This window comes from Heptranchias perlo, chromosome 21 (assembly GCF_035084215.1).
Source record: "Heptranchias perlo isolate sHepPer1 chromosome 21, sHepPer1.hap1, whole genome shotgun sequence".
NCBI lineage: Eukaryota > Metazoa > Chordata > Chondrichthyes > Hexanchiformes > Hexanchidae > Heptranchias > Heptranchias perlo.
In genome coordinates, this window is record NC_090345.1 from 14,627,167 (window position 1) to 14,771,345 (window position 144,179).

The 144,179-nt window shown below is 41.2% G+C and overlaps 1 protein-coding gene across 1 annotated transcript; it reads left to right on the forward strand.

Moving 5' to 3' along the window:
• Positions 1-6,193: 6,193 nt before the first annotated feature.
• Positions 6,194-79,069, forward strand: cacul1 (CDK2 associated cullin domain 1). Its single transcript, XM_068002129.1, has 9 exons — positions 6,194-6,761; positions 20,509-20,635; positions 26,727-26,829; positions 49,278-49,373; positions 56,904-57,006; positions 59,669-59,758; positions 68,563-68,701; positions 76,591-76,634; positions 77,574-79,069. Exons 1-9 carry the CDS (start codon positions 6,383-6,385, stop codon positions 77,633-77,635), a joined length of 1,143 nt encoding a protein of 380 aa, XP_067858230.1. The 5' UTR covers positions 6,194-6,382; the 3' UTR covers positions 77,636-79,069.
• Positions 79,070-144,179: the final 65,110 nt, after the last annotated feature.

Below are 144,179 nucleotides of genomic sequence, written 5' to 3' on the forward strand. Positions count from 1 at the left end.
AAAAAAATAAGCATCATGCTTTTTGGGTTGTGCGCTAGCAGTTTCTTTTTAAATACTGTTGGTATTTTTGCAGTTAGGGCTATAACACTGTTGAAGTTGAATTGCTGTGAAGCTATTTATGTGTACTTAAGAGGGTTTGGAAACACTTTGGAAGTCGGATCCTGAGGTCATTAGTTGATCGTTGCTGGCGGGTTGTGAAAAACTTATTGTGTTTGCAGGAAGATCCTTGCCAATTTTAAAAAATGTTTCTGTGAGGGAGTTCCAATTGCCATACTTATGCTAGACTGCGAGATTTTTAAGCATATTAAGGACATATTTTGCCGGATGCAATTATTGTATGTGTTTGTGTGTTTGCAATTTCAGGCCTGCCACTCATTTTTGCTTCTGTGACAAACCACTTGCCGTTTATCGTTGGTTCAGACAGCCCTCTGGAACATGTTCAAATGTACTATGCAGACAGCTTGCTGGTGAAGTGCTTTGGTGTTTCCTGTGTGTTCACCATCGAATTATAGAATGTAATCTCTTTTTCTCTCTCACCTGTATTAAGTCTCTGGTCACAGCCAGATTATCTGAGGCAACAAACTAAAAAGAGAGTTGGAAAATTGGGATGAATAGGCAATATACCCTGTCTTTAAGAACCTACTTGTATAATCTTATGACAGAACCTAAAAGAATGCGAGATGTATATTTTATACTAGTTCACATATTAAAAGTAGCAACACTGGTTAACAAGGCCATAAAAAATGCAAACAAAGCACTTGGGTTCATTTCTTAGGGGAATAGAATTGAAAAGCAGAGAAGTTATGTTAAACTTATATAGAACCTTGGTTAGACCACACTTAGATTACCGTGCACAGTTCTGGTCTCCATATTACAAAAAGGTTATAGAGGCACTGGAGAAGGTGCAAAAAAGATTTACAAGTATGATACAGAACTGAGAGGTTATAACTATCAGAAAAGGCTGAACAGGCTGGGGCCCTTTTCTCCAGAAAAGAGAAGGCCCAGTGGTGACCTAATAGAGGTCTTTAAAATTATGAAGAGATTTGATACGGTAGATGTAGAGAAGATGTTTCCACTTGTGGTGGAGTCTAAAACTAGGGGTCATAAATATAAGATAGTCACTAAGAAATCCAGTAAGGAATTCAGGAGAAACTTCTTTATTCAGAGAGTGGTTAGAAAGTGGAACTCACTACCACATGGAGTAGTTTAGGCAAATAGCATAGATGCATTTAAGGGGAAGCTAGATAAGTACACGAGGGAGCAATGGATAGAAGGATATGCTGATAGGGTTAGATGAAGTAGGATGGGAGGAGGCTCGTGTGGAGCATAAACATCAGCATAGTCCTGTTGGGCCGAATGTCCTTTTTCTGTGCTATAAATTTTATGCAAGTCCAATAGTAACTTACAAAGGGTCAAACTTGTCAGTGGGTTTGCTGATATATGTTGAATGTTTCTGGAGTAAAACTGCATGCATTTCCACATAGTGCAAACACATTAAATCCATTTCTGTGACCATTTCCTTGACTGTGCGTGACAGAAATGCATTAATCATCTCATAAAAATAAATTTTCATTCTTTCCCTTTTATTATCTTATATAAATATTTTTAAGCAAAATAATGATGATTGCCTTGATTGCAGCACTCTGGTTTTGGCATAGTATTTTGTAAAATGCTATGGGGTCTTATTTGCTTTTCCTATCTCATTGAAATTAGGTTGAAGTGTCATACCTACATATCAAAAAGTTTGCCATCTTCTTAGAACCCAGGCATTAATGACTGTTGTACAATCTTTCACGTAAAAAATTCAAATAAACACGTGGATTTTATCAAACATTATTCCTATTGGAATCACAGAAATTACAAGGCAGAAGACGACCCTTCAGCCCATCATTCCTGTACCAGTGCTATCTTTTAAACTGGAGCTATCTACTCTAATCCCATTTCCCTGTCCTTTCTCTGTATCCTTTCATATTCTTCCTTTAATACTTATCCAATTCCTCTTTGAATGATACTGTAGTCCCTGCCTCAATAGCCATTTTTGATGAAGCATTTAAAAGTTCAAAACGTGGAAAAAAAATTCTAACTTCTCCCTTTGTTCTTCTACTGATAATCCTGAGTCTACGCCCCTTTGTTACTGATTTACCAACCAGTGCAAACAATCTTTTACTATTTATATTGTTCATAATTATTGAAATAATTAGGAACATTCAACTAGTAGGGCCTATAGTGCCTGGCACTTCAGCAATTTTTTTTCTGCAAATTACAACTCGGTTACCTAATTAAAAAAAAATTAAAAAGTTAATTTTAGTTTGCAAGAAAAACTGCCCACCACTGGACCAAGAATAATTTAATCATTTAGCCAGTGCCGTATGCTTCTCGTGGAAATCAGTGATAAAACCGACAGTATGAAAACCCACCACAGGGTAAGTGATCGCTCCATCGGAGGCTTCACCTACTCTGCTTTGTCACACATTAGGTGCAGAGACACACATCTTCCAATGCACCCTCATTTTAAGAGTGACACTTCAATTTCTCAACAATCACCCCCATGTTCTATATTTTTAAATTACTATTACTCTTCGCTTGCTTCGCCAATGGCGGTGTGTGCGTGACATTTCCAGCCTTCTTTGTCTTGTGCATAGTGCCATGCAGTGTGCAAGCTTAAATTGAGCTTGATTAGGTCCTGCAAGACTGTGTGGATCCAAGCCCATGAGTCTTCTCCAAATGTCAAGGCTGGGATAAGAAGACAGTTGTATAATCTGAGCTTGTGTGCTAGTTGGATTCTTGACTTCCACATGTTCTTATCAAGAGATTGCATAACACATCTGGTGATTTATATTCACCGACATATCTCTCCTTCAGAGGCACCCAAGTTATGTATCAAACTCCCAAGGTAGTTAAAATTGTCAACTATCTCTATGTCTTCATTGTTCACAGTGGTGGAAATTGGAGGATTTTTGACTTCGAAATGCTGCACTTTGGTTTCCTCCAGTTGAGCTCAAGGCCTAATGGTTCAACCTCATCTTTGAGGATACTCTGCACCAGGTTTACTATCTCTAGCATTACCGCGAGAAGGATAGTAGCTTTAGTAATTTATATATTGAAAATTTGCAGAGCTATGGGGAAAGAGCAGGGGAGTGGGACTAATTGGACAGCTCTTTCAAAGAGCTGGCACAGGCACTGATGTAGGGCTTTAGTGCACGCCTCCTTTCAGCAGATATCTGACATAAATCGGGAGACCATCCATTCTTGAGTTTCTTAATGGAAACTTCTGCTTCCAAGTTGGTCAGTGGATCATAGTTGATTGTGGGATCTGGCATGGCTTCATTTGCTGCTTCTCAGAGTTTCTGAGATCCTTGTTGGGGGAGGTTCGGGAGGGTTTCAAACCAGCTCTTCCATTTTGGCATTTTCTCTCGTGTTGGATTGTAACTGACCATTACTGTCTCCGACTGTACTGATTTATGATGCCCACGAAATTTACCTACACGTATCTCGTTACCCTCATTAAAATTAGCTTCTGGTTGCAATGGGCTAGATACATGACATCAGTCATTGTCTTTAGGAGCGGAAGGTTAAGGGGAGAAAATCAGAAGAATTGCACACACAAATTGTTTCGGTTATCATTGGCCTTGATACTAACATGGGAAACCACCTTATTGTGAATGGTTAGGTTAGTTACAAGGCTGTCTCTTGCAGATAAAATATCAAAGATTAGGCCACTTGGGGAGCATTCCTTTAACCAAGCTGTCTTGTGGATTACACATACGTGATCAGCAGCAAAATACAACACATGTGCCCTCTGGTGGTTAAAGACGACTCATAACCTGCAATGAGATTGCCACTTCTTTTTTCAGCAATAATATGGGTACATGCAAATAAAATTAATCAATGGGGAAAGTCTCACAATGCTCCCAGCTGGACTGTTGTACAGTCTTTTTCCTTCCATTGCTGCAGAAAATAGTTTCTGTACCTGGATTAGTGATACAGGATTGGGTCATTCATTGAACCATAGTTACATATATGTTTCATTCTACTGGAGTGCCCAGAACTAGCCAGAATGAAGGTGACATCTAGGTTGTTCTGGCACATATTAAGGCTATGGCGGTCCTCTGAACAACAGCCATATAGCATAGTAGAAATAAGACCTTAAGTAAACCAGAATCCCAAGGGTTTAAATTGGCAATTTTGTGCTTCTTTATGAACTTTTCCCCATTCCAACTATTTTGAAGCAGGACAGACTACTCCTTTTCAAAATGGCAGCATACATACAGAGGTACAAAATATTACTCTATATAAATGTTATCCTTTTTATATCCCAACTCAACTTTACCTGCTATATTACTGGGGTAGTGAACAACTATACACAAAGCAACAGCAACAAAAGTTGAAATTTTTTTCTTTAATTTTGCTATATAATGAAGTAATTAGCTGTTGCCCCTCTTATGCAGAATATCTGACTGAGCCCTGCTTAACTGACAGGATAGAGGGTATGAGGCCTCATGGTACCAATCTTTCAATGGTTCCATTTTGTCCCTAATAATCTACTTTGAATAGTAGTAGGTGACCTTATGGTTGTATTGCATCCATATAACATGGTATTCCAATGAGAAGGGAGGTTTTTGCAATTGTGGTGCATCCAGATTATCCCTAACAGAATAGTAGGAGGGTGGTTGCTTGCCTTATTGTTGTGGTATAAACATGTTTACTAATGAGTTAGGAGGAATCATGGATTGGGGCCTTGTAGTGGTGATGTGCCTGGTTCATGAAATGCAACTTTAACATGGCAGAGGCACATCAGGGTCATATTGAATAGCAAAATTTAGACAGAAATCTGATGCAGATTAAATTCTAAATTGTATTGTATACATATAAAGTACACCAAGGTAACTTCTACAGCTAAAGATATTAGCCAATATAGCAATCACCTAGACAAGTTTTATGATGTTGCATCTCATAAGCATGACTCAACAATAGAATTGGCTAGGGTGGAGTGGAATGCAGAGGGATAACGTAATAGCATAGGTACTCACAAATTTATGCAGGCTGATATGACTTTATTAAAAGTGTTTGGCTAACAGAAAAAAGTTTGCCTAACACTTTAATGCAATGATGCAAATCGCATCACAATGCTGCACTGTCACAAAAATAACAAAAGGCTGTTTGCATGCGAGGCCATTGTCACAAAAATATCGCGTGATTGTTCTAGGTTCTCCCTCCCCAGATGTAAAGGCATCATTGGGGCAATTGGTTTGAAATTCCTACTGAATCTGATAATGTAAGTAATAAAAAAGCTAATCAATATTAACAAATTTAATCAATTAAAAAGAAAACCAAGATAAAAACATTTCACATCGTTCACCTGACGAAGGGGGAAGCCTCCGAAAGCTTGTGAATTTAAAATAAAATTGCTGGACTATAACTTGGTGTTGTAAAATTGTTTACAAAAGATAAAAAGAGTTCATATTTTAAAAAGATTGACAATTGTGATAAGAGTGGAATTTTTACGAGACGAATACTAATACCTGGACCATGACCTCATTACTCAAAAAGGTTGCATGTATCGTCCGCCCTCATATTGGTGTTGTCAATAGTCACTCCGTTTAAAAAAAAACGTTCAGATAAGTGTAATAAAACAGCAGAAAAATTACTTTATTTCCTTATGCACCGGAAAACCTGGTGGTAATTTGAAGAGATCCTCGGAACAAGTGCAATTGGGTATCAGGCTCTGTAACTTGGGGGGTGTGACCAGCTTTATGGGCGGAGGGATCGATAGACGGCTGTGAAAGATCGAGGAGAGTTGGGCGTATCGTAGCTCCCAAATTCCGCAATCTTTTAATCCGTGTAATTAGTTTGCGCCCCGGTTACGCATGCCTCTAATACGAATAAATTCGAGGCCAAATGGAGTTCTTTCTCTTTTTTTTTTCTAAAACGCCCCCCTCCAGATTTTGTAGGTCAGAAATACCGTTTGTTTAAGTACTTTCTAAACCGCAGACATAAAATAACATCCAAAAGCGTCAAACACCTACCGGGACCGCTGCAGCAGGCCAGCCTCGGGCACAATGGCCTGCTTCCCTTGGTTACCGTTACTAAGGGCCCGTCGCTTTGCTCCCGGCACGCACCGGGACATAGACCAAACGTCGCCAAGTGTGGCAAAGCTAAGATTCGATCGGCGGCAAAAAGCCGTAAAGGGAGTACAAGTCGTGGGGGGAGGAGTTGGGTCGGGTGAGGAGAAATGAAACTGATGAATCTGTAGAGAGAGAGAGAGACACCGATCGACCGGAGCATTCATGTAGCAGGAGTAAGAAACACTGGCAGTTCATTTGTAGATCTGGTCTAAAGAGTCCTCCTTCCTATTCCCCCCCCCCCCCCCCAGCGGCACACAATGGACGAGAACATGGAAGAGGACGCCAGTTACCATCACCACCACCACCAGCACCAGCCACAGCAGCAGCAGCTGATGATGGACGATCACAATCACAACAACTGGGAGGCCAACGCGGACGCTTACCACCACCATCATCACCACCACCATCATCACCACCACAACCATCACCACCATCTTCATAACCATCACCCCAATGAGCCAGCTCTGCCCGAGCCCGGGGGGACCCCGCAAGCACAACAAGATCCCAAAGAACTCCTTCAGCATCACATGTCTGTCAACGGGGAAGAGCGAGGGCCGGGAGCGCACAGGGAGCCCGAGCCCGAACCCATGGCCAGCAAAGTAACCCTGAACATTAACAGCTCAGCCTCCAAGTTCTGTAAGTCACGCTGGGAAAATCTGGGATATATGCGCCGACGATTGATAAGCGAATAAGGATTTTATAATTTTTAAGATGGGTGTGTATATTTTAAATCTCTGATTAATTTTTTGAAGACTTGGATTTTGCGTACTTTTACGATGACCCATACCATCTGCACTCTTCAATCTTCTCTGCAAGGGCATTTAACCCCGTTTGACTACTAACTGTGTATATTGTAATTGCTGGTAAGGAATGTTGTAAAGCTGGAGTAGACATACAATGAAACTAAATGGCCTAGTCTCTCAAATGGTAATCCCAATAATGAAGGAATGAATCAGATCATGAATCAAAATCAGAATAAATAACCTATCTGTAAACTTAAAAGCTTGAAGACTAAAAGTTTGCTTTTATAGATAGATAGATAGATTGATTTTGCATTGTGTTTTTTTAAAGTAATTAGGAACAAGCCACTGTCTGTCTTGGGATGGAAATAAGGAAACACAGATTAATTTCATGAGGGGCTGTTGCTTTCTTAAGTAAGGTTCAGAACGTCTCCTGCAGTGACCTGATTGTGTTCTGTGGCATTAATTTAGATACTGTGGACATTATGGCCTTGTCTCATTGACAACCAACAGTAAACCTAGGATAATTGATAACTGGTAGTAATTCAGTAAATTGATTGTTAATGTAAGTGAGAAATGGTTCATAATTCTCAACAAATATACATTCCATTGAGAAATAAAAAAACAGGGGAAAAGTGATCTAACTAACTGGCTAGTGGCTAACTAAAGAAGTTAAGGATAGTATTAGATTAAAAGAAGAGGCTTATAATGTTGTCAAGAAGAGTAGTAAGCCTGAGGATGGGGAGAGTTTTAGAAACCAGCAAAAGATGACCAAAACATTGTTGATGAGGGAGAAAATAGAATGAGAGTAAACGAGCAAGAAATATAAAAACAGATTGTAAGAGCTCCTTTAAGTATGTAAAAAGGAAGAGAGTAGCGAAAGTAAACGTGGGTCCTTGAGAGGCCGAGACAGGAGAAATTATAATGGGGAATAAGGAAATGGCAGAGACGTTAAACAAATATTTTGTATCTGTCTTCACAGTAGAAGACACAAAAAGCATACCTGAAATAGTGGGGAACCAAGGGCCTAATGAGAGTGAGGAACGTAAAGTAATTAATATTAGTAAAGAAAAAGTACTGGAAAAATTAATGGGACTAAAAGCTGACAATCCCCTGGACCTGATGGCCTATATCCTAGGGTTCTAAAAGAGGTGGCTGCAGAGATAATGGATGCATTGGTTGCGATCTTCCAAAATTCCTTAGATTCTAGAATGGCCCCAGTGCATTGGAAGGTAGCAAATGTAACACCGCTATTTGAGAAAGGAGGGAGAGAGAAAACAGGGAACTACAGACCAGTTAGCCTGACATTAGTTGTCGGGAAAATGCTGGAATCCATTATTAAGGATGTGGTAACAGGGCACTTGGAAAATCATTATATTAGGCAGAGTCAACACAGTTTTATGAAAGGGAAAATCGTGTTTGACAAATCTATTAGAGTTTTTTTGAGGATGTAACTAGCAGGGTAGATAAAGGGGAACCAGTGGATGTACAATATTTGGATTTTCAAAAGGCATTTGATAAAGTGCCACACAAAAGGTTGTTACACAAGATAAGGGCTCATGGATAGAGGATTGGTTAATTGACAGAAAACAAGAGAGTAAGAATAAACGGGTCATTTTCAGGTTGGCAGGCTGTGGGGTGCCGCAAGGATTGGTACTGGGGCCTAAGGTATTTACAATCTATATTAATGACTTAGATGAAGGGACCGAGTGTAATATATCCAAGTGTGCTGACAATTCAAAGCTAGGAGGGAAAGTGAGCTGTGAGGAGGACACAAAGAGTCTGCAAAGGGATATAGACAGGTTAAGTGAGTGGGCAAGAAAGTGGCAGATGGAGTATAATGTGGGGAAATGTGAGGTTATTCACTTTGGTAGGAAGAATAGAAAAACAGAATAGTTTCTCACCATTTAAAAAATATTAAATATTGACGTTCAGAGAGATTTGGGTGTCCTTGTACACGAAACACAGAAAAGTTACCATACAGGTACAGCAAGCAATTAGAAAGACATATGGTATGTTGGCCTTTATTGCAAGTAGTAAGGAAGTCTTGCTACAATTGTACAGGGCCTTGGTGAGACCACACCTGGAATACTGTGTACAGTTTTGGTCTCCTTACCTAAGGAAGGATATACTTGCTTTAGAGGCGGTGCAGCGAAGGTTCACTAGATTGATTTCTGGGATGAGAGGGTTATCCAATGAGGAGAGAATGAGTAAAATGGGCCTATATTCTCTGGAGTTTAGAAGAATAAGGGGTGATCTCATTGAAATGTATAAAATTCTTAGAGGGCTTGACAGGATAGATGTTGAGAGGATGTTTCCTCTGGCTGGAGAGTCTAGAAGTCAGGGCAGAGTCTCAGGGTAAGGGGTTGGCCATTTAGGACTGAGATGAGTAAGAATCTCTTCACTCAGAGGGTGGTGAATCTTTGGAATTCTCTACCCCCGAGGGCTGTGGATGCTCAGTCGTTGAGTATATTCAAGGCTGAGATCGATAGATTTTTGGACTCTAGGGGAATCAAGGGATATGGGGATGGGGTGGGAAAGTGGAGTTGAGGTTGAAGATCAGTCATGATCTTATTGAATAGCGGAGCAGGCTCGAGGGGCCATATGGCCTACTCCTGGTCCTATTTCTTATGTTCCTATGAAGTACCATTGTTTCAGGAACATCAGAACAGGAAAATTGAATGCTGCCTTAAGGTTACTGTCAGACATTTGTTATAATTTGTAGTATGATTTTTTTTTCTTACAATTTTGAATGAGGTGTGTTGTGAATAATAGAATTAGCATGAAATAGGACCTGGAATTAGTGGAATTGTTTAACCATATTAAATGTTATTCTGGTGTTTGTGTACGACTGATTAACTGTAAATATACTATCCATTACTATATACTCTTGGCTCAAACTATTTTAAAATTAATTATTGCAGTCTCGTAAAAATTAATATAAAATAAATATCTGTGCATTCCATACTCTGAATAAATGAAAATTGAAGTTCTGAAATAGCACTGTGTCACTACAGGTCCCCTAATATTTCAGTCTGCATCTGCAAAATCCATTGTCGTGCTGAACTGTACAGAGCTGGAGGATTTCAGGCTTGATTCCTGCTCTGTGCTGAGCTAGCTCTGATCTCCCAGAGCATTGGTGCTATAATTGGCCTAGGATTCATGTTACTGGAGGGTAAATCTAGCAAGGGTTACTGAGAAGAGAAAAGCTGGCTGGAGTCCCTGCTCGTGTTTGCTACCCAGTGATCTGCAGCTGGAAATTGCACGTGGGTGGACCATCATCAGAACCGAGCTTTGCAGTGATGGGACTCTCACTGTCTAGGCTTCTATGTGAAGAAGGACCACTTGGATGGTGTGCTGGAGCCATACTGCAGCATTAATCAGAGGCTTCATAAGAAGAGCGAGGCAATTGGAAAAAGAGAACTCTGTGTGATTGAAGGTTATTTTGTGATTTGGAATAAGTAACTGTAATATCCTTTTGGAACTATTCAGTGTCATTAAATTCTTAGTGTGCAGGCGTTTGGATGATTTCTGTATAACTAGTTGAAATAACCCATGCGCCTTCAAGTCTTTTGAACAAATCTGTGATTCAGTTGAGACAATAAACGGTTTCTGCCAACATTGAACTTATTTAAGTTATAGTTTACTTTCTGGAACAACTGAATCACAAAACAGGCAGCCAGTATTAAATACATTTCATTCCAGTTAACAGCAATATAGGTTTAAGAAAGAAAGAACTTGTATTTATATAGCGCCATTCATGATCTTGGGACACCCAAAGCGCTTTACAGCCATTGAGGTACTTTGAAGTATAGTCACTCTTGTAATGTGGGGAAACATGGCAGCCAATTTGCACACAGCAAGGTCCCACAAATAGCAATGAGATAATCACCAGGTAATCTGGTTTTTAGTGTTGTTAGTTGAAGGATAAATATTGGCCAGGACACAGGGGAGAACTCCCCGGCTCTTGTTCAAAATAGTGCATGAGATCTTTTACATCCACCTGAGAGGACAGACGGGGTCACGGTTTAACTCGGTCTCATCTGAAAGATGGCCCTTCTGACAGTGCAGCACCCCCTCTGTACTGCACTGAAGTGTCAGCCTAGATTATGTGCTTAAGTCTGTGGAGCAGGGCTTGAACCCAGCACTTTCTGATTCAGGCGAGAGTGGTAGTTCAAGGTTTGATGGGAATATTTGTCCAGGGATCATTTCAGTCCTTGAAATGTTCTGAAGTTTTTGCTTAAACAGTGACTGGACAGAAGGAACACATTTTGTCCAGATGAAGCATGTTCTCTGCTGGGTATACTCAGATTGAATATTTAAAATGTTGCCCTACGCCACCATGAATTAAAAATGTTATGTCCCTTTTCTACAACACTTGGTTTCTTCTTTAGGGTGTTCAGTACCAAAAGCTGTTTTGCAGTTGCTATAAGAAAGAAAAAATATCCTTTTTTGTCCTTAAAGGATTAAAATGTTTTATTTGTTTTGCTATGCTATGGGCTTGAAGTGCATCAAAGGGTTGCTGAACCTGCTACTCAAAATATTTTTATGGATATTGCAGAGCAGACGATGATCCCTATCCACAATAGGACGGCACTTTTAGACACTTCTAGGGGTCAGCTGTAGAGCATTTGTAGTGGGGACCAGACAGCATACTACCTTCTTGCCTCTCTTCAAAGAGGAATGATATGTGGTCTGCAGAGATGTAAGGGGAGAGAAAGAGGAATTAAATATAGGAGACAAATTTGGCTAAAATTGTGCCTGGTGCCTTGTGATTATTGTACTTGTGCTACTGACCTCTGCTCATTTCTGTCTACATTTGTCCTTGTGTTTCTTTCTCTCTCTCTCTCATAGTTGGGAGCTGCCTGTTAGCTGTTTTTCTCCATTAGTTTAATGTTTCTTTTGCTTTTGTTTGTTCTGGTGGCAGAGCTTGGGGAGGAAGACATCTGGTGAGGAAAAAAATGACCCAGGAGAGAAGACGGGTATGGTGGCAAGGATATTTTTTTTAAATGGCAGGAGAGTAAATTGAGAACTTATAGGGAAGCTGCGGGGGGTGGGGGGAACAAAAATGAAGTGAAGAAAATTGGGTGGTGAAAAATTTACCTTTTCTCTTTTTGTGCAATTGAATATCTGGATCTGATTAGTGTGTGGTGACTCCATGACTGGATAATATAACCTGGTTAGGATGGATAGATTGGGGTTGTATTCTCTAGAGTTTAGAAGGTTAAGGGGTGATCTGACCGAAGTTTATACGATATTAAGGGGAGCAGATAGGGTGGATAGAGAGAAACTATTTCCGCTGGTTGGGGATTCTAGGAGTAGGGGGCACAGTCTAAAAATTAGAGCCAGACCTTTCAGGAGCGAGATTAGAAAACATTTCTACACACAAAGGGTTGTAGAAGTTTGGAACTCTCTTCCGCAAATGGGAATTGATACTAGCTCAATTGCTAAATTTAAATTTGAGATAGATAGCTTTTTGACAACCAAAAGTATTAAGGGATATGGGCCAAAGGCAGGTATATGGAGTTAGATCACAGATAAACCATGATCTTATCAAATGGTGGAGCAGGCACGAGGGGCTGAATGGCCTACTCCTGTTCCATGTTCCAATGGATCAGGTTAGCAGGGACCAACAAGCAATATTTTGAGGTTTCTTCAATTGTGCTTTCATATATCTTTACATTCTTACTGACACAAAACTTTTAATTGTGTGTGTATATATAGATCTATTTTTACCGCGAACAAAGATTCTCTCCATCCACGTGAGATGGTGTGTAATGACATCCTGTAATAAGTGATATTAGAATGTGTGCAGTTTGCATACTTTTATTAGTTGTGCATGTCTTAATTGATTTGATTGTTTGTAAGTGTGGTTGCTAAGCAAATATTTGTTAATCAATTGATTTATTGTTGTGCAACAATGGATGAAAGAGAAACAGCTATTTTTAGTTTAAAAGTTCAACATGCTTTTGGCTAGAAAAATGTATATATAGAGTTCAAAAGATAAAGGTATGAATTTGTAGTTGGTAATGGCTATCCGAAGTAAAGCAACAACAACAACTTGCATTTATGTAGTGCCTTTAACGTAGAAAAATGTCCTAAGGTGATTCACAGAAGCATAATCAGAAAAATATTGACACTGAGCCAATGAAGGAGGATGGGTGACTAAAGATTTGGCCAAGGAGGTCGGTTTTAAGCAGCGTCTTAAAAGAAGAGAGAGAGGTTTAGAGAGGAAATTTTAGGGCTTGGGACCCAGACAGATGAAGCAGGGTTTCTGGTAGCTACTCTTGCTCTTTCCTACATATTCTGTGTATTGGACAGACACTTACTATGCACAGTATAAAATATTTTATTTGAAATACCGAGAATGAAGATGGCGTGGATTTTTGGCCAGTTTGACTTTTGTCCCGTAGGTTGTGTTCATGGATAGTATTGGGGTTGGTGCAAGATTTTAGTGGTGTCCATGAGGCCTCCAGGTAGTTTAGTCAACTTTCTTTAAGAAAGATTAGAAAAAAATACAACTAAAAAGGTCCATATGCTTCCATATTTGCTGATAGTGTGAAGCAAGGCACCCTTTTTGTTAATGTGGACTTTTTTGCTTGAACTAGCAAACAGAAAACCATGCCTCAAAAAAACAGATGTTTGTGGTCGCTTTGATCTGTGTACAGGTTTTATCAGTGTGTATGGAGCTGTCTGAGGGGGTTTAAAAGTGTATCTTGCTGCTTGGTGCCAGGTTGAAATTTGAATGTGATAGTTATAACATATGAAGACTACTCTTTACAGAAAATGTGCCTGTGAAAACTTGCATCTAAATATTAGAGCTACAAATGTACAGTCAGTCAATAAGCTTCTGAAAGACAAAGATAGGCTAACGTTTTGGGTGGGGTCCTTCATCAGATCTGAAACATTAACCTATCTTTCTCTTTCAGATGTGAATTAAGCTACATTTCCAGCACTTTTGCTTTTTTATTTCAGATTACCAACATTGTTTTTGAAGTTTCCTAATATTTGCATGTTGATTTAAGCATTGCATTCCATTTTGGTTCCCATTCCCACCCGCTGCGTTTTGGTGGAGTTCGAATACAGGTACGCCATCTCCTGGAGTGCACTTGAATAGTTCTGTGGAAGTGTGTTAATGGAGGCTCATTAATATTTTAACCAAGACTTGTGCGTAGTTTTTTGTGTGACCATTTTCTGTACAGGAGAACTTTCTGGAACAGTGTGTTTTCAGCCCAACCAGGAAGGAAATGGTACTGGATCTAGTTCTAGGGAATGAAGTGGGGTAGGTGGAGCATGTTTCAGTGGGGGAGCATTTGGGGAACAGTGGTCATAATATCATTAGGTTTCGAATAGTTATGGAAAAGGACAAGGAACAATCAAATGTGAAAATGCTTAACTGGAGGAGGACTAATTTCAGTGAATTAAAAAGGCATCTTGTCCAGGTGGAATGGAATCAAAAATTGTTAGGCAAAACAGTAATTAAACAACGGGAGCCCTCCAAGGAAGAGATGGTTTGGGTACAGAGTGAACACATTCCCATGATGGGGAAAGGAAGGGCAACCAAAGCTAGAGCTCCCTGGATGACTAAAGATATAGAGATTAAAATGAAACAGAAAAAGAAGGCTTATGACAAATGTAAGGTACATAATACAGTAGAGAACCAGGCTGAATACAGGAAGTACAGAGGAGATTTGAAAAAGAGGGGCAAAGAGAGAGTATAAGAATAGATTAGCAGCTAACGTGAAAGGGAACCCAAAAGTCTTTTATAAACATATTAGTAGTAAAAGAGTGGGACCGATTAGGGACAAAAAAGAAGGTCTTCTTGTGGAGGCAGAGGGCATGGCTGAGGTACTAAATGAATACTTTGCATCAGTCTTCATTACAGAAGAGGATGCTGCCATTGTAGCAGTAAAGGAGGAGGTAGTAGTGATATTGGATAGGATAAAAATAGATAAAGAGGAGGTACTTAAAAGATTGGCAGTACTCAGTAGAAAAGTTAGCCAGTCCAAATGGGATGTATCCTAGGTTACTGAGGGAAGTAAGGGGGAAATTGCAGAGTCCCTGGGCACAATCTTTCAATCCTCCTTAGATATGGGGATGGTGCCAGAGGACTGGTGGATTGTAAATGTTACATCCCTGTTGAAAAAGGTGGAGAGTGATAAACCCGGCAATTACAGGCCAGTCAGGCTAATGTCAGTAATGGGGAAACTTTGAGAGACAGTAATTGAGACAAAATTAATTGTCACTTGGAAAAGTATGGACTAATAAATGAAAGTAAGCACGATTTGTTAATGGAAAATCGTGTTTGACTAACTTGATTGAGCTTTTTGATGAAGTAACGGAGAGGATTGATGAGGGTAGTGTGGTTGATAATGTGTATATGGACTTTCAAAAGGCATTTGATAAAGCATCACGTGATAGACTTGTTAGCAAAATTAAAGCCCGTGGGATTAAAGGGATAGTGGCAGCATGGATACGAAATTGGCTAAGGTACAGAAAGCAGAGAGTAGTTGTGAATGGTTGTTTTTCAGATTGGAGGAAAATATACAGTGGTGTTCCCCAAAGGTTCCGTATTAAGACCACTGCACTTTTTGATATATATTAATCACCTAGATTTGGCTATACAGGGTATAATTTCAAAGTGTGAAGATGACACGAAACATGGAAATGCAGTAAACAATATGGAGGATAGTAACAGACTTCAGGAAGAGATAGACAGACTGGTGAAATGGGCAGACACATGGCAGATGAAATTTAACGCAGAGAAGTGTGAAGTGATGCATTTTGGTAGGAAGAATGAGGAGAGGCAATATAAACTAAATGGTACAATTTTAAAGGGATGCAGTAATAAAGTGACCTGGGGTGTATGTACGCAAATCTTTGAAGGTGGCAGGACAAGTTGAGAAGGCTGTTTTAAAAAAAAGCTTAAGGGATCCTGGGCTTTATTTATAGAGGCATAGAGTACAAAAGCAAGGAAGTTATGCTAAACCTTTATAAAACACTGGTTTGGAGTATTGTGTTCAATTCTGGTTACCACACTTTATGAAGGATGTCAAGACCTTAGTGAGGGTGCAGAAGAGATTTACTAGAAATGTAGCAGGGATGAGGGACTTCAGTTATGTGGAGAGACTGGAGAAGCTGGGGTTGTTCTCCTTAGAGCAGAGAAGGTTAAGGGGACATTTGATAGAGGTGTTCAAAGTAAGGAGAAACTGTTTCCAGTGGCAGAAAGGTCGGTAACCAGAGGACACAAATTTAAGGTGATCGGCAAAATTGCAAGAGCCGACATGAGGAAACATTTTTTATGCAGCGAATTGTAATGATCTGGAATGCACTGCCTGAAAGAGTGGTGGAAGCAGATTCAATAGTAACAGTCAAAAGGGAATTGGATAAATACTTGAAGGGAAAAAATTTACAGGGCTATGAGGAAAGAGCAGGGGAATGGGACTAATTGGATAGCTCTCGCAAAGAACCGGCACTTGCACGATGGGCTGAATGGCCTCCTCCTGTGCTGTACCACACTGCACTATGATACTAGCCCTTTTTGTAGAATTCCTGGGGGACACTACAGTCTATCTGAAACTCATTCAGATAGGTCAGATTGGATTAAACTACAATAGAGGTGGCCTGGTTTTTGTTTGCTAATAGCTTGATTTTTGTGTTGGACCTTTTATCTCTGGACAATGTCGGGTTATTTAGAAGATTTTTTTAGGAACAGGAAGATGCTATTGGGCTTTAATGAGCCCAGTTCCTTTTCACAGAACAGCCCTACCCATCCATCTTCCCAAGATATCCCTCAATCCCTTCTCTCTCTCCAGAAACACTTCAAATTCCACAGCTCTACTACCCCTGGGTGAAAAGTTTCACCTTCGTATTGTTGACTCCCCAAAGCCTTTCCACCATCTATAAGGCACAAGTCAGGAGTGTGATGGAATACTCTCCACTTTCCTGGATGAGTGCAGCTCCAACAACACTGGAGAAGCTCGACACCATCCAGGACAAAGCGGCGCGCTTGATTGGCACCTCATCCACCACCCCAAACATTCACTCTCTTCACCACCGGTGCACAGTGGCTGCAGTGTGTACCACCTACAGGATGCACTGCAGTAACTCACCAAGGCTTCTTCGACAGCACCTCCCAAACCTGTGACCTCTACCACTTAGAAGGACAAGGGCAGCAGGCACATGGGTACAACACCACCTGCACATTCCCCTCCAAGTCACACACCATCCTGACTTGGAAATTTATCGCCGTTCCTTCATTGTCATTGGGTCAAAATCCTGGAACTCCCTATCTAACAGCACTTTGGGAGAACCTTCACCACACGGACTGCAGCGGTTCAAGAAGGTGGCTCACCACCACCTTCTCAAGGGCAATTAGGGATGGGTAATAAATGCTGGCCTTGCCAGCGATGCCCACATCCCATGAATGAATTTTTTTTTAAAACTTCCTAATTTTTAATTTGGGTTCCCTGGCTTCTGAACCGTTCACTACAATAGAGGCAGTTCAGAGAAGAACTACAAGTCAAAATTATGAAGAAAGATTGAAAAAACTGCCTGAAAGGGTGGTGCAAGCAGATTGAGTAATAACTTTCAAAAGGGAATTGGATATATACTTGAAAAGGAAAAATTTGCAGGCTACGGGGAAAGAGCAGGAAATTGGGACTAATTGGATAGCTCTTTCAAAGAGCCGGCACAGGCACGATGGGTCGAATGGCCTCCTTCTGTGCTATATGATTCTATGAGGTTGGGGTCATGTGGCAACTGCTGAAAATTGCAATCTATGTGCTAACTTGCAGAACTGTGCTGGCCATTGAATTTCTCCAGTATTTGGAAACCTGGTGCTGACCAGCAGAATTAAGGTAATTTCCTTCCTGCCTATCTTTGTGCGAATTAGTGTGTAAGATATCACATCTAGGTTGAAGTGTCTGAATTAGCTAAATTTGTTACTCTGAATTACAGTATGTAGCTATGTGAATATGATGACTTTCTTGTTGACATACGGACAGTTGACGAGACTCCTCCAGTGGCTGACTGCTTAAACCCAGCATGTGGTGTGACATTAAGCCAAACCGACTGGGAAGGTCTCAATTTTGTCCTTGTTTAATTGATCTCAGCTGAGGTAACGATACAATTGCTATAGTTGGCTTCAGTACCTTTGAGCCAGGGTTACTGCTTATTACTAACCAGTGACCCTTATGGAACTGGGCATATCTGGGCATCTAATGAGAAAAGGATTAAACTTGACGCCTGTGCGCTCACTTTTTAGACTTGTGCATACCATATAGTCAATTGGGAGTGTTACTAATGGGCTGCTGACACATGTTGAGCCAGGGATTTGTGAACAAATGAGTTCATAAATTGCAGTCTAACCTCCATTGTTCACACATTTGCCTCCCTGATTATCTGACCAGAAATTTTGTGGGATAAAGCCTTATGCAAGACATCACCATACTGTACAGTTTGCTAACCCCAATGTGCTCCTGTCTGACATAAATTTAATGTCAAAGCCCAATTTTCAATTCCGTTTACGTTTGTATTGTATTTGTCTTCATTCGTTTGCTAAGAACATTGCAGTATTAAATGTGTGAAACTAAAATTTAGAGACGCTCTGATCCATCAGTTGTCATTATCTATTGGAATAGGGGATGGATTACTGCAATATGGTGGATAGTAGAGATTCCAATGATCAACCATTTAGGGTTCCAACTCATTTTCTGACATAAACAAAAAATGCTGGGAATAATTGAATTTGAGATCTATGCTTTAATCAAAATGTTAGTCTTCAACACTTGTATTTCTTTAAACCGGCAGTAAATGATGTTTCTCTGATTGCATATTTTATTAAAAGCCTTCATGAAACTGTATTATTGATAATCATAATTGATATAACTGGGCCATTCTGTTCAAGGTAGAAACTGATCTGAGGCTTAAGAATCATGTTTACTTAATAACATTTTTCCCCATTTGGCGCCATTTAGCCGTGTCTGTATTTGAGAGTAATGTTTATTTCTAAATGGAGCAATAGATGGATCGTACAAGATTGTCCTTTCTATACAAATATGACCTCTAGACAGTTAGCACAACAAACTGTAACCAGTGGTTTCAGGTTTACTTTCGTGTAGCTCTTATTTTTTAAAAGAAAATCACCCATTGCCAGGTACCTTCTTTGCCAGAGGTCAGTTCTTGACCATCAATACAGTTAGGTGGTCTACTGTTTAAATGGTAATTTTGGGAAATGAATGAGGGTAGCACAGCATGATTAAGCATTTATCTTTCTGTTTTGTTTTCTGACTGACTGTCATTGATCTGGAATTAGCTATATAGGGACCTGTGGTGGCAATCTGCATCCACTCTAGCTCCCCAAGTTGCTGGACTACAAACTCTGCAGCTGTTATTTTCTTACTGTATTATCTTCCAATAAAACCTACGTAATCTCATCAGAAAAATGTTTTAAAACTGTGATGCAGCAAAAATCATGTTTGTGGGAGGGAGTGCTGCTTTGTTTAGGGATATAGGCAGGTTAAGTGAGTGAGCAAGAAGGTGGCAGGTGGAGTATAATGTGAGGTTATTCACTTTGGTAAGATGAATAGAAAAACAGAATATTTTTTAAATGGTGAGAAACTATCAATTGTTGGTGTTCAGAGACACTTGGGTGTCCCCGTATAAGAAACACAGAAAGTTAGCATGCAGGTACAGCAAGCAATTAGGAAAGCAAATGGAATGTTGGCCTTTATTGCAAGGGGGTTGGAGTACAAAAGTAAGGAAGTCTTACTACAATTGTACAGGGCTTTGGTGAGACCTCACCTGGAGTACTGTGTACAGTTCCGGACTCCTTATCTAAGGAAGGATATACGTTCCTTAGAGGCAATGCAGTGAAGGTTCTCTAGATTAATTCCTGGGATGAGAGGGTTGTCCTGTGAAGTGAGGTTGAGTAGAATGGGCCTGTACTCTCTGGAGTTTAGAAGGAGAGGTGATCTAATTGAAACATATAAGATTATGAGGGGACTTGACAGGGTAAATGCTGAGAGGTTGTTTCCCCTGGCTGGAGAGTCTAGAACTAGGGGGCACAGGTGCAGGATAAGGGGTTAGTCATTTAAGACTGAGATGAGGAGGAATTTCTTCACTCAGAGGGTTGTGAATCTTTGGAATTCTCTACCCAAGAGGGCTCTAGATGCTGAGTCGTTGAATATATTCAAGGCTGAGAGAGACAGATTTCTGGACTCTAGGGGAATCAAGAGATGTGGGGATCAGGCAGGAAAGTGGAGTTGAGGGCGAAGATCATCCATGATCTGATTGAATGGCGGAGCAGGCTCGAGGGGGCATGTGGCCTACTTCTGCTCCTATTTCTTATGTTCTTATGTTTGGTTTCTCTTTATGTCAGAACCATAAAAAATGCCTGTTGAATTAGAGATTGTTGGAGTGGTAATGAGTGCATTGCTTTATTATCCTTGCTGTTACTGGAGCCATACCATTCGTGTGTGAGTTTCATGTCTACTGCTGATCCAGATTGCAGTCCTTTTAATTCCTGACTATTCCAAGAACTAGAAAAGATTACAGGAGCATTTCTTGAGACTCTCTTAAATTTCTTTAAGTCTATGTTTAATTTGGTAAATTTGTGTTTTTATTTTTAAATTTCTATTTAGTGATGAACGTTATAACAACTGAGGACTACCAGCGTACTTATTGGCCGAAGCTGGACAGTGCCATTGATCAGCTTTTGACACAGTCTCCTGGAGACTGCATCCCTATTTCTTATGAGCAAATCTACAGGTGAGAGCAAAGACAATTGTAGTAATCAATAATACCACTGTTAAAAGAAATGATCTGAATTTAAGGATTTTACTTTGTGAAAGCCATACTTATATGATGCCTTATTTTACAATGAAGCCCAGACTTTCGAATGTTCACAAATTTGAGTCATTTGTAAGGTTGGGAGACCCATTAATATCTGGCCATCCCAGGAACTTGAAGAGATTACAAAAAAGCTTGCTAAACTAGTTTGCAAATGACCTCAGGGAGGTCATTTCTTGCCTTTTATTTGCTCTTGAGATTTTTTAAAAATTATTTGCCCTCCTGTGTCACCCTCTGGTATATTCCTTCACCTCATTTTATTGCAATATTTAAACCAGATTGACATACTTTGGTTGTTGTGTTGTTTTTCCTGATTCTGGATTGGTTCAAACAGTTCCAGACTTGTTTTTATATAAGCCACTGCTCCCTCTTCTAGTCTGTTCTCAAAAACATTATGGGGTTATTAAGGTAAAAGTACAGTTTTTGTGTTGAAAGCAATGTACGTTTTGATAGGAATAAACCACGTACATACAGTACACCGAGTTTGTGCAATTTATGTTTACAATAGCAGCTATGCTTTTATTTCCTGTTTCAGGACAGACACCTCCTTCTCCATGCCCTTTGGCAGGAATACCATTTTGTTCAATTTACTTCCAATAGCCAGGCCTAAGTTTAGATGGGTGGAGCCCCTGCCTGTTCCTCCCTACTCCTTCCCCCCCTTTTTTTTTAGTACACTTGATCAGCTATTGAACATGTTGCTACTAGCTCCATCCCTTGCTGAGGAGAAAACCGATGTATGGGGAAGATTCAGACAAGATGGATTCTGGGTGGGGTGGGGGGGGGTGGGGTTATGTTTGTTTCTTCTTTAAACTGAGGTGTTACTATTCAGAATAGGATTCGCAATGTAAAAACAAAAACTATCCTCACTTATTACAAAATTATTAAACTTATCTATAGCATAGCTATTTATTAACATTTTGCGATTACAATTTGACTTAACAGTATTTTGCATTGGAAGCCTGTACTTCTCCAAGAAGCCTAGAGCTTGAGTTCAGTGAACTTCTTGTCACTGTCCTCTGAATAGAGTCAACAACGTAGCATGCTACAATCCCCAGCATGCCTACATGTGCCAACAGCACCAAGACTTTTTTTATACTCAATAGCAAGGCAGGCCATTTGCAGACCGTGTCAGGACTTGCTAAGTCCTGTGCCCTCCTCCAATTCTATGTATTGATGAATAACTACTGCTGACAAGCTGCTTTTTGTGCGCCAGGAAAACTATTTTTAGGATCAATAGTTTTGATGTTTTATACAAAAAAAATTCCAGTTTAGCAGAAACCCGTCAAAGTTTTCCCAGGTAACTTTCCTTTTGGAAGAAAACAAACAAAAATAATGTTAGTTACTATATTCAAGGGATTGCTTATTTGGTAAATATAGCATGCTATGTGTTGAGAAATGAAGCTTTGCACATTGAAATTCCTTAAACCTGATAATTTATAATGTTCTAAATGGTTAGACGAGCTACATATCTTTTATTTGGAATTCAGAAGCAGATAGCAAAAAAATAATTATATGAACAGTGGAAATTCTGGAAAGACTGTGACATTATTTAAGATTGGAGGGAAATTCTGAGAAAGTCTTGAATTAAAACCTGTTTGTTTAAGCAGAACCTTTTAATAACTCTCAGTATTGCTGCAGAGATATTTGGTAAATATTGAAAAATAGAAGAATTCTGATTTGACATTCGAGGTAAAGTATTGCTTCCCTCTGGTGAAATGGGCAGAGGTTTATCTATTTGTGTGATAATGGCATGCCAGAAATTATTTATTTATTTACCTGCTTGCAGTGGGTAAGAATACTTTCCAAGAACCAGAGATTATGCCCTGAGTCATGCATTTGTTTGCCACGTTTCAGATGTCAGACTTCAAAGTGTAAACGGCATTAAAAAAAAGAGAGAGAGGCCATTATTTTGCACTGGTTTCTTCTGACCTGGATCTGGGAATTTCTGTGTGTGTGTCAATCTGCAAACTTCCCACACCAATAGCAATTAACTTCAAAATGTCCCAATTTACAGCAGTTAGACTTCCTGGCCTTGAAGAGACAGTTGTAAACAATTTTACAACACCAAGTTACAGTCGAACAATTTTATTTGAAAATCACAAGCTTTCGGAGGCTTCCTCCTTCCTCAGGTGAATGTGGAAATGAAATCCTCGAACCTTTCGCATTTATAAATCACAGAACAATACCTGGTGATTACAGACAGTCTTTCCAACTGCCCGTTGCCAAGGCAATCAAAGTGTTCAGACAGAGAGGTGTTACCTACAGGGCCACCGAATATACAAACAACCAAAAAAAAAACAGAGAGAGAGGCAGAAACATAGAAACATCCGGAAGGAAGAGAAAGACAGCAAATGACCCGTTATATTAAAAACAGATAACTTTTGTTCGCTGGTGGGGTTACGTGTAGCGTGACATGAACCCAAGATCCCGGTTGAGGCCGTCCTCATGGGTGCGGAACTTGGCTATCAATTTCTGCTCGACGATTTTGCGTTGTCGTGTGTCTTGAAGGCCGCCTTGGAGTACGCTTACCCGAAGGTCGGTGGCTGAATGTCCTTAACTGCTGAAGTGTTCCCCGACTGGGAGGGAACCCTCCTGTCTGGCGATTGTTGCGCGGTGTCCGTTCATCCGTTGTCACAGCGTCTGCATGGTCTCGCCAATGTACCATGCTCTGGGGCATCCTTTCCTGCAACGTATGATTGCCTTGGCAACGGGCAGTTGGAAAGACTATCTGTAATCACCAGGTATTGTTCTGTGATTTATAAATGCGAAAGGTTCGAGGATTTCATTTCCACATTCACCTGAGGAAGGAGGAAGCCTCCGAAAGCTTGTGATTTTCAAATAAAATTGTTGGACTATAACTTGGTGTTGTAAAATTGTTTACAGTTGTCAACCCCAGTCCATCACCGGCATCTCCACATCATGGCTACCATTGAAGAGACAGGGCAGGTTAAGGATAGCTGCATCTTAGCATCAAATAATATATTGTGTGTTACATGGTATAACTCTCTTGATATAATACAGAGCCTCATCCTAGTTACTGAGAGCAGTGACATGGGAGATCTGCTATTAAATAATACTAGTATTTATATACTACCTTATCATGTCAAAATACTTGTGTTTCACATAATGTATTACTTTGAGAATTACTCCAACAAGTGTGAGGAGCTCCTGGCCTTTTTTGACACTAGGATTGAAACCATCCATTCAGTTGCCTTCCTGGCCTTGCAGTGTTACCTCTGGAGTTCCCCAAGGATCTGTTCTTGGTCCCCTAATATTTCTCATTTACAAACTGCCCTGCGGCATGACGTCAGGTTCCACATGCACGCAGATAACACCCAGCTGTACCAACCATCCCTCTCGACCCTCTGCTGCTTTTATGTTGTCAGACACCCAGCCTAGATGGGCAGCAATTTCCTCCAATTAAACGTTGGGAAGACAGAAGCCATTGTCTTCAGCCCCTGCGTTCAAACTGCGTTCCCTTGTCACTGATTCCATCCCCCTCCCTGGCCACTGTGTCTTGCTGAACTAGACTGCTTGCAGCCTCGGCATCCTATTTGATCCTAACCTGAGCTTCCGACCCCAGATCCTCTCCATCACAAAGACCACCACCTCCAAAACATTGCCTGTTTCCGCCCCTGCATCAGCTTATCTGCTGCTGAAACCTTCATCTACGCTTTTGTTACCTGCAGACTCGACTATTCCAATGCTTTCTTGGCTGACCTCCCATCTGCCACCTCCATAATCTTCAGCTCATCCAAAACTCTGCAGCCCGAATCCTAACCCGCATCAGCCCTGTGTACACGCTGACCTACATTGGCTCCTGTCCACCAACGCCTTGATTTTAAAATTCTCATCCTCATGTTCAAATCCCTCTATAGCCTCACATCTCCCGATCTCTATAACCTTCTCCAGCCCTGCAACCCCCCAAAAAGTCTGCGTTCCCCCAACTCTGACCTTTTGTGAATCCCCCCACTCCCTTCGCCCTGCCATTGGTGGCCATGCCTCGGCATCCTATTTGATCCTAACCTGAGCTTCCGACCCCATCTAGGCCTTAAGCTCTGGAATTCCTTCCGTAAACCTCTCTGGCTCCACCTCTGTTTGTCCTCCTTTAAGACCCTCCTTCAAACCTACTTATTTAACCAAGCTTTTAGTCGCCCGTCCTAATATCTCTCTCTTTGACTTGATGTCAGTTTTTGTCTGATTATGCTCCTGTGAAGTGCCTTGGGACATTTTCCTACATTAAAGCTGCTTTATAAATGCAGGTTGTTATAGAGTGCTGCGACCATTGTTATGTAGACAGATTATTAAATATAGTATTTATTTTAAGATGTGTTGAAAGGTTTATATGTGCTGACTGTTAATTACCAATATTCAACTTTTGACTTTCATACTGTATAATATCACAGTCATGCACTTGTTCAGTTTGGATGCTATTGTCTAATACTGACATGGAGTATACAGATGATATCTATCATTTTTTGTGAGAGGGAACCATTCTTATGCAATGCAAGTGGGAATGCATTTATAACCTTAATCACTTTTGGGGGTTGAGAAGACTAGTATAAAGCACTCATACTTCTTGCAGTTTGACAACTTCTGAAGCCCTAGAAGCGATTTCTGCCTTGTAATCTGTTCTCTAACCAGTTTTCCAGCTTTCCCATATGGCTTTAATGCGCCAGTGTGAAATTCCAGTATGTTTAAGGTTTGGTTTTGTTACTATTTAACTATATATTATGTTTATTTGTACTTTTGCCTATTCAGAATATAGAAAGAGTTATGGGTGCTAGGGTGATGCAGTGGGTTAGACACTGCTGGCATTTCACCTCTGGGAGCTGTGATGTAAAGGTTCTGAAATGAGTTTGACAGTTTCAGTCCAGTTCTTTGTACTGTGGGTCCACACCCACTAAACTGCTTCTAATTTGTGACTTATTGGGACTAAATTGTCAATCTCACTTTAAACGGGCCACAGGGAGACAGATGTGGAATAGGAACGTCAGACTGTTGCAGTAAGAGATACTGTTCTGAGATTGGTATTCAATCCCCATGTGCAATGCCATGGGAGACCAGTTAGTATCCATAAATTAGCCAATTATACTGAATCATGGTATAAATCTGAAACCACAACCTGGAACCTAGGTTAACTATGAGCAATGCCACAGGAGATGTACTAATATCGAATGAATGTAGACAATTGCAATGCACCAAAATTTTACAGATAAGTGGAAATGAATTGAATCAACGATCCAAAGGGCTAACCCTCTGAGCTCACCAAATAGATCCTTTAGATTGGATTGACAGTCATCTCGGAGCCTGTTATATTCCTACAGCTTTCTCCTGGCCTTACAGTAAGTACCAAGTTCTGTTGAATGTGCAGAACTGCTGCTCTTTGTAAGGATATCATTGACATGAGATCATGAGACCATTCTTGATTTATGCAAGTTACTTGCTCTTCCAGACTTGATGGCAATTACAGAACGTATTACAATGTATTGTGCTGAATAGGGTGAGTAACGTCTTTTTGCAGAATGGGACATTTTTCCACTTGTCTCACCCATTGTCAGTATCACGCAATCTCCAGTAAAGAGTAGAACAGATAGATACAGAGCAAAGCTTACTACACTGCCTCAACAATGTTCTTTAACCCTAGCTTTAGTAGACCACTCCTAGCAATGACTCCCACATCCATTCTACCATTGGTTTCTCAGAGTGAGATTGCCAGATTATTTTCAGATGGGGCCAATTTTGTGCTGTGGACTCATGCTGACTAGTAAGTGGATTGAGTCCAATGCAACTCACTCTGTAGAAGCTCATTCTAGTTTGGAGTCAAGCCCAGTTATCCAAGGGGAAAGGACTTTGCTCTAAGCAGTTGTATCCCTTGGTCAATACAACAGGTTTACAGTACTTTGTTTGCCCTCTGCTGAACTGATGTGCGTATAGAGGAATGCTGCAATGTTTAATGAGCCATGCTAAGGCTAAAAGATAGATTATGATTCTTTTTCTTTATTTTTAGCTGTGTTTACAAGTGTGTGTGCCAGCAACATTCAGAGCAGATGTACTGTGACCTCATCACAAAGATAACCAGTCACTTAAGACGAGTCTCAGAGGAGCTGCAGGTACATATTATTCTGGATATGTTTATTGTTTTCCTTGAGCACCTGATATCTACATTTTGTACGAGATTAGTCTTGCACAGTGAAAATGGTGGTTGTTATAATAATAAATCAGTACAGTCACTATCCTGTTTAGAATGTGAGACCAGGGACATTTCATATGATGATGCACCCAGTTAGATATGCTGAGCGTTGTACCAGTGTGATGTTTCCATTTCCAGTACTCACCATTCTCATCTCACCGTGATATTGCTAGTTGGAGGTTGTATTGGATCCAATATCCGACAGTATCTAATCTTTGCTCGTCAGCAATCATTATTGCAAATGCTAAATGCTGTGTTCTAAATTTGTTCAGGCGTTATGCTGAGACCAACTTGGAGACTGTGAAATATAAACTTTGCCAATCCACTGCTGTATCGTGCCTTCTGCTCTTGTCTGCAACTACAGTTCCTGCATTTGTACCTTTAACACCAAAATAAGTAGGAATTGCTGATGCGCTCGGACACACAGTTACCTATGCACACATGTATAGAATGTGCATGTGCCGAAAAAAAATAGTGCATACAGCTGACTTCATGTAAGCCACAATTTAAATGAATTATCTTGCTCAGTGTGTTTGTGTAGATTTGATTACTAGGACCTTATTTTGGTATTGTGTATGGTGTAGATGTGAAGCTTTCTTTTGAGTCTTATTCAATGTCCACTGGCTTAAGATTCACTTAAAAAGTCAGTACGTGCATGAGCCTTGTTGTGCAGTGGAGACCTCAATCACTTCTACATTTCTGCAGTATACCTGCAGAGTGATGCTGAAGTGGGGACCTGAAATCTCTGTGCATTGCCTTCCTGTTTTACTTCTGAATCATGCTGCTGATGATTGTGGATCTCTTGGCTGGGTTATTAGGACAGAAGGTGCTTGTTTACCATGTCTTTTACCTCTAATCATGCGACCCGAGAAAGTCGCTTCACCAATGCTGTTGGAATGCCAGAGAGCTGGTAGTTTTAATTTGTAGTTATGTCATCAACACTATGAGCTTCCCATCAATGTAACATCATCAGTGTAAAACTATCTTTTCATCCCATCAGGCAATATAGAGTTTGATCCTGTTGCTCAAAGGTTATGATCCACTTTGCTACTTGCTCCCTGTTTGACATGTCACTTTAAAGGCCCTCCACTTTACCACAGGAAGATGAGAGAGTGCCGTGTAGTGGCATCGGTTTAGTGCAACAATAACAATCTGCCATGGGGAGTGTTTAAATTTGATATAGGAAGTTTTTAATGTAAATATTTTTCTTTTCTAAATTATTTCTTTTACTGCTTTGTTTCCCCTTTGGAGTTTTCCCAAGCAGAGTACCTGATCCGGCTAAATTTGTTATGGCCCGAGGAGTGTCCTAAATTGGTCCTCGGGCCTCATTATAATAGTTGGGATGCATTGCTGGTGCCTGTCGCACCTCCAGAGGCCGCTCACCCCCCTGACCCGATCCAATTTGGGCCGCTTGCCTGGCTGGGAGTAGCCCATGGGCAAGTCCTGGGGTGAGTGGAGAAGAGCAGGAGAGGAGCGAAGCATGTGCTGACGACAGCCCGCAGTAGTGCTCCTCCCGGCTCCACAGCAAGGTAATTATGAAAAAAACTACATATGTTTTCGGTAGTGGTCTCCAGCAGTCCCTTTAAGGACTGCTGGTTAAGCCCCTTGTAGACCAGGCAGTACTGAGTGGAGCAAGCCCAGCAGGAAACTCAACAAGGGACTAATTTTGTGGATGGGTCCTGAAACGGGCATAGGACCCTTATTTCCATATTGAAATGCGGCCTGCGCTTGTTTCAGGTGACGTCAGGGCTGCCTAAAAAAAAAAGGCCGTGACAAATTTAGCAGTGGCCCAGGCACACACACATCGGACACGGGCCTTCCCATCGCTAAATCTGTCATTGCTGCATCTGTAAAATGGTTGCAACAATGTTGAACTTAGACCCCAAATTCTTTTACATTTCATATTACATCTGCAAATTGGTTTCTCTGTGTCTAAAATTAAACAGCAGAATTGGACACAGGTATGCAACTTCATTGCATATTTGGAATAAGGAAATGCTGGTTACAGAACAGGAAAGTCCCAGATTTTATTTCTGACCTGTGTTTAATTGACTGTTCTCAATTGGAGCAGCAGTGAGGGCACATAATTGGCATCAGCATCTTCAGGCTAAGGAGAAGATTGGCTAGCATTTCTATTGCATGACTCCTACTGGGAAAGCATGTTGGGCAAGCACTGGATTGGGTTTGGCAATCCAAGGAGCCAGATAGCCAAACCCAGAGGACAGGATTGATGTCAGCTTGGCGTGGGTAGTAGCACTCTTGCCTTTTGAGTCAGAACATTGTGGGTTTAGGTTCCACTCCAGGATTTGAGCATATAATCTGGGTTGACTCTTCAGTGCGGCACTAAGAGAGTGCTAGGTTGTTGGAGATGCCAGCATTTGGATGAGTTGCTAAACCGAGGCCTGTTCAGGTGGACATTCAGGATTCCATGGCACTTTTCAAAGGGATCTCTGCCGATGTCTTGGTCAGTGTTCCTCCTTCAAATATTACCACTAAACCAAATTAACCATTTTCAACCTTTCTCGTAACCAAATTGATTTAATTGCTTGTGTGCAAAATGGCTGCTGCTTTCACCAAATAGCAACAGTAACTGCATTTCAGAGTAATTCATTGTATGAGATGCATTTTGGAATATGCTGAAAGACATGATAAGGCACCATAAAAATGCAAAACTCTTTATTTTCCTCTGAAAAGTGACTGGTGTCTGGGGAAGGATAGGATAAAGGTTGCTTTCTGCACTTAACAAGTTACCGCTTAATACTTCTGTTAGTACCTCTTAAAATAGGGTCCAAGGATTTTTAGTGAAACACATTAAGCATTCATGCTATAATGTCGCAGGGCGCAATTTCATCCCACATGTTACGAGAATGTCTTTAAGCTGCTTGGGAGAGTATTTATATGGTTAAGATGTAGTCATTGAATTCTTTAAGGATAACTTCAGTGCTGGTTGCATTGCTTTAATGATTACCTATATAGCTGCTTTAGTTACATACAATAAATATAGTTTCTCTTTTTATTTATGGTAAATGTATGCAGGACCTCGTAGTACATTTCAGTTCTCCCAATGGAACATTTAGCAGGATCATTCATGACATAAGGATGGGGATTTGCTGCTGAGGAACCTGTTCATAAAATTTACCTTCTGTTGCGATTCATTTCAGTTTTTGTTGTAAGAATGTTTATCTTTGCTTCAAAATTGATCCTGTTCCAGCAGTATTCATACATTTTAGGGTAATATATTTGACAGCACTAAAGGGCAGAGGAGGTAGTCCATTATAGTATATTAGATAACCATCAAGCAAAATTTCAAAGCTGCATTTTAAAACTCCTGGGAAGTGATTTTAGAAGGATTATTGTGTTGTTCATACAACTCAGATTGTGCAGCTTCTGTTGGTGCAACTGTCTTGTAAAGTGCTTAAAGTCCATATAAATCCTCTTGCGTCTGAGGTTTAGGGGTGGGGGAAAGTACTTGAAGATTGCTATACAGATAAAGGATCCAAGGTCAATAATGAAGATGAAGGCATGTGCATATGGAGATTTTTGCCATACCAATGAAGTTGAATACTAAAACAATTAGTCTGTCCTGTAATTCACCATAAGAGGAGTATTACCGAGAGATGGTCAGGGAGGACCAAACACAAGTATTTTCTTATAAAGTAAGCTAATGGAATTCTAGAATTGTAACAGCATTTGTTTGGAACAATCCTTTTTTCCTTTAAATTGTCTAGGCTTGCATTGCCTATACCTATTGTGATTGTGCCTACTTTTATTCTGCACTGTACTTGCAAATGTTTTCTTTATAATTAAGAACATTTTAGTAACATTTATATAGTGCACATTGGTTAATGGCTTCTAATAACTAGCAGATAAATTCTGATTCAAGTTGTCTGATGTGTACTGCAGTTGGCACTGAGGAAGGATCTTTGGAGAAATGCATTTTTTAATGCACTGGCTTTGTCACTAAGTCTTCCAGTAAGAATTTTTAGCCAGTAGGTGTCAGTATAGTCTGAAGTAAAATGAGTTTGTGTTGGGACACCAGCAGTTCCCACTGAGTGCTTACACAGGGTTTTTTTAAATTCCCTGCTTATGTTCACTCCCCCTCTTGCCTCCTGAAAGTGATAATTTATGATTGACTGAGTTCCACAAGTGGCTCTTTATTCCATATCCAAGTGGGCATTCTTCATGTATGAACCTGGACACTGGGTGTGGGTAGGTCATTTGACTTTGGAGGCCATCAGATTTGATCCTGTGCTCGCCCTTCCACATGCACACTTCCAGCAGTGGCTAACGATCAGCGGTGAGGATCCTGTTTCAACCCCAACACAGGGATATTAAGGCCAGTTATGTACTGCTATCCCAGATGTGTGGCTTAGTGCCACAACACATAGTGAATTTGACCTAATCTGCCACCTGGGTGCCTTACCTGCTATAGTTCATTTACGAACTCTCCATAGTATTAAATAAGAGCAATAGTAACACTGCACTGATGCAGTGTCAAGTACAGAAATTTAGCGGGGAAAACTCTAAGATCAAAATAGGTTTCATTAACTTTGGAACTAACACATTGAGTATGATCCCTCCAACTGAAAGACATTAACTTTGAGTAGGTTTTTTATATATTTCTATATTTATATTTTTATATATCAAAACATTGGGAATACACAAAAGCATCACTAAAAGCCAATAACACAGGCTTGGTATATCACTAATCTTGAATTGTACTGCACACACAGTTTGTAGTAAAAACATGATGAATCTTTTGGTAACCTGTCTTCTGCCTCAATTCCTCACGTGTTTGTTGAGTTCTGGTTTAAAGCTGGTTGCAAACTGGACACTTTAAATAAAAGTTGTTTTAAAATATAACGGCAGCTGTTTCATTAAAACATAAGAAATGGAAGCATGAGTAGGCCAAACGGCCCCTCAAGCCTACTCCGCCATTCAGTAAGATCATGGCTGATCTTCTACTTCAACTCCACTTTCCTGCCCTATCTCCATATCCCTTGATTCCCTTGGTGTCCAAAAATCTATCGATCTCAGTCTTGAATATACTCAACAACTGAGCATTCACTGCCCTCTGGGGTAGAGAATTCCAAAGATACATAACCTTCTGAAATTTTTCCTCATCTTGGTCCTAAATAGCCGACCCCTTATCTTGAGACTATGATCTCTAGCTCTAGACTCTCCCCGGTGGGGAAACAGCCTCTCAGCTTCTACCCTGTCAGCCCTCTATGAATTTTATACGTTTCAATGAAAGCACCTCTCATTCTTTTAAACTCCAGAGAATATAGGCCCGTTGTACTCAAACTGTCCTCATAGGACAACCCTCTCATCACAGGAATCAATCTAGTGAACCTGTGTTGCACCCCCTCTAAGGCAAGTATATCCTTCCTTAGATAAGGAGACCAAAACTGTACACAGTACTTCAGATGTGGTCTCACCAGAGCCCTATATTTGCAGCAAGACCTCCTGACTCCTACTCCAACCCCCTTGCAATAAAGGCTAACATTCCATTTGCCCTCCTAATTGCTTGATGTACGTGCATGTTAACTTTCTGAGATTCGTGTACAAGGACACCCAAATCCCTCTGAATACCAACATTTCTTAGTCTCTCACTTTAAAAAAAAAAATATTATGTTTTCCTATTCTTCCTACCAAAGTGGATAATTTCATATTTCCCCACATTATACTCCATCTGCCACCTTCTCGCCCACGCACTTAACCTGTCTGTATCCTTTTGCAGCCTCTTTGCGTCCTCTTCACAGCTTACTTTCCCACCTAGCTTTGTATTGTCAGCACACTTGGATGCATTACACTCGGTCCCCTCATCTAAGTCATTGATATATATTGTAAACAGTTGAGGCGCAAGCACTGATCCTTGTGGCACTCCACTAGTTACAACCTGCCAACCCGAAAATGACCCGTTTACTCCTACTTTGTTTTCTGTCCATTAACCAATCCTCAATCCATGCTAATATATTACACCCAATCCCATGAGCCCTAATCTTGTGTAACATCCTCTTGTGTGGCACCTTATCGAATGCCTTTTGAAAATCCAAATATACTACATCCGCTGGTTCCCCCTTTTCTACCCTGCTAATTACACCCTCAAAAAACTCTAATAGATTTGTCAAACATAATTTCCCTTTCATAAAAACGTGTTGACTCTGCCTAACCATCTAATGATTTTCTAAGTACCCTGTTACTACGTCCTTAATAATAGATTCTAGGATTTTCCCTACTATTGATGTCAGGCTAACTGGCCTATAGTTCCCTGTTTTCTCTCTTTCCCCCCCCCCCCCCTTTCTTGAATAGTGGGGTTAAATTTGCTACCTTCCAATCCATGGGGACCGTTCTAGAATCTAGGGAATTCTGGAAGATCAAAACCGATGCATCCACTATCTCTGCAGCGACCTCTTTTAAAACTCTATGATGTAGGCCATCAGGTCCAGGGGATTTGTTGGCTTTTAGTCCCATTAATTTCTCCAGTACTTTTTCTTTACTAATCTTAATTACTTTAAGTTCCTCATTAGACCCTTGGTTCTCCACTATTTCCGGTATGTTTTTTGTCTTCTACTCTGAAGCCGGATACAAAATATTTGTTTAACATCTGTGCCATTTCCTTATCCCCATTATAATTTGTCCTGTCTCTGCTTCTAAGGGACTCACATTTACTTTCGCTAATCTCTTCCTTTTTACATACTTGTAGCTCTTACAATCTGTTTTTATATTTCTTGCTAGTTTACTCTCGTATTCAATTTTCTCCCTCTTTATTAATTTCTTGGTCATCCTTTGCTGATTTCTAAAACCCTCCCAATCCTCAGGCTTACTACTCTTTTTGGCAACATTGTAAGCCTCTTTTACTTTAATACTATCCTTCATTTCTTTATAGTTAGTCACGGTTAGATCACTTTTCCCTTGGAGTTCTTATTCCTCAAGGGAATTATGAATTATTTCTTTAAATGTTCGCCATTGCTTATCTACCATCATATCTTTTTTCCTAATCTACCTTAGCCAACTCACCCCTCATACCTACGTAATTGGCTTTGTTTAAATTTAAGACCCTAGTTTCGAACTTAACTACATCGCTCTCAAACTCAATATGAAATTCTATCATATTATGATCACTCTCCTCCCCAGAAGATCATTAACGATAAGATTACTAATTAACCCTGTCTCATTACACAATACTAGATCTAAAATAGCCTGTTCCCTAGTTGGTTCCTTGACATATTGTCCTAGAAAACTGCCTCGAATGCATTACATGAACTCTTCCTCCAAACTACTTTTGCCAATTTGGTTTGCCCAGTCTATGTGAAAATTAAAATCTCCCATGATTATTGCATTACCCGTGTCACATGCTCCTCTAATTTCCTGATTTATACTCAGTCTAACACTATAACTACTGTTAGGGGGCCTACAAACTACTCCCACCAGTGTTTTCTGCCCCTTGTTATTACTTAGCTCCTCCAAGACTGATTGTACAAACTGATATTTAGTTTCCAACCTTGGTCACCCTGCAGCCATGTTTCAGTAATGGCGAATAGATCAAACCCATTTATCTCTCTTTGTGCCATTAGTTCATCTATCTTGTTACGAATGCTTCGTGCATTCAGATATAGCGCCTTTAATTTTAACATTTTACTGTTTTTCCCTGATGTGACCTTAGTCACTAATGCCCGATTACCTTTGTTAACTCTGTTCCTTCCTGACACATTCTGCATGTTTTTCCCCAAATTGCTATTCTGCTCTACAGCCTTGACTTGAATCATAGAAAGGTTACAGCATGGAAGGAGGCCATTCGGCCCATCGAGTCCACACCGGCCGAATGCAAGAGCAATCCAGCTGGGTCCCACTCCCCCGCCCTATCCCCATAGCTCTGCAAATGTTTTCCTTTCAAGCACTTATCCAGTTTCCTTTTGAAGGCCATGATTGAATCTACCTCCACCACCCACTCGGGCAGTGCATTCCAGATCCTAAACACTCGCTGTGTAAAAAAGCTTTTCCTCATGTCACCTTTTGGCTCTTTTGCCAATCACCTTAAATCTATGCCCTCTGGTTCTTGACCCTTCTACCAACGTCTCTCAAATCTGTCTAGACCCTTCATGATTTTGAATACCTCTATCAAATCTCCTCGCAGCCTTCCCTGTCCCAAGACTTTTCTCTTTAGATTTAAAAAATTTACCCTTACCTGAACCCTCCCCCCTCAGAATCATACCTTTCAGCCAATGTCCCAGACTCTTCCATCACCATCCCTGGGTATGTCCTGTCCCACCGGCAGGACAGACCCACCAGAGGTGGCGGTACAGTGATATACAGTCAGGAGGGAGTAGCCCTGGGAGTCCTCAACATTGACTCTGGACCCCATGAAATCTCATGGCATCAGGTCAAACATGGGCAAGGAAACCTCCTGCTGATTACCACCTACCGTCCTCCCTCAGCTGATGAATCAGTCCTCCTCCATGTTGAACACCACTTGGAGGAAGCACTGAGGGTAGCAAGGGCACAGAATATACTCTGGGTGGGGGACTTCAATGTCCATCACCAAGAGTGGCTCGGTAGCACCACTACTGACCGAGCTGGCCGAGTCCTGAAGGACACAACTGCTAGACTGGGCCTGCAGCAGGTGGTGAGCGAACCAACACGAGGGAAAAACTTACTTGACCTCGTCCTCACCAATCTACCTGTCGCAAATGCATCTGTCCATGACAGTATTGGTAGGAGTGAGCACCGCACAGTCCTCGTGGAGATGAAGTCCCGTCTTAGCACTGAGGACACCATCCAACGTGTTGTGTGGCATTACCACCGTGCCAAATGGGATAGATTCAGAACAGATCTAGCAGCTCAAAACTGGGCATCCATGAGCAGCAGCAGAATTGTATTCCACCACAATCTGTAACCTCATGGCCCGGCATATTCCTCACTCTACCATTACCAACAAGCCAGGGGATCAACCCTGGTTCAATGAGGAGTGTAGAAGAGCATGCCAGGAGCAGCACCAGGCGTACCTAAAAATGAGGTGCCAACCTGGTGAAGCTACAACTCAGGACTACATGCATGCTAAACAGCGGAAGCAACATGCTATAGACAGAGCTAAGCGATTCCACAACCAACGGATCAGATCAAAGCTCTGCAGTCCTGCCACATCCAGTTGTGAATGGTGGTGGACAATTAAACAACTAACGGGAGGAGGAGGCTCTGCAAACATCCCCATCCTCAATGATGGCAGAGTCCAGCATGTGAGTGCAAAAGACAAGGCTGAAGCGTTTGCAACCATCTTCAGCCAGAAGTGCTGAGTGGATGATCCATCTCGGCCTCCTCCCGATATCCCTTCCATTACAGAAGCCAGTCTTCAGCCAATTCGATTCACTCCACGTGATATCAAGAAACGGCTGAGTGCACTGGATACAGCAAAGGCTATGGGCCCTGACAACATCCCGGCTGTAGTGCTGAATACTTGTGCTCCAGAACTGGCCGCGCCTCTAGATAAACTGTTCCAGTACTGCTACAACACTGGCATCTACCCGACAATGTGGAAAATTGCCCAGGTATGTCCTGTCCACAAAAAGCAGGACAAATCCAATCCGGCCAATTACCGCCCCATCAGTCTACTCTCAATCATCAGCAAAGTGATGGAAGGTGTCGTCGACAGTGCTATCAAGCGGCACTTACTCAGCAATAACCTGCTGACCAATGCTCAGTTTGGGTTCTGTCAGGACCACTCGGCTCCAGACATCATTACAGCCTTGGTCCAAATGTGGACAAAAGAGCTGAATTCCAGAGGTGAGGTGAGAGTGACTGCCCTTGACATCAAGGCAGCATTTGACCGAGTGTGGCACCAAGGAGCCCTAGTAAAATTGAAGTCAATGGGAATCAGGGGGAAAACTCTCCCGTGGCTGGAGTCATACCTAGCACAAAGGAAGATGGTAGTGGTTGTTGGAGGCCAATCATCTCAGCCCCAGGGCATTGCTGCAGGAGTTCCACAGGGCAGTGTCCTAGGCCCAACCATCTTCAGCTACTTCATCAATGACCTTCCCTCCATCATAAGGTCAGAAATGAGGATGCTCGCTGATGATTGCACAGTGTTCAGTTCCATTCGCAACCCCTCAGATGATGAAACAATCTGTGCCCGCACGCAGCAAGACCTGGACGACATCCAGGCTTTGGCTGATAAGTGGCAAGTAACATTTGCACCAGACAAGTGCCAGGCAATGACCATCTCCAACAAGAGAGAGTCTAACCACCTCCCCATGACATTCAATGGCATTACCATCGCCGAATCCCCCACCATCAACTTCCTAGGGGTCACCATTGACCAGAAACTTAACTGGACCAGCCATATAAATACTGTGGCTACAAGAGCAGGTCGGAGGCTAGTTATTCTGTGGCGAGTGACTCACCTCCTTACTCCCCAAAGCCTTCCCACCCTCTGCAAGGCACAAGTCAGGAGTGTGATGGAATCCTCTCCACTTGTCTGGATGCGTGCAGCTCCAACAATGCTCAAGAAGCTCGACACCATCCAGGACAAAGCAGCCCGCTTGATTGGCACCCCATCCACCGCCCTAAACATTCACTTCCTTCACCACCGGCGCACTGGCTGCAGTGTGTACCATCCACAGGATGCACTGCAGCAACTCGCCAAGGCTTCTTTGACAGCACCTCCCAAACCCGCAACCTCTACCACCTAGAAGGACAAGGGCAGCAGGCACATGGGAACAACACCACCTGCACGTTCCCCTCCAAGTCACACACCATCCCGACTTGGAAATATATCGCCGTTCCTTCATCGTCGCTGGGTCAAAATCCTGGAACTCCCTACCTTAGAACACTGTGGGAGGACCTTCACCACACAGACTGCAGCGGTTCAAGGCGGCGGCTTACCTTCTCAAGGGCAATTAGGGATGGGCAATAAATGCTGGCCTCGCCAGGGATGCCCATACCCCATGAACGAATTTAAAAAAAAACAAATGATCCAGGAAACCTTCAGCCTCCCTTAAGCTCCATAATGACTCTAGCTGCCCCTCAAGCTCAGAAATCCTCAACTTGGGCTCAAGCAACTAGAGACATTTCCTGCAAGTGCCCTTCCAGGACACATGAAGCATCCTGAAGTTCCCACATGGCGCAGGAATTTCAGGCAATGGGTCTCAGTGGCCCGTCCATTATATTTAGACACCTTTTTTTTAAAACTCTCTCTTTAGATAATCTATTATTGATTTACTTACTGTTTACTTACCCTGATTAACCTACCCTTTTATTCCGGGTCTCTCAGAGCTCCTCCTCTTTGTTCACTGTGACGTCACTGTGATATCACTCTCTCTGTTCTTAGACAATGGGGAAAGTGGGCTCCTCTCCTCGTGCTCAGCATCACTTCTCTCGACTCCACTCCGACCTTTGTACTGATACCTGGAGCTCCTCCCCTGGTGCTCAGCGACTAAATTATCTATTTATATATGGCTAATTATTTCTTAGTCTGTTTTGATTATTTTCACTTTTTAAAAAGAAATTAGCACCTCCTTCCTCCTCTTCACCTAATTCCCACTCTCACCAAATTCTCAAGTTCCCAGTCAGTTCACGATCCACTCTGTTCACAATGTCCACACTGTGCTTCAGCCCTGAAGTTGAATGAATTTTTTAAAAAGCAATACTCTGAATAACGATTAGGCGGTGCAGTGCTGAGTTTACTGGAAAACCGGTATATAGTGTCAGAATGCCGGGATGCATTGTCGATCTTGTAATCTCAGCCGCAAAATTTTTCCCTGCACTGAAGAAAGAAATCAAATGGGCATACCATGGGGCTGTGCTCTTGTGCCACCTGGTGACTGGCTGAGCCTGGTATTAGGAGAGCAAGGTGAAGGCTGCCTGAGCACAGGAGGTGATAGTTTCGGCATTCAATAAGTGAGAAAAGAATGATTGTTAGATTGGAGAAATGGTGTGTGAGCTTTCAGTAAGGCATTGTACCTTTCAAAAGGAAAGTTGAGGCTCCTACTATAATAATAAAGGCCTGGAATATGCTTCCAACTGCCATGACAAGATGATGTAACTCACTGCATTATTCTGTCCGTGATAAGTGCTTAACTTGCGCATTTATTTTCCATGTACTTTTTTGAAGATTTAAACTTCATTTTGCAGCAGACTGCAGGGAGTCTAAAGTCAGAGCAATGTGAGACTACCTACTACCGGGAGATGGTTTCACACCTGTTGCCTAAGTACATATGGTTTGCATCAATGCGAAGTCAAAACTGCTTCACATTGACGCAAATTGTGTATAAGTAATCTATAAAAGGTATCCAGCTGCTAGATGCAGAAGTGCTGATGTTCTGTCGGTCATATCAAACTAACAACAATATAGCAGAACCGGTGCGTGGGGGATTGGAAGTCGGGAACGAAGCGAGGCTAGGCAATTTTACTGCATTTACTGCTTCTTCGGGGTGAGTAACCAAAAGCCCATTAAAATCAAATGACTGGGCACTTTCCAAATTGCTGATTTCCAATCACCCCGACTCCAACAAGCTCCGTTACACACATATGCAACTGATCTGAGTGTCTGCAGCCTGCTCATTGCTTAACCAATCCCGCTAGGTTTCCCTTAACGGGTGGGACTTCAGTTTTATTCAGTTAAAATAACACTGGGGTTCTAATTACATCACAGGTCCTCGATTTGCATCACATTCATATGAGGAAGCCGCGGCCGCCAGGAAAGTCAGCCAGGCAGCAACGGAGCAACACCGGGCCGCAAATCCACACGCCTAATGAAAACATCTCCCACATACCATTCCCGCACGTCAAGGGGGTGGGGTTGGGGGGGGTGGGGGTTAATATCGACCCCACCATTACGGAATGTGATTGGTGAACTGAGCAATTGTATAACACAGACATCATTTAGGTTATTTAAAACATGGCAACAGACTGGGGCAATTACCTGTCAGGAGTTAAGTACCTATCCATTCATTGTTGAGTGACAATAAAATTGTGCTGCTATCATGAAAATATTGATCTTAAGTGGTGCTGAATACCTAAGAAGGACTTGGGCATAATGGTTCTGACTAATGAATCACCAAGTAATACAGTTTGCACTGTTTGCATTGTACACCAGGTTAGTTCTTTGATTACTGAGTGATCTTTGCAGCCTTCAAAATGGGAACAGTAAATACAGTTATGTAGAATATCTCAGAATAAAACCTGTTATAATCTTTAATGTGAGGAAAAGTACATTAGAAACTTTTTGATAAATATAGTTCTTTCTTTTAGGGCTAAACCCAATAAAATGGAACTGGGTTGATTTCTGTCAAGAAAGGGATTTGCAGGTTACAGAGATATTAACGGGCCTCTTTGATTTACATTAAGATTAGGAAGAAAGAATGGGTGGTTATGGCTGATTATGATTGTGATAGCACTGCATGAACTATGGAACAAGTGGGCTTAATTGGTCGTGACCTTTCCTTGCTAAAAACTTTATCATGTTATTCCCAGAAGATGCTATCCAAAATTAGGATCAAACCCAATAAAAGCCAGAAACACTAATATAGATATAATACACTTTGCATGCAGCTGATTTCCCTACTTGGCAAAGAAAACACCACTTCTCTCCATACCGACGGCAGCATTGACCTAGTGTACCTTTTCAGTTATTCACATCGTATACAGATGGCTGAATGAAGTTCCACAGGAAAAGATGCTGGTGATGCAGCTAATGATGCACATCTAACCCTTTTCAGCATGAAGATAGCCATAAGTATATATTTACTTGAAGTATTTTAATTGTTCCTTCCAAAGTCACCTTTCTGATTAAACCTAGTTTGGTGATGAAAATTGTTTCATTTTTCACCAGAAAAAACAATAATTACTTGCAAATGATTTCACTTGATTTTGTTTTCGCTTACCTGAATTCAAGGGGGAAAAAATGAAAATTAGGGAGAGGGAGAGAACATGAAGAATTGGCGTATCGTTAGAGAATTTGACAGCTGTAGGAGAAAAAGAAAAACAATCCAAATGTTATCCCAGCATTAATAAATTTCTTTTGCACATTGACTTATTTTTAATAATTAGATTTTTTTACAGGATAAATTTATATATTTCTGTGTCGTACTGAGGCAGTGCTGCACTGTTGGTGGTGCCGTCTTTCGGATGAGACGTTAAATCCGTCTTTCTGATGAGACGTCTGCCCTCTCTGGTGGAACTAAAAGATCCCATGACACTATTTGAAGAAGAGCAGGGGAGCTTTCTCGTTTAGCTGGCCAATATTTATCCCTAAATCAACATCACTAAAACAGATTATCTCATTGCTGTTTGTGGGACCTTGCTGTGTGTAAATTGACTGCTGCATTTCCCTACATTACAACAATACTCAAAAGTATTTCATGGGCTGTAAAGCCCTTTCGGACATCCTGGGGTCGTGAAAGACACTATACAAATACAATTTTTTTCTTTATTTGTGTAGTGTGTTCTATGGAAGGGGCAAGAAAAAAAAGTTGTCTTGATTACTCCATTGCTCTCCTTGCTGACCTTCCATTGTCCTCTCTCTATAAACTCCCACCTTTGTCCAAAATGCAGCTGCTCACATCCTGTCCTGCACCAAGTTTTGCTTGCCCATCACCCCCATTCTCCCAGGCTCCCTGTCACCCAGTGCAACAAATATAAAATTGTGTCCTCATCTTCAAATCTGTCCATGACCTCAGTCCTTCCTACCTCTGCAACCTCCTCCAGCCTTGCATCCCTCCCACAAAGCACTTGTGCTTTCTTTTGTTTATACTTAGAATTTCAGAACAATTAATGTTGACAAAGATTTAATTATGTAGCTATGCTAGCTATTTCACAAATTCAAACGCTAAGATCTCTCTTTCCCCACTATCAAAACCCAACATTCCCTAAAATAAAATATCATATCCTTTGGCTCAGCATGAGTCTAGTTTCGGGCATTTGGACTAGGTGACCAGCCCACCTTAACTGTGCCTTTACTATCATTGCTTCTATGCCTGACATATTTGTAATAACAGCCTATTCAAGATATCATAGCAGGAAGCAAAAATCACATGCGTGGAATAAATGAGATACTGTGGTATCTTGGCTAGATAATATTGTTAGCTATGAAATCCAAGCATTACTTTTCTTGCTTTCCTAACCTTCTTTGTCTATTTAAGAGGCTGTTTTAACATTTCTTTGACTCATGGAAGCTATATTGATTGTGAAGGAAAGGCCCAGTAGCTGTACCAGATTGCAGTATTGTAGAAGTGTTTTTCCTTCATTTCCACCAGCTGTCCCTCTCCCTGGGTCACAAGATAAAAATTATTACTATTGATGAAACCCTCTGATGAATTCTGTATTGGCCATTGTGGGGAATTAAACTTGTGGCTTTAGCTAGTTATATGACTATCTTAAAGGCCTTCTGTCAGAAAATTATGGTATAAAACTGAAGCAACTCCCAGACCTGACTGGAAATAACCCAGTTGGAATCTATTTGCACATCTGTTAACATCAGTGAGCACATAAAGCATTGAATGAGAATAAGCCACAGCTACAAATGACTCCATCATAGATGTATTTAATCGTTGGAGGAAAGCTCTGGAAAAACTCTCTGACTCCCATAGATAATTGCATGAAACTCCAGAATATTATCTACAAACCATTGTCTCATACTTAAAAAGGTACTATATATACTCGCACAAAGGTAATTCAGGTATAGAAAGATCTCCTCTCCCACACACCTGCTATAAAAATATCTGTGGCCCTTCTAGGCGATAAGGATCAGCATTACAACAATATATATTTTTTTTATATATAGTTTTCAGTGACACAACAGCTGTAGATTCAAATTTCCTGTGCTGTGGGGACCCGCCCAATCACTGGCCGTGGTCCCTGAAGATTGGGAAATTTGACTTTAATATGCATGCTGACTGTTCCACTGCTACTCAATTGCAAAAGATGAGTGGGAGACTGGTACTTGGAGAGTCCAGAGCAAACTGGAGTGGGCCCAGCCGGGATGAACTCCCCAGTGTGAGCTAAGGTAACTTCCCTTACTTAGGATTGCTATACACGGTGGTTGATAATAACTAACTTACATTGATTGAGAGCTTGTCAATAGATGCAGGTTGGGAATTCTGCTGTAATACACTTATTCAATTTCAAAAAAAAGTAAGCAATAGAAGAGAATAAATGGTTTGCAAATGGTAATAATTGACATGTAGAAGTAAAAAGAGGAATCAGAAATAAAAATAAAATGTTGGACTCTTCATCGGAACAGTATTTCCAGCATTCTGTGTTTTTAAAAAGTGACCACAATCAAATTTACAGGTAACCTTCATGGTAATCACATGAAAGCCATTTGCTGGCAATAGTCAGTGAGTGCCATAGACCAGCAGCACACATTGCATCAGTCAACTTGCTCTAATTATCCATTTTGGGAAAGGAAGCTAGCTATTTGCTGGGCTGTCGTAATGATGCAGAAGCTCTCAGCATAGGTCAGAATTGTCATGTATTTTTTGAACATTTCTGATTGTTACTGATAATTTTGCTAAAACGTCTCAAGTTGCTTTTTCTTTCTGTGGTTCTGATTCACAGAATGTCATCCCAAATGTGAAATGCTTTTATTTGAATCCAAAAATAGACAAACCACAATGGATAAATAATGCCTCAAATACACCACTGTCACCCTAAGGATGGATTTACAAGATTGAAAACAGTGATTGTTTTTTTTTATTAGAATGAACAGACAAGCCACAAGTGAGTTTGTCCAGATAGTAATCGCTGGAAGATTTTAAAAAGATTTTGAAATGAAAGCTACACGCAGGAATTTGCACCTCTTTTTTTGGTGGAGGGAGAGGGTCAGGATGCTAATTAGTGTTATACCATAGCTCTGTCTCAACCTTTTCCAGACTGAAATAACAGGGGAAATTTTAACCTAAATCGCTGGGCGGGAAACTCAAGTGTGACTTCAGTGGAGAGTAAAATCAGCTGGGATGTAAAACCAGCGCTGCACCCGATCCTTCAGTTTCCCGATGGGCGAAATGCCCCCAACAAGTCTATTCCAAATACAAACTTACTGGCTTGGAGTGTTAACACAGCTGCGGTGCATTGAAGTAGAGAGATGTCATATCTACAAGAGGAAAGTTTGAGCATATAGCTTCATTTGAAGGCCCAGCTTGTGGTACACTCACAAGTTCCAATTTTTCTGTAGCACAGAAAATCTGTGGCACGGAAAATCTGGCCCCCGACCTGGTATTCTTGATTTGCCACACATTTGATTTTCTGACCTGATCTTGGTGGCAGTCCAGACGTCTCACTGCAGGCATGTGGAACCCACATTATTCTTTGTAAATATGTAAATTAGCTCTGCACTCTTCCATATGAAAGTGGCATGTGGTAGGGAAACAGGTTTTGCCTGCTTTGGGGTATTTCTCAACGCTAGTGCACTGCTGCTGTTTGACTTTTTTTTGTAATGAGCATATCTCTGTCTTTTTTCCTACTTATTTTGCCTCCACCAATTTGACTTTTTATTCAAGCTTTTGTTTTGCTCAGACACATGTTCTCGGGCTTTCTGGCAGTTACTGCTGCAAATGGCTCCTCCTTTAGCTGTCAGTCATAATGGCATGGATCCTTTTAGATCACTAGAACTGAGTAGAGAGTTCCTGAGGGCAGGAGAACATAGTGGCTGAATGAGTGGCCGCTACAGACGAATAGGATGGTGCAAACGCAGAGAAGTCTAGTGTTAAGAGGAGTGGAGGATGCTTGCAGAAACATAAGGTAAAGGAAGATCACTAAGATAGGTTAAGGTGAGGCCATGGCTAGATTTGAAAATGAGGATGAGAATTTTTAAATCAACACACTGAAGCCCAGGGCGCCAGTGGAGTTTGGAGAGGGCGGGGGAAGAGAGGGGATGGGAATGTGGGACTTATTGTAGTTGAGGTTGCCGGCTGTAGAGTTTTAGATGAGGTGAAGCTAGGAGAGGGTTGATATGGGAAGGTCAGCTAAAAGGGCATTGGAGTAGTCTAGGCTTGAAGTGACAAAGGTATGATTTAGCGGTGGAGGGGAAGAGACTGGGCAGAGGCAGGCAGTGCTGCAGAGGTAGTAGAGAACAGTCAGTAATGGTGCTAATTGAGTTATAAACCAAGTACGTAACATCTTTTACAAATTGTGGCACAATTATTCATTGTCTATTTTATTGGGATTGCTTCCAAGATGACTACAACATTCTAAGTCTCATTTTCAGACTTTGATTTTACATGCGTTTTAACATTGCAAAGATTTTCTTCCCAAATTGAAAATGCTCTCAATTGTTTTTCATTCCTGGGATGTGGGCATCGCTGGCAAGGTCAGCATTTATTGCCCATCCATAGTTGTCCTGAGTAGGTGGTGGTGGGCTATCTTCTATTTAATACAACTGAGCGGCTTGCCCACTTCACTGGGCAGTTAAGAGTTAGTGTGGGACTAGAGTCATGTAAAGGCCAGATCGGGTAAGGACGGCATGTTTCCTTCCCTAAAGGACATTAGTGAACCAGTTGGATTTTTACGACAATCCGACAGCTTCGTGATCACTTTTATTGATACCAGCTTTTTTTAAACTGAATTCAAATTCTCGGACTGCAATGGTAGGATTTGAACTCACATTCTCTGGATTATTAGTCCAGGCCTCTGGATTATTTGTCCAGTAACATTACCACCACACTACAAATACATCAAATAATGCTGTTTTAAAAAAATATTTCCCATTGATAAATGAGTGCAACCCGTAGGCTGGGCTGGCAGGAATAATAAAATACATGTCGAAATGCAGCAAAAATAGCAGTTTTTTTCCCAATTTCATAAACAGTTCATGGCGGTATTCAATTTCAAATTGAAAAATTAGTTTGCTACTCTTGCAATATATAATTTTTCTGTTGTAATCTAATTTCTGAGATCAACTTTTCTCTGTCAGCTCCAGGACTATTAATTGTTTAATAGTAAACACATGACATTCACCCCTTCAATGTAACTTGAAACTATTAAGCAACTTTAATAAGCCCCATTGGATCTGTTGAATTTCCTATAATTAACAAGTGGAGTTTATCAGCCTGCAGCCTGGTGTGGGAAATAGAAATGCCAACACTCGTGCAATAGGCAGTGATCTTCTGAAGTCTGGGAAAAGTAGGAATAATTTTACTCTGCTTCTCATTTGTTACCTGGCCTGTGAATGATGCCAATATTAGGTACCAGAAGAACAACAACTGGCATTTATCTAGCGCCTTTAATATAGAAAAATGTCCCAAGGCGCTTCACAGAAACATTATCAGACAAACATTGACACTGAGCCAAAGAAGGAGATATTAGGAGGGGTGATATAAAACCTCGGTCTAAGAGATAGGTTTCAAGAAGGGTCTTAAAGGAGAGGAGAGAGGCGGAGAGACAAAGAGGTTTAGGGAGAGATTTTTAGTGCTTGGAGCCTAGTTGGCTGAATGCACGGCCGCCAATGGTGGGGAGAAGGGAGTGAGAGATGCACAAGATGCCAGAGTTGGGGGAACACTGGGTTCTCGGAGGGTTGTACTTACAGAGATAGGGAGGGGCGAGGCCATAAAGAGATTTGAACAGGTGGATGAGAATTTTAATTGGAGGCATTGACGGACCGGGAGCCAATGTAGGTCAGCGAGTACAGGGGTGATGGGTGAACAGGATTTGCTACAGGTTAGGATATGGGCAGCAGTGTTTTAGATAAACTAAAGTTGATTGGGTAGAATTTCCACTTTGGACGCAATCAGGAAATTACGCCCAAATTCCGTCCGAAATTGCAGTGGTTAGGTTACAGATCAGTGACAGATGCAGTGACAACTCCGCAGCAATTCGCCAAGGCTTCTTCGACAGCACCTCCCAAACCCACGACCTTTACCACCTAGAAGGACAAGAGCAGCAAGCACATGGGAACAACACCACCTGCACGTTCCCCTCCAAGTCACACACCATCCCGACTTGGAAATATATCGCCGTTCCTTCATTGTCGCTGGGTCAAAATCCTGGAACTCCCTTCCTAACAGCACTGTGGGAGAACCTTCACCACACGGACTGCAGCGGTTCAAGAAGGCGGCTCACCACCATCTTCTCAAGGGCAATTAGGGCTGGGCAATAAATGCTGGCCTCGCCAGCGACGCCCACATCCCATGAACGAATAAAAAAAAGTTTCTGATTAAAAATTATTTGCATAATGACAAACATAAAATCTTCCATGAACCAGCGCAATTGGGCAGCGTAATAGAACGTAATTGTTTGTTTTTCTTTCCATTAAAAAGTATTCATTGATGTATTTAGGAGTGGTGACCTGGTCAACTTTTATGAATGCAGCTGAAAATGGGTTTATCACAAAAAATAAGCATTTTTAATAATAGTGTGCGGTCCTCAACCTGTGAGTAACCTGATTTAAAATAATTGAAACTGACTTTAAAAAGCGATACTGAACCATTCACTATTTTCATTGGTGTACACTAGTCTGTTTTTTAGTAAATTAAATATTTTTTGATACATAAAAACTTTGAAAATGTACCTGTGCGCCTAAGAAAATGAGCGCAATTTGAAGCGCGATCGGCGGAAACGTGCAATGTCGGCCTGGGGACGGGGCCAGTTTTGTGGGCGGGGCCTGATCCGGGCTAATTGAATCTTAAGCCAGCATAAAAGATTGCGGATAACACGAACATAAGTGGCTTTGGGCGTATCTCGATTACGTATCAAGTTCCCCGGGTTTTGCGCTGGTTCGGCCGATTCCGCTCAGATTGCGCTGATATTACTGGCGGAAACTCCACCCCAATATGTTTTATTAGGAAGAGTTGATACAAAGTTGAAATGCAGAGTTACAGAAGCCTTGGAAAATCTGAGGCCTGTTTTCCTACTGAGTTACGCTGGTGGGGAGGAAAATTGGGCAGGCAGCTGTTCCACTGGCTCCTCGCCATCTGCTGCCATTTCAAGGACTTTTCGCCAGAAGTGACATCAGGTGCATAATATGTCTGCTCAAATATGGGCAGGTGTATTATAATGAGGCATAAATGATGGGATGATTTCATTCAATGCTGGGTGCCAGAAAAAATGGTTCTTTGTGTCCAGTGTTGTTGTGAGCTGCTGGGGAGGATTAACATTTAAATTGCTGCTTAAATTACTGCGATTAATTGATTGCATTAGGCAGAGTGGCAACTTCAAATTTCAAGATCGAAAAAACATTTTTAAGCAACTTTAGCTGGCACCGCTGGTTATGCTGCAGCAAGATTCCATAGCAGTCTCCCTTCCCCTGTACCCAGCACCCACCTGAGGCAGGCAATGAAATGACCCCACAATGTATTTAAATTACTCTGCGGTCAGGCAGGGAACTGGTGGAAGTTCCACCCCACAGAAGATCCAACAACATTGTAGCAAAGAGGGAAATTTAGGCTGGTATGTTTGGGGTTACATAGCATGAGCTATCACTCTGGAATTGAGTGAGACATTTTTCCTCTTTTTCCTTTTCAGCTTCCCTTTTCTGTATCTTTATTTGACATCTCTTCATCATGCTTTTCTATCTTTTGAATATCTTTCTCTTTGCTCATATTTCAAGTAGTTTCCCCCTCCCTACCTCATCTGTGTCAATTTTGTCATTTCTGCTAATCTGTTGACATTTCCTGATTCTGCTCCTGCCATATTTTTATTCGTATGGAACTTCATGGTAAGTGAGTTGGCTTGTAACTCCACTGGCAGACAGAACTGTTATTAATGGTACTAAGTGATAAGGTGAGGATAATGGGGAAAGTTGACTAAGCACAAAATACATCTTCTTGATCTTGAACATTTGCACTTAGAATAGTTCACTGTACATGGAGTCCACAAAATATTTTGAATAATTCTTGATTATAGCTTTAAAAAGAATTACAGTAAATTCAGTACTCCTGCACTCAGTGGGGAGCAATCGAAGGGAGAGTGGATACACTTTAGCAGCAGTTCTCTGACCTGCACTTCTTTTGAGTTTGCCTCTCCAGTGAGAGTGCGGGATCGCTGAATTTGCCCCAGTAAGTATATCTTGGAATCATTGTATTTTTGTCACTTTTTTGAGTAGCATATATCAAAAGTAATGAAAAAATGAAAATCTGAAATAAAAACACACATTGCTGGAAGTGCACAACTGTTTTGTTGGTATCTGAAAAGAGAACAGACAGGGTTAGTGTTTTGGTTAGAGATTCTTTTTGTTAGAACCATTTTTTCTCTTTCATCCAAAGTTTTAGATCTCTGTTTTCATGGATAGAACATGTATTGGAACAGCCTTTCGTGGACCATGGGATGTTCATGGTGCTGTCTAATGTAAGGTTTGTTTATTGCTGTATAATGGTATATTCCTGCTGGTTATTTTGATATGCAGATTACTTACTCCACTGCTATCCTGCATTCTGTCTGCAGGTCAGCTGTCCAGATGTATACATTGAGAGGTTTAATGCAGCACTCAGCCAGTACATGGGAGCTCTGCAGAGCATTGTGCCTCTATTCATTTACATGGTGAGTAGCTGCTTGTGCAGCAAGACTTTTGTGTTATAAATGCAATGACAGCGGGCTGGTTTTACTCTCTTGTGACTCTCAGGTCCCAGGGTTTTCCTTTGCTTTCCTTAGCTCATATTCAGATACTGGATTAAATGAAAGGCCATCGCTCCTCTGTAAGTTAATCATCAATTGCAGTCTCCAGAACTCTCAAACTTAAGCTCTTTTTAATTTAATTCTACCACAAATGGCTTTGGGTTTGTCTGTTTTGCAGCTCAGTGGGAGATGCTGCTGAAAGCCAGCTTGATTTTTAAAGCATTATTAAAGAGATATTCATCTTTGTGTTTTATTTCTTCCCACGTACTCTCAGGGGACGTTTTTTAATGCCACACTACATTTCTGCAGCTGGGAGTTGCACAAGAACAGCCTTGGCTACTGAATTTTTCCTCTCTTTCTCAATTGTGAAGAAGCAGCTTAACCACGTTCAATATCAATCCGCAACTTCCAGATCAGAAACTCTCCACATGAAAACCATTGTCAAGAGCCTGTGTCCTCCCACTCAGTGGCGCGTTGATTTGGAGCATACACGCGCTACATCCTGCCCTTGAATTGCACTTTAATTACAGTAAATGGCGTTACTTGTGCTGTCAGCAGGCCTGTGTGTTGAAAGACAGTTACTCCTTTACACAAGGTGTCTTGGGTAGATCCTTTGGCATTTTTTAATGAAACTTACTGAAGGAAGTTTAACTGCAGCCAGAAATATTCTTAATACATTTTCTAAACTCTCTGTCATAGAATCATAGAACGTTATGGCACAGAAGGAGGCCATTTGCCCCATCGTGTCCGTGCCGGCTGAGAAAGAGCTATCGAGCTTAATCCCACTTTCCAGAACTTAGTCCGTAGCCCTTTAGGTTACGGCATTTCAAGTGCACATCCAAGTACTTTTTAAATGAGTTGAGAGTTTCTGCCTCTACCACCCTTTCAGGCAGCGAGTTCCAGACCCGCACCACCCTCTGGGTGAAAATATTTCTCCTCAGCTCCCGTCTAATCCTTCTACCAATTACTTTAAATCTATGCCCCTGGTCACTGACCCCTCCGCTAAGGGAAATAGGTCCTCCATATCCACTCTAGTCCAGCCATAATTTTATATACCTCAATTAAGTCTGCCATCAGCCTCTTTTGTTCCAAAGAAAACAACCCCAGCCTATCCAAAGTTTTCTCATAGCTAAAATTCTCCAGCCCTGGCAACATCCTTGTAAATCTCCTCCAGTCTACAGCTTTCCTCCTCACTATCAACCACACGGCCAATTTTTGTATCATCTGCAAACTTCTTAATCAAGCCCCCCACATTCAAGTCCAAATGATTAATATATACCACAAAAAGCAAAGGACCTCGTACTGAGCCTTGCAGGACCCCACTGGAAACAGACTTCCAGTCGCAAAAACAGCAGTCGACCATTACCCTTTGCTTCCTGCCACTGAGCCAGTTTTGGATCCAACTAGCCACTTTCCCTTGGATCCCATAGGCTTTTACTTTTTTGACCAGTCTGCCACTTGGGACCTTGTCAAATGCCTTGCTAAAATCCATGTAGACTACATCAAACGCGTTACCCGCATCGGCCGTCCTTGTTACTTGCTCAAAAAATTCAATCATGTTAGTCAGACACGACCTTCCCTTAACAAATCCATGTCCTTGATTAACCCGTGCCTTTCTAAATGATGATTTATGCTGTCCCTCACAATCGCTTCCAATAATTTTCCCACCACCACTGACTGGCCTATCGTTACTTGGTCTATCTCTTTCTCCCTTTTTAAACAACGGTACAACATTGGCAGTCCTCCAATCCTCCGGCACCACACCTGTAGCCGGGGAGGATTAGAAAATGATGGTCAGAGCCTCTGCTATTTCCTCCCTTGCTTCTCTTAACAGCCTGGGATACATTTCATCCAGGCCTGCCGATTTATCTACTTTCAAAGATGCTAAACCCCTTAATACTTCCTCTCTCACTATGTTTATCCCACCCAATATTTCACATTCCTCCTCTTTAACTACAATCTCTGCATCATCCCCCTCTTTTGTGAAGACAGATGCAAAATATTCATTAAGAACCATATCCATATCTTCCGCCTCCACACATAGGTTACCCTTTTGGTCTCTAAATAGGCCCTACTCTTTCCTTAGTTATCCTCTTGCTCTTTATGTATTTATAAAACATTTTTGGGTTTTCCTTAATTTTACTTGCCAGTATTTTTTCAAGCCCTCTCTTTGCTTTCCTAATTTCCTTTTTAATTTCGCCCCTGCACTTTCTATACTCTCCTGTCATTGGAACTACATCAGATACTTTTGATAAATGTTTTGATCCAATAGAGGCAGATAGTCCGTGAACACTATTGAAACCCATGACGTACTGAAGTAAAATACTAGGAAAACATAATGACCCTCTCCCCTCCTGACTGGAGCACACTTTGCTAATGGAACCATGTGCCTCTTGTCTAGCTCCCAAATGCATCCTCCTAGATGCTCAATTTTCTCTGGTAATGTACTAGTTAACACGTTCCCCAGAAATTTCTATTTTAATGCAGCCATTAGCCAGTTTATTTTAAACGGGTTAACAATGGTGTTAAAGTAGCGCACAAAGGAGCTTTATATTTTAACCAGCGCACTACCAGTGCAAATCAAAACCCCAAGAGAGAGATAGTCACATCAGGTGTTAAAACCTGTTGCCTTAATTACAATAAACGGTACTACCTGTGACTGGTCCACACTGCTTGCCGGGCGGTGGTTAAGTAACCTGGCCACCTCTATAACGTGCCAACGGATTCGGGCAGATGTGCGCCTGGGGGAGGGTAACGGTACCCTTGTTGGAGGAAATGCCATCAAAAGGCGGATGAGCTAATCCTTGAATTAGCTAACGGCATCCACAACCTGCAATCCCTTACACTGCAGTACATAACAAGTTAGTGAAAAAGCAACCATGGACAGTCTAAAACACAACACCAGACTTCAAGTGCCTGCCTTAGTATGGAGGACAGTCACAGGCGTTCTGATGATGATGATTACTGTCTCACCAATCAGTGAAAACAATCTATCACTATTTACCTTATTGTAACCCTTCACAACCTTGAAGTCTTCTATCAGGTTGTCCTTTAACCTTCTAATCTCTAGTGAAAAAGCCCTGACTTCTCCAGTCTGTCTTCATAACTGTAACCCCTCATCCCTAGCAACATATTAGTGAATCTAAAATGCTACTTGTGTCTTTTTTTAGGAAACGTACTCTCTTCTCTGTGCCAAGTATCTGGGTGACTTGCTTCCAGTCTTCTACCAGTACCGCTTTGAATGACATGGGAGAGATTATGCATCTGATTCAGTCATGACTGCCTCATGTGAAGATGCTTAGCATTTACTCATTGTCATTCCCAAGAAGGTACAGCTGAGATTGGGAGCTCAGTTGCTTGACAAATTCGACCTGAGTTATGATGCTGCAACCTAACATTCTGTCCTATCACACTGCTACCCTAATAACTTTTGTGTTGCTCTTGTTTCTCACGACTTCTATTCGATATATCTGAAATAATCATTTATTTTTTACCTTTGTTTTCTTATTCTTTTCACACTTCCATTTATCAAAGTGCGGCAAACATTGGCCATACTGTGCTTTGTTTAAAAACCGTCCCACACTGTCAAATTTCACTGGAAGCCCTGCAATGCCTTGTGGGTTTTAGAGGTAATTCACATGTGTAATTTTATCTGCAAATAGAGTCTAAAAGAGACACAATGACGTTTTCAGTGGAGCAAAGCTTAATTACAAAATGCTGCTACTGTTAGCTGATTGCTGCTAGATAGTCAGGTTGTTTGATGCAAACCCTGGTCATAGCTTACAGCAGTATAATTCTCTAACATCACAGTCCAATAACAGGGACGTTGCCAGAAATGATAGCATTTAAATAACTAGCTTCAATTCATTGGTCACATTATTGCCAGATCATCGTTAATCTGTAGAAAGGTCTGGTTTAGGACTGAATGTTGCAGGATTAGTGATTGAGATTGAACAGCTTATATCTGCTTTGAGAAAAATGTGTTTTCACATTCATTACCGGGGAGAAGTGTCATTGTAACTTAAGTGGATATCATGTTTGGTATCACTGGCCATGAGCTACATAATTACATGCAATTCTTCAGGGAAACTGACTTTCTGTTTCTTGAGGTGACATTCAGATTTGATTCGTTTTTTTTGCAGCACTGCTTTACCTTGCAATCACTGGTTGCTGCTGTCATTCTGGAATACAAATACTGTTGGGGCTAGTCAGTCATCTGTAAACTCTAGTAGGCACTTCAGTTTACAAGTGCCATAGAAAGGAAATGATGCCGCCTGATAATTGCTGATCACCTACAATTGAGTTAAACAGTAGAAATATTAGTATAATTCTGCCGATGCAGTGCAATTTTTAGGCTCTGTGGCCTATTCCCTTAATTGGTCAAAGGTCTATACACTTTAAAACTATAAAGTTACAAATGTCTAATTCTAGTCCACAAAACAATGGAAACACTTCAGAATAAAGGAATTGCTTTTAATTGAAAACTTTCTACAGAATAAAGCAAGTAGTAATCCTGGGTTGATAATCCATTAGCATTCGAGCAGGGTAGAGGCAAGGTATTTGTATCCCCATGGGGGATCTGAGACCTAGTCAGCTTGAATCACATTTGCCAATTTCTTGGCTGTCTATTTTGAACTGCATTGACAGAGCTACGGTCCAGCTGGCTTTCCACCTTGTTTAGGAAAGGGTGGATAACACTGGTAAACATAAAGAGGAAGGAAAACATTTAATGTGCATTGAGGCTTTTAAAAAGGAGAAAATTTTGCTCAAAGGGTAAATTAAGATCATTCTGGAGCAAGCATGATGAAGGAAGTTTCCTCAAGTCATCTGAAAGAGCCTTTTTCCTAGCTGCTGGGTGCATTAGAAGTCTATACTCATTGGGATAAGGGAGAGGCTATAGTGTTAGAGTTGTCAGTAATCAGTTAGTCTCCCGCTATCTTTAGCACATTGATACCAATATGCTGCAGGAAAAAAGTACATGTAAGCTAACTTACTTCAATATGCAGTTAATTTCTTGTGTGATATTTTTGTTAGGTAAGGGTATCAAGGCATGTGGAATGTGGAGAAAGGGCGGATAAATGGAGTAGAGATACAAATCAACCATGATCTAATAGACTAGCAGAACAGGCTCAAGGAGCTGAATGGCCTACTCATGTTCCTACATTTTTAATTCATCACTTCAAATTGCTGTCACTACCACTGACTAAACACTAATATTTCATCCCAGTGTTATACTTCAGACAACCTAAATTTGGAAGGTTGAAATCTAGAATTATCTTATGGGGCATTTTTCACCATTCAAGTGTAGTATGAAGTTTCACATTCCCATTCTCGCGCTTTACCAGAATTCTAATGGCACATTCTGTAAAGTTACTGGGGCCAATTTTTTGTGTACAGGTGACTATTCGAAATGGTTTAGAACTGGTGTGTAATGGTTGTGATGTTGGACTAGCGACCCAGAAAATATGAGTTCAAATTTCACCATTGCACCAGAAAAATGACCAAGCTGTAAAAACCCAACTGCTTCACTGATGCCCGCCAGGAAAGGGAACCTGGCACCCTACATCTGACTCAAGCAACTGCGACAAAACAGAACAATAAAAGGTCTGTCCAATAGTTCTATCAGTAGTATACCAAGCATCAGACAGGATGCAGGCAATTCCAGCCCAGTTGAACCTGCAAAGTCCTCTTCACCAACATCTGGAGACTAGTGCCCGAGTTTTGAAAGTCTGTCCCGCAGACCAGTCAAGCAAAGTCCTGACGTCGTCATAACTTTCAGCCAACATCCCAGACTCCTCCGTCACCATGTCTAGGTATAACCTGTCCCACAGACTGGATAGCTCCGCTGGAGGTGGGGACACAATGGAGTCTTCAACATTTACTCCACACCCCATGTGGCCCAGTGGCTTCAGGTCAAACCTCCTGCTGATTAGCACCTACTGCTCCCTCAACTGACAAATCAGAACTGCTCCATGTTGAATGACACTTGGATGAAGCACTGAGGGAAATAAGGCCACAAAATATACTCTGGAAGGTGGACTTCGATGACCACCACCAAGATTGTCTCTGTAGTATCACCATTGGCCAAGCTGATGGACATAGTTGCCAGGCTGGGCCTGCATCAAGTGGTGACGCAGTCAACCCGAGGGAATACCTGCTTGACCTCGTCCTCACTAACCTATCTGTTGCAGATGCATCTAGCCATGATAACATTGGTAGGAGTGACTACCACCATGCTAAGCGGACTGAGGACTGATCTAGCAGCCCAAAACTCGACATCCAAGAGATGCTGTGGGCCATCACCAGCAGAATTGTACATCACCACAATCTGTAACCACATAGTTTGCCATGTCTCTCACTCCTCTATCTCCATCAAGTGACAGAGCAGCCCAGAACCTCTTCCCTTTTTGATGGCTACTGAAGTGCAGCTGGTACTGTATATGAGGTGGTTCTGAGGCCACTTCACTATCTTGAAAAGATGCCGGAAAGGAAGTGGAGGAAGGTTTGAGCCTACAGCTGACAACTACCATCATTGGCTGTGTCAGCCCTTTGCTACATGGTAGTTGTAGGTGTCATAGCAGCAGATGGCACAACCCTGAATCTGACTGTCTGCTGAACACTGTGAAGGCAGCTCTCACAGTATTTGCCAAGTAAGTGCAATAATGCCTGCAAATGTAATTGTTGGCACCTTGGCAGTGTGGCCAATCAGGCTTTGTGGCTGATCATCCTGGTATGCCTTTTCTCACATCTAGTATCACTGGAAGCATGGCCTACTATGATTGGGGTGCTCCTGAGGAACTGCCAAACATTCATGTGTCTCAATTGTGCCAGCTTCCTTTGGGATCAGACTCTTTGCAGGCACTAACCATCTGCCAAAGTGAAGTCTGGTCACCTCTATCTGCAGATGAGGGTACCTGAGGTTGGTACAGAACATCTTTTGTGCAGCCTGCCCTGCCTGGCATTCCTCTGGTGGTTCACTTCTGAACTTGTCAGATAGAGGGATTCCCTTTGGTGTCAGTAATGACACTGGTACAAAAACTCATGAGAACCTAAGAAAGAACAAAAACAGTTTAAAAATGACTTTAAAATTGTTGAATGAATCTTGCTAGGTCTTCTAAATTTACTGCAGTGTACACTCAACACCTTACAACCCTGGATGGCCATTATATGTATGTGGAATTCATAGCTAGTTTGATGGCTGTAAAATAATGCAGAAATTTAATCCCATAGCTTCCTCCTCTCCAAAAATGCATGCTATTCACAAAAGGGCAGAGACCCAGTATAATGAGTCTCTGCTTTTTTTCTGTGGCATCCTAGAGCAGTGATGCAGGAGTGAATCTGCATATTAGTGATTCCATTGCTGATGTGGATTGGGGAATTGAGATTTTTAAAAATTGCTCTCTTTACTTACAGCATTGAATCCTGCTGATCATTCTTTGTTTTCATCCTTTGCAGAACAAATTTTACATTGAAACCAAACTTAACAGAGATTTGAAAGATGACCTCATAAAGTTGTTTACAGAACAGGTTGCAGAAAAGCATGTTCCCACCTTAATGCGTAAGTAGTGTTGATACTTTTTGCATCTTGGTTTTTGTGTCACAGTTGGGTTGATACGGAAGCTGAGGTGAAAACCCTTATTTAGAATCGTACTTTTGGTATGCATTTTACCAAGTACTGCCTTTGGACTACTAGACAGTAAAAGTATTTGTGGGGTTGGCACTGTTTTGAGGTGCCATCCTGGAAAGAAATCACTCCCTCTCCTAAAAACTAATCTTTGCTGCTAGCATATTTACCAGACATTCCTAGGATGTGTCTTGGGGATATAATTTTTTTTATGACAAAGCTAGCGTTTCTTGGGCAGCAGTTGCACTGTACATGAAAGCTAGATTGTCATTGCAGATATGTTTCTGATTCTTGCTCATCTCCTGTATTGGCCTGCTTCATTTCTTTTTTCTATTTGAGAAATTGGCAGTCAGCGTTTACTTGACTTGTGCTTTTGAATTCCACCTCTTGGATTATTCTTCTATAGAAAACTGCAGTTCAGTTAACGAGACTCATTGCAGTGGATTGTTTAGTTTTATTTTGAGCTGGATGTGTCGCTGTACATTTGCTTCTGTCATTTGATAAGATCTTAAGCTTCACAGCAAATGAAAGTCAAAAGGTTATTTTCCAGGTAAATGAAAAAGCCCCTGATAACTATATAGTTGTTTATTTTCTCTTCTAATTATACAAGACTAAAATAGAGAGAGCATGCAGGACAGAGGATGCAGTCAACAGTTTACAGATGGATTGAGGTCAGTTTTGCAATTGGGCAGACAAAAAGAAATTTAGTACTCCTGAATATAAAATATTGCATATTGGGCAAAAGTGAGTGACATAAGAATACAATGAAAGGAATAGCAATAGCACAGGATGGCTTCAAAAAAGACTCAAGTCACTTTTAATATGGAGGAGCTATTGAAAAAGTAAATCAAATGCTGATATACACAATCAGAACAGTCAAGTACAAGTCTATAGAGGTTATGCTGAAGCTTTGTAATTCATTGGTCATTCCATATTTGGAGTGTACAATTTTGGCCACCGCATTTCAAAATAGACATGTATGCATTGGAGAAAGTGTACAGAAGAGCAATACGAATTATCTCAAATGTGAAGAGGCTCAGCCAAAAGGAAAGATAGGAAACAATTATACTGTGCAGTCTAGAGAGAAGGAGAGTAATGGAGGACCTTGTCAAGGTATGTCGAGCATTAAATTGTATCAATAGTAAAGGTGAACCTTAAATATTACTTGAAGATAAGTCAGGTCAATAGGACATAACTTTATTATATTAGATTAAAACATTCAAAAGTTATAGACATTTGCAATAACTCACCAGGTAAGGTGGCAGAGTAGAAGACTTGGGGCTTCCAAACTAACATTGGATGCAAGGCTGGGTGAGTTAGAGTGCTAAAGAAATGAACATCGATGGGCTGAATGGTCATTTTGTCTTTGACTCTTCGTTTTTGTGACAGCATGACTCAGTTAGTAGCGCACTTGCCAATGAGTCAGAGGGTTGTGAGTTCAAGCACCATTCCAGGATTGAGCACATAATTTAGGTTGGCACTTCGGTGCAATACTGAGGGAGTACTGAATTATCAGAAATGTCGTCAAATGGATGAGACATTAAACCGAGGCCCCATCTGCCAATTTGGTGGTTCAGGTGGGCATAAAAGATCTCATAACATTTTTTAGAAAAGAGCAGGGAGTTCTCCTGATGTCCTCGCCAACGTTCCACCCTCAACCAATTCCACCAAAAACAGATTAATTAGTCATTGATCTCATTCGCTATATATACGGGACGTTGCTTTATATAGGACATTGCTATATGCAGATTGGCTACTCCATTTACTTGCATAACAGTGACTGCATTTCAGAATCTGTTAATTGGTTTTGAAGTTTTGGGGACTTCCTAGGGATGTCGTAAGGTGCAAAGTAGATGCAACTCTTTTTATGAAGTGTTGTTTAGAAATAAAATCACAATTTTTGAGATAAGGAAGTCATATGGGCTGACTTTCATTTATAAATTTAGGTGAATAAAATGTATTTCATGAAATGATTCACACTGACTCAGGATGGGGTAAACAGGGAAAAGTGTAGTTTATCCCCCCCCCCCCCCCCCCCCCTACAGTGGTTTTAGGCTGCAGGTATCAATATGAGACCAGTATCCGCCATCTGCAGTATTGCGGTTAGCAGACCCTTGTTATACTACACACTGATTTTTAATCTGAACAATGGAGTTTTGAATCTGCATTCTTTGATATATTGTGTACCTTAGCTTTTTTAATGTTGGCCGTACATTGGTGAGAGCATCCGTTTTATCATAAGATTAAAAAGGCTCAATAAGGAACTTTTACAATGCGGGCTTTCATTGAGCTGCAATTATACAGGAGCCAGTGCATACTTGACTGATGTGAGCTGGCTGGGGCCTCTGCACTTGCTTTAGTATATTTGGGTATCACATCGGGATCTGATAATTCTTCTGTTACCTTTCAGAACAGTGTGTACTCAAAGCCACTTCACTTTGGCACAAAATATAACTGCACCCTTAATTTACATATTTCCGCTGATGGTCTTCATTTAGTACTTTAATGAATAAATGTTAATAGCTCTAGTTCAGTTTAAGTATTACGGTCCTTCTTATACTTTGTTTAATTTCTGTTTCTTCTGCTTCTGTTACAGCTTTACTAATAGAAGCTCAGTCTACTCCATTTAAGATCACTCCTTCAACCATGGCAAATATAGTTAAAGGCTTATATACGCTTAGACCTGGTAAGTAAAAGAAGGTGAGAATCTTCTGAAAGGGTCATTTAAAAAAAAATGATTTTGTATCGTGAAAAATATATTCCCCAAGGCTAAGCTGAAAGTGTCTTTTTATCTTGTGAAGCAACTTAAGAAGCTTTGTTTCTCTTGTTCTTCTTAGGCTCCAAATACACCATCCTACGCACTCCACCTCTCGTCAAACAAGATCTATCATATTGTTGCTTACTTGAACTCATTCTGTCCTAGTACTTCAAAATTGTGGAGCTCCCTCAGTTTTTAACATACAAACTTATAAAATCTCAGTTTAGCATTGTCTTACCTCCAGTAGTTAGTTTATCTTGTCTTCTGTCCTATTCTTTTCACCTTTGGTGGCACCCTGTGCCGTGGCCCTTCAACCTAGTTTTCTCAACAACAAAAAAAACTGCTATAATCCATAGAGTAAATACAGTTTAAAAGGTGATTAGATGAAACATGTATAGTTTAAAACATAATTCAGTGGTTGTTTTAAAATTTGTGCATTTAGTGGAACCTATAGCATCCCAACTTGGGAATCTTATTTTAGGTCCTGCAGCTGAATCCTTCTTGATCTCTCTTCAAGGCGAATGGAATAATATGAAGTAAAAATACATCTTTGTAGAAAAGCTGATACTGTGCTATATAACCTTACTATGAAAATTCACTCTAGTAGCACACATGGATTTGCAATATATGACAGCTGGTTGATGAGACTGTAGTATAAGACTGATGTGTCATGGGGGGAGAAAAGTTTCCATTAAATTCCTTTTTCAAATAGAGGGGTTGAAATTGGACCTCGTACCCCATTTTACGGTCTGAAAACCGGGTGCAATGAGGCCCAATTTTAGGGACTACTGTCCTGCACTCCTAGGAAGCCTGAAAAATAACCGACCCAAAATCTGTGGAAGCCGCCTTAAACGGGCATTAGGCCCCTTGCATATGCTAATGAGAGGCCTAACTACTTTAACCATTCTATGATTAGGACCCCTCAGGGAAATTAGGATGCCTTGAGGAGTCGGGCGTGCTAGGCTAAGGTTTTCTAGATCTGGATGTAGCCTGTCCTCGGCTGCCACCAAAAAGATTAATTTAATATTTTTCTTCATTAATGTGGAGCCGGGGGGAGCAGGAGTGCCCCACCCAGTTCCACTTCACTCTCGACGGCTGCTGCCGGCCGCAATCAGACACCCTTGCTGTCTTCCCCACCCCTTCCCCCTTCCCCCCCCCCCCCCCCCCCCCCCCCCCGATTTCCCCAACATTCTGTGACTTACCTGAGGACAGCTGCTGGCAAGGCTGGCAGCCCGAGATTCGTTTATTGAGTCGGGCAGGCTGCCTGTGGAGGTGCCGGCAGCTCGCCACGATTATTGTAGATGAGGCCCAAGGAACAATTTCTCGCGAACTTCGGGCCTCTGCCTTCAGATGCAGCAATCATTCCCTACACCAGTTTGGAGCCTGAAAACTGGCCTGTGTGAATTTCTAGGCCAAAGTGCCTTGACTACAAAGATGCATCAGGGTAGAAGGTTGTTTTGAGCTATATTGATTTAATGAAATATGCAATGCGTCAGAGCGCTATGGCTTTGGGGGAGGGAAAATTTAAAGCCTTTTTTGGCAGCTTTTAATCGCATTCAATTAATGTGGAGAAAAAAAGCTTCAGAAACACAGGGTTGAAGTTTCTGTTATGCTATTGTCTTGATAGATATGATCTCTAATTGTGCTTAATTTTCTGGAGTGTTTTTAGAAAATAAATTCCAACATGTTTACATTAGATTAATTGGTGTCAGAAAGCAGTGCTTCACTCATTGTTGGTTCTTCCTCTGATAGCTTTCAGAATCTGAATATTTTTGAGCCTGTGCTTCATCCAGAAGGCACATAACACATGTTTATTTGGACAGAGCTATATATTTAGTTTGCTTCCTTTTCCTTTTTAATTATCAGGTAAACCTGATTCCTCAGGTGGTTTGCATTTAATGTTTTTAGTATTAGGGAATTGATCTAATTGCACTGTTTTCTCCCCCTCCCTCTCTCTTGTCTGTGGAGCAAGAGATAAGATATTGAGCTCATTTTGTTTGCCACTGTCATGTTCAATGTGAGAAATGGGATCAGGCAGCAGATGGGCTGCAGCTTGGAATTGCAGTCTGCTCAATTGTATCCAAAATGACAGCACCAGGCAGCAGGAGTGCTGCTTCACTTCTGGATTACAGACCAAATATCTATGCATTTCTAGCTATGTAAATCTATATTAGTATATGCCAACTTGCATTTATATAGCGCCTTTAACATAGAAAACCGTCCCAAAGTGCTTCAAGGAGTGTTATCACACAAAATTTGACACCAAGCCACATAAGGAGATATTAGGACAGGTGAGCTTGGCCATAGCGGTATGTTTTAAGGAGCATCTTAAAGGAGGAGAGAGAGGCGGAGAGGTTTAGGGAGGGAATTCCAGAGCTTAGGGCCTAGACAACTGAAGGTACGGCCGCCAATGGTGGAGCGATTAAAATCGGTGATGTTCAAGAGGCAAGAATCGGAGGAGCGCAGAGACCTCGGAGGGTTGTAGGGCTGGAGGAGATTACAGCGATTGGGAGGGGTGAGGCCAAGGAAGGATTTAAAAATCAAGGCGTTGCCGGACCTGGAGCCGATGTAGGTCAGCGAGCACAGTCTTAGATATTTAGATCTAGGTCAAATTTCCTCATAATCCACAAAGAACAAGAAGGAGATAAGTGTTTCACAATAAGACCTTCATAATAGTGGATGTCTTAAAGGAGAAGGTTGCACACAAACCAAACTGGTAGATGGCTTACCAAACAATGAATTGGCATGAAGATCTGACCCTTTCAATTGTTGAAGTTGAGGCAGTAGTGATTGTGGGCTCAGGAAAGTCTGGTGGCAGCACAACAAGGCAAGTGCCTTCTAACTACTGCTTGCTGCCTTGTAAATTAATTCATTAAGTAGTGCATGCATGCATCCCAGAGGCAGCATGGCATTCAACGTATTAGCATTGTTGCTATGTGCTTAACCATTTCACTCAGTCACCATGGTACATGTTCCTTTTCTCTTTGTGTAAGGGCCTTTCAAAATGACGAACCAGCTGTCAGAGATGAGCAGGAAGCTGGGTCATCTCATAAGCATACCTCATACACTCCTGACCATGCAGGCATCAGCTCAGATACATCCCAGTTCCGGGCAACCAGATAGAGGGGGTCAGGAAGGAGCACCTAATGAAACATGCACTACAAGTGCAGAAGAGCAAGTGGATATGGCTTTAGCAGATCGGGAACAACCAGAATCGAGGTCCAGGCCTAGACCGTCCTCTGCTGCTGGGCTAATGGATTTGTACCTTATGGGAGCTGCCTTTGTAGAGTGCGGCTCATTAATAAGCAGAAGCACTAGATGCCGTCCTTTGAAAATCTGCATGATGTGTCAGGCCGCTTGCCTGGATGGGTGCAGCTGCAACAAACTCAAGAAGCTCGATACCATCCAGTACAAAGCAGTCCACTTAATCAGCATTCCATTCACCAGCTTAAACATCCACTCCCTCCACCACCGGCTGCAAGTTCTACTATCTACAGGATGCACTGCAGCAACTTGCCAAGGCTTCTTTGACAGCACCTCCCAAACCTGTGACCTCCTCCACCTCGAAGGACAAGGGAAGCAGGTGCATGGGAACACCATCACCTCCAAGTCACGCATCATCCCAACTTGGACATATATCACTCTTCCTTCATTATAGCTGGGTCAAAATCCTGGAATTCCCTACAAAACAGCATTCTGGGAGTATCTTCACCACATGAACTGCAGCAATTCAAGAAGAATGCCCACCACCACCTTCTCGAGGGCCTTGCTAGCGATGCCCATATCCTGAGAATGAATTTACAAAAGGCACTCTGTAGAAATGCTGCTTCGACATTTGAGAGGGATTGGGAAATATGCAGGCCACCATGGTGCTGGTGGCATCTCCACGGGCATCTGCTGAGGAGTCCCTTGAGGATAGAAATCCAAAGCGCAGATACAGTTTCCTTGACAAATACGGTGACTGTAGCTATTGAGACCTGGGGCTCCAGTTTACAGGAAGCTCTCACTTTTGGGTTGCAAAGACTAGGGAAACTGCTTAAGAGAACCTTAATGATGGGCTTCACACTCTCAAGCAATGGCTAAGTTCTGTTCCCACGCAGACCCCTGGTCAATCTCGAGGGATATCCAGCAGCTGGAGCAGAGCAGGAGGAGGCATGCCTTAGGCAACTACCTGTCATGGTGATGCTAACTGACCCCTTCAGAAGACTGAAGCAGTGGCAGGTGATGGACAAGAGCAAACAGTCACTGTGCAGTGCCTGCAGTAGTTGCAAGGCCATCTTATAGCCCAGCACAGAGGAATAGCACCGCAGTTGTGACAAGAGACCCCCACTGAAGAGTAACAGGCTTGCCTCTACCCTTTCCTCTCACTGAAATATCACTTAGAAGGAACACAAGATTAGGTAGGAAATGCTACACAACTCACCAAGCGCAAGCACTGGGAAAGCAATCACTAAGAACATATACAAGAAGCATGGGAAAAATTGCAAAGATCAGGAAACCTTCCGTTTGCTGATTGAAGCTCCTTCAATATCAATGTGTGTTCTATTGATTTGTGAGATACAGATGACAACATGCTCTCAGAAATGATAGTAAATAGTTGCAGAAGAACCAGTGATGGTGCTGGTGGTTCATGGGTGTACAAGAGATCTTTTTTTTATATATTACAGGTCATTGCGTGAGTTGTTAAGTAGATTGTAGAAATGCAGTAAATTGAAGGTTCTGATCTAAAGATCTGCTGTCTTCATTTTCAAACCAGAATTGACATTATTAAAAACTTAAGCAAACTTGCTATAAATCTGAGTTTAAAACAAGTTCTTCTAAACTGTCCCTTCATTCTTTTAGTGATGATCTTGAAATTATGCCTAATCGACCAGTTAAAATAGTTTTTTCCTATTTGTCTTTCAAAACCCTTTATAGTTTTGCACACCTCTATCAGATCTAATCTATTCTAATGAAAGGAGTTCTAGTTTTACACTTCTCTTCCAGGAATGCCCACCTTGAAGAAGTTCCGCCCTTCTCTCTGATGAGATTTCCATTTGTCTCTTTTACCTTGTTCACCTTCATTGCTTTCTGTTTCCCTTCTTGTGTTTGATCAGGTTTCTTACGCTTCTCTTCCAGTGTAACTAGTCTCTTCGCAACTAAAGCCGCTCATCCCCTGTGTCATCTTAGTGAATCTCTTCTGAACCTTCTCCATGGCCATGACATCCATCCTAAAGTAGGCACCCAAAACTAGACACCATATTCTAACTACACCTTAAACAAAAAATTGTATAGGTTTAGCTTTATGACTTTACCTCTTTGCTTTTGAACTGTTTGTCCCATTTAGGAAATCTATGATCCCGTATACTCATAGCTTTACCAACAAATCTTCCAACTTTTAAAGTTAAACCCCTATGTGCCTCTGCTCCTTTTAAATAGAAGCAAGGAATCTTACAACACCAGGTTATAGTCAAATAAATTTGATTTTCAAATAAAACAGTTGGACTATAACCTGGTGTTGTAAGATTCCTTGCTTTTGTCAACCCCAGTCCATCACCGGCATCTCCACATCATGGCCTTTTAAATAGAGAGACAGAAAAGAGACATGATCCTAACACTGACCCTTGAATTATACCATTATCTTTGTTTTCTGTCCTTCAGCTGATTTCCTATCCGTGTTTCATATTTTATTTGTTTGCCTCTTCTAGGGGATTGTGTGGCTGGTGTGCAGAAGTTACAGCATGACAATATAGGACAAGCTCAATGGGCCAGCTGGTCTTTTCCTGGTCCTGCAGATTTCAGATGTTCATATCGGGATATTCTAACTTTTGTTATTAACTTTTGAAAGTATTTAATATAGCTGCTGTCAAATTAAATCAGTATTTTAAGTCCGCTACTTTATTTTTCCACAGTGCTGGTTACTGGGCAAGATAAAATAATTTATAAGGAGTTGGGTGAGGCATCAACCGTGCCTTAGCACTGATTAGCTCAGTGACTTCTCAGCTAAAGCTGCATCCGTCCACTCTTACTGGTTTTCTTCTGTTTGTACCCAAGAGATTTTGACTGAATTGTGGATGTGATGATTTTAAAATGAAGCAAAATACCACAGTAATTTAGAAATTGACAAGTATTGCTTATTTGTAGCTTTTATATGCAAAAGTTGCTTCTTGCTAGATTTCTTCCCTTATGGAGATTCTAAATGTTACATTCCCTTTTTTGAATAATTTTGTTTTCAGTTTAATTCTCAGATGTTTGGTCCGCTTCCTTTTGTCCTTTTTCTAGTTTCTGTGCCGTGAGTGTGGCCCCTTATGCCATTGGAGACTTGTTAATAAAGGAAATTGAAGGGTACAGTTTATTTAATTAATTCTTTGGTTGGCGGTGGGGGATGTGGGGGGAAGGTACACCATATGCTTGATAGCTTGTGTGGCTACCTTGACAATGATCATTTAAATGTGCAACTTGGACTTGTGAAGAAAAGTTCTAAATGAGTTTGGTGTCCTGCAGAATATCAAACAAAACCGTTGTGTGGACACTTCCGTAATTAATTTGAATAGTGAAATGGTGTCAGGAATTTAACTCTCTTGGAATAGATTGATGAGATATTAATACATAAGTTGAGTGTTGTGTGCTTAAAATTGTCTATGGAACATTGAGCGATGCTACATTGAGCAAGGCTAATCATTATTGTCCGGCCCCTTATATTCTGAAACAAATCCGCAACAATAAGCTTGTAACAGTTCGCTTTGCTGCTTCATATGGAATCTTACTGATCCTTTTTTGGAGTATGATGTTAAAATGACATTTATGTGCATACTGCAAACTTCCCAGTGTGGTTTGAGACCAAATGTCATATGCATTGTGTGTTATAATCAAGAATCAAAGATCATGAAAAAGTATAAAACTTTGTAATGCAAGTTATGTGATGAAGTAATACATAATATAAGAGTAAATAGAAGTTCTCAAAATATAGTCACTAAATATAATTTAATTTCTTTTCAAATGTCCAACATGTGAACTTTTTAAAAATGGGAAATGGAAAAGAATGGAACAATTACCAAAAAAAGTTCCATATGAATACCTTATACTGGAGTAAATCTAATCTATCTGTACTGTTCAATTAGATAGGAAGGTCTGCTGTAACATACCAGTAATTTTGAGATGAATATATAGTATTGATGGTGCACTGCAAGAAATTTGGTTAATTTTTCCCATAAATTTTTACATCTTTTAGTAATATTTAATCTGTTTTCTGTCTCCTTGAACCAATTTAACTTTGAACAAGATAGTCTCAGGACGGTGTAAATTTGTAAGAGCATATTGTCAAAATCCATATTGGGGTTTGCACTGCTTTTAAAATATTTCAATTGTTTAGTTTTAGATCATTGTGTCATACCGTGCAACGAATAATTCGAAACTACTTGAAGCTCCCTGTTAACTCAGTTGGTAAATGAACCGAGCGCCACAGGCCAGGAGACTCCCAAGTTTGATCCTCAGTTTGTGCTTGGTCAGCTGGTTGCAGCCAGGGCTGCATAAACTTCCACAGTGACCACCCAAATAAAATCAACAATTCTTCCATTGTTTTCTGAGAGAGATTTCTGCTTTTAGGGCCCACCACATGTTCCACTTTTTGCCCTCATATTATGTGTGAATTTTGCTTTTAAGAGCAGTGTGGATTAAGACAGGATGATTTGGTTCATGGAAATTCCTTCCTGTGTATGCAGGGTAAATTGTGAACTTCAGAAAAGGAGAAGGGCACAAAATGAGAATAAAAACAGAATTCCAGCAAAATCCGCACTGCGCCAAGTCTCCTTGTTTCAGAGGCAGGCACAGAAATTCAGCTATGTAGAAATTATGGGTTCATGTAGAATCTGTTTGGTTTGATAATTCAAATATTTTATCCATAATTTGAAACAATCATTTCTTCGTATTGGAAATTGCAGTATCCTTAGGAATAAATGTCCATGTTACAGCTGCTAAAATAGCCGAGTAACTTAGAAAGAAATGTTAACGATTTTCTGTCCACAGGATTCAAGGTTTAGTACCTGATAGATAGTCATGTCGTCAGGTTAATTTTATATAAAATGAAGACCGAATGGAGAATTTTTTTCTTGCTGAGTGAAAATGGGTGGGATAAGTAATTCAATTGAAGCAATAGGTTTAAAGGAACTGTGACTATTCATGGTAATAAAACTTGAATTAGTTATCAAGTTTTTCCATTTATTGCTCAATATTGTGAATTTTATAATTAACCACTGGTAACTATTTACTTTCCATGCATTGATTTTTAATTTAGAAAAGGTAGATTGGACATTTGTTATAATTTAGATTTGAGGCTGTTTTTGTAGTTTTTCTGTCATTACAAGTTGCAGGGAGTTGGTGTGAAATGAAACGTACATTATTAACTGAACTTGTTATTTTCAGTGCTCATGTTCTATATTTCCAATCATTGTGTTGTGAGGTGCTAGCAGTCATGCAAATGTGTAAATTATTCATGGAAATTTGATCAAACTTCCCCCAGTTTAGAAGGAGCTGTGAAGGAAGGGTGAAATCAGGTGTATTTTTCATACTAGTGATCAGCTTTATTTGTATCATAGGGGAAAGTTGTCAAATACAAACAATCATGGCTGGAAAAAAAAAGGAAATCTTCGTTTTGGTACAGTGTTGTTGCAGCAGATTACATCTGGTTTACCTGCTTATAAGTACAGATGCCGGCAGTGGTAATAACCTTGTTTGTTCAATATTTTTTTTCTCAGATTGGGCACAGCTGGCACCAAGCCTCTTTTCTAAATTTATCCCAAATATCCTTCCCCCTGCTTTGGAATCCAAGCTCTCAGAGTATGCTGCTCAAGACCAAAAACTCCAACGAGAATTGATGCAGAATGGCTTTGCCAGGTAAAATTTATATGCCATGTTTCATACCTACCTTTTTAAATATAGTTGCTTATTTATCTAGGGGCACTGTTAAGTTTACCTGTTTATTTTTCTCTGAAGTTATTAGTTCATCCACCCAGAAAGACTTAGTCACCTCTTCCGCCAGTCACGTGCCCGATTGCTTTTTAAATGATTTCAGGGCTTTCATAAGAACATAAGAACATAAGAAATTGGAGCAGGAGTAGGCCAATCGGCCCCTCGAGCCTGCTCCGCCATTCAATAAGATCATGGCTGATCTGATCCCAACCACAAATCTAAAGAACACAAGAAGTCGGAGCAGGACCCGGCCACATAGCCCCTGGGCCCTCTCCGCCACCCACAGGGCATTGACCGATCCGAACTCAGCTTCATGTCCAATTTCCTGCCCGCTCCCCATAACCCCTAATTCCCTTTACTTCTAGGAAACTGTCTATTTCTGTTTTAAATTTATCTAATGATGTAGCTTCCACAGCTTCCTGGGGCAGCAAATTCCACAGACCTACCACCTCCACTCGACACAGAATTGTATGCATTGATCACTTTGTGTGAAGAAAAGTCCTAAATATGTGTTTGAACGTGTGCATTTGTTCTACTCTCACAGTTTAGTGCTAGGGATTACTCTGTTCTAAACTGCCTCCAAGGTTTGAATGCTTTCCTGTTGTCTTAATTACCAGAACTGGATGCAGTACTCAGTCTGGTCTAAACGAAGCACCACACAATTTGAGTATGACTCTCCGATTTGTACTTTAGTGTTTCAGCTATATAGTTCATCCTCCTGTTTGCTTTCTTGCTTGCTGTTCTGCAGTGATTGGATGTATTGACTGTTGAGTCTACTAATATCTTGGGATCTCACAACCTCATCTGTAGCTATTTCAGCACCATTTATGCAGTATTATGTTGCCTATTTTTTTATTCCTAAATGCAGTCATTAATACTTTCCCTATTAAAATTTTGTCTGCTATTGTTCTGCCTACGTACGTATTTATTTTGTAGGTCTTGAGCTGCTTTCCTAGTTTAGTATTGTCTGTGAAATTGACCAGCTTGGCTTGAGCTTCTGAATCCAGGTAGTTTTTTTTTATTATTCATTCATGGGTTGTGGGCGTCGCTAGCAAGGCCAGCATTTATTGCCCATCCTTAATTGCCCTTGAGAAGGTGGTGGTGAGACCCCTTCTTGAACTGCTGCAGTCCGTGTGGTGAAGGTACTCCCACAGTGCTGTTAGGTAGGGAGTTCCAGGATTTTGACCCAGCGACGATGAAGCAATGGTGATATATTTCCAAGTGTGAGTGGTGTGTGACTTGGAGGGGAACGTGCAGGTGGTGGTGTTCCCATGTGCCTGCTGCCCTTGTTCTTCTAGGTGGTAGAAGTCGCGGGTTTGGGAGGTGCTGTCGAAGAAGCCTCGGCAAGTTGCTGTAGTGCATCTTGTAGATGGTACACACTGCAGCCACAGTGCGCCGGTGGTAGAGGGAATGAATGTTTAAGGTGGAGGATGGGGTGTCAATCAAGAGGGCTGCTTTGTCCTGGATGGTGTTGAATTTCTTGAGTATTGTTGGAGCTGCACTCATCCAGGCAGGTGGAGAGTATTCCAACACACTCCTGACTTAAATTAGAAACTATTGGGATCCCAACAATGTTCTAGGGCAATCTTCTCAGCACTCCTCCTTGGCCTAAACTCAGCACTTCACAATATCCTAACTCCTCTAACTGCTGCGTCCTACCCTCCAGCTGATTGTGCTTAGATATCAGATTTTAACGTAAATCTCCAGCTTGAGTAGTTTTGTGTGGAACTTTGTGAAGTCATACGTGATACTTTCTTTTATTAGCCGAGGCTCAGAATATAAGAACAGGGAGGTTATACTAGAACTGTACAAAATACTAGTTAGGCCACAGATTGAGTACTGCATACAGTTCTGGTCACCACATTACAGGAAAGATGTGATTGCACTAGAGAGGGTACAGAGGTGAGTTACGAGGATGTTGCCAGGACATGTGAATTTTAGCCATGAGCAAAGATTGGATAGGCTGGGGTTGTTTTCTTTGGAACAGAGGTGGCTGAGGAGTGATTTAATTGAGGTGTATAAAATTATGAGATGCCCAGATAGAGTGCATAGGGAGGACCTATTTCCCCTAGCAGAGAGGTCAATAACCAGGGGGCATAGATTTAAAGTGATTGGTAGAAGGATTAGAGAGGGAGCTGAGGAGAAGTTTTTTCACTCAGAGGGTGGTAGGGGTCTGGAACTCACTGCCTGAAAGAGTGGTAGAGGCAGAAACCCTCAACACATTTAAAAAGTGCTTGGATGTGCACTTGAAGTACCATAACCTACAAGGCTACACACCAAGAGCTGGAAAGTGGGATTAGGCTGGATGGCTCTTTTCCGGCCAGCACGGACACAATGGGCCGAATGGCCTCCTGGGCCGTAACGTTCTATGATTCTATGAAGTCTTGTTAAGACCTTGCCAGTACAGCTCCAACCTCTGCATAGACCACAGTCACCACACCATGGAGGCTTTGGAGCAGTAGGGCCCTATTCCTCATGCGAACAAAACTCTTTAAAGAAGGGAATTCCCCCTCCGGACTGCTCCGTTCTCTTACATTGTGCGTCAGAGGGAGCATCATATGGATTGCTTAATGTGAGAGGCTTTTTTTCAGGCATTGGAATCTTCTCTTCAGCAGAAAAAAGCTGTCAAATTAAACACTGGCAAGGCTGACTCCCATGGCAACTGACGGCAAATTTGCAGCAATATCTGAGATGGCAGCTGTCACTCCTGTATAACTGTATAGTTACAGGACTTACTTGCCTTTGTGTTCCATCTTGAACAACCAAACAATAACCAGCTAACCTTCCCCCACTCTAATAAAAAAAAACACAGCCACATTTTGTGCTTTTAATAGAGAATTCTGAATTGAGGCTCTGAGAATGCTTACCTTGCCTGCCCCAGTCAGGTCATTATATTTTTTTCTGCATCTGTCCATGGCACAGTGGAGGTTGCGGTGAGGGTCTCCACCACCTCCCTCCACACCATCATACTAATTTTGTGGGGAGCCCTCGACCTCGCAGTCCCTAGCAGCCGCTCATGCCCCCTCTCCACTTCGTCCAGGAGGACCCACCAGTCCTCCTCTCCAAAGTACTAAGATCTTTTCTTGGATTCCTCTTGAGACATATTTTTCTGGAAAAGTGTATATGCAAAACATTGTTAATTACTTTTTACTGTATTGTAAAAAGGTTTTTAAAATGTTAACTTTTTAAAGTTGATAGGTCTTTTCAGAAGTTGCAGGTCACTCAACTCTCAGTGCCACACCTCAATCTGAGTTATGGCATCTGTTTTCAGGTTTTTATAGTGCCATGTGATTGGTCGGAGATAGGCCATTGGGCGCGACGTTCACGAGGTCCCAGATTCCACATTGACATCGCTGCGCAGTTATCGGATCGACGCTCCAAAATTTTGCGGCGCAAATATAGTGCGATGTCACTGGTGAGCTAAAGAGCCCAACTAATGTCGTTCACCGCCACACCCGCCATTTGCAGCAATTTCTGGCCCATTGTTTGCTTTGTCACTATGTTGACCTTTTATTCTTTAAAAAAATAAAGAACGACGTTCATTCCAGTTGAAATTTGCAGCAATATGTGAGATGGCAACTGTCACTTCTGTGTAACAGTATAATTACAGGATAAATGGTACATAGTTGCCATGTTTTTTGCTTCACTATTCAGTTGAAATGCATGCATTATTATTCACTTTTGAAATGAAATGTTAAAGGTCATTAAATGTGACTATTAGTGACTGACCTGTCTGCTGCTGCTGCTCAGAAATAAGTTTACAGGCAAAGACTAATTTCTGAGAACTAGGACAAATAAGCAGCATTTTCATGTTGAAACGATTTCACAGAATCTATTATTCAGACACCCATCACTGTGGACATGTTTGCTGTTTTCCCCTTTTCAATTACTCTGCTATTAACAGTGCCCCTGATTACAGTGACAGAATGGATTCTTAATGTGTTTCCACATACATTTTCAATGCTATTATGAAGTATGGACTGAAACAGGTAATTTTGGTACAAAAAGCACAAGGTTGTACATTTAATACACTAAAATGAAGAGCTCTTTGGATTTGCTGAGAAATGGAGTGCACAAGAGATGAAATCATTTTCAGTTACAAATTGCTGATTTAAAGGAGATGCTAACTCTATGACTCAGTACTTACCGGTAGATTACCTCTGTGTTTAGGTTAAAACAAAATACATGATTATAATTAGAGATTACAAGTTTTGGCCTTTATGTGAGGGAGGATTATGTTTTTTTCATTGAAAAAAAGGCTTCGCCTTCAAAAAAAATACATACCTCAAAATATAAGAATTTCAGGTTTTATCCAAGATAACCAACCATTTGTTGTAGGTGCGTCTGTTTTTGACGCATTTGAGAATGACCCAACCAAGAAGATACAAATGCCTCTCTGACAAGAACTGGAGGAGATCTTGTGGTGTCATGTACAGGATGAGGGCTAAATCCCTCAGTCCTGGTGACTCATGACTCTCCATCTCAGGCTGCTCGCTTCACTGCCACCATCACTCAATGTTTCTTTACCTCTTGCTTTTTTTCCCTCTTTGGCTGTTGTCCATTTCTACTCCCTTGAGTCTAGCGCCTTTGCAGCAGTGAAATAAATAAATGAATGAATAAACAATTTAATGTCTCTTTCAATATGTGTGAAGCCACTGCTCCATATAATAACCCAGCACGTTCTGTTCTCATTTCTGTCCCCGTCTTAAGTTGGTCACAAACAGTTAACTAAAGTTTTTTTGCTTCTTTTCCATTCGGCCCAAGAGATAGGGAACTGAGCTGTTGACCATCAGCTAATCACAATCTCCTTTGCGCACTGAGCTTCACATGTTAACCAATCAGAAATTGGATTGTGTCCACCTCTCTCTTTTCCCCTCTTTCCAGTTATTTTCAATTCTGGACAATGGGAATCAAGCTCGTGAAAATAAACATGAGCAGTCAGTGGCCATTTCTGGTGAAAAGCAGTTAAAACTGAAACTTCCAAATCTACTTCAATCATAAATGAATTTGCAGGGCTTTATCCTGTTCCAATTATTCAGCTTAGAATTTGCTTTTTAAAACTCGGTGGAGCAGAATTAACTGTCAAATAGCATTGTACCAATATCATTGCATCTTATAGATCAAGATTTACAACTGAACGATCAGTAGAGCAGCTGCAGATGAATTTGCCTGCATTAAAACAATAGTCTGTCAGCTCAGTGCCTTCCACAAGTCCTTTGCAAACTGTAACAGTATGTTGCTGCTTAATGGGGATACTTTTCAGTAGCTGCTGCACTAAGCTTTACATTGATGTTTACCAAAGCAAGGTTTACAATCACTGGAATGAGCTTAAGAAAACCAGTTTATTATGTTGCTGCTCCACTGGATTTTAAATAGCAAACCTCTTCAAATTGTTTTCCTCTCCCTCCCCTTCCACTCCTCCTGCAGGTGCTAGCTCAGTAAACAATGCAAGAGCCCTGGAGGAGGCAGTTTTGCACCACTTGGGAGTGACACCACACAGAGTATAAATGGAGTAGAACGTAGTGTTAAACATGGTTTGATAAGTTCCTGGGATCTGTTGGATACTTTTTAAACTTGCTTATTCAAATGCATTGGGCCGTTCTTGCCTGTGCTCTCAAAATGATTAAATTTAAACGGCTGGGAAAAAAGCTCTGCACATCTGTGTACGTTTATGTTGTCCCCTGCTGGGGAACACATATTGGACCCAGCCAGTATAATGCCTGACTGGAACCTATATTGTAGCTATTGTGAGAAGAAACACAGCATGGTGTCTATAATTGCCACGATCATTAAGGGAGACACACATGCCAAAAGGCTGTGTTTCAGGCCTGACCTAGTAAATATTTCTTAAGGCAATAATGAAGTTACTATCCACATCCCCCATTTTTGGTGATAGAAATCATTACCAGTTTGTTCAAAAAGTCCTGGGGGCCTTCTTCAAAGAAGCTGGCCTCTACTACAGAGGAATTGAGGATTTTATTTGACAGCAGCCCTAGGATGTTTAGTTCATTCAGTTAGACAGTATTTGTACATCATGATGGTGAGACATAACTGAAGTGCAGAGGCATACACTTACATAAAAGATCAAAGATTCAAAAGGAGACTTGACATTCTAGAAAGTATTTTTATTTTCAAGTCAAGGAAATGAATATTGGTAAGTTAAACATTGTTTTCTTGTATCAATCTTTTGCTTGTGTGAATTTATTTCTTGTAATAAATTTAATTTGTGGTTTTTGCCTCAACCTTATGGCCTGATACTGTCACGTCAGGAGTATATAGTGGGCATTCCAGGCACCTTCTGGTTCACAGGGTATCTGTAATCGTTCAGCATGCTAATCCTTTCAGTCCATGCATAAGGTGGTAAGATTTGGTTCATAGGAGGTGCAGATCTGCCTATGGATACTACATTGTTGCTGTGAGCATTGATAAGCGTTTTAAGAGGAAGCTCATGTCATAACACTGATTGCTATTATATATTAATCCCCCACTGATAGATCAGTTGTTTCCGCTGGTGGGTTTTCCAGAGGCGAGTGCTTTACTTTCATAGAGTTCAGTTATGGCTCTGTACTGAGAACTGGAGGGATGTTTACTGTCAGCTGACCTTTGGAGCTGGGTGGGAGGGTTGCTGGGAGCTACTGAACCTGAACATGCAAGCGCCCCTGCCCGACCAGCAGACTGCCTCTCTCTTTCCCCTGTCCCCCAACCATTTGGCAGTGCCTGGCATCCCTGCTTTCAGTGTCCACAGATGCCACTGCCTGTAACCCATCTCTTTCCCCCCTCCCTCCCACCCTCCGTTTCAGATGCTGCTGTCTCTAACTCGCCTACTTGTGTCCCAGTGCTACCAAACTCTTGCCGCCTGTGGCTACATAGATGAATAGGAGTGAGAAGTAAGAAGTAGAAGAGTAAGAAAGGGAAAATGAAAAGGAGCAAAAGCAAAAAAGAAGCAGTGAGTGTAAGAGTAATAGTGAGAGCTGAATGGACAGCTGGAAGAGAAGGAGAGGCAGGCAGACAGATACAAATACAGAATTGAAGGAGGTTGAAATGACTTAATCCAAAAACTTAAAATAGCCCAAAGTACTGGGAGTTGGACATGGTGTTTAGTCATGATAAAGGATAACATTTGTAGTTTTCACAGAAAAGTGGACAGCATTGTGAAATGGGTTCCCCAAAGCACTTGTAAAAATTCCAGAATCACATATATAATTAAAGCAGAATTTGACTCAAAAGCAATATACTGCAGATGCTGGAAATCTGAATCAAAAACAGAAAATGCTGGAGAAACTCAGCAAGTCAGGCAGCATCTGTGGAGAAAGAAAGAGTTAACATTTCAGGTCGAAAGGTCGTATTTAAATATACTGGAATCCCATGTAATAAAAATGTTATTTAGCCTTCATAAGCCAGTGATTAATCGTAATTCTTCCTGCTCAAAGGTGATTTCATTGAACACGATCCACTTGCTAGTTGTGACACATGGATCCAACCCACTGCACCACAACGTTGGAGACGTCTGAGATCACTTCCCCACCTGAGTACGAGCAGTGCGAAAAGTTAGAAAATAAATATCAAACGTGCTCTACGCACCAGACGACTTGTGAACAAGAGATCTGAAAAAAAATGTTCATAAGTTGTGCCATTGTCTTTTCTCCAAAAAAAATAAATCCTCATTTTCCCAAGGCTGCAACCTTAGTAATATAAATGTGCAATTTTTTTGTTACCCTAGTATGCTTTTTATTTCTAATAAAATAGCTTGAACTGTTCTGATCTCAAATGCTTAGAGATTTTGACTTTTATTTTTCCCCTTCTCATTTTATTAGAGGGGACCAGTCACGGAAAAGAGCTGGAGAGGAACTAATGTTTAGTAAGTAATTTTAATCTTGAATATGTTTTTCCAAAGTTTGTTCTAATGACATTGCAAAAAACGCTAATTATATGTAAGACATAGTGGGGTAGAGTTTCTGCTTTGGGCGCATTTGGGAAATTGTGTCCAAAATGCACTCAAAATTGCACCGGTTACGGTTCAAATTTCTGATAATCATTTGCATAATTACAAACTTAAAACCTTCCATAAACTAGCACAGTCGGGCAGCATAAAAGAACGTGATCATTTTTTTCTTTCCATTAAAAAGTATTCATTAATGGATTTAAGAGTGGTAACCTGGTCCACTTTAATTAATGCAGCTGAATATGGGTTTATCACAAAAAGTAAGCATTTTTAATAAGTGTCCAATCCGCCACCTGTAAGTAACCTAATTTAAAATCACTGAAAATGACTTTTTTAAAAAAGCTATACTGAACCATTTACCACTTTCATTGGTATACACTAGTCTGTTTCTTAGTAAATTAAATATTTTTTTGATATGAAAATACTAATGCCTGTGCGCCAAAGAAAATTAGTGCAACTTAAAGAGCCTTCCCTAACCAGCCCAATCAGTAGAAACTCGCAATGTCGACCTGGGGGCAGGGCCAGTTTTATGGGCAGGGCTTGATTTGGCTGAACTGTTGTTAAACCATGTTAAAAGATCGTGGAAACTCGAGCATCAATGGTTTTGGGCGCAACTCACGTGCATTTAAAACGCCTCGATCTTTTATGCTGGTTTGGTCGATTCCGGCGGGATTGTGCTGATATTACTGGCGTAAAGGAGCGGAAACTCAACCCAGTAAGTTTATTTGTGGCTCAATTTAGTTTCTATAGAAAAACTGTGCAATGTATTTAAAATATTGCAAGCGTTTACCATTCCTTTGCCTCCTATAATCGTGTGATCCAACTATTCTTATTACCACTCCATTTGTGTTTTAGATGGATCATCGTCATCGTCGTCATCATCACCATCATGTGCAAACACAAGAGGATTTAGATAGTGAAACAGTGAAGACCTGTTTTCTATAGCCTTGGAAGAAGGACTGACCTGAAAGGTGCATGAACCGTGCAGGAGTCATGCAGTGGAGAGGGATCTGCTGAAGCTCAGGCCTGTTTTTCTCTTCCCCATCCCCTTTTAAAAAGAAGGACTTGTCAACTTTTAAGTTTTTTTTCTGATGATCATGCTGCTAATAGACTTGAGAATACTCTTTCCAATGGCTCGTAATATGGCACCTTGCCTGGACCTGTTGTATAGTATAAAAGGTTCATTTTGAGTGAGCTTCAGCATCCTGGCGATGGTTTCTGAATGGGATGTAACTGATTTTTTTTTTGCAAGAAGCACAGTTTCCAGCAATCTTCTCCCATGCTTGCCATTTTCATGACTGCTTTTTATCATCCAGACACCTTATAAAAATGCTCCCTATTTTAATGCGTCGGTCAGGGTAATTGTTTTTCTGTCTCAGTTCAATTCCTAAGCATTTGCATCTGGACAAATAGGGATTGGAATTCTTCGGTATTTACTGTATTTTACACACTAGTCCCTTTGCTCGCCAAATTTTTAAACTGTTGCACCACTGTTCCATCAAAATCTCAACTAAATTTAGTTCATATGCACCTCATTTAATTAAATGATTGCACAATAGTGAGAAATCGTGCACATCCAAATGTAGATGTATGGTGACCTGCAGATAGTTTGTTTAAAAAATATTGAAAGTTCACTGGTCGTACAGGATTAACCAAAATAGTGTGTGCAAAAATAATCATAACAGTACTTATCACCCAGTCAATATACACGAAATCCCAACTGCATTGTTTTCATTGAATGTATTTCCTATTGAATATAGTATAACTCAAAGTTTGTGTAACACTATGCTAAATAATTATCATCCCACTATACTAATTCTAGAGCATCTTATCAGTTTTAGTACATTGTGACATATTTTGCCATTGAAGGTATTTTGACTGTGTGTAAACTGTGCCATTTTATTTGTTGCATTATTCCCTTAACCTATCGTCTTGAATCTGGTTAATCGAGCAGCAGTCAGAATGTAAAATATTTTTCCCTCATACACTTGATCTACTATTTTAAATCTGAACAGTTAAAGCGTCGCTGCATGAGTTGAGATTGTTTTCATTGTCATCCCCCTGTTTCACTGTGATGGGCAGTAATCTTCAGGAAATGGAAGCAGAGGACAAAAGCACAAGAGAGAAGGTGTCCTGATAATTTCACATTCAATAACATGATATTACACTTGGTTAATGGGTAACTTTCTAAGTTGGTTCAGTATGATTGTAAAAATTTTAGGAAAAATGTATGAGAGAACAAATAATGATTGTAATTTTTGGGTTAAAATTGAACAACTATTGCCCATCTGGCTATAGCAGTTATTTCAATTGTGCAATAAAACCCAAAATTGGACTTTTGGATATTATAACACACTTCTGCTCACTTATGTAACCATTGTAATAATAGTTTAGCTTAGTAGTCTTTAACTGCAGGCTATTTCCATATTATTACCTACTGAATGTTCAGGGCGTAAGAGTGCAATAGAGAACAAAAGACTGTTACCCATGAGTGAAATTTCAATGGTAAGGCTTTTTCTTCTGATGCAACCATGAAAATTGGTGATAACAGGTGGTACTAGTAGAATGAGTGTACAACCCTTGTTAAATTAATTAACATATACAATAAGTATTACAGGCTATAATTTCTTGTGCTGCAAGAGCTGAAATATGGCTCCTCAGCATTTGCTTTCAGCCTTCTGCTCACAGCCACTTTCGTAAGCTACAGAAGACAAGTTTAACATAGTAGATGAATCAGCTGTTAATTTGAAACATAATGGTCTGTTCCCCAGCACTCAACCCTCATGTTGAGCATAAAAAACATAGGGAGTTCTCATTTAATGCAGTGACAAAAATAAAGACATAACTCTTCCAGCTGGGTTGAAATGACCTTGTGGCCCTAGCAGAACTTTACTCTAGTTCCAGATCCCCCCTAAATAGCTGCTAATGATTTTCAGCTGATTTTACTAATTTCTGTAAACAGCTCATAGAAATGTATTTTATTTCCAATTCCCCTCCACCTCCGCCACCACCTGTACCTTTGTTACAGAATTCCCATGCTGCACTGCTATGGAGGAGATTGGTTCAAGAAATTCCCTTTAGTGTAATGCACTAAATGCCTCCTGAGCTGGGGTTCTGAACAGCACTTGCTGTTTTCAGGTTTTTTTTTAAAGGAAGTGGTGATTTTGGAGCAACATTGGACTCCCAACTGGTCTTTCCCATAAGGCCACTTCGGGGGACCTTGTGTTTCCTATTCTGTGACTGGGCTGGTAATTAATTTATACATTTTTTTTAAAGTTCAAAGACTGAGCTGGGGCCCTGAATGGCACTTGTTGTTTTATAGTTTTATATTTTTCCCCAGCACAGTGTAAACTATTTAATTTTAATATTCATCTAACAGCATCTAATTTCACATCATACGCACCATCAATTTTAAAACAAACATTTACCTGCGTTTGCTCCCAGTGGTTATGACCATCTATGTTAATACCGCCATGTGAACTGAAAATAAAATTTTGCCCAAAGTGTTTTTCTCTATCCTATTTTTAGTAAACTTTTTAAAGGAAAGTCTTTGACGTACATGTATACATTCCAGATATAAATCATAGTGCTTCATGAAAATAAGATGGTCTTTCTGACTGAGCTCATGTTCAATTGGAGATAATTAATCTCTATTTCGAAATGCTGATGCCAGTCTCTAATATTTATGAAATTCAGGTGGAGCAGGGGAAAGTTTTCCACAGTACATTATTTGTAGTGAAATTGTAAATGGGTGTATAAAGAATGCATTTATGATATGGCTACAAATAGCAAACAGCAGAAACCAGAGACTAAATAAATTCAAATATGGAATCTTCTGCTAGTTGTTTCAGATATGATAGAAAAGCTGTTAAAATTCATACCGTTTGTGCACAGCAAAATTATTTTTTGAAGAATGTATAATTAAGAGATGAGATCATTTTACCATTTAATATGCAGTTTCTATGCATGATAAGGGCAGCGAACAGGTAAGATGATTTGCAGAGGCTGGTGCATAGCTTTCGGGTTGGATTGCATACATATATTTTAAAGCAATTTCTAAAATGAAAAGGGTTAGTTTCTTTTGGTAATAATCTACGCAGCCTCAGCTAATATTTCACCACATTCCCCCTTAGGGAAGACTCCAGACTGCAAACAAAATACATTTAATACACAAAACATCTCTATATTTAATTCCTGGCACCACTTTGCCATCATTTCATCTCTGCAGACGTTTTTCATTTAGCTGACAGATGCCAGTAACTGCCATGGAAAGATAATTCATTGTGTCCTCTTAGGGGGCAAAGGTGCAGAGACATTTTGCTGAAAAATGTTGCAATTTTTTTAAAAAACTATAGCAATCCTAAAAACTATCATCTTAAAAGTATAATAATCTTCAAAAATTGACATCTTGAAGACCTTTGTTTACGATGAGATTTCAGATCAAAAACTCATTTGATTGGTGGCACTGCTTATTGGAGCACTGATGACTCAGCATCCGGAATGGAGAGCAGAGCTACGATTCTCTCATTTTGCTCAGTCAGACACAAGAGGAGACGCTGAGCGAAAGCTCGAATGATGGCGGGATGTAGAAGGAAAAATTGGCAATAGGCTACCATGTGTGTCTCTGACTGATTGATTGGCACTGAGTGACACTCATAGTTGCTTAAGACTAGGTGACCTACCCTGGTGTCTCAGCTGAATGAGGCACAATGCTCAACTCTTATGTTGAGCAACAAAAAAAAGGGGGTGGGAGAGAGGGGGTAGCAAATGGTGATAACCCACAGAAAATGAGATGCGTTATCTCATGGGCAGGGTAAATATCCTTAAATAGATGGTTGACTGATATAAATTGAAGCTTGAATTAAGTTGAAGCTTGAATTAACATTGCACTTTTTGAATTAATATTTAAAGTCCCAAATTTATATCTTAAGGTTTAGTCTTTGTCAAAGTCTGGTTGCTCCCTTCTTGATTAAAGCTGTTCTGCCAAAACAGAAAGTACATGGAACTTGGCAGAGATTCAAGCCATGACATTAATGGAACTATCTATTGACTCCATTGTGATTGCACAGGAGCAACTTAAATTTCAATATTCAGAATTTTAAAACAATTTACTTACGAACATATGAATAAAGACAGGCAGGAAAAGACCAGCTGGTCCTTCGGGTTTGTTATATTCGGTCGTATTGCAACTAAGCAACATGAGTCTCAATGCAACGTACCCAACTCCAGCCATGTAATATCCCATGAGAAGCAAAAAAGAAAAATTTTAAAAAGCCCTAAGCCAATTCAGGAAAAAAATAATTCTGGCAAATTCCTTTCTGACCCCCGAAAGCGATCAAAAACAGTAATCATAAGGAACATTACAGAACATCCCATCTACTTTTTGTACACGACATTATTAGCTGCCTCCAGAAACTGTCCAGCAGCTCCCCTTTGAATGTTTGCAGCGAATCTGCACTCAAGGCACGAGCCAGCAACTTATTCCAAAGTTCTCCGATCCTCTATGAAAAGAAAAACCTCCTGAAATCTAACCTAGATGCTAGGCTTGGCCACATTTCTGGCATGTACCTGCTTTTAAATAGGATTGTTTCCTGGACTTTAAAAGAGAGATATGTCAGTCTAAAGAGGGAAGGTATTTTCAGTGTAATATACTTTTCCATAAACCGGAGATGTTTTTATACTTATTGGATTTTATAATGATTTGGACTTTGGCTCATGTTCCTGGGGAAAGACTTCTGTGTAATACTGCTTCTACACTCCCTATTAGAGGCCAGTTTCTGTAGACGGCTGGGCTCTATTGTATAAGATGGTCGATCCAGAATGTCAACTTTTGGCACTGGTTCCATATTTACTTTACTCCAAGTGGCTAGCCTTAACCCAATGGCATTTGGTGGGTATATGACATCATTGGTTCCTGGAACATCTGACCATTTATATTCTGGAGTTCTGCAAATCTGCAATGGGCTGCACGCCTGTATTTGTAAACGTGGCTTAACTAGTGCAGGTCAGAAAGCAGTCTTGAGGCCTCTACTGGTTTCTTATTTGGAAGAAATCCAACTTGGGTGGCATGTCCTCCAGATAGTTGCTACTGCAGACAGCCAGGATTAGCATCGTTCCTATTCCCAGCTGATTCTGAGCCTCGCGATCAATGCCAGGATACTGATCCTAGCTTTCCACAAGAGGCTCCTCCAATGGCTTACTGTGTAAAGACATTATTTGGTACAGACCGTAAGGTACCAGGTTCAATCTCTGGTCTGTGCCCAATCAACTAATCTAAGCTTGGGGTGCAGTTGGAGAGCTAAAATGCCTCTGGACCAGGACTGGAAAAAAATTAGCAAGGATTCCCACTCCCGATTGCTATCCAGTGACTTCTGCTGAAAAGTGGGCATTGAATGAGGGCACAATAAGGCTTGGATTGGATACACTTCAGAACCAAATATCCTGCTGATACTCCCCGTCTAGACACACACATGAAGAACGGTCACTTGATGAGCACTTGAGGGCCACTAGTGCCTGTGGATTCTTAACCGAGTGAGCAGTGTACTTCAGGATTGGAGGGAGAGGGGAGGAGGATATTAGCAAAAAAATAACCTATCCCTTCTCAAGGCACCTGGGCAGAGAGACAAGCCACCAAACCATTTTAGTGAGTCTTTTGCACTTAATGAGGTCAATTGAAATTTATTCTCACAGGTAGAAGTTACATTTAGTGATTTTTTTCTAATAGATGTTTATGCAAAGAATACTCTGCACTGAAATTACTTACCCATGTTCACGTCAAAATATATTTTACTGTGTAGAGAAATGGTTAACTGATAGTATTTCAATATTAAATGCAAACAGTTTGTAACCTGGACTTGTTCTTTAATATAGTACTTTAAATAAATTGGTACCATCTTTGTGTTTCAGTCAATGGGATCTGTCTTAAAGAGCCCACCACACCTCCTCTTTCTCTCTTCTGCCTCCACCCCCCCCATAAAATTTCATAGTTATTACAGTATTAGGGATCATTAAAGTTCCTGTGAGATTACAGCATAGGAAGTAAGGGTGATGTTCATTATCTCTCATGCTGTAAATTGCAGTGAGGTGGTATTCTTTTGTCACTAGGCTGCCATTCAAAATAAAAATTAAACCTTTGCAGCACATTTTTTTCCCCAAAGTGCTCAAGCCTTTAGAAAAGCATCCAAGTAGTTTCTGTGAAAATCCAGTTTGAGTACTGCAGTAGGATTGCTTAGTGTGTCTTCAAATAAAGATGCTGCTGTGTTAATGTGGTTTTGTTAATGTATTTTTAAATATGCTTGGAGAAAAGAACTGATGCAAGTAAAGCAGAATGTTGTGTATGTTTAATTGGTTTCAAAATTCAGCCTGTAGAAGCCAACAAAAGCGGTTTACTTTTCTTTTAAAAAAAGTACATTCAAGTGAAAGTGAGGCGATATGTTGCATAAGATGATAAAAGTAATTAAATTCATGTTTGCACTAAAACAAAGTTATACTATTTGGTAATGTCACCTATTTTAGTAAAGGAGAATTGATTATTAATTTGGTATTGGATGTCTGAATTGTGAAATGCAGTACCTTAGGTGTTTACTGCCCTTTCAATAAAATTATCCAGTTTGCTGCAAATTTGCCAGGATTTATTTTGGTAACCATGAAAATGTATATAAATAATGGCATTTATTTCTATTTCAGAATGTCTCAGATGATTATTTGACGAGTCAAAAAAGGTTTTGTTTTTGTTGTTATTTGTCTATTATTATGGCCTGTGGTGTGGATGTATTTCCTTTGTTATGTTAAATGGCCTTTTTGGTCATTTAACCTCCCCCCCCCCACTCCCCACACCCCTATCTGAACCCCAGTTTGATCAAGACTTCTCTCTCATGACTCGGTTTGTTAATTCTGTGATAATTCACACTCCTGCATTATGGTTTAGCTACCATATGCTGTAGAACCTATATCAGGCTATTTTTTTCTGTTGAAGGCCCAACAGCTTCATTTGAATGATTCTTCAATTATCCCATGTTTGTCCATCTGCTAAAATGTCCACCCGGCTTCATTGTTGACTTATTTGCCATTGCAGTGGGCCAAAGGTCACTTGCCTGGCTGAATTCTTATGGCACTGCGTATTCTAACCTAAAATTAAAACATGCTTTTTGCAATTCAGAAGTGTATAAAGAAGTAATAGTAGAAATTAAACATTATTTTATTATTTAGCCTACGCAGACTCGGCATATAATTCCAGCCACCTTAGAGCACTGTCATTATGAACATGTAAAGCGCGTAGGTCACCAGATAGTTTAGTTAACAGGCACGATTCAACGACGTGGGACATGGTTTGTATTTGTCCACAAGGACTTTTGTCATCGTCGTGAAGGCCCCAAGAGGTTAAGATTTGAAGCACACAGTCCCTGTTCAGTTCGAAAGCCATTGAGAAACGTCCAACTACAACGTGGCCAGTTGAATCCTGGTTGATAGTCTGTAGGGTAGGAGATGACATGGTGAGTTACAGGAGCATCTGCTGTCCACTCTTCATGCATTGAATCCACCTTTTAACTTCCTTTTTACTCTGTTTATCTTTTAATCACCCTTCTGCACTTCCCCACCTCGTCTACCTTTCAGTTACTGACTTTTCTTATCCACCATTTATTCCCTTCTGCTTTTTTTCTCTTCCCAATTAATGTTGTACTCCCTTTTCTATCTCCTTTCCATGAATCCTGACTGCCTCGTTCCCATCTACCTTTCTTTTCCCTGTTCCTCTCCCTCATTTTACCTACCTTCTATTGCTAGTTCTTTCCCTTCCCTCACTTGCAATCGCCTTACCTTCATTTTCTTTCACACTCTCATCCATTTATCTTTCGGCTTCCATTTCCCCTCATCCTCACTCAATCTAACGTTTTTCTCTTTAAAGTCTCATGTTTCATAGACGGACACTATGGATGTATTTTTAATGGCAAAGCAGTTCATATAGTCATAAGAACCTTAAGGTCATATTTTAAGCTAAGTGCTAAATGCATCATTTTAAATTGGACTTTTTGTTAAGAGATAGTTCTGGTGCCAAATTGAGATCCTAAAGGCTATGATGTTCATTCATATGTTCTGAATTTCATCAGCTAGAAATGAAAAAGTAGAAAGCTTAAGTATAATAGGAAATCTTCAAGTGCTGTGGAGTGCATTGTACCTATTCCCTTCCAGTTATCAGTAATACAATGAATAATGTGGATACATTCATTATAGCTCTATAAATCCTGTTGAAATCTAGCTTTGAAAGAAGGCAGATATTTCCACTATCACAGTGCAACTGAGAGTTTCTAAATGTGTTGATATCAACAGTGTCTTATTATTAAACTTCTCCCTCTTACCCTGCTTCTATTAACTTATAAAGTGTTTTATCCAGACTCTGTCTGTTCTGCCCGAGCCCTATTTCCAAAAAGAATCATTTAAACACGAAGCAAAATATTAAGTTGATGGGAATGGAGTTATCTAAGGGCTATGATTATACTGTAGCTACTGATATCACTAGCTACAGTATACCATTACAAATCTGACTCTTGGGCCCAGGCTATAGCTCTGCATCCTAAAACTCAGTTTGAAAGTTAGGTCCATCATTCCTGTCCTTACTGACCTACACTAGCTCCCGGTCCCCTACCACCACCAATTTAAAATTCTCATCCTCGTGTTTAAATTTCTTCATGGCCTTGCCCTTCCCTATCTCTGTGACCTCCTCCAGTTCAGGACTCTCCATTCCTCTGACTCTGGCCTCTTGTGCATCCTCCTCTCCCTTTGCCTCATCACTGGTGGCCGTGACTTAAGCCATTTAGGCCCCATGCTCTGGAATTTCCTCCTCAAACCGCTCCACTTCTCCATCTCTCTCCTCTAAGACCCACGTTTGAGCAATCTTTTTGTCACTCCTCTTAATATCTTCTTTTGTGGTTTGGTATCCATTTTTGTCTGATTATACCCCTGTGAAGCACCATGTGACATTTTTCTACGTTAAAGGTGCTATATAAATGCAAGTTGTTGATAGAACCTCAAATATAAATTTATTTCATGTCAACATGACCAGGCCCTCGGTTTAACATTTCAACTGAATGACAGCACTTCCAACAATAAGCGTTCCCTCACTACTGCACTAAAGTGTCAGTCTAGGTTACGTGTTCAAATCTTAGGAGTGGGGCTTGAACTCATGATCTTCTGACTTCGAGCTCCTCAAAGAAAAGGAGCTGCTAGATTTTTGTCACATAGATAGAAATATAATCTCAGGGTTCTGATGATTATATAAGCCACATGACCATCACTCTCAGTTTATGTTTTTACCAGAACCCTTTGATTCTGTTTCTTTATATTTCTATTTTATTCTCCCTGTATACTGTTTTGTGTGGACAATGGCTTCTATTTACACTTTTAGGTTTGAGCACAAAAGATACAGGACAAGTAAAGACCATTAGTTTCAGATCAATTGTTATAAATTCAAAATTCCTTTCATTTTCTAAAAATTGGATGCTAATTACCAATTTAACTCAATTACACACCACAAATAATCAGAACTAACTATCAATGATATCCAGTTCCCATGAGTACTTTTTAAAGACAAGCCATTCTCTTCTCCACTGTCAAATTAATTTAACAAACAAGTGGACTCATAACAACAGCTCATCTATTGTAACAAATCAAATAAATACATCTTATCACTTGAACTGTGTGTGGGGTTTAAAAGCAACCCTGTAGTACTTCATTATACAGATTGCCGCAGTAAAAAGGCCTCATAGGGAAAAAAAGTAACAGTGGATCCCTCAGGGGCCACACACACACACTCACACTCACACTCACATTCACACTCACACTCACACTCACACTCAATTTATTTGAATAATTGTACATTGATTTCTGTCTTTGGCTGAGTGGTCTGTGCTGAGCTTTGCTTTGAATCACAAAACTTGGCACTTTAAAACAAGCGGCACAGGTGGCTCCTGCTTAGTCTATATTAAAAAAAACATTGCATAGAAAACAATGTTGCTTAACAGATGTGCTCCAAGAAGATTCTCCACCTCTGGCTGCAATCAGTAAAGTTCATCTGTTTCACTTTACATAATTAAAAAATATGCCTTTAACAAGACGACTAAGGATCAAACTGTGAAGTATAAAAGACCGCTTACAAGTAGTGATGCAGAATGTATTAGGAGGTAACTTCTCTGTGCTGAAACTATTTGTCCCTGCGGTTACTTTCTCTTTGAAAGATATTTAAAAATGCATCTTAAAAGAAATAAGTTTTTAACAGACATGGAAAGGAGCAGCTTTGCGGTGACGTAAAGCTTACCACATCTGGAGTTCCCTGTTGCCTTAAGCTAGGTTGGATACATCAGCAGCTGGCTCTAGTGTTACCGGAATCTAGTGTTTACATTGCATCAATGAAATACAAGGCCAGCAGGATGAGGCTTAGTACCAGTATAACAACAGCAATATGAAAGGGTGTACACTGTTAAAATTGACTCGAGCAGAGCCCGTGCACATTCATTTCACATTTTTAAATAAGGTATCTGAAGCACTTCATTCATCGAAGGGAAGACATTTCCACATGTCATCTTGTAGCTTTTTTTTTTAAACAGACATCTAATGTTGATTCAAGTAACCAGCATTCGTCTTAATTTTTATGTGTTAGGAGCAATAGAAATAAGGAGATGTTTGCAGAGGACAAAAGCCTTGAACGCAGTTGCTGTGTTCATAAACAAGATAGAGCTTAAGATTTCAATTCATTACAAAATGCATCTAATGATTCACAGAAGCTAAACCCAGAAGAGCAATAATACGTTAAAAATATTTCTAAAAATATTTAGAGTAGCAAACAAATGATAGAATTTTAATTGAATTTTCTTATTTTTAAATACACTTTGAATTGCATTTCTACCAGTTACAAGTTCATCGATGGGATGGGGGTGGGGCTTGGGGTTATAGGGAAAGGTATATATTGAAATTGAGGCGATAAATAGAATGGTTCTCCACCGATAAGGTTGGCGTGAGAGAGAAGGGGCAGGGCAGGAGTGATGGAGTGTTGCCTTTTTCAGAACAGTAGATGAGGATTGAATAGTGGAGATGTGGGATGGATGAATACTTTAGACGACCTTGGAGATGAGGGTTATTTACACAGAATTTTCCCTCAAAGGATTAAATGGGTGGGGGTAAGGCTATGAAAAGGTAAATAGGATATGAATGGAAGGAGCAAGCTTGTTGGACTGAGTGGTCTTTTCTTATGCCATGCTGTTATTATTACTATTTTTATTATAAACAACACTCCTTTTAGCTCCACCTCCAATTCCAGTTAATTGACCATATTACTATAGACCTAAGTCATTAATACATGAGCTAGGGTACAGTATTGTGACTATATATAACATCTTTGGTTGTAAGGATAGATTTATTTTAAATTTATATTTTTGTTACTGAATTGTAAGGTGTACAGACATATTAAACTCTAAAAATTAATCATTTTCTGTTTTTAAAAAAAATCCAATTGTTTGAGACGATTACATTTTTTATTTTCAATTTTTAAAGAAAAACTACAGTTCTATCAATGTTAAAAACATTTCTCTCATCTTGTTACATGATACAAAGCTGTTCAGCAGAGCTTGGCACTCAGAATAATTATGGATTTTGATTGGATGAAGAGTAATGGTGGTAATTGAAGATACAACTTTTAACTGTAAATCTCAAACAGGAATGCTGAGAAACAAGAAAAAATAATTATGGATAAAGTGCATTTAAGGGCTTAATACACTTTCGTGGTTTATAGTGTCATATTAGCACCTCAAGTAAGTTTCATAGAACTTGCATTTAAATAGTACCATTCATATCTTCAGGATGTCCCAAAGAACTTCACAGCCAATGGATTGCTTTTAAAGTGTGATCACTATTGTTATGTAGACAAATGCAGTAACCAATTAGCACACAGCAAGGTCCTACAAACAGCAATGAGATAAATGACCAGTCAATTTATTTTGATGGTGCTGAATGAAGAAAGATTTTCGCCCAAACACCAGGAGACCGCTTCTGATCATCTTTGAATAGTGCCATGGGATCTTTTTGCATCCACCAGAACAGGCAGAGAGGGGGGGGGCTCTGTTTAATATCTGAACAATGGCAGCTCTGGCGGCAGATGGAGTGTGATGTGGGGAAGTGTGAGGTTATTCACTTGGTAGGAAGAATAGAAAAGCAGAATATTTTTTAAATGGTGAGAAACTATTAAATGTTGGTGTTCAGCAAGATCTGTGTGTCTTCGTACAAGAAGCACAGAAAGTTAACAGGCAGATACAGTTAGCAGTTAGGAAGGCAAAAGGCATGTTAGCCTTTATTGCAAGGGGTTTGGAGTACAAGAGTAAGGAAGTATTGCTACAATTGTACAGGGCTTTGGTGAGACCACACCTGGCGTACTGTGCACAGTTTTGGTCTCTTTATCATAAGACCATAAGAGATAGGAGCAGGAGCAGGCCATTCGGCCCCTCGAGCCTGCTCCGCCATTTAATGAGATCATGGCTGATCTGATTTTTACCTCAACTCCACTTTCCTGCCATTTCCCCAAATCCATTGACTCCCTTGCTGATCAAAAATTTGTCTAACTCAGCCTGGAATGTATTCAGTGACTCAGCCTCCACAGCTTTTTGGAGTAAGGAATTCCAAAGATTCACAACCCTCGGGGAGAAGAAATTCCTCCTCATTTCCATCTTAAATGGGCGACCCCTTTATTCTGAGACTATGCCCCTTAGTTTTAGATTCCCCCATGAGGGGTAACATCCTTTCAGCATCTACCCTATCGAGTCCCCTCAGAATCTTGTATGTTTCAATAAGATCTCCTCTCATCCTTCTAAACTCCAATGGGTATAGACCCAACCTGTTCAATCTTTCCTCATAAGACAACCCTTCCATACCCGGAATCAACCTAGTGGACCTTCTCTGAACTGCCTCCAATGCAATTATGTCCTTCCTTAAATAAGGACACCAGAACTCTACGCAGTACTCCAGGTGTGGTCTCATCAGCACCCTGTACAGTTGTAGCATGACTTCCCTGCTTTTATACTCCATCCCCCTAGAAATAAAGGCCAATATTCCGTTTGCCTTCCGGATTACCTGCTGCACCTGTATGTTGACTTTTTGAGGGAAGAATATACTTGCCTTTGAGGCGGTGCAGCGAAGGTTCACTGGATTGTTTCCTGGGATGAGATGTCCTATGATGAGAGATTGAGTAAAATGGGCCTATACTCTGGAATTTAGAAGAATGAGAGGTGATCTCATTGAAACATATAAGATTCTGAGGGGACTTGACAGGGTAGATGCTGAGAAGTTGTTTCCCCAGTTGGAAAGTCTAGAACTAGGGGGCATAGTCTCAGGATAAGTGGTCGGCCATTTAGGACTGAAGAGGAGGAATTTCTTCACTCAGAGGGTTGTCATTCTTTGGAATTCTCTACCCCACAGGGCTGTGGATGCTGAGTTGTTGAGTATATTCGAGGCTGAGATAGATGGATTTTTGGACTCTAGGGGAATCAAGGGATATGGGGATTGGGCGAGAAAGTGGAGTTGAGGTTGAAGATCTTATTGAATGGCGGAGCAGTCTCGAGGGGCCATATGGCCTACTCCTGCTCCTATTTCTTATGTTTCTCATGTTACTGCACAGAAATGTTAGATTATGTGCTCAAGTGCTGCAGTGGGGCTTTCACCCCCAGGGGGGTGAAATTCGTCTTGGGCAGTAGCGCAAAACGGGTGATAGCAAATCGGGCACCCGTTCTACACTCCATCCGATATTATTTTCTATTGATGTCAAATGGAAAAGGAAATCAGGCGGAGTGTAAAACGGGCTGTCAATTCACTATCGCCCATTTTGTACTACTGCCTGAGATGAATTTAACCCCTGTGCTCTTCAGAATGCTACTGCTGAGCCAAGCCGACATTTCATAATAAGAATATAAGAAACCAGAGATAAGAAAATGCCATTCAAAGCTCAGACCTCTAATACATTAAGTCTCCCATGATGGCTTCTAATTGTATTTTAGATAACCCGAATATCTTTCCCTTATTACTTTGCTTGGTAGATTATTCCAAATATTTATCATACTTTTGCAGCCGAGTCCCACTCCAGAGACTTGAGCACATCATCATGGCTGACACTCTAGTGCAGTACTGAGGGAATGCTGCACTGTCGGAGGTGCCATCTTTTGGATGAGACGCTAAAGCGAGACCCTGTCTGCCCTCTCAAGTGGACTCAAGTGATCCCATGGCACTATTTCAAAGAAGAGCAGGGGATTTCTCCCCGGTGTCCTGGCCAATATTTATCCCTCAACCAACATCACTAAAAACGGATTATCTGATCATTATCCCATTGCTGTTTGTGGGACCTTGCTGAACACAAATTGGCTGCTTTGTTTCCTACATTACAGCAGTGACTACACTTCAAAAAGTACTTCATTGGCTGTAAAGCATTTGAGACGTCCTGAGGTCGTGAAAGGTGCTATATAAATGAGAGTCTTTCTTTTGGTTACGTATTTGTATCATCTTGTTCTCTGTATAATTACTGCACATGCATTTATTTTCTGCAAAACTATCTCTATAAACTATCCCTTTTTGCTTCATAACATGCAAATTATTTTCTGGCCATTTCCTTCTCTGACCCCAGATATCCATGGAGTCTTTCCCCTCAGTATCCATATCAGTGACCTTCTCAGCATGTGGGTAACTCATGCCAAGGAGCTCCCCACCCCTTTTTACAAATATAAGCAAGGAGGGAAAAGCTCCTTGTACATACACTATAATGTATCAGGGGATAATGTTCAGACATGTATAGAGCCTCTCATTATTTGCGGACAAGATCAAATCGGGACTGTCAGTATTTCATCCCTAACAATTCATTATTTATTATGTGTTCTTTTATAATCAAATATGTTTTGTTGAAATTTTTATTGAAAAAGCTGTCTGCCTTTATGTTATTTATTGGTATTCAAATGGGTGATTTAATAAAAATTGCTTTCTGTAAATGCTCGTATCACCCTTTTTGAGCATTGTGTAATGGTCATCACATGAATGGGTACATTTTTACAATAGTCATTTTTCATGTGCATGGAGCTAAAGCAGCAAAATAATAAGCAATTTCTAATAACTTTGGAGTATGATTAATGGACTTATTAGTGAACATTTTTTAGGCGAAATCTGTGATACGAAATATAATTTATTGGCTCAAATCCCCAAGGCTATAGACAACAATTACAAGGTATAAGGTACAATTGTATATCACTGTTACAAAGTAAGGTGTGCTGCAATCTTCAATTCTGGACCCCATTAACAGCCGCAGCCAATGCAAGGACTGTCATGATTAATTTTTGTGAAGCCTAACAGGGAATTACGCCGAGGCTCTTGATGTTAACAGTGCAGGGCACAGTGGATGATAAAGGTCATTATTAATTCTTGGCAGCATATCCCAAAGCCATTCTGTGAGCCCAGCAGTGTTAGAAATCTATGCCCATTGAAAGCAACAATATCAGCTGGAGAGCTAGCTTTATGACTGCTATATATCTGAGTGCTCAGGCTTCCAATCTTCCTCCACACAAATTGATGCCAGATTTGTAGAATCTTTTCATAGAACAGCTGCAGGACTTTGTTGTTTAATTAAAATTAGTGTAGCTTGATTAATTCTGGACCTTTGATGTTCAGAATTATTGATGGGTTGCTGATTGGGTAATTTTCAATTTTCATTGTTTTGAATAAACTTGCTGCCCTTATATTTATTCCTCATTTTTCCCTGTTTTTCTTCTTTGCTCCTCTCAAAGAAAAACTTGCATTTATATAACACCTTTCATGACCTCAGGACACCCCAAAGCGCTTTAGAGCCAATGAAATATTTTTGAAGTATAGTCATTTTGTAATGTAGGAAAACGCAGCAGTTTGCGCACAGCAAGGTCCCACGAACTGCAATGTGAATAATGACCAGATAATTTGTTTTTCAGTGATGATGGTTGAGGAATAAATATTGACCAGGACATCCGGGAAAACTCCCCTGCTCTCCTTCAAAATAGTGCCATGGGATCTTTTACGTCCGAGTATCCATTCTTCTAGGCAATGCTTGCTCCTATGCTGTGCAACTACAGAGGCATCACAGTCAAGCCTGAATCTCCTCTCACCCAATGTTCAAATGCACACTTTTCAGTGGAGATCATGGGATAGAGATTGGGAACCCTACTCTCAAGAACGGGCCACTGGAGCATATTGTACCAGTTCAACAGCTCCCCTGTCTCAGATCACCTAGTGGGTGACATTCCTAACATGAAAAAATGTTTGAGGGAAGCATGGTCATATTAGTCGATTAACAATCCTCACCATGCATGCAAGCAATTGCAATGTTATCACTGGAGTAAATCACCATCATTACTGTGTTGTCCATGAAATATGAACAAAAGAAAAGGGAAGACAGCTGAAGCCAATTATTAGTCAATCTCATTTGATTAAACCAGATTGATTTTTGTTTTTGTTGTGATGGAGCTTAAATGGTTACTTAAACAACTTCAAAATAGGAATTGATACTTTCCAGTCCATTCCACTGAATTTATATTTTGCACTATTTGTGAGCAACTAATTGGAGTCTGATGTTTCAGTCTTACAACTGAAAAGCTTTATTATTCTTCATTATAACACACTTCCTGATACATTGAAACGCTATAAGTATTGTTCTTTGCTAAATCACAATTGGAATGACATTATAAGAAGCATAATTTAAATCCTTGCTAGCCCCAGTTTGAACATAATTTTGCTTTATGCACTATTTAGCTTTTTAATCAAAATTTAATTGACACCCAGGAAAACAACTTCTATTTCTAAAGGAAATCGGAGTCCAGAGGATAAAAGATATGTTACATGTGTCATGGACACTAGAAATTGAAAGTGCTACATCTAAGACAGGGGAATTTATTCTGTGTGGGCACCAAACAGCTTTTGTTAAAAATGTGATGTTAATAGGTAGCCTAGATTGGGAAAAAATGGCCTAGCAGCAGAAGTGATATGAAATAACTGCATTTATTTTCAAGTCTTCAAATAAAAAAGGTGGATATTGATTTATATATTTAGGTGCCAGCTGTGGCTCATTTGGTAATACTCTCGCTTCTGAGTCAGTAGGTTGTACATTCAAGCCCCACTCCAGAAACTTGAGCACATAATCTCTGCTGACACTCCAGTGCAGTACGGAGGGAGTGCAGCATTATTGGAGGTGCCATCTTTTGGATGAGATGTTAAACTGCCCTCTCGGGTGGACATAAAAGATCCCATGACATTATTTCAAAAAAGAGCAGGGGAGTTCTCCTTGGTGTCCTGGGCCAATATTTATCCCTTAACCAATATCACTAAAAATAACAGATTATCTGGTCATTATTTTTACGTCTTAAAATTACTGAGCCTGAAAGATGCATGTAAATGATAGGACTATTGTTGTTTATTTTTAAACATGATTAAAAAAAAGTTCAAAAGCCACTATTTTGGCCAAAAACCAACAGCAAATGACAGGCCATAATGGTCATGATGTGCTCTCCTTTCTAGCTGCTAATCGTCTCACCCAGCTGGGTTCCTCTCTAAGTAGAAGTAATGTCTACTTAGAATAAGCATTAAGTGCATTCCCTATTAACTGACAGCAATCAACAAAGTACAAACTGGGTGTACATAGAAGTGGCACATTGACAGGACTTTGTTGTTTAATTAAAATTAGTGTAGCTTGATTAATTCTGGACCTTTGATGTTCAGAATTATTGATGGGTTGCTGATTGGGTAATTTTCAATTTTCATTGTTTTGAATAAACTTGCTGCCCTTATATTTATTCCTCATTTTTCCCTGTTTTTCTTCTTTGCTCCTCTCAAAGAAAAACTTGCATTTATATAACACCTTTCATGACCTCAGGACACCAAAACATAATCATAAATTTCACTGGTCGGTATTAACAAGCTCTGCACAGGAACAGGGAAGAGTCTTTGGCCTTGGTCTACTTCTAATCACCATCGAGTGGATCCACTTGGTGTCATCAGAAGTAAAGCTATTTGTCTTTGATGTTGACACCACTCTTTGCAGAGCGGTTAACTTTTCATCCGAGAGGAAAGAGACAAAATAACGGGGTAGATTTTCAACTTGCTGCCCGGGCATAAAAGTGACGTTTAGATTGACCGCCCGTTATAGAAACCGTCCAACTTTCATTTAAATAAAAACTGGATAGTTTCTATAACAGGCGGCTGATCCACACAGCCGGTTATACACCCAGGCAGCAAGGTAAAAATCTACTGCAATAGTTCTGTTACCAAACCATGTCAAAGCTCATGAAAATTTACACTGAATGTTGAAATGTTGCAATGTCTCAATCAAAAGAATCTGGTCACTAATTTGATTCAGAGTAAATTCATTGATTTGTAATACTTTCAATTGCATGGTCGCAAAATAGAATGATTCTCTTGATGTTTAGCACAAAGTGGACCAGCCATATAAATACTGTGGCTACAAGAGCACGTCAGAGGCTGGGTATTCTGCAGCGAGTGATCATCTCCTGACTCCCCAAAGTCTTTCCAGCATCTACAAGGCACAAGTGAGGAGTGTGATGGAATACTCTCCTCTTGCCTGGATGAGTGCAGCTCCAACAACACTCAAGAAGCTTGACACCATTCAGGACAAAGCAGCCCACTTGATTGGCACCTCATCCACCACCCTAAACATTCACTCCCTTCACCACCAGCGCACCGTATCTGCAGTATGCACCATCCACAGGATGCACTGCAGCAACTCGCCAAGGCTTCTTCGACAGCACCTCCCAAACCCGCGACCTCTACCACCGAGAAGGACAAGGGCAGCAGGCACATGGGAACAACACCACCTGCACGTTCCCCTCCAAATCACACACCATCCCGACTTGAAAATATATTGCCATTCCTTCATCGTCGTTGGGTCAAAATCCTGGAACTTCCTATCAGCAGCGGTTCAAGGCGGCGGCTCACCACCACCTTCTCGAGGGCAATTAGGGATGGGCAATAAATGCTGGCCTCGCCAGCGACGCCCACATCCCATGAATGAATTTTAAAAAAAGTTAGAGCCCTTGAAATACTGAGAGCCTCTTGACAGAATTGGACAGTGATAAACAAATGGTGTTTAATTAATAACGTTGTCAAGCAAGATGGACTATCTCTAGACTAAAAAAAATTGCAAACTCATTCAGTTGTAAACATTTCGCTCCTTGTCTTGGTAATCACATTTGATCTATGCTTTTAAGTGGCAAAAATGTCTGTAGCAGCAGGAAGGAGAGTGGGAATCCTCAAGAAAGCCTGGCTCCAATTGCTACTGTCAGTAGCTTTATCTGTTCTTTAGTGGCGTGTTGCACCTCTGTGCTTGCTGGCCCTCATTGGCTCCCAGTCTGGCAACAGCTCCATTTTAAAATTCTCATCCTTGTCTTCAATCGCTCCAGGGTCTCACCCTTCCCTATCTCTGTAACCTCCTCCAGCCCTACAACCCTCAGAGATCTCTGCGCTCCTCCAATTCTGGCCTCTTGCGCATCCCCGATCTCCTTTGCTCCATCATTGCAGCCTGGCCTTCAGCTGCCTAGGTCCTAAGCTCTGGAATTCCCTCGCTAGACCTCTCTACCTCTCTTTCCTTTCAGCTCAGGATATAAGAGATAGAGGTGCACTGTTGGTACTGCCATATTGTGATTATTACTCTTCAAATAAGCTTTTTTTGTGCCAAAGTAGCTTTAAGATTACGTACTTTAAATGATAGTCTGAATGAGTTCTGAGAAAGAGATGCTGGATGTCAACGTGATGAAAAATGGTACCTATGCTCCAAAAGTACTGGCTCTTAGATGTATTGTTAACTTGCTGTGTCTGTTGTTCAGGTGGTATCTGCAGTTTCAATGTCAAAAAACCCATTCAAAAAGAAACAAAGATGTTCTGAAGAGAGTTGGAGAATAAGTGCTGTGTAACAGAGTGATGTCCATTAACTGTACCACTTGCAGTACAAAATGTACCATAAAAAGTTTGATTTTACCAAATGTCAAGACTCTGAACAGGATCTTCTCATGGGTAAACTTATTGCAACAACAACTTGCTTTTGTACAACGCCTTCAATGCAGTAAGTGTCCCAAGGCCCTTTGCAGAGAAGAAACGGACAGTAAGCAGTCGTGGAAACGTTAGGGAAGATGACCAAAAGCATGATCAAAAAAGGTAACCTTTGAAATGGCTTTTGTAGGGAGAGAAGTAGCAAGCTAGGGGGTTTGGGGAGCGAGGTCCAGAGATTTGAACTGCAGTGGATGAAGATTGAAGATTTCAGGTATTGGATTGAAATACTGTAAAATCCAAGTAGAATCTATTCCCAGGAAACAATTGCCTCATCTTTTGTGTTTCTACAATGTTACCACAAGATGGCATTTAACGCAACTTGAATTTTTGTTTGTTCTATTTATGCCTGAATAGAGTCCCATTAACGTGCAATTGTTTAGAATGGATAGAAGGTGCATAAAACCAGATTTGTTTATAACACAACTGAACAAATAAATACTGGCTTAGTAAGAGTTAAATTGAAACTTGAATTAGGATTTTCCACATTGATGTCATCTGCATATAATTTTCCACGGAAGAATTTCATTTTGTTAGGGTATTTTAAATTGTTGGGTGGTAACCCCAATATCAGGGATTGAAACCTCACTGCAGCATGTTAGTAATGAACATTGATATGAAATTCCTTAGTCCACAACTTTAAGAAAGGCATTGAACCATTTTAAATAAATGAATTAGCACCTTCATTAAAATAGTGGATGGAGGAATTCCATAAGAACATGTTAATGTCTTCATCACAATTATTCCACAGTGAGATTTCAACCCATGCATGTATTTTCTCTGCCTGTATTTTCTGTATATTATTACTCCAGTGTCAGCACGTAGCTCCCAAGAAGAATACTGCTCAAGCCGCCATGCTAGACATTACCAGAAAATTACTTGTATATAAACATGTTGAGGATAGCCACCTGACATGTGGAAGGAACTTTGGTAATCATTCTCCCTTGCCAGTTTGTTTGGGGGAAGTGGGAAGATTTGTTGCTGAGCAAAAGAGGAACACTCCCAACATAAGCCTGGAAATTATACTGAACGATATAATCATATGAACGCTAATAACTTCATATCAAACTTCTCTTCCTGCTATTTTAACTTCTGACTTATCACTTCCATTAAATTAGCAGATACGGGATCTTGATATCAACACATTAAGCTATTGTACAAGGTAATTTCTTGGCCACTGTCAATTTTTCATGCAGAACACGATGAAGGTGTTTGTCCTGGTGAACAATATATTAGTGACCTGCTTGATCTGTCTGTGCATTGCAGATTGACTGAGGTTGCTGATGTCATCTGTGGTAGCTTAGAATGAGCCTGAGGCATAAAAGTTCAGGGCTGTGGTGAACTTGATTGCCATTGCCATTGCCATTTCCAGCCCTATGGTAGAGGTTGTCTGGAGGTCAGATTCCAACAGAGCTTCTGCTTCCAAAAGCCTCAAATAAGGAGAAGTACTGAATCCAATACTCTTAAGAATTTAGTTTTCAACAATGAAAAATTCCAGCAATACACTGCTCATTTGAAGCCTTCCCTTCAGTGGTCATTTTATATGGGTAAGTGCACAACTCAATCCTCACAAGAATCATAGAAAGGTTACAGCGCAGAAGGAGGCCATTCAGCCCATCAAGTCCATGCTGGCTCTATGCAAGAGCAATCCAGTTAGTCCCACTCCCCCGTCCTATCCCCGTAACTCTGCAATTTTTTTCCTTTCAAGTACTTATCCAGTTCCCTTTAGAAAGCCACGATTGAATCTGCCTCCACCACCCACCCTGGCAGTGCATTCCAGATCCTAACCACTCGCCGCGTAAAAAAGTTTTTCCTCATATCATCTTTGGTTCTTTTGCCAGTCACGTTAAATCTATGTCCTCTGGTTCTTGACCCTTTCTCCAATGGGAACAGTTTCTCTCTATCTATTCTGTCTAGACCCTTCATCATTTTAAATACCTCTATCAAATCTCCTCTCAACCTTCTTTGTTCCAAGAAGAACAACCCCAGCTTCTCCAGTCTTTTCACGTAACTAAAGTCCCTCATCCCTGGAATCATTCTAGTAAATCTCTTCTGCACCCTCTCTAAGGCCTTCACATCTTTCCTAAAGTGTGGTGACCAGAACTGGATACAATACTCCAGTACTGGTCGAACCAGTGTTTTATAAAGGTTCATCATGACTTCCTTACTTTTGTACTCTATGCCTCTATTTATAAAGCCCAGGATCCCGTATGATTTTTTAAACTGCTTTCTCAACCTGCCGTGCCACATTCAACAATTTGTGCACGTATACCCCCAGATCTCTCTGTTCCCGTACCCCTTTTAGAATTGTGCCCTCTAGGTTATATTGCCTCTCCCCATTCTTCCTACCGAAGTATATCACTTCGCATTTTTCTGCGTTAAATTTCATCTGCCACATATCCGCCCATTTCACCAGCCTGTCTATATCCTCTTGAAGTCTATCACTATCCTCCTCATTGTTCACTACACTTCCAAGTTTTGTGTCATTTGCAAATGTGGAAATTGTGCCCTGTACACCCAAGTCCAAGTCATTAATATATATCAAGAAAAGCAGTGGTCCTAGTACTGACCCCTGGGGAACACCACTGTACACCTCCCTCCAGTCCGATAAACAACCGTTCACCACTACTCTCTGCTTCCTGTCACTTGGCCAATTTTGTATCCATGCTGCTACTGCCCCCTTTATTCCATGGGCTTCAATCTTTATGACAAGCCTATTATGCGGCACTTTATCAAACACCTTTTGAAAGTCCATATCAGGGAATTACACCCAGAACCATTTCAATATAACCAGCAAACATTTTAATAATATTATTGAAATTATTTATTGAAATAAAGCTCTGGTACAGGAATCTAGCAAGATGGATCTCCGTCCAAATTCCTGGGCCTCACACCAGAGCCAACCATTCTACCTGCCAGAATATTTACCCTATAGTTCCCAATATGCAGTACTAATTGCTTAAAAATAAAATTGATTCTGGAAGAGCATGACAACTTACTGTCAGATTCTGATCGTGGGTGAAGTGAAACAACACTGAGGTACAGATGGCCCATGCAATCCTACTTGGTCCTGAAGCTTTTGCTGATATGCACAAATATAGGGACAATAGGAAAAATAATAATAGCAGTTCAATAGTAGCTTTGTGAGTAGAATGGAGGGAAGGGAAAGCCACAATGAAAAAAAAATCAACCAGAAGATAAAAACTGCTGGAGCAATGGGATGACACACTACACTGGAACACTAAAATACCACGGTGCAGACAATCGATGGCACATGCCTGTTTTTTTAGGTGCTAAACGGGTGCCTAAGCCTCCAATATGGGGGGAAAAAAGCACGCACTCATTGCGAGCTGTAAGTACGATCCCCGCTATATTGGTATAGGCAAATAAACAGGCGTCCAAAGCCTGCGCCTGAACAGGAGCATACAAAATAGGAGCAGGAGTAGGCCATACGGCCCCTCAAGCCTGCTCCGCCATTCAATAAGATCATGGCTGATCTTCGACCTCAACTGCACATTCCAGCCTGATCCCCATATCCCTTAAAGTCCAAAAATCTATCGATCTCAGTCTTGAATATACTCAATGACTGAGCATCCACAGACCTCTGGGGTAGAGAATTCTAAAGATTCACAACCCTCAGTGAAGAAATTTCTCCTCATCTCAGTCCTAAATGGCCGACCCCTTATCCTGAGACTATGCCTCCTAGTTCTAGACTCTCCATCCAGGGGAAACAACCTCTCAGCATCTACCCTGTCAAGTTCCCTCAGAATCTTATATCTTTCAATGAGATCGCCTTTTCATTCTTCCAGCAAAACTGTTCCAGTACAGCTACATCATTGGCATCTACCCGACAATGTGGAAAATTGCCCGGGTATGTCCTGTCCACAAAAAGCAGGACAAATCGAATCCGGCCAATTACCGTCCCATCAGTCTACTCTCGATCATCAGCAATGTGATGGAAGGTGTCGTCGACAGTGTTATCAAGTGGCACTTACTCACCAATAACCTGCTCACCGATGCTCAGTTTGGGTTCCGCCAGGACCACCCGGCTCCAGACCTCATTACAGCCTTGGTCCAAACATGGACAAAAGAGCTGAATTCCAGAGGTGAGGTGAGAGTGACTGCCCTTGACATCAAAGCAGCATTTGAGTGTGGCACCAAGGAGCCCTAGTAAAATTGAAGTCAATGGGAATTGTGGAAAACTCTCCAGTGGCTGGAGTCATACCTAGCTCAAAGGAAGATGGTAGTGGTTGTTGGAGGCCAATCATCTCAGCCCCAGGACATTGCTGCAGGAGTTCCTCAGGGCAGTGTCCTAGGCCCAACCATCTTCAGCTGCTTCATCAATGACCTTCCCTCCATCATAAATGTCAGAAATGGGGATGTTCACTGATGATTGCACAGTGTTCAGTTCCATTCGCAGTCCCCAGACAATGAAGCAGTCCATGCCCGCATGCAGCAAGATCTGGACAACATTCAGGCTTGGGCTGATAAGTGGCAAGTAACATTCGCACCAGACAAGTGCCAGGCAATGATCATCTCCAACAAGAGCGTCTAACCACCTCCCCTTGACATTCAACGGCATTACCATCGCCAAATCCCCCACAATCAACATCCTGGGGGTCACCATTGACCAGAAACTTAACTGGACAAGCCATATAAATACTGTGGCTACAAGAGCACGTCAGAGGCTGGGTATTCTGCGGTGAGTGACTCAGCTCCTGACTCCCCAAAGCCTTTCCACCATCTACAAGGCACAAGTCAGGAGTGTGATGGAATACTCTCCACTTGCCTGGATAAGTGCAGCTCCAACAACACTCAAGAAGCTCAACACCATCCAAGACAAAGCAGTCCACTTGATTGGCACCCCATCCACCACGCTAAACATTTACTCCCTTCACCACTGGCGCACCATAGCTGCAGTGTGTACCATCTACAGGATGCACTGCAGCAACTCGCCAAGGCTTCTGAGTGAAGAAATTTCTCCTCATCTCAGTCCTAAATGGCCGATCCCTTATCCGCGACCTCTACCACCTAGAAGGACACGGGCAGCAGGTACATGGGAACACCACCAACTGCACGTTCCCCTCCAAGTCACACACCATCCCGACTTGGAAATATATCGCCGTTCCTTCATCATCGTTAAGTTAAAATCCTGGAACTCCCTACCTAACAGCACTGTGGGAGAACCTTCACCACACGGACTGCAACGTTTTAAGGCAGCGGCTCACCACCATCTTCTCAAGGGCAATTAGGGATGGACAATAAATGCTGGCCTTGCCTGCGACGCCCACATCCCATGAATGAATAAAGAAAAATCTCCAGAGAGTATAGGCCCCTTCTACTCAATCTCTCCTCATAGGACAACCCTCTTATCCCAGGAATAATCTAGTAAACCTTTGTTGCACCGCCTCTAAGGCAAGTATATCCTTCCTTAGGTAAGGAGACCAAAGCTGTGCACAGTACTCCAATGTAGTCTCACCAAAGCCCTGTACAATTGCCGCAAGACTTCCTTACTCTTGTACTCCAACCCCCTTGCAATAAAGGCCAACATACCATTTGACTTCCTAATTGCTTGCTGTACCTGTATGTTAACTTTTTGTGTTTCATGTACAAGGACACCTAAATCCCTCTGAACATCAACATATAATAGTTTCTCACCAATTAAAAAATATTCTGTTTTTCTATTCTTCCTACCAAAGTGAATAACCTCACATTTTCCCACATTATACTCCATCTGCCACCTTCTTGCCCACTCACTTAACTTGTCTCTATCCGTTTACAGACTCTTTGAATCCTCCTCACAGCTTACTTTCCCACCTAGCTTTGTATCATCAGCAAACTTGGATACATTACACTCGGTCCCTTCATCTAAATCATTAATATAGACTGTAAGTAGCTGAGACCCCAGCACAAATCCTTGTGGCACCCCACTAGTTACAGCCTGCCAATCTGAAAATGACCCGTTTATTCCTACTCATTTTTCTGTCAGTTAACCAATTCTCTATCCTTGCTAATAAAGTATCCCCAACCCCATGATCCCTTATCTTGTGTCGCAACCTTTTGTGTGGCACCCTATCAAATGCCTTTTGAAAATCCAAATATTCTACATCCACTGGTTCCCCTTTATCTATCCTGCTAATTACATCCTCAAAAAACTCTAAGAGTTGTCAAACACAATTTCCCTTTCATAAAACCATGTTGACTCTGCCTAATCATATTATTGTAAACAATTTTACAACACCAAGTTATAGTCCAGCAATTTTATTTGAAATTCACAAGCTTTCGAAGGCTTCCTCCTTCCTCAGGTGAATGTTGTAGAAATGAAATCCTCGAACCTTTCGCATCATGGCTAATCATATTATGATTTTCTAATTGCCATTACCACATCCTTAACAATGGATTCCAGCATTTTCGTGACGACTGCTGTCAGTTTAACTGGCCTGTAGTTCCCTGTTTTCTCTCTCCCTCCATTCTTGAATAGCGGTGTTACATTTGCTAACTTCCAATCCACTGGTCCGTTCTAGAATCTAGGGAATTTTGGAAGATCACAACCAATGCATCCACTATATCTGGAGTCACCTCTTTTAGAACCCTAGGTTGTAGGCCATCAGGTCCAGGGGACTTGTTGACTTTTTGACCCTTTAATTTCTCCAGTACTTTTTCTTTACTAATGTTAATTACTTTAAGTTCCTCACTCTCACTGGACTCTTGTTTCCCCACTATTTCAGGTATGCTTTTTGTGTCTTTTACTGTGAAGACAGACACACAATATCTGTTCAACGTCTCTGCCATGTCCTTATTCCCCATTATAATTTCTCCTGTCTCAGCCTCTAAGGGACCCATGTTTTTGCTACTCTCTTCCTTTTTACATACTTGTAGAAGCTCTTACAATCTGTTTTTATATTTCTTGCTAGTTTACTCTCATATTCTACTTTCTCCCTCTATCAATTTTTTGGTCATCCTTTGCTGGTTTCTAAAACTCTCCCAATCCTCAGGCTTACTACTCTTCTTGGCAACATTATAAGCCTCTTTTTTAACTAATACTATCCTTAATTTCTTTAGTTAGCCACGGATGGATCACTTTTCCCGTGGAGTTTTTATTTCTCAATTTAATGTATATTCATTGAGAATTATGAAATATTTGTTTAACTGTTTGCCTTTGCTTATCTACCATATCTTTTAATTTAATTTCCCAATCAACCTTAGCCAACTCACCCCTCATACCTATGTAATTGGCTTTGTTTAAGTTTAAGACTAGTTTCGGACTTAAGTACGTCACTCTCAAACTCAACATGAAATCCTATCCTTTGCATATGCAAATAAAGGGCCTAATGCCTGTTTGAGGCCCCCTCTGCAATATTGGTTGGTGCTGGCTGCATTCAGGAAAATCAGGTCTGCATGCAGCCTAACGGGTGGTCCTTAAAGGGATTGCTGCAAACCGCAACCAACAAGGTAAGTTTGTTAAAAATATTTAGCTGAATGTGGAGTCAGGAGGAGCAGGAGTTTCCTCTTGGCTTCACATTCAAATCACACGGGCTTCTGCCAGCCACCACTTGTGCACGTCCCGTTTGCCAAACCCAACCGCCCGATCGCCACCGTCACCCTCCCCGATCCCGGCCACCGCCGCCCTCCCCGATCTGGCAGTCATTACCCTCCCACACGATCGGCTCCCTCTCCTGGTCACCCCCTCTTCCGGTTGCCCCCCCCCCCCTCCCGGTTGTCCAGGTTCCCCCATCCTAATCTCTTTTAAGGACTTACCTGAGGTCCATTGCCGGCAACGCAGCAGCCCAATCTTTGAGGCCTTTTCTCTGGTGAGCTGCCTGGGGACGCCGGCTTGATAATGAGGTCTGAGGTCCAATATTAGGTGAGCCTTGGGTCTATCCACTCAGGCGCAGGGATCGTCCTTGTGCCCCGTGCCTGCCCATTTTTGGGCATGAGCAAATTTTTACCTCAATGTCACAAAGTGATGGGAGTTGGCTTGTGCCTATGATTCCTTGCTAAACTCAGCAGCAGCACTGTGGGAAGATTCCAGGGCTGTTTAAGTACCAGCATCAAGTAACTAACGGGTTAATGCCAATTATGGATCAACAGGGATAGAACTTCTTCTCTAGCGGTCATTATAATCCTGGCAGCTAACTCATATTACTGCTGCAAGGAGAGATGAGACCTCGTACAATACAGGACTGTGAAGCTAGACTAAGTAGAGGCTCAAGTCAAAAAGACACATAGTAATTTCATGTGACTTTTACATGCTTTTACTGGAAGAGCAAATAAATATTATAGATAAACTCACACATTGATAGATCGTGGACTGACCCATGTACTAGGCAACTCATATTTCAAATGCTCAGAAACAGAAAAATGAGGATAATACATAACATTCCTAATATTCACAATCATTCACCATCAGACTCCAGTATGAGCCCCTCTGTACTAAGGAGACATAAAATATACAGGGTTCTTGAGTCTGACCACTATCCAGGTGCCACTGCTCGAAAGTGCATGCACGTGAACATCAGATGAGAACAGGATTAGGTTCAGCTATGATGCTCCTTACAATCAAATAACCTGTTGACGTTCACTTCAGCGCAGGGTATTGGTGCCCATACAATTATGCCCCAGTATGAGTTTGGCAATTTTGGCAAAGGAAGGGAGAAAAGGGGACAAAACATTAAAAAAGAGGCATCATTAGGGCAAAATAGTCTAAAATGCTATGTTATTGACTGAAGAGCCATTTTTTTTCTCTCTTTTTGTTAAATGCGAGAAAATAGTTGCACCCCTGCCTGCTAAGTACTTTTAATAGCAGGCAACAGAAGACACTGCCTCTCTGTTATGTAAAGCTGAGGCTATGGTCTATGCAACATGATTGAAACAGTTTTACTTTTTTAATAATAGACCTTAATCGAAGAGTATCATAACACAAACTTTGACCCTGATAGGTTTTTTTTCTTCTCCTTAGCCCCCGAGACACTCTAGTTCCTCCATTGCTACCCAAATGGAGATCAGCTGCTTCATACCACAGTGCAAACTATAGATCAAACATAGGTCCTTTCTGGTCTGTATGGTTTAAATTTCAGCTTTGGCTTAGTGGTAGCACTCTTACCTCAGAGTTAAAAAGTTGTGGGTTCAAGCACTACTCCAGGATTGAGCACATAATTTAGGCTGACACTTCAGTGCAGTACTGGAGGGAGTGCTGCATTGTTTGAGGCGTCGTCTTTTGGACGATACGTTAAATCAAGAAGGAAAGCACTTTGAATCTCAAGAGACACATAATGTTGTAAAAGTTACTTTTTTCTAGATTAAAATGCTTAATAAAATTTAAGTCTAATATGCCTCTGTAGTATAACTAACAGCAAGTGACTATTTGTAAACTGTATGCCACTGCCACTTGAAAAATTATACACTATATAATGTATTAATAACATAATACATATCTGTATATAGCATTTAGCATATTTTGACATTGCTACTATAGGACATTACTAAAACTACTTTAAAAAATCTTCATGTCAGCCTATCTATTCAAATGGAATGAATTCCTTAATGATTATCTTAATTTAGGCAGTTGTCACTGTTCAGCTATACTGGTGCTGATTATTTGTACACATTGTAGTCTAACAATAATTACTGTAGGTTTGGATCACTGCCAGCAATAGCAGACTACAATCACTGATAAATGTGGGGCAACATTACCAAGAAGTTGCTTTTTACAATTCCAGCAATATCATTAGAACTCAAATTGCTACATGCATTGTTCAAAGAGCTGGAAGATCAGTCAGTATAAGAAGGCACTAAATTCAACATCCTTAACCTTAAATCCTCTAACATAAACTATAAAAAAAAACCTTAATCAACAAACAAGTATTAAAAAGCAATGGTTGGTTTATTATTTTCCTATGGTCAGGTAACCCCTCACCATGCACAAAAATACACAATGCAAAAATAACAATAGCAACAGTTGTAGAAATGCAGACCAAGAACCATCTTGCCTATTCTAATGTTTTGCTCCAACTCATCTGTGTAACCCTTCACTGATTCATACCTTACTTTGCTGTTCTTTATTTGTGGTTTGACTTTTTTGCCTCAGTGAGAAAAATATTTACAGATATAAATAGCAGAAGATTGTTACAAACCTGTGTAAGATCATAAATCTACAGCAGTATCTAAGGCCAGGCAATTGAACTTCTATTGAGATTTTATGAGAAAAACAGTGAGTCGGACTCAGTAAAGTAAATTGAGATACTTTTTATTACAGTGACACATACCTAAACAGGTTACATGTTTTCACAAAGTTCAGTGGGGCTTATTTTTGGATTGTTGTTCATCTTATGTTGACTTAGCAGCAGTTTGTCTTCTAATTTCAATACCTGTATTTTTCAAGATCATATATAACTGTACCTTAATCCTTAATGTTAGGAGATTAACTGATCGGCATTAGACATATAGTTAATAACTTTAACATAGCTCTGGTGTTAGATCAAAATGATTTACAGCACCTACTATCTAAAGAGTGGAGATTTACACCTTTTGAAATTTGCCGTTTCTAGGAATGCAGGTGATCTTCCAATTTTTTATTATAAGAGGAAATTCACACCCTCTCCATCCTCCCAGGTTCAGGATCTGACAAGAGGGGCATCCAATTGAATAAGCTTCATTTTGGATTGCATTAATCTAGAATTACAAAAAGCTCTCTCTCATTATTATTTTCCTTTAACAAGAAGACAATGGCCTCTTCATACAGCTGTTAAATGTAACTTAAATTCCTCACAAATTATTCAGGCACCAAGTTAGCTGATCAGTCAGACACGTGTTGTTATAAGTTAAAAGCAGACACGGAAATAAAATTCAATGGAAGACCCAAAAGAAAGGGACCTATTTTCTACAGTGAAGCTCCCATGTAATTCTGAAGAACTTCAGGAGAAAATGATTAATGGTCACAAGCAAGAGATGTTCCTGTCAAGTAATCTGTAGAATGCTATAAATGCCAGAGGTGGAGAAATGTTGGTGACTGTGTTTGGTTGTGAAGAATTGCGCTCATTATCTGACAAAATAGAAGGGTAGTAGCAAAAGAAAGACAAAATGTGGAGAACTGTGCTCTACTTTTTTTTTAACTTTTGCACATAGACTTTGGGCTAATAAATCCTAGAATCTATGCATTGAAATAGGTGTGCATTATTTCGTCAGATGTCAAATTCATCACTTTCATATAGAATGGTAAATTAGGGAAGTATTAGTGTAGTGATAGAATATATAACATAAGGACTAACATGGCCCCAAAATTTAAACTGTCCTGTTACTAATGGGACCATTAGTCATGGTCAAAAATGATATGCTGAGGGCCTTTAGCTAGGACCAATCAATCTAGGCCTTACATTTGAGTCCGAACCAATAACATTCATATCCAGGCTCTATAGTGTTTGTAGTCAAAGTTTCAGTATCATGAGACCCTAGTAGATTGGGTTCTGTCTAGTAGTGATAATAATGAACTAGAAAAGGACAATAGACCCTTGAACCCATTAGGTGTTATTTTAGATTTCTTGCACGCCCATCAGACTGTAGGATGTCAATTTCTAAGTACTGATACAGCTATTTAGCTATACAATTGACACCCTTATGGAATGGGATACAGTTGAGAGTAATGAACAGGAGAGTGGATGGTAGGTTAAAAGGCTACTGCAGCAATTAGAAAAACAAGACCTAAAGCTAATTATGATTGTTTTTGGAACTGTATTTACAACAACAACAACAACAATTCATATAGCACTTTTAACGTAGGAAAACATTGCAAGGTATTTCACTGAAGTGTAATCAGACAAAAATTGACACTGAGCTAAAGAAGGAGATGTTAGGAGAGGTGACTAAAAGCTTGGTCAAAGAGGTAGGTTTTAAGGTGGGCTTTAAAAGACAAGAGAAAGATAAAGAGGTTTAGGGAGGGAATTCCAGAGCTTTGGGCCTAGATGGCTGAAGGCACAGACACCAATGTGGGGCGAAGGGAGAAGGGGATGCGTTAGATACCAGAGTTGGAGGAATGCAGAGTTATTGGAGGGTTGTAAGTTGGAGGAGGCTGCAGAGATAAGGAGGGGTGTGGCCAAGAAGGGATTTGAACACAAGGATGAGAATTTTAAAGTGGAGGCTTTTGGAGACTGGAAGTCAGTCTAGGTCAGCGATCATAGAGGTGATGGGTGAGGAGGGCTTGGTGCAGATTAAGATACTGGCAGCAGAATTTTGGATAAGTTCAAGTTTAAGGTGGAGAATGAGAGACCAGCCAGGAGAACATTGGGATAGTTGAGTCTGAAGGTGACAAAAGCATGGATGAGGGTTTCAGCAGCAGATGGGCTGAGGTGGGAGAGGAGACATGGCAAACTGGTTCATTAGGTACATGTTGATAATAGATAGCGTACATCTCGGAAGCAGCATAGGATGGTACAGGTTCCGCTAAATTATTTTTTGACATTATTAAAAATTTTTAAAATGGCAGGTCAGTCTGCCATAAACAGCCCTCTAACAGGCATGTTACACAAATGGCTCGAAAGACCTTTTCTCATTTCATGTTTTCTAATGTTATTAAGCATGTGTTTAAAATGATTGGATCCAAAAACAGATATTTGTTTTTTGGCAGCAATGAGGATGTAAAGATAGCCTATGCTGGCTTCTCACCGTGTAACAAAGTACAAATTACATTGAATTACCTAGAATTTACAGCACAGAAACAATCTATTCGGCCCAACTGATCTATGCCGCTATTTATGCTTCACACGAGCCTCATCCCATCCTCCTTCATCTAACCCTATCAGCATATCCTTCTATTCCTTTCTCTCTCATGTACTTATCAAGCTACCCCTTAAATGCATCTATTCTATTCACCTCAACTACTCCATGTGGTAGCAAGTTCCACATTCTAACCACTCTCTGGGTAAAGAAGTTTCTCCTGAATTCCTTATGGGATTTATTAGTGACTATTTATGATCCCTAGTTTTGGACTCCCCCACAAGTGGAAACATCTTTGATGAAATGATCAACAAAGCATACAGAAGCTGATCTGTTAAGCTGTTTGCCAATGGATAGAACCGTATGTTCTTTCCTATCTCTTCATAAGCAATGTGGCAGTGATGGCAGAAGACACTACAGCTGCAACTATACAAGATATGGTACCTTGTTGGTCTGAAAATTCCATAATGATAATTAGAAGCCATATTTTAACAACTTGTGATAATCCTCTGTTGAAATGGAATGTGCACCATGGGGATTATACGTTATAATTCATATGATTCTGCTTAAATGAGTCAGAATGTTCCTCGTGTATCTGAGCCACATAAGGAACATTATTATGACATGGATGCAGTGAAAGTGTTGGCCAGAAGCTCCTTTTGGTGGCCTACATTATATGAGGACACTGCCAAAAGTGTCAGTCACACAGCGATATTGCTGCTGTTCCTCTGCACCATCCCTGGTGTGCAAGTAAATTATGGCAGTCAATTCATACCGATTTTTCTGAACAAGAAATACAAATGTGTTTTGTTGCTGCTGATGCCTATTCCAGATACTGAAAGGATTTGATTCCCCATGACTAAAAGTACAGATTTGTTGAGAAACCCCTGGCTTTTTGCAGCTTAACTGAAGAAATTGTCCCGGATAATACAACTCGAGTTATATTTTGGATGATGCAACTGAACAGTTTTGTTCAAAGTTTGAAGCCACCTATATAGAAGTACAAACTACTGCAATCATTACAAATGATTGACTCCCACTCAACGACACAAACATTTACCTCTGTTCCCACAGTTATACACTGCACTGTGGGGGCCGATGCTCAGTGCCCACACTAAGCTGTACGGGTGAAGGAACTGCAAGGTTGTATGAAGCTTGGCATGGGCCATTAGTAAATGTGGAACAGCTTGTGACATGGTATTGTTAAATAGTCTGTAAGAAATACGATTTCTAGACCAAATCATAATCATGTATCCCATTCTGCAAAGCTTCAGACACTTGGCTAAAAAGCAAGGCTGTGGGCAGACCTTGCATCTGCGAGAATACAAATGGAGCCAACATTCCACAGGAAATGATATATCTGACGTCAGACAAAGTGATTGGGAAAATTGCAGAGACAATAGAAGCGTGAAACAGGACACATTGAAGACCATTTGTCAGAAACAGATAACAGAAGTCCCAAGACATAATCAAAAGCTCAGGACTTCGACACAAACTAATCCTGTTATGTTAATTGCAGGAGCTTTGTTCAGATAATTAGGTAACCTTCGTGATTGGCACACAAAGGATGAAACATCTTAAATGTCTGCATCTGAACAATCAAAATACACAAAGATAAGGGCATGTCCCTCCCCCATAAGCTAGATAGAATGGACAACAGTTAACCCCATAGATAAGGTGTCGGACAAACAGTTAACACCATAGAATGGATATCCGCAAGATGGCCGGAACAATGGGCACCCTTCGGGGAAGATGTCCAGGACAGATGACATTATGGGGCTAATGTCGTTAAGCTACTAGAAGCTAATATGCTTCAGAAAGATATAAGGATTGAGGCACTGATCCACTAAAAGTTAAAAGCAATTTCTCGGGGTGGACGGAGGCCCACACACCCTACGAACCAGGTCTGATCACCCTGAAATTTCCTAGGGACAAGTTGTACCATCCTTATTTATTTGATATAATTGTATTAGAATGTTGTCATATAAATACTTGTTGTTTGATATGACTGCATTAGAATGTTGTTAATAAAGCTTACATTTTCAGTGATTTTAGCAGAGGGGAAATTAGACTCAATAGATTCAATTTTGCTTTATAAAATGTTGAAAAGATTGAGAGAGAAAGATATTTTGAGCCACAGGAGATTGAAGTCAGATGGTTCAAGATGAGCAGCAGGGATACCAAGATGAACATATGCTCATGTACCTCCTTTGGCTCATTTGCTTTGCATGAATAAATTACTTCACCAACTTAACACATAACACCTGGAGATTTACTTCCAACTAGGTTTGAAGTTGAACTTTCAAAATGCCAAAAATAATTCTTTCTAATATCTAGTAAACATAACAGCAAATCAGTGTAAATCTTTCAAAACTCTTTCTAAACATTGAAATAACGTTTTAAAAGAAGAGGTTTAAAATAATATTCCATTAATATTAAGCGTGTTCAAATAGACCTAAAACAACTGCTAACATAGCAGCTACAGTAGAATGAGATTGAAAAAAAGTCTCCTGATACAAAAGAGGCAAATATTTTAGAAGCAATAATGGCAGGAATTAGCATTAAGATGGTAGCTTGATTCAGACAGGCATAGGGATGGGTGTTGTAAGAAATGGAAATTTTACACTATCGCTGTAAGGGGTGTGTTTGAGTTTCAGGTTGGTGTTACACCAGTGCTTTTGTGTAGGAAAGCACTGGTGTAGGAAAGCACCTGAGGAAGGAGGAAGCCTCCGAAAGCTTGTGAATTTAAAATAAAATTGCTGGACTATAACTTGGTGTTGTAAAATTGTTTACATTTGTGTATTACAATATTGGGTGTAAAGGGAGCTTTGTACTACATGAAAACCAAGTTGAAGCATGCAAGAAAATGGTTTAAAACCAAGCATGGTCAAATATCCCATCTAGCATAGCTCACGTAAAGCTTCCAAGCATCTTAGCAAGAGGGCAGATGTTGGAGGGGGGCTGAGTCATGTCTCAGTGTGTGAACAAAGTTGGTAAAAGACAGAGAATGCTGAAACTTCAGAACTATAAACACCAAAGGTGGAGAGATGGCCTGCTTCTAGATGCTATAATGTCAGAAGGTGGTTTACACCAAAAGAAGAGATGTGGTTGCTAAGAAACAGACATTGGTGGGGCCATGCATAGCCGAATAGGAGGGCTGTACTCATAAGAAAGGCCATGCATTCCTCCAAGGAACAAATAACTTGTAAATAGAGATGAGGGTTGAGGTCATTAGCTACATTACGTAAAACAGCTTATCTTGAGTTGCTAACATGGCATCAGCATGGTGGGAGGACTTACGACCATGAGATAAGACCAGAGATGCTTATGTGCGGAACAACGCAGCCGCATAGTATAAAGATAGGGCATGCTCCCTCTCAAAAGTTAGAGCTCTCGGGACGGTCGAAAGTCCAGCCATAGGCAGCCTACGGAGGTCGAGTCTGATCAACTTGAGTCCGTAAGAAATCAGGTTGTGTTACTTGCTTGTCATTTAATGTAATCTAAAGACAGTTGTATTAATACTGTTGTGAGTCAATCTATTAAAGCTTGTTGTTTAATAACTACTCAGGCCAGAATCAAGCAGAAGTTATTGTTGATGGATTTACAGCCCTTTTGTTGCAAGACAGTAACAGGAATCTCTTAACAGATTCAACTTACATTGATTGCAAATAACTGTGGAAAAAAATTTCCATTCCTAAAAATTGATTTCCATTCCCTTGATAAAAGAAAATCTGTCTTCCACGAGGAAAGGAAGGATCTATAAGAAGTATACCAATGACATTTATGGGGTGAAATTGTAGTATGTGATATTAGCCTGGGAACATGTCAATGTGTTTGCATGAAATTCCTTTGGCTGCTATTTCAATGAAGAGGTTATGTTCAGAATAACCTGTAGATTCTCTCATTTTAATGTTCCCTTCATAACCAGATATTTATCTTTTCTTTCTCAAAATTGTTAATCGACAACTCTATGTAGAAAACATTGTTTTAACCTCTAAAATTGCCTGAGGTCTGTGCTCTCAGTCTAAGTTAAATAAGTGCATGAATCTATAACATCTACAACACTGCATTTTGAGAGCTGAACAAGTCTCCAGTCAGTCATCTTTTCTTCAATGAAAACAATTTTAGTTCTGTGAGTTTTTTTTATAACATAGAGTCTTAGGCCCTGAATTGCCTTGCCTTGCTGTGCTGTGCCACTGTAACTGCGACGGAAGTGCGTGTTAACCCCGTTTACATGCATAAACAGGGCTTACGCTGCACTCCCGACGTAGTTATGGTGACGCAACGGCAGAAAGTCCAAGGCAATTTAGAGCATTAGTGTCATCCTTCTTTCTTTCATTTGAACCCTCTCCAATGCACTGCCCTTTTAATAATAGCAGCCTATCCATGAATCTTGCTGTTAATAGCAGATGAAGATTTAATGCATTCACATGATCTTTATCTGTTTGCTATTTTGTTGGAGCAAATTAGCCCATTTGAAATCACCGGGCTAATGCCTGTGTTAAAATGGCTGCTAGAGAAATGTCATAATAACACATTAAACATTCGTCTGCTAATATCGCCAACAGCAAGACCAAGGTGTCCAAAATCTTACACAATATCCCAATGTGGCTTTATCAATAAGTTATACAGGATGAAATAGAATTGAAAAGGGATATAATCTTGTTTTTTGAATGCTCCGAGGAATGGATCGTGTATAGGTAAGCAAGACATATGACTTAGACTGTGATCATTGGACTAGGAAGTATCAGTACAATACTAGGCAAGGCTAAAAGGAGAATCCGCCCCCATGAGAATAGTTGTTGTGTGGTTTAGAATGCCAGAAAATGTAATTTATGCAATGTCAATTAATTAAACCTTTAAAGGAGTTAGCTAAATATGTAGTAAAAAATGGACCTGAGTACTGTAAGTACAGACATGGTTCATCAAGTATCTGGGGCATAATGGTCCCTATGCTGCTGATAATTGAAATGTCATTCGTGCAGTACAGCTGGTTAGGGGTGAATAGTGTTGGTTCTAATGTTAGGTTCACGTTCAGGAATTCCACTATATTACTCTAGGGAGCCAGTGTCATAGAACTTTACCTTCTTAAAAGTGCCACCTGTCATTAGTCACCTTCTACAGGAGATTAAATAAACTGGCTAGAGCCCCAAATAGGACAGCTGGTACAAGGTCTGTGGAAGGAATGGGCTTGGTGAGCAAATAATCTTTTTTTATTTCATATTTTCTTATGTTCTTACATTTTTCTTGCCTTAGATGATAGTATTGTACGTTGAAAATACTTTTAAAGGATTGTAGGGAAATCTAAAGGCAGTGTTTGCTTCAACTTTTGTGTCAGCTTGGTTAAAAGTAGCACTCTTACCTCTGAATCAGAAGGATATAGGTTGAAGTTCCACTCTAGCACTTGAGCACATAATCTAGGCTGATAATTCAGTGCAGTAATGGGGGAGTGCTGCATTTTCAGGGGAACTGTCTTTCAGACAAGATGTTAAACTAAAGCCCTGTCTTCCTGTTCAGGTTGACAGAAAAGATCCCAGGTACTATTAGAAGAATAGCAGAAGAGTTCTCTGTGTCTTGGCTAACATTTATCCCTTAAGCAACAACACCAAAATGTATTAACTGGTCATTTATCTCATTGTTGTTTATGGGATCTTGCTGTATACAAATTGGTTGCCGTATTTACCTACATCACAACAGAGACTGCACTTCAAAAGTGATTCATTGGCTCCGAAGCGCTTTGGGACATTTTGAGCATGTGAAAGGCACTATATAAGAGGTTGGTTCTTTTTTTCCTTTCTTGGGTTATTATGAAAGTAGGGACTTGACTAATGATATTTTTGATTTCTTCAGTCACCTAAACATTTATGAGACAATAAATCAACATTTTCTAGTGTCTTGCTGTTGCTCAGGTGAATGAATCCGTAGAAGATGTCATATAAAACCACTAATAAGCTATCTTTTATCGTTCTCAGTTAAATTCCAAATGTTTAATTAAACTAGATACCGATTTCACCTTGGATAACTATGTCGGAACAGTGGCTCAGACTGTGTAAGTTACCTTCTGAAATGGTGCAGAACACATACGTTCATCTACCTCTGTGCAATCATCAGCTGTATATTGTAACCTGTCTCTTGTAATACTGCACCAGTTACAGAAAAGTAGAAGGAGGTTCATATACGTAGCCTGTCCATTCTAGTGGGTAGTACTTAGAGCAGTTATATTGCATGCTTTTTTCATATGTTTCAAACAAATTATAGTATGCAGTCGATTATCATTGTTCCCTCTTCCTATAGCACGCTTGGTTTTAGAATGGTATCACCAGGTTAATATCCTATGCCCTCTAGTTTTGCCTACAGTTTAACAACTCCTTCCCACAACATGGTTCTCATATGTATCCCAACTCATCTTGAAGATCACGGGCCCAGGAGAGCATTTACACTGCAGTAATGCTGGTGGGGTTATTACTTTCACTGACCAGTGAATTGCACTGCTGATCCCACTAGAATTAATGGTGGAAGCTCATTTAAATATTGAATGGTGGGCTAGGAGTACAATTCTTGTGTAACTTGGGAGTAAATCGCTGGAGGAAGGGGAGGAAACTTGTTGCTCCGGGGTTTAAAAGCCTGCAGCAACTTAAGGTTGAAGCAGCTTCCTGGAGGCCCAGCAGGCAAGTGATATGTTTTCTCCTCCAACCTTTGACAAGAATGTTCAACTGCAGTGGCTTTTTAACCAAAGGATTCTTCTGTGCTTTCTCATCATGGCTCCCACATCACGCACTGGTGGATCGCCAGGAAGGGCTTTGATAAGTGATGGCAGAAGCAGGTGTGCCCAGAATGTTTCAGATGCAGATTTACCAATCCTCCTGGATGAGATCTGACAGAGAGATTGCTTGATTTCTAGGGAAGGAGGCCACATAAGGCAATTACCAGGGTCTATATGGATGGAGGTGGTAGTGGCATCAAGTGTCATCTCTCTCACCCCGGGACATCGGAACAGTGCTGCAAAAAATGTAATAATCCGATGAGGGCAGACAAGGTAGGAAAACAGTGACCTTTTAACTTTACCTTTTCACCTTGGCATGTAGGAGCCCCTCTACTGATCACCCTCACTTCTTAAATGGATTGGCCAGTGACCACCCTGTACCTGGGCCCAGTACCAGTGGCACTTTTGAAGTCGACCGGCAGGATGTTGCTGTTTCTCAGGGTAACAGCACATACCAAGCTTCTGACCTAAACCTTCAGGGGCCTACTCATGGAGCATATAGGAGGCAGGACCAAGCTGGCCTGGCAGTCGCACAAGAAATGTAGCCCAAAGTAGGTCCTTCCCAGCATTCTGCTATTGTGAGATGAGAGCTACCTCAGTCCCAAGAGCCTCTTGTACCAAACCAGCAGCCAATCAACACTTGGGATACCTGCTCTCAAATGGTACCTAGATGCAGCGCCAAGATATGTGATGGAAGAGCATGTCTGGGCACCCAAGGGATACAAGGTGACAAGAAGCAGGACTGATAACTGTAACTGCACAATAAATCTGATGCTGCACTTTGAATTGCCTCAGTTGTTCGATGAACGCATGATGTATTGTAAGGCCTGGTTAATGGGGGCCAGAAAGATAGATGGTATGATTGTAGCTGGCAGGAAGGCAGGGGGTGTATAGTGATGGAATGTTTCAAAGGTTATCACTTTAATCCCAGGAGAATCGATGACTAATAATGCCTCTACATATTTCCCTGACAGCCGGCATGGATGAGTCCTCCAAGTTCTAACCCTGACGAGGCAGAGTTCCAGGGCCCTCAGCCTCCTCCTGGGATTCCATTTCCAGTCCTTTCTGAATAGTGAAATTGTTAATGGCACAGCAAGCGACAAAGAAGCAAGGAATCTGCTCTGGGCTATAATGAAGTATCCCTCCAAATCTATCAAAGCACCGAAACCTTGCCTTCAGAATCCATATGATCCTTTTAATGACCTCTTCAGTAGATGGACACACCTCAGTGTAGCAATGTACTGCTGGTAAGTACGGCAATTGAAGTGGAGTCACGAGCCACAGAAGCAAGAGAGCTTTGTCTCCCGAAAGCCATCCTCATCTTTGACTATCTTCCCTGAATGGAGCTGGGAGGCTGGAATTATGACAACACCCTGCAAATTTGGCATTGATAGGCAAGGTTCATTTTACCTGATCACACACAATTTGAACATTGAAGACGTTGAATCCCTTTTATATGCAGGAAATTCTATGGTTCCTCAGCTGAAGCTGCAATACAATGAGAGTGGCATCTATTGCCACCTAGCTTTGGGGAAACCAGCAACATGATAGAATTGAATGGCTCTGTCATGCTGTTGCCTAGAAGACATCCCAAAATGGATTAATTCCCCAACTTCACTGAAGATGGCATCAGTGACCTGTCATAAGTAGGCACCCTGGGTGATGTTGCAGAAGTCTTCCTCTGCAACTTGGAAAGAGCCAGTGGCATAAAAGTTTAGAGCTGTACGCACTTTGACAACCACTGCCAGAGCTGTTTGGTTACATGATTTGGGCTGCAGGCCAATGTACAGAATGCGGCATAGTTTGTCCAGGACGTACTTAATGAATTAAAGTTGGCAAAGGCACAGTTCCTCACTTATAACCTCATAAGATCTTTGGGGCCTATGGATTCATTGTGAGGAGTAATAGCCGATTGGCTCAAACTCCTTTGATGCTTTCTCACTCTCATTGGAACAGGAGTAATCCATCCAGCCCCTCGAGGCTGCTCCGCCATTCAATTAGATCATGGCTGATCTGTACCTCAACTCTATTTATCTGCCTTAGTTCCATATGCCTTGATACTCTACCTAACAAAAATCTAGTGATCTCAGTCTTGAATGCTCTAATTGTCCCAGTATCCACAGCCTTTTGGGGCAGAGAATTCCAGATTTGTACTACCCTTTGTGTGAAAACGTGCTTTTTGATTTCTCTCCTAAATGGCCTGGATCTAATTTTAAGATGGTGTCTCCTTTGCTCCCTTCTGTTCTCTTTTTCCATCACGATAGCAAACAAGGGAATCCCCACTGGAAAATCCCTACAGCTGCTTGATATCCTTCACAGTGGATGGGTGCTGGTGACTAGAGAGTCTCTCACTCTAGCATTTTAAAGTGCAGCTCAATAGCCCCTCCCACTCAGACTGCAAATTTTGCCAGAATGAAAACTGGGTGTAAAATCAGTGGAAACAGGTCTCACCCTCAATTATGACCATCAAAAAAAGGTGCTTACATTAAGCCCGTAACTTTGTCAAAAAACACCATGAATTTTCGGCCCGCATGTTCTTGAAACTGTACAAAATTTTTTTTTATAGTAAAATCTATTGTAGACTGATATTTTCAGTCATTTTAATGCACCAAAGCAATTATTGTTTGTATATAGAAATTACTGATTCACTAACATTCTGCCAACACTGGAGCTTGGAACTGACAAATTAGTAAATTGCAAATTGGTAAATCAAAGCACTTGAAACAATTCTTTCAATTAGGATCATGATTAATGGACCACGCCGAACAAAGAATATGCTCGGCAATAATCTGAGACAGTAGCAGTGAATGGAATCCGTTCAAATGTGATTAGAAAGCAGAGTTTTAGTCAAACGAGCAGCACATTGATGAGGCTACTCTGAAAAAAATCAACACAAGCCTGGCCAACAGTGTATAAATAATGAGTCTATTTGAATGAGGTGCTGGAGAGGTCATTAAAGAAATTACTTCCCTTTAAAAAGTGCCTTTTACATTGTCAGGATATCCCAAAGCATTTCACAGCTAATGAAATACTTTTGAGGTGTAATCACTATTGCAATGTAGGGAAATGAGGCAGTCAATTTGCATTCGGCAACAACAACAACTTGCATTTATATCATAGATTTGTTACAGCACAGAAGGAGGCCATTCGGCCCATTGAGCCCGTGCCGGCTCTTTGTAAGAGCAATCCAGTTAGTCCCATTCCCCATCTCTTTTCCTGTAGCCCTGCAAATGTTTTCCCTTCAAATATTTATCCAATTCCTTTTTGAAAGCCATGATTGAATCTGCTTGCACCACCCTTTCAGGCAACGCATTCCAGATCATAACTACTCGCTGCATAAAAAAGTTTTTCCTCATGTCGCCTTTGGTTCTTTTGCCACTCACCTTAAATCTGTGTCCCCTGGCTCTCGACCCTTCTGCCAATAGGAACAGTTTCTTTTTATTTACTTTATCTAAACCAGTCATGATTTTAAACACTTCTATCAAATCGCCTCTTAACCTTCTCTGCTCTAAGGAGAACAATCCCAGCTTCTCCATTCTGTCCACGTAACTGAAGTCCCTCATCCCTGGAACCAATCTAGTAAATCTTTTCTGCACCCTCTCTAACGCCTCCATATCCTTCACAAAAGTGCGGTGCCCAGAATTAGACACAATACTCCAGTTGTGGCCGTACCAGTGTTTTATAAAGGTTCAACATAACTTCCTTGCTTTTGTACCCCATGCCTCTATTTATAAAGCCCATGATCCCTTATGCTTTTTTTAACCATTTTCTCAACCTGTCCTGCCACCTTCAAAGATTTGTGCATATATACCCCCAGGTCCCCCTGTTCCTGCACCCCTTTTAGAATTTTACCATTTAATTTATATTGCCTCTCCTCATTCTTCCTGACAAAATGTAATACTTCACACTTCTCTGCATTAAATTTCATCTGTCATGTGACCACCCGTTCTACCAGCCTGTCTATGTCCTCTTGAAGTCTATTACTATCCTCACTGTTTACTACACTTCCAAATTTTGTGTCATCTGCAAATTTTGAAATTGTGCCCTGTACACCCAAATCCAAGTCATTAATATATATCAAAAAAAACACCGGTCCTAGGACCGACCCCTGGAGAACACCACTGTATACCTTCATCCAATCTGAAAAACAACTGTTCACCACTACTCTCTGTTTCCTGTCACTTAGCCAATTTCGTATCAATGCTGCCACTGCCCCTTTTATTCCATAGGCTTCAATTTTGCTGACAAGCCTATTATGTGGCACATTATCAAACACCTTTTTAAAGTCCATATATACATCAACCGCATTGCCCTCATCAACACTCTCTGTTACCTCATCAAAAAACTCAATCATGTTAGTTAAACGCAATTTGCCTTTAATAGATCTGTGCTGGCTTTCCTTTATTAATCCACATTTATCCAAGTGACTGTTAATTTTGTCCCGGATTATTGTTAAACTGAATGGCCTGTAGTTGCTGGGTTTATCCTTACACCTTTTTTTGAACAAGAGCTTAATATTTGCAATTCTCCAGTCCTCTGGCACCACCCCCATAGCTAAGAAGGATTGGAAGACTATGGCCAGAACCTCTGCAATTTCCACTCTTACTTAACCTCAGTAACCTAGGACGCATCCCATCCAGACCGGGTGACTTATTTACTTTAAGTTTAGCCAGACTTTCTAGTACCTCCTCGTTATCAATTTTCACCCCTTCCAGTCTCTCAACTACCTCCCCTTTTACTGTGACTTTGACAGCATCTTCTTCCTTGGTAAGGTGCCTTATATAGTGCCTTTAATGCAGTAAAACGACCCAAGGTGCATCACAGGAGAAATATCAAACAAAATTTGACACCGAGTCATATAAGGAGATATTAGGATAGGTGACCAAAAGCTTGGTCAAAGAGTTAGGTTTTAAGGAGCGTTTTAAAGGAAGAGAAAGAGGTGGAGAGGCTTAGGGAGGGAATTCCAGAGCTTAGGACTGAGGCCACTAATAGTGGAGCGATTAAAATCAGGGATGTGCAAGAGGTAAGAATTAGAGGAGTGCAGAAATACAACAAGGTCCCAAAAACAGCATTGAGATAAATGACCAGATAATCTGTTTTAGTGGTAATTGTATAGGGATAAGTGTTGGCCAGGACACCAGGAGAGCTCCCCTGCTCTTCTTCAAATAATGCAGTGAGAACTTTTAGGGCAGATGGACTTTGGTTTAACATCTCATCTGAGAGACAGCACCTCTGATTGCAGAACACACTCAGTAGTGGACTGAAGTATTAGCCTAGATTATGGGTTTAAGTCTCTCGAGTGGGGCTTGAACCCATGGCATTTTGATTCAGAGGCAAGAGTGGAACTGTCGAAAACTTAATTACCTATTATACACAATGCATTAACTCCAAACACTTATTTTCAGACCAGTAAGAATTTATTAAGAACCTTGTACAAGTGGAAGTGTACCTCAAACAACAGTTGAGGCTATGTCTTCCTTGAACAAAGAAAGCAGTTAACTTTTATACAGTTAATTCAGTAATGTCTGTCTATCATTGAATATCATAGAATCATAGAATCATAGAAGTTACAACATGGAAACAGGCCCTTCGGCCCAACATGTCCATGTCGCCCAGTTTATACCACTAAGCTAGTCCCAATTGCCTGCACTTGGCCCATATCCCTCGATACCCATCTTCCCCATGTAACTGTCCAAATGCTTTTTAAAAGACAAAATTGTACCCGCCTCTACTACTGCCTCTGGCAGCTCGTTCCAGACACTCACCACCCTTTGAGTGAAAAAATTGCCCCTCTGGATCCTTTTGTATCTCTCCCCTCTCACCTTAAATCTGTGCCCCCTCGTTATAGACTCCCCTACCTTTGGGAAAAGATTTTGACTATCGACCTTATCTATGCCCCTCATTATTTTATAGACTTCTATAAGATCACCCCTTAACCTCCTACTCTCCAGGGAATAAAGTCCCAGTCTGTCTAACCTCTCCCTGTAAGTCAAACCATCAAGTCCCGGTAGCATCCTAGTAAATCTTTTCTGCACTCTTTCTAGTTTAATAATATCCTTTCTATAATAGGGTGACCAGAACTGTACACAGTACTCCAAGTGTGGCCTCACCAATGCCCTGTACAACTTCAACAAGACATCCCAACTCCTGAATATGGGCGTACATGTATACTCTCATTGGTTCAAGTGGTTAGTCAATCAAAAATAGGGAACCCACCCTCTAATTTCTCATGACTGTTCAACATCGCGAGACAATGTCTGGGAAAGTGCCTTTTCCCTAAGAAACTGTCTTTATTATCAGTTCTGTACTCAGTCTCAAGGCTATATGGTCATTCATTTCTATTAGTCAGACAGTTATCTCATAAGCAGACAATAGCTCTTCTGTGTGTCTTTGCTGGGAACGAGAACACATAAGCTTCCCATTATATTCAGCTGGTCAGCTAACATGGTCAACTTATCCATCATGCTTTGCTTCTTTTATGGTCAAGTAACTGTTCAGTATTTCTACATTAATATGGTCAGCTTTATGGTTTAGGTGTATTAGAAGGTTAATTTGGTCAGGCATTTCTTTATGGTTTTCCACATTACCACTGAACCAAGGAGAACGCAAGTAATTGGAAAGGAAGCTGAACACATTATAAATGAGGACTGCATTTCCTATGGAGTCCCCGAAACTCTGGCAACTTGGAGCAACACACTGAATTTCATAGAAATGTACTTTGGCCCTGAATTTCCTCAAATGTTCCTCTGTAACTCTGGTGGGAGCTTAACGAACCTACCCGAAAAAGGCGGGATCCTGTTATTCCTGGTTCCCACCGATTCTGGAAGTTCCTGGTCAGAATTTAAAGGTCTGCAGCAGCAGCTTAAAGGGGCAGGCATTTATAAATTTCAAACTGGTGAAAGAAGCAAGCTTCTGAGGCAAAGTGTGTCCAGCAGGAATTGAGGAGGCCCATGATATTCTAATCATGGTCTATTGTACTTGTAGTCCATAGTTCGGTCTAAAAATAAGTCACTTTTTATTCACATAAAAGGGTTTATCTTTACTTAAAATTAGGTATTGGGCATTTAAGTCTAACATCACAGGAATAAAGCTATTCCTAATAGCTCAGTATGACAGTTTTGGCAGAACCAAAAGAAACCAAAGGGATATGAAATTGTGAGCTGAACTATGGGCTCGAATTTAGCAGGCCTGCGGGTTCCCAGCGGGTGGTCCTCCGGGAGCGTGGTCAACACGCTCGGCGAAATTAGTGGGTTGCCCACGCGATCGTAGCAGGCAACCCACTAATAGGAATCAATTACCTGCTCCTCCGGGGTCCACGGCGCTGGCCTGCGCGTCGGTCGGGCTGCGCATGCGCAGTACGATCTGTCAGCTGGAGGCTCTCTAGTTAAAGGGGCAGTCCTCCACTGACAGATGCTGCAACCAATGGGACAAATTGCAGCATGGAGCAGCCCAGGGGGAAGGCTGCTCCCAGTTTAATGATGCCTCACCCCAGGTATCATCAGATGGGGTGAGGAGGAGGGGGAGGACACAGATCTTCCCCCCGGCGGGCGGGAGGAAGCGGTCTGCCTCTGCCACCAAGAAGGCCTGGCTCGAGGTGGCAGAGGGGGTCACCTGCGCCACCAACATATCGCCCACCTGCATACAGTGCAGGAGGCGCTGCAATGACCGCAGTAGGTCAGCCGCAGTGAGAACACAAAGTCTTTCCCCTACACTCCATCTGCCACAACACTGCCCCCACCCCACATCTCCTTCGGCACCGCCAACACTATTCTGTCACATCACCCTTCATACCCACTCACACCCCATCCTCATCTTACCTCCACCTACTCACCTCGCCAGTACTCACCCTGCCACTAAAACGCAACCCAATCCTCATCCAATCTCATTGCTCCATCCCATACTCACCCTCTCGTGCATCTCCCTCACGGCCAGCCTCACTCAACCTGCCACCACCTGTGCTGCAGCCACAGGGCATGCATCACATATGTGCAGTAGGCAGCGTAAGGCAAACGTCTCGTCAGCATGAAGGGGGTGCACAAGGGTGTCTGAGGGTTTGTCATGGGTGTTACCCATATTGAATTTCAGAGCAACAAACAGCACACATTATATTGACACCACCACTGCCATGTCTCCGCGAATCCTGTCCGTTGTGTCCAATAATGCCCGCTCCTGGGTATCACTATGAGGACCCACCACTGATGCCACCCATCGTGTTACTGCAGAGTAGGTGCAGGTGTATTTGCAGGGCTCGTCCGCGCAGACGACTGAGAGACATCGGCGGTGTAGCCGGCTGCACCCTGGAAGGATGCGGAGGAGAAGGTGTGGAGGGCAGTGGTGACTTTGCCAGCGACAGGTAAGCAGTTGGTGCTGGGGCCAGCCAGGAGCAGCTCGGCATGAAAGAGGCTGCAGATCTCCACGACTACATGTCGAGCGAATCTGCGCCTCCCTCTGCACTGCTGCTCGGAGAGGTCCGGGGAGCTGCGCCTCGGTCTGTGGACCATGTGGCGAGGGTAGTGCCCTCTGCGACGCGCCTCTCTCTGCGGTAGCCCTCCCTCCTGCTGTGCAGGTGGGCGTGCAACAACACCGTGTTGGCGGGATCCACATCTCTGCGGCGGACGGCGTGGACTGCGAGGCTGCTGGTGCTGGTCATGCTCTTCGTCCTGCGAGGGTCTCCACACACCACCCAACTGGCAGGTGTTGGTCTGAGGGGTTGTGCAGGGTAGGTGTGTGGTTCCTCGGACTGGGGCTGCGGTTTCGTGTCGGTCTGTCCTCTGGCTTGGCGGGGGGTGGTGGAGGGCAGGGGTTGCCCTATGTGACGCGGTGGCCTCCTGCATGGGTGAGGGCTCTCCCCCGTGGAGCGCACCTTGGCACCTGCCACAGGCTGCTGGCTGCAACACGCCTGGTTGAGGAGGGACTGTTTCCCCCAGTGTGGGAAACTCACTGCCTTGAACCGAAAATCCCACACTTCCTCTTTTGACAGCTGCTTCAGCTCATTAACTGACCACAACGAGCAAGGTAAGTACTCTCAAGTGGAACCCCGCTGGCTTTAATTGCCTGCGGGATTCCCACCAGCGGGGCTTGCGCGCGCAGCCCCGCACGTCAGCGCGGTACCCGGAAGTGGCCGGGATTTCGTCGCGATCCGGTCACGTGACCGGATATCGGGATTTTCGGGGCCACCCCGCTGGGAACCCGCCGGAAACCCGATCCTAAAATCGAGCCCTATGTCTCTGGATTCCTGAATGCCTTACAGCTTTAACTATAAATTTTCCAACGCGAGTGAACAGAGCTATTGCTACAGGTAGGGTTTCAATTGTTAGTCAAAAGCAGAAAATGCTGTAAACACTCAAGGTCAGTTGGCATCTGTACAGAATGGAAAATGTTAACATAGCGGTGGACGTCAGAGTGGGTGATCTCATGAAGTGGCGAGAACAATGGTTCGAAGCACATTGAATCACACGGAGATATCTATCAATTGTTACCCTGTTCCACTCACTCAAGGAACAAGGTCACATTTAAAAATACTTCCCACATGGATAACACAAAAATCTGCTGTAAACCCACTTAAGACAGCCGATTTTGTTTTCTCTCTTCAGTGTATTTTGGATTTGATCGGCTTGATGACTCATTTTTATTTTTGATGTGGAGATGCCGGTGATGGACTGCGGTTGACAATTGTAAACAATTTTACAACACCAAGTTATAGTCCAGCAATTTTATTTTAAATTCACAAGCTTTCGGAGATTTGCCTGAGGAAGGAGAAAATCTCCGAAAGCTTGTGAATTTAAAATAAAATTGCTGGACTATAACTTGGTGTTGTAAAATTGTTTACATTTTTATTTTGGCACAGAGCATTTAGTACAAGTTTGATTCTAAAAATCATTGCATAAACCCGCAGGAAGCAAACAAATCCAAGCAATTATTACAACAACTTGTATTTATATAGCATCCCTTACATAAAATAATTCTCTGAACTTTTCTGGGAGGGGTTGGAAGGAGAGGAAGATACTGAGTAGGAGCTGGGAAAGTTTGGGGAGCTGCTGTGGCAGCTAAAGAGATGGATTTTCTCAGAGGTTTTCACAACATAAGAGTCTCTGAAAATTTACCCTGTTGTGTTCAGTTTGAGTGCTCCACCTTAGGAGTGATGTATCGGATGTACCTCTGCTCATTTAAAAAATATCTGGACGTGCACCTGAAGAGCCGTGACCTGCAGGGCTACGGACCAAATGCGGGAAAGTGGGATTAGGCTGGGTGGCTCGTTTCTCAGCCGGCGCGGACACAATGGGCGAAATGGCCTCCTTCTGTGCCGTAAATTTTCTATGATTTCTATGATTCTACTGGTCTTGGAGAAAGTCCAGCAACAATTCATTGAGATTATACTGGGGAGGAAGGGACTGAGCTTTGTGAAAGACTGGAGAAACTTGAGTTATATTATTTGGAGGTGAGCAGCTTGAAGGATGATCTGATTGAGATGTTCAAAATAATGAAGGGAATTGACAGGGTAGGTAGGGAATAGTAGAGGGATCCAGAACAAAGAGACTTCATCATAGAATTAGAACTAAACTTGTTTTCACAAAAGGGTTGTGAGAATGTTGAAGGCACAGCTCCAAGAATTATAGATACAAAGTCAATTGAGGAGTTTTAAAGGGCAATAGATACTTAATTGGGAAGTAAAGGTATTTAATTATGGCTAAAGGACAGGGAATTGGGATTAAAAAGATGGAGCTACTACGGCTATCAAAATGGTGGAGCAGGCTCAATGGCCCACGTCTGTTTCTAAGTTCCTGGTCAGGTATCCGAGGAATAGAGGATGTACCTGGGAACCTCCAGGTGGGATGGAGGATGTAGGCTGGGACATGCTGCTGGAGTGGAGAATATGGTATACGATGTATGGCTGATACTTCAGCCTGAGTGACAGTTCTAATATTTTTTAATGCATTTTCCTTTGCAATTAAAGCCAGTGGGACGATGTTTAAAGAAGCAAATGTACCTCATTGAGGTACTTAAGGTACTTTATTTGTTATATAGTAGGTAGTTAAAATGATTTTCAACTTATCTGGGCGGCTTTCCCACAGCTTCCAATTCATGCCTGGTGAAACCAGATGTGAAGGGCCAGATCAGGCAAAAATAAACAAAAATAAATTAAAAATAACATTTCACAATGTTAAAAAAATAAATAAACCTACCTTTTCAAATGATCTCACCTGCACCCCGTTGCTCCGATGTGCGATGTCTCACCCCCCGATATATCTTCTCCGATGTCTCATCCCCTGATGTCTCCACCCCACCGACGATGTCCAATGTCCCCCCCATCTTTGTCCCCACCCTCCGATCTTTGTGCCCCCCCCCCCACCTCCGCTCTCTTTCCAGCGCGGATAATGTCTCTCTCTCTCTCTTTCTCTTCCCTCCCCACCCCTTGGCATTGCAGCTCCTGTTGGCAGCCAGCCTGTAAATCCTCACGATCGCATGGGGAAAAGTAAGATTTTATTATCCGAGTTTGCTGTGCGCCCATTGACCCCCCCACTGCCATCCTGCCACCATTTGAAAATCGAGCCCAAAGAGTCTGCAAAGGGATATAGACAGTTTAAGTGAATGAGCAAGAAGGTGGCAGATGGAGTATAATATGGAGGTTATTCACTTTGGTAGGAAGAATAGAAAAACAGAATATTTTTTAAATGGTGAGAAACTATTAAATGTTGGTGTTCAGAGAGACTTGGGTGTCCCCGTGCAAGAAACACAAGAAGTTAGCATGCAGGTACAGCAGACAATTAGGAAAGCAAATGGCATGTCGGTCTTTATTGCAAGGGGGTTGGAGTACAAGAGTAGGGAAGTCTTACTATAGTTGTACAGGGCTTTAGTGAGACCTCACCTGGAGTAATGTGTACAGTTTTGGCCTCCTTGTCTAAGGAAGGATATACTTGCCTTAGAGGCGGTGCAACGAAGGTTCACTAAATTAATTCCTGGGATGAGAGGGTTGTTCTATGAAGAGAGGTTGAATAGAATGGGCCTAGACTTTCTGGAATTTAGAAGAATGAAAGGTGATCTCATTGAAACATATAAGATTATGAGGGGGCTTGACAGGTTAGCTGTTGAGAGATTGTTTCCCCTGGCTGGAGAGTCTAGAACTAGAGGGCATGGTTGCCGGATAAGGGGTCAGCCATTCAAGACTGAGATGAGGAGGAATTTCTTCATGCAGAGGGTTGTGAATATTTGGAATTCTCTACCCCAGAGGGCTGTGGATGCTGAGTCATTGAATATATTCAAGGCAGAGATGGATACATTTTTGGACTCTAGGGGAATCAAGGGATATGGGGATCGGGCGGGAAAGTGGAGTTGAGGTCGAAGATCAGCCATGAGCTTATTGAATGGCGGAGCGGGCTCTGGGGGCCACATGGCCTACTCCTGCTCCTATTTCTTATATTCTTATTTAGATTAAAATTAGATTGCAGTTACGATGCCACAGCGCCACAGTTTTACATCTGGTTGGATAAAACGGGTTTCCAGATAAAACTTGTCAGAACCATGGCTTCAGTTTTTTTCCCTTATCCTGCCCAAAAGCAGGCAGGATAGTGGCAGAAACAACAGGGAAAATTGGGCAGTGAAGCTTACCACTTACTGCTCACCTTGACTCTCCTTGCTCCTGCTGGGACCGCCATTGGCTGCCCCTTCCCCACCCTCTGCATATAAGTGCTAGTTGGGGGGCTGGGCTAGGATTCTTGGCCCATTTGCCTTCTGTCCACCTTCCCTCATTACTGCTGCGGAGAAGGAGACTCAACTTTACCGGCCTCCGCCACAATTTCCTGTGCATAATGCTCTGGGAACTGGCGCAGACAGGTTGGGTTACTGATGGGAAATCCAACCCTTACTGTTCTTGGTGGTTTTGGTTGAGGAAAGCATGTTGACCTGCTCTTTGAGTAGTGCCATAATGATTTCATTTTTCACACATTATGCTGCGGTGAACAAATTAGCACCACAAACGTGTAGCTTTCAGAGGACAAAGTGACAAAAACTAAATCAACAAAGCTGTATAGCATACAAAATTTACCACTTAATCTACTGTATATGAAAACACAAATGTTTCCATTGTACATTAGATCTCAGGTTATGTAATTGCACTGGCCACACACTTGTGGGTAAAATTGGCCTTTTTTGGCCATTTAGGTCATTTTACCAGGGGTTTCTCTGAAGTTATGGCAGGGGGTCAGGACAGCCTCGTGGAGATTCTAGGCACTACTTTTTTTCACCTAAAAATTAATGCACAGAGGATAATGTGGCCCAAAATCTTAATGTCCAACTAACAGTACTATTTAATAAAAAGAGACTGCAAATTGGCAATTTCTTCATGAAGACAGAGGATCCACATGTCCTGATCAGACAGTGTGTTGGTGCACTGATATGTTGCACCACACTGTGCCAGGCACAGTTCCCTTGTGGCATTTCCCACCAGTAAGTTCCCAGACTCATTCCCTATTACACTTGGATTTCTGCACCAAATTTTTACTAATATGTGGCAGGAATTTGGCTGGATTTCCCGTCAGTAACCCACCCTGTCTGCGCCAGTTCCCAGAGCATTATGCACAGGAAATCGTGGCGGAGGCCAGTAAAGTTGAGCCTCTGTCTCCACAGCAGTAATGGGGGAAGGTGGACAGAAGGCAAATGGACCAAGAATCCTGGCCCAGCCTCCCAGCTAGCATTTATATGCAGAGGGTGGGGTAGGGGCAACCAAAAAAATCCAGCATAAAGCAGCTAATCTGCAATCAGATTTCAATGCCTCATCTGCAGCGAAACCAAATCAAGTACTGTGACACTGGAGTAGCTTTGAATATAACAGCGGCCCACAAACCCATTCATGTCATGACATCCTAATGTCATGATCCCTAATCACTTAAAAGTACAACCTCCCTGCCCACCCCTGCTCCTCCCTCTCCAAGCTAATAGATTGCTATTGTTAAATAAGTTTAACTGTACACAGCCAGATGAAGTGAAGCACAAGTATTGGGGGTAATTTTCAAACTTTACCACCTGGGTGGTAATTTGCGGAACAAATTGCTTGTTCATTGTAGAACCTGCTGGAAATTGGGTGAGTTCTATAACGGGCAGGTGATCTGCTCCTACAGGTTACCAGCCAGGCGAAAATTAACCCCCATCTTGTTTTGTGCTGAAACATGTAGCAGCAGTACGTTCATTTGTACAGCATTACTGAGCATATTGACATGTCTGTGCGTGCACACTGGCATTCCCAGTTTTCAAGGAAACCAGGGTGCTAGATATTACCATCCATTATAATCCTGTCTGCACAAATGAGATCGACATCCATTGTATAACATATGATGGAATTAAAATGCTTCCCTTGAGGTTGTGGTGACATGCTGATGGAGAAAGTGACAGTGTTTTTAAGTCTGTGTGATAGTTAGCTTGTTCACTGTTTCCTTAGTATTAGATTAAGAAGAATAGTGCACTCAGAATTAATGGGGTAGATATTCCAATCAACGATGGTTTTGATGCAATCATTTAAGGTTAATACCTGCCATAAAAGGATCCTTTAAGCAATTCTGACAGCAGATCAGAAAATCAAACTCAATGTGTTTGACAAAGTAACAATAGGATAGAAATTACAATCAGGCCTGCCCTCATACGAACACTTAATGTATTTGTACCGAATTTCACTCTCCTTATTTCTAACCCAGGCGTTAACCCATGGTTAATATACTAGAACAGTGCCAATTGTAATTTCTACCCTAGTATATTTAGCAATCTGCAGAGGAAAAGGGAAATGCAAGCAACAAAATTCTTGTATCTTGACAAGGGACCAGAATAGCTTCATATTCTGCAGTTATGAGATGTAGATGTAATATTTATATATGCATGTATATGACTGAATGTGACTGAAGCTATAGAAATTATTTTTCAGTTATCACAGTGTATTAATTGCAACTTTTGGTCATGTGCCAATTTCATTGAATTATTTAATACAGCAAGTAAAGCATCATTGTTCTCTTTTTTTCTAGGTGATCCTTTGTCATTTGTCATTAAAATCATATTGGTGGCTCTCATAAGGGCTCGTAACTTAACACTGAATTTCTCCGCATTTACCATCACTGTCCATTTTTCTGAAGCTTTTAATTAAGGCTCAGAAGCACTTTAATGGAATGACTAATATTAACTATTGCAGAAAGCAAAATATCTGATGTGACGCATGATATGCATAGTCAATGAATCCAGTGCTACAGGTGTCAGCGGTCGATCATCTGTGGAAAGCAATTAACCCGGGTTGAATTGTGGAGATCTAGTGATGGATAAATATTCATGAGTTTCACTTGATTACCTTTGTGAAGCGTGGAGAAATTACACTGGTTTTTATCGGTGTAGAAAACCTACCCATGATTATTCATTAGATGAAGTACCCTGTCAATAGTCTGTGATAGCGCAGGTTTCTCATTCCGTAGTTTCTTGGTTTTGCCCGAGCACTTTTGGGTATCAGAAAGAAAAGTGACTTCAAGAAAGGAAGAGAAAAAATTGAGGAGATAATTGGAGAAAAGGAAAAAGGGATGAAAGTGGATTATAGTACAGCACAGAAGGAGGCCACTCAGCCCATTGTGCCTGTGCTGGCTCTTTGGTAGAGCTATCCAATTAGTCCCACTCCCCTGCTCTTTCCCTATAGCCCTGTAACTTTTTTCCCTTTCAAGCATTGGAAGTATTCAAGTTGAAAGGATTCCTGCACTTTGAATGTCACCTAGTTATTCTTAATAAAAAACCTAAGCTACTGCTTCCCTCTTCAAGGTATTATAAATTTACTCTTAACAGAATATAATGAGTAGCTAGTGCACCACATTGTGAGAAGATAAACGTTTGGAACATTGCGGACAGTGACTTATTATCACAACATTTTCTCAGATTACTTTTAACGGGTCATTGCTGTTTAGAAGCCAAGCACTTTTTTTCATTACACAGTGTAACTCAGACCCTCCAACTGAGACCTGCCTGCAATGATCCTCCAGGGAATAAAAGATATTTTTAGTTCTTTTGTAAATGGACACAAGTTTTTTTTCCCCCCCCCATGTATTGTTTTAAATGATATTCAGGAAACTGGATACAATATATCTTTCGGATGAGACATTAAGCTGATATTCGACTTCTCTTTACTCACAACAGCTATTTTATTAAGATTAACAGTTGGGCGTAAAATATCCCACAGCACTATTTTGAAGAAGAGCAGGGGAGTTCTCCCTGGTGTCCTGGCCAATATTTATCCCTCAACCAAAATTATAAAAACAGATTATCTGATCATTATCTCACTGTTGTTTGTGGGAGCTTGCTGTGGGCAAATTGACTGCCGCATTTCCTACATTACAACAGTGACTACACTTCAAAAGTACTTCATTGGCTGAAAAGTGCATTGGGGTGTCCTGAGGTTGTGAAAGGTGCTTTTTGAATGCAAGTTCGTTCATTCATTCTTTCTTCAAAAATTCAGAGGACTTAAACCTATGATCGTATGGTTTATATTTTAGGACAGAATGAGAAAAGATAAAATTCAAATCTGTTATTTAAGAATATGATGTATAAATAGATATGTGTCAGCTTGGTTTAATTGGTAGCTCTCTTACCAGTAGGCCTGAAGGTTGTGAGTGCACGCTGCACACCAGGATTTGAGGGATTGCTGCATTGTTGGAGGTGCTATCCTTTGAATGAAAGTTGAAACCAAGGTCCCGTCTGCTCCTTCTGGTGGATATACACATGGCACCATTCAGGGAATTCTTCTAGTGTTCTTGCTGGTGTTCTTTCCTCAACTAATACCATCAGAAGAAAAGCAGATTAACTGACTGTTCATTTCATTGCTCTTTGTGGGATATCGCTGGTGCAGAAAAGCTGCTGTGTTCATCTAATTACAACGGCTACTGCACCCTAAGACAATTTGATAATGTTTCCTGCTTTCAATAATTGCGTGAAGTGTTTTGAGATGTTTTGATGTGATAAGGCACCAGATAAATGCAAGTACTATTACCTTCGACGCTGCTGATATAGTTTTGTTCGTTCTAATGGTCTCTGGAAAATGGAGGTTGTGGATGAGCTAAGGAATGTCAACTGGGAATGGAACAATTTTCCACTCTGGACGTCATTGACTCGACATTCCTGTCTTTGTTAATCTTAATAAAACAGCAGTTGTGAGTAAAGAGAAGTGGAATGTCAGCTTAAAGTGTCAATGGACAAATTATTTATGTTTAGCATTTCTCTGAGCTCTCATGTCTCTGAAAAAATAAGTGAAAAGGTCACTGAAAAGGAGGAAAGAGAAGAAAGGAATAAAGCTTGTTGAAGATTCACATCCCCAAATTGGATTAAAATCTGGCTAGAAGGGAGGAAACAGAAAGTATAAGGGCAGTTTCTCAGGGTGGTTGGAAGTGGGTAGCAGTGTCCCACAGGATTCTATTCTGGGACTGCTTCTGCTCACTGTACATCAATGATTTGCCTATGGGGCTAGAGGCAGTTATAAGAACATAAGAACATAAGAAATAGGAGCAGGAGTAGGCCAATCGGCCCCTCGAGCCTGCTCCGCCATTCAATAAGATCATGGCTGATCTGATCCTAACCTCAAATCTAAATTCATGTCCAATTTCCTGCCCGCTCCCCGTAATCCCTAATTCCCTTTATTTCTAGGAAACTGTCTATTTCTGTTTTAAATTTATTTAATGATGTAGCTTCCACAGCTTCCTGGGGCAGCAAATTCCACAGACCTACCACCCTCTGAGTGAAGAAGTTTCTTCTCATCTCAGTTTTGAAAGAGCAGCCCCTTATTCTAAGATTATGCCCCCTAGTTCTAGTTTCACCCATCCTTGGGAACATCCTTACCGCATCCACCCGATCAAGCCCCTTCAGAATCTTATATGTTTCAATAAGATCGCCTCTCATTCTTCTGAACTCCAATGAGTAGAGTCCCAATCTACTCAACCTCTCCTCATATGTCCACCCCCTCATCCCCGGGATGAGCAGGACTAGGCCATACGGCCCTTCAAGCCTGCTCCACCATTCAATAAGATCATGGCTGATCTTCGACCTCAACTCCACTTTCCCGTCCTGTACCCATATCTCTTGATTCCCTTAGTGTCCAAAAATCTATCGATCTCAGTCTTGAATATACTCAACGACTGAACATCCACAGCCCTCTGGGGTGGAGAATTCCAAAGATTCACAGCCATGTGAGTGAAAATTTTTTTTCTCATCTCGGTCCTAAATGGCCGAACCCTAGTTCTACATGCTATGCTTGAGGTGTGCTACCGAGTCCACTGCGCAGGCCCCAACCAGTTCCTACCTAAAATGGCAATCGGAGTCCTATTTACGTCATAGGACCCCGATTTCCATGTTAAAGGGGGCCTATTGCCTGAAACAGGTGGGTGCTTTGGACACCCAGAGGTAGACCCCTTTTAAAATGTCACCGGCCGTATTGCTGGTCTTAACGGGGTGGTAGGGCTACTGACCCCATTCTGAGACTGTTACCTCCTCATTAACGCCAGGCGAAGGGAGTGAAAATCGAACCGCTTTACACCAGTACACAAAAATGAACCCACATATATTTTGTTTGGCTTTTGAACCACTAATGCGTTACTATTTTCTGTACAAACTACAAGATATATTAAAAGTCAATTAATGTTAAGGCGTGCAGCGCTTGTGTAGAATTGTTTAATGTGTTTCGCTGCCCTGTTTGGCTCTTGGCAGAGCAGTGCACGTGGTGGAGGTGGGCCAGAAGATCCTCTTCCAGCATGTGGCATAAGTCAGTGAAAGCTTCCTTTGGAAAGTAAAGCCTCAGTAGACACTGCTCCTCAGTCAAATGCGGGCAGGAGAACCTCTGCCGACATACTTGGGTGTGAGGCTAATGGTGGGTGGCTGCCATTCTCCTGCGGTGCAAACTGGTCTTACCAGCCTGGTCTTCCTTCATTGCTCCTCCTTTTCTTCTTCCAAGTCTACCAGCATTTGACCTTACAGCAGAGCCTATGGAGGCTTTGCTTTTCAAAGGAAGCTGCCGCAGAATTGTCATATAGCAGTATTTAATATTATTTGTGTTGTTATGATTTGGAATGCACTACCTGAACTGGTGATGGAAGCAGATTCAAAAGTAACTTTCAAAAGGGAATTGGATATATGCTTGAAAAGGATAAATTTGCAAGACTACGGGGAACGAGTAGGGGAGTGGGACAATTTGGTAGCTCTTTCAGAACCAGCACTGGCACGATGGGCCGAATAGCCTCCTTCAGTGCTATTTTATTCTATGATTCTATGTATTACAATACAAAAAGTGTACCAGCATAAATTCATTATACTTCTTGAATAATCTTTGCACAGCTATATCCTTACACTTTTCATTTTAGTTTTGAATAGAATTAAAGCTTGCACATGATGAGTCTGTGGTTCTAAACAGAATTGCAAATACAAACTCTTTATTCTGCGGTTATATGCATATTTTTAATTCCAGGGATACGTAAAACTGGATCTTCACCCAATTTTGCACCCGGCTCAATTTCCTCTATCATTTCTGACACTCCGGCCTCGATTTTAAGTCAGAGGGTGGCGGGGGTGTGGGGGGTGGTGGGGTGATCGGTCCGTGTGAGTGGCCTGAGCAAGCAATGGGCTCGCATATCGAGGCCCGGGGAGTGTAAGGTGTACTTGGTGGTAGGATCATGTATTCCACAAATAAAAGAAGGATGGTTTTTTTAAACAGTCATAATATACTGAATACATTACAGTGGAGTCTGTTTAAACAAGTAGTCATTTACCAGAATAAAATATTCACTAACCTAATCTGATTTTCTTCCCATTTTGCTGCCCTTGCCATTTTAAGTCAGCAGGCGACTGATCAGTTATTTGAAGTGCAACATCCTAGCAATTGCAAAGCCTTCATTTTGGTAGAGGTCTTTCTGCTTCCTTAATGAAGGTCTATGCTTGAAGGTCAACAGTAGCACTGCTGGCATAGCCGATAGACCAGAAGGGTTTCACACCTGTGTGCTGTGTGTTATAGCACCTTTGTTTGAGTATGAGTTGTAGTTAATCAGCATTAATGATACATCTGCAGTTATTGAAGTGTATGCTTGTCATTTTTAAATTGGCAATTGTTAGTTGAGCTAGGTGACAGCTAAACCCTTTTTAATTCACTTGTATACTCAACTCAGTTATAGAATCTGGTTAACATGGTGAGTATAGGAAAAGGATCTGCACACTGAGGTTTTATTCACTTAAGCAGGCTATTCACACATTTGATATCCAATTAAATGCACTCCAGTATATCAGCACTTAGATGGATGCTGGAAAGATTATTGCATTGGCTCTCCTTGAACATACTTATCACAGAAATAATGCATCCTCTAAGAGTTCCATAATTTGTTTTATGATACAAATTAGATCCTTACATTGCTTTTTATAGAATGACAGGGTTAGATGAAGTCGGGAGAGAAAAGGCTCGTGTGAAGCATAAATGCCGGCATAGACTAGTTGGACCAAATGGCCTGTTTATGTGCTGTAGACTTGATGTAACTCGATATGCCAGAAGATCAATGGTCCCAGAGATTAAATGAACTAAAATCACTGACTGAACTTGTCACAGTGCTTCATAAATGTTACGAAAATTTTCTCAGCGGTTAATCTAAGAGGATGCACAATGCACTGCAACTGTGCTGTGGCCTGGTGTTTTTTGTCTTATTGATTCACTGAGCGGGGATAATTGATCATCCACTTAGCCTGGATTCAGTGGCAGGTAGCCACGAATAAACGATTTAGAAATTTCGGTTGCACTTTGTTTAATCAGACATCTTGAGAAATAACTGCTGCAGACAATATGCTCAATCAATTTATAATGGTACATCAGGCTTTACTGTTGATTCCTTAAATCAGTATGGACTAGAACTTATTGAGCTGTGGAAAGCACCATAAGGTGTGAAGACGTTCCACTGTTTGTACTTCTTTCAGCATTTGGAAGACTTTTTTTTGGATTTTATGGTTTAATCAGTCTGAGGTGATATATGACTTCTGAAGGATTTAAAATTCAATATCTTCAGGAAAGGGTTCAGAAAAGCTGTGTGTTTCTTTTACGTCACAAGCTGGTAACATGATGAGTGTTTGCAATATAACCATGTTTTATGATACAGATTAGATCCTTTTATTGTTTTTTTATAGAATGGCGGATAATGTTTGTCTAACAATTAGCACTGACGCTCTCTTCAAACACAGGAGACAAAATAAGAGCATGCATTTAATTTGCGTCATTTTTTATTCATCTGGCATAAATGTTATAGTGTCTGTAAGGGCACTATATTTAATTAATTTTCTTCCCAGCTTTCACCTTAATAGTGGTCAAGTTGTATAATATATAATATGAAAGCAATTACGTGTTTTTTTTTGTTGAGCAATTACGTGTTGATGCATGATGTAGAACAGTAGGTGGTAGAATTAGGTAAGTAAGTGTATGCAAGGGCCATTATTTCAACTGCACCTTCAATATTCTCTAAATAAACACAAATTTTAATCTTATATTTTTTCACTTTTAATACTATTGTGTTTTTCTGAATGATTATTGAGAAAACATAAGGGTTGCTGTTCTGAGGCCTTCAAAAGCTTTGTTTCAGTTTTATCAGCATGAGTGAACCTGCTGGAAGAATATTAATAAAGTAATCTTTGACTGTCATCACTGACTTTCAATGAATTTAAATAAAAGAAGATTAAAGGCTTATTGTCAACTGTGCAGTCAGAAGCTGAAGAACTTATAATGCAAACATATTGGAACATCATATTTTGGGAGCCAGAGCTTAGAAAATATGCTTAAAAATATGAATATAACGTATCATAGGAACAGGAGTAGGCCATTCAGCCCCTCAAGCCTGTTCCACCATTCAGTTAGATCATGGCTGATCTGTGTCTTAACTCCATCTACCCGCCTTGGTTCCGTAACCTTTAATACCCTTGCCTATCAAAAATCTATCAATCTCAGTTTTTAAATTTTCAATTGACTTAGTCTCAACAGCTTTTTGGGGGAGGGAGTTCCAGATTTCCACTACTCTTTGTGTGAAGAAGTGCTTCCTGACATCACCCCTGAATGGCCGAGCTCTAATTTTAAAGTTATGCCCTCTTGTTCTGGACTCCCCCACCAGAGGAAATATTTTTTCTCCATCTACCCTATCAACTCCTTAAACGATGCTGAACACCTCAATTAGATCACCCCTTAATCATGGTATACTACATTTTTTGTGATCATTAGCTTGTTGATATCTGCTTAAAATCCAGTTCCATAAGTGCAGTACAACCACCACTTCTCTAATTTACCACCTACTGTTCTACATTATGCATCTGCATGTAATTGCTTTGTTACGGAACCAAGGCGGGTAAATGGAATGGCATCACACTAAATTAAACCACACCATGTGGTAGTTTTGTCCTGTTGTCGCAGAGAACTGACTCAGTAAAACTGCAAGCCATCCCCCAATTCCTGGCTAATCTGCCGCCCAGAAGGAGAGCATGTCACAGGGGTTCTCTGTCAGCTTGGGTGAACCAGAGAGACACCGATCAAATTGTGCATTGTGTAGTCACAAGTGCCTAGACAGTGAGGTAAAGTGAGCACAATGTGATGTCTATGGATGTATGGCTCGCAGGAAGACATATATCGCTGCTCATAACTGGAAGAGAAGCCAACACAACGCTTCTGTTAGAGTTTTGTACATGTTTTCTTCCAAACACTCGCTAAGTGTTGTGGGGTAGTTTAAGAAACTCTAAGGCCAGTAGTGTCACTCGCAGACAGTGTTGACATAATCACTGATTCTCTGCCCCATGCTTCCTGCTAGAAGCTCCCCGCTGGAAGTGCGGAATCACAGAATGTGTACACTTTCATAAACACAGTGCAAGAATACAGTCTGTACAGATTTCATCTACAATAAAAAAATTGTTGCAACAATTAAGCACTCTGGTTCTTAAAATCTATTTTCTGAAGAAAGGGTGACAGATTTTATTTTCTTTGTAGAAATTAGAATAGAATCATAGAATCATAGAAGTTTACAACATGGAAACAGGCCCTTCGGCCCAACATGTCCATGTTGCCCAGTTTATACCACTAAGCTAGTCCCAATTGCCTGCACTTGGCCCATATCCCTCTATACCCTTCTTACCCATGTAACTGTCCAAATGCTTTATAAAAGACAAAATTGTACCCGCCTCTACTACTGCCTCTGGCAGCTCGTTCCAGACACTCACCACCCTTTGAGTGAAAAAATTGCCCCTCTGGACCCTTTTGTATCTCTCCCCTCTCACCTTAAATCTATGCCCCCTCGTTATAGACTCCCCTACCTTTGGGAAAAGATTTTGACTATCGACTTTATCTATGCCCCTCATTATTTTATAGACTTCTATAAGATCACCCCGAAACCTCATACTCTCCAGGGAAAAAAGTCTCAGCCTATCCAACCTCTCCCTATAAGTCAAACCATCAAGTCCCGGTAGCATCCTAGTAAATCTTTTCTGCACTCTTTCTAGTTTAATAATATCCTTTCTATAATAGGGTGACCAGAACTATACACAGTATTCCAAGTGTGGCCTAACTAATGTCTTGTACAACTTCAACAAGACATCCCAACTCCTGTATTCAATGTTCTGACCAATGAAACCAAGCATGCTGAATGCCTTCTTCACCATCCTATCCACCTGTGACTCCACTTTCAAGGAGTTATGAACCTGTACTCCTAGATCTCTTTGTTCTATAACTCTCCCCAACACCCTACCATTAACTGAGTAGGTCCTGGCCCGATTTGATCTACCAAAATGCATCACCTCACATTTATCTAAATTAAACTCCATCTGCCATTCATCGGCCCACTGGCCCAATTTATCAAGATCCCGTTGCAATCCTAGATAACCTTCTTCACTGTCCACAATGCCACCAATCTTGGTGTCATCTGCAAACTTACTAACCATGCCTCCTAAATTCTCATCCAAATCATTAATATAAATAACAAATAACAGCGAACCCAGCACCGATCCCTGAGGCACACTGCTGGTCACAGGCCTCCAGTTTGAAAAACAACCCTCTACAACCACCCTCTGTCTTCTGCTGTCAATCCAATTTTGTATCCAATTGGCTACCTCACCTTGGATCCCATGAGATTTAACCTTATGTAACAACCTACCATGCGGTACCTTGTCAAAGGCTTTGCTAAAGTCCATGTAGACCACGTCTACTGCACAGCCCTCATCTATCTTCTTGGTTATCCCTTCAAAAAACTCAATCAAATTTGTGAGACATGATTTTCCTCTCACAAAACCATGCTGACTGTTCCTAATCAGTCCCTGCCTCTCCAAATGCCCGTAGATCCTGTCTCTCAGAATACCCTCCAACAACTTACCCACTACAGATGTCAGGCTCACCGGTCTGTAGTTCCCAGGCTTTTCCCTGCCGCCCTTCTTAAACAAAGGCACAACATTTGCTACCTTCCAATCTTCAGGCACCTCACCTGTAGCTGTCGATGATTCAAATATCTCTGCTAGGGGACCCGCAATTTCCTCCCTAACCTCCCATAGCGTCCTGGGATACATTTCATCAGGTCCCGGAGATTTATCTACCTTGATGTGCGTTAAGACTTCCAGCACCTCCCTCTCTGTAATATGTACACTCCTCAAGACATCACTATTTATTTCCCCAAGTTCCCTAACATCCATGCCTTTCTCAACCGTAAATACCGATGCGAAATAGTCATTTAGGATCTCACCCATCTCTAGTGGTTCCGCACATAGATGACCTTGTTGATCCTTAAGTGGCCCTACTCTCTCCCTAGTTACTCTTTTGCCCTTTATGTATTTGTAGAAGCTCTTTGGATTCTCCTTTGACTTATCTGCCAAAGCAATCTCATATCCCCTTTTTGCCCTCCTGATTTCTCTCTTAACTCTACTCCGGAAATCTCTATACTCTTCAAGGGATCCACTTGATCCCAGCTGCCTATGCATGTCATATGCCTATGCATGTCATATGCCTCCTTCTTCTTTCTGACTAGGGCCTCAATCTCCCGAGTCATCCAAGGTTCCCTACTTCTACCAGCCTTGCCCTTCACTTTATAAGGAATGTGCTTACCCTGAACCCTGGTTAACACACTTTTGAAGGCCTCCCACTTACCAGACGTCCCTTTGCCTGCCAACAGACTCTCCCAATCAACTTCTGAAAGTTCCTGTCTAATACCATCAAAATTGGCCTTTCCCCAATTTAGAATTTTAACTTCTGGGCCAGACCTATCATTCTCCATAGCTATCCTAAAACGAATGGAATTATGATCACTGGTCCCAAAGTGATCCCTCACTAACACTTCTGTCACCTGCCCTTCCTTATTTCCCAAGAAGAGGTCAAGTTTTGCCCCCTCTCTAGTCGGGCCATCCACATACTGAATGAGAAATTCCTCCTGAATACACTCAACAAATTTCTCTCCATCCAAGCCCCTAATGCTATGGCTGTCCCAGTCAATGTTGGGAAAGTTAAAGTCCCCTACTATTACCACCCTATTTTTCTTGCAGCTGTCTGTAATCTCCTTACATATTTGCTCCTCAATTTCCCGTTGACTATTTGGGGGTCTGTGGTACAATCCTATCAACGTGATCTCTCCCTTCTTATTTTTCAGTTCTACCCATATAGACTCCGTGGGCGATCCCTCGGATATATCCTCTCTCAATACGGCCGTGATGTTCTCCCTAATCAAGAACGCAACTCCCCCTCCTCTCTTACCTCCTGCTCTATCTTTCCGATAGCATCTGTACCCTGGAACATTGAGCTGCCAGTCCTGCCCCTCCCTTAGCCATGTTTCAGTAATAGCTATAACATCCCAGTCCCATGTACCCATCCATGCCCTGAGTTCATCTGCCTTGCCCATCAGACTTCTTGCATTGAAATAAATGCAGTTTAATCTAGACTTCCCTTGGTCTTTGCCCTGCTTTCTCAGACCATCTGTCCAGTCATGTTTTGTACACTCTCCCTTACTGCCTTTTGTTTCTGTCACCACTTTACTTCCCACTGACTTCCTGCATCAGTTCCCATCCCCCTGCCACATTAGCTTAAACCCTCCCCAACAGCACTAGCAAACACTCCCCCTAGGACATTGGTTCCAGTCCTGCCCAGATGCAGACCGTCCAATTTGTACTGGTCCCACCTCCCCCAGAACCAGTTCCAATGTCCCAGGAATTTGAATCCCTCCCTCTTGCACCATCTCTCAAGCCACGTATTCATCCTAGCTATCCTGTCATTCCTACTCTGACTAGCCCGTGGCACTGGTAGCAATCCTGAGATTACTACCTTTGAGGTCCTACTTTTTAGTTTAACTCCTAACTCCCTAAATTCAGCTTGTAGGACCTCATCCCGTTTTTTACCTATATCGTTGGTACCTATATGCACCACGACAACTGGCTGTTCACCCTCCCCCTCCAGAATGTTCTGCAGCCGCTCCGAGACATCCCTGACCCTTGCACCAGGGAGGCAACATACCATCCTGGAGTCTCGGTTGCGTCCGCAGAAACGCCTGTCTATTCCCCTTACAATCGAGTCCCCTATCACTATAGCTCTGCCACTCTTTTTCCTGCCCTCCTGTGCAGCAGAGCCAGCCACGGTGCCATGAACCTGGCCACTGCCACCTTCCCCTGGTGAGCCATCACCCCCAACAGTATCCAAAACGGTATACCTGTTTGAGAGGGGGATGGCCACAGGGGACCCCTACACTACCTGCCTGCACCTCTTACTCTGCCTGGTGGTCACCCATTCACTTCCTGCCTTTAGTCCCTTTACCTGCGGTGTGACCAACTCGCTAAACGTGCTATCCATGAGTTTCTCTGCATCGTGGATGCTCCACAGTGAGTCCACCCGCAGCTCCAGCTCCGAGATACGATCGGTCGGTAGCTGCAGGTGG

Excerpts from the sequence above, each read along its gene's own strand:
- cacul1 (XM_068002129.1), top strand. The coding sequence starts at position 6,383 with ATGGACGAGAACATGGAAGAGGACGCCAGTTACCATCACCACCACCAC. Across the intron at positions 59,759-68,562 it reads CTTATATACGCTTAGACCTG|ATTGGGCACAGCTGGCACCA; the intron begins GTAAGTAAAAGA and ends TTTTTTTCTCAG. Across the intron at positions 68,702-76,590 it reads ATGCAGAATGGCTTTGCCAG|AGGGGACCAGTCACGGAAAA; the intron begins GTAAAATTTATA and ends TCATTTTATTAG.